This window comes from Podarcis melisellensis (assembly GCF_964234715.1).
Source record: "Podarcis melisellensis genome assembly, chromosome: 7".
Classification (NCBI taxonomy): Eukaryota; Metazoa; Chordata; class Lepidosauria; order Squamata; family Lacertidae; genus Podarcis; species Podarcis melisellensis.
Genome location: NC_138539.1, coordinates 7,929,330 through 8,073,508, shown reverse-complemented (window position 1 = coordinate 8,073,508; position 144,179 = coordinate 7,929,330). Strand labels below are relative to the sequence as shown.

Sequence of the window (144,179 nt, the reverse complement as noted above, 5' to 3'; positions counted from 1 at the left end):
AATGGAAAACCCAAGCACACCTTGTGCAATGTAATAGCAATTCTCCTCTGAAAACGATGGAGAACTTTATTGTTCTCGGAGGGTTTTGTCTTACTTCCACCCTCTCAAGAAATGGTCAATAAAGGAAAAAATGTTGAAAATTAGGATACTTTGAAAGTACAATTAGTAGTGGTGCCATATTTCAAAAAGTAAAAACCAGGACACCCCTAAAACCTGAGAGTTGTTGAGCTTTTTGCCCCCCCCCCCACGCACAAAAATGAGATTTTTTGATTGACTTGTCTAAGATCCAGGACAAAGCTCTGCCTTTCGGAAGTTACAGCCAGGAATTGGGGAAAATCCAGACATATGACAGCTGTAACCATTAGGAAGAATAACTAGGAGGAATGGAGTTTGGAAGTATTCTGCTGTTTAAAAGCAGGCAGGCACATAACACAACCAGAGGAGAGATCGGCAGGTCAACCCACTTGCAACCGTGATGTGATTAGGTGTGATTTTGTTTCTGCTTTAGAGAAAGAAGCTTGCCGGCAGATATCCCTCTGGGCTGCAATGCATTAAGGGCAATAATGATTTAACAAGACCACTTATGCTCTGTTTATCCTTTTGCTGCTGGCACAAACGATCAGTTGGCTTTTGGACACTACTCGAGAATCAATTCATTCCACCAAGGACTCCCAAGACTGGATTAGCCATTCCTGTGAGCAACATCCAAATTAGTTGTTGTGAGTGGTTTTCTCCTCTCCCGCTCCTCTCCAGTTGATGATGCACTTTGCATTCTTTTCAACCAATCAAACATCAAGGAAAAACTAAATGTGTCAATGGTGGTTTTGGACACGCTGCTAATCAGCTCCTCTCCACTTGTCTTGCAGAAAAGTCCTACCTACTTGCTCATGTTGGAGCAGGGCAGTGGGTGGGCAGCGGGTGCAGGGAGAATTGAGAAATTCTGCTTTTTTTCTAAACTATTTGAAAAGGCATTGGGTATATGCAATTCTTACTGTTTGGAAGAAAGAGTGGATTTTGTGAATGAACAGCTCCACCTACTGGTCATTACGTGATCCTGGCCATGAAAAGATTTTGCTTCTGTTTTATTTAATTTGAATAAAATTCAGTGCATTTGAATCTGCAGATGTTTGTTCCTAGAAATCTGAAAGGGTTTGAAAGAGGGATTGTTGCTTTCACATCCACTAAGTTGCATTGTGGGGAACATAAACAGCTCGTTGGGGACTGGTAGGGTGTAAGGGAAGGAGACCGCCAGTAGGTGGAGCCAGAGCCAATGAAAGATGGGGCCAACTAATCTGTGTTTCAATGCTGTCCTCCTCTCTGCTATGTTTTACAAGGGCAACTATGAGACTAAGGGCTTACCTAAGCCTCTGTTTGCCCCACCACTTTTCCCAGGCAAAACATGATATTTTGTGCTCAGTTAGAACAAATAACAATTGGGTGTCATATAGCTCTGGACTGGCTGTGGTCTAAACCACAGACGTGCAAGGGAGAAACATGCTAAGAGGAAGGCACGATTGGCAAATCCACACCATGATCAACTCTCGCCTGGAAACCAATGTCCCCATTGTGGACATTCTTAAGAAAATCAGCCCTGAGTGCTCACTGGAAGGACAGATCCTGAAGCTGAGGCTCCAATACTTTGGCCACCTCATGAGAAGAGAAGACTCCCTGGAAAAGACCCTGATGTTGGGAAGGATGGAGGGCACAAGGAGAAGGGGACGACAGAGGGCGAGATGGTTGGACAGTGTTCTTGAAGCTACCAGCATGAGTTTGACCAAACTGCAGGAGGCAGTGGAAGACAGGAGTGCCTGGCGTGCTCTGGTCCATGGGGTCACGAAGAGCTGGAAACGACTCAACGACTAAACAACATTTAAAAAAAAAAATCTTGCAGTCCTACCACATATGGTAAAATGTACCTTCCCCTTCTTTACATCTCCAACAGTTCTTTTGTTCTGTTTTATACATTTTTTCCAATTTTACTGGCATGGTATACCACCTATGCATCATGTTCATATAATTCTCTTTTCACAATATGCAATCCATGAATTTCAATTTCAACTTTCAAATTCCTGGCAGCAATTTATTATGCTTATAATAATTTATTACAAGATAGAAGGCCAGCAGCAAGAGCCATGGATATGATAATCTTTATTGTCATTGTCTCATACAGAACAACAAAACTGGGGGGGAAATCTACATCAAAACCCCACAAGCCTGCTATCCCAGCTACCCCAGCCTGGTCAGCCCCTAAAAACTCTGATACCCCATAATTGAATACAATATACCCACATAAAGAGTACCTTACACTGTGTTTAAAACCAAAATTGCATTTGAATAGAAACTTTTTCTCAGTCTTTATGACCCTGTACCTTCTTCCAGAAGGCAGAAGCTGATAGAGATCATTTCCGGGGTGCGCACTATCCTGCACTATCTCTGCAGCCTTCTTATGGTACCTGGAAGCATAGATTTGCTCTAAGGTGGGAAGAGTGCACCCAATTATTCTCTCCACAGCCCTTACAACCCTAGACAGCATTGTTTTTTCCCTGACCGTGCAGCTCCCAAACCACACAAACAGGCCATAAGTTAATACACTCTCAACAGTACAATGGTAAAATGCCATCAACAGGTCCTTTGAGAGATTGTTTTTCCGAAGGATTCTCAGAAAATATAACCTCTCCATGGCCTCTCCACAGCAGAGGTAACAGGATGCTTCCTCGCAGCTGCAGCTACTGCCCCCGCTCAGGACAATCACCTACTCATCTTCCTGCCTATGCTTGGCAGTAGAAGCACTGATGAGGAGAATAGAGACATTCCAAAATCAAATTAGAATCTGGGACGGCTGTTGTAATTTCTGGAATGTATGTAGCTGGAAAAAAATGGGGTACTTGGAGGGTCCCATTTTTGGCACTCTATAGGTCCCCCGAGGATAAGTTCTGATGACACATGAGTAGGCTTTCCATATGTCCACAATTTCAGTGTTGATGCTAAGCAGGTCTGGTTCTGCTCAGTGCCCTGATGGAAGAAATGCAGGAATTTTTAAAAGGTTACGAGAGACCAGAAGTAAAGGAAAAGAGAAACCCACTTCCTGTAAAACTCAAAAAAGAATTCGTTTTTTTGTTTGCTTATTTGTTTGCTTTCTCCTGTTCCAACTTCTTTTTTATATATATATATAATATTTATTAAAGTTTTTCAATATACATACATAATTGGTTCACAATAAAATATCTGTCATAACATATTTTCATAACTTCTCTGGACTTCCTCTCATCTCCCGCTCCCATTTTCATCATGAGAAAAGAGATTTTCCAGCAAATTATCCTCTTATTCACATTATATACCCTCAAACTTAATTTATAATCTGATAGTTCCCAAATGGTTCACATTTTCTTAATCTCACTTATCTTCCTAATTCTATCTAATTTAGTGGTACCCAATTCTTTATGATTTAGCAACCTGCTTGACATTCAGTCATGTTACAATGCTTTTGTAAATAAATCTTAAATTTCTTCCAGTCTTCTTCCATCCTCTCTTCTCCCAGGTCTCGGATTCTGCCTGTCATCTCGGCCAGTTCCATGTAGTCTATCAGTTGCATCTGCCAGTCTTCCAGTGTGAGGAGATCTTGAGTTTTCCAATGCTTCGCTAGGAGTATCCTTGCTGCTGTTGTTGCGTACATAAAAAAGGTTCGGTCCTTCTTTACCACCCCTTGGCCGACAATGCCCAGGAGGAAGGCCTCTGGTTTCTTAGTGAAGGTATACTTAAATACCTTTTTCAGTTCATTATATATCATTTCCCAGAAGGCCTTCACTTTAGGGCATGTCCACCAGAGGTGAAAGAATGTTCCTTCACTTTCTTTACACTTCCAACATTTATTATCAGACAGGTGGTATATTTTTGCCAGTTTGACTGGGGTCATGTACCATCTATAAATCATTTTCATTATATTTTCTTTCAAAGCAGTACATGCAGTAAAGTTCAACCCAGTAGTCCACAGCCTTTCCCAGTCCTCAAACATGATGTTATACCCAATATCCTGCGCCCACCTTATCATAGCAGATTTAACCATTTCATCTTGAGTGTTCCATTTTAGCAGCAAGTTATACATTCTAGAAAGTACCTTGGTCTTTGGTTCTAACAGTTCTGTTTCTAATTTCGATTTCTCCACCTGGAACCCTAACTTCTTGTCATTTTTTAAAAATTTCTTTGATCTGAGCGTAATGTAACCAGTCTCGCACTTTATCCTTCAATTTCTCCTGACTCTGCAATTTCCAGTTGTCTCCATCTTTTTCTAAAATCTCCCAATATTTTGGCCAATTGGCCTCCATATTGGGTGTTTTTCGGGCCTCCAACTTCTTTTTCTCTCTTTCTTGGAGATGACTTTCCCGGTTCGTATTCAGACACAGTTCCATCGTTTCAGTTTCTCTAAGCAAATTCTGCCTGGCATCTGAGCGACAAGGGAGATCAGCCAGTTGATAATTGGGTCTAATTGAAGATGGTAGCATTCTTTACCTGCAGGCAAATGATACTCAGTCAGGTGTAGAACATTTTGAAAATGTCATGGCAATTGCTTCCAGGCTGGTCCAACGAAATCACCCACTTAGCAATGAAATGGATGAACCATTTCTCATCCCTGGTCAATGGAATCAGTCAGACTGCATTGTAAATAATGCATGGGAAGCCAGGGGAATATACGTGTCCATTTCTCTAGCCTGGAGACAATTGATGTGCGTGAAGGCAAAAATATAGGCTTACAGAAGTTTTAACCCATCCAACTAAACAGGGCCTATTAATAGTAGCCCACCAGGGCCTTGACAAATAAGGGAAATCAAATTCGGTATTCTCATGACCTGTGGATCTGCTCCTGGAAAAACACACCACCAGTTTATACCACCACCCTGGGCAAAACTTATTTTAGGGGCCAGACAGACATTGGAGTCAAGAACATAAGAGGAATCTGCTGGATCAATTCAATGGCCCATCTTGTCTGGCATAATCTTCTCACAGATACCAACCAGATGCCAGTGGGAAACCTGAGAGCAGGACTGAAGAGAGCTGGGTTCCCACGTGACACAGTGATAAGAGCAAGAACCTTTATTGAACTAATAATAATAATAATAATAATAATAATAATAATAATAATAATAATAATTTATTTATACCCCACCCTCCCTGGCCAGATCCGGGCTCAGGGCAGCTAACACCAATAAAATCACAGTAAAAACATAATGGGGGATAGGAAACCAATTTAAAATACAGGTTAAAATGCAAGTTAAAATGCAGCCTTATTTTAAAAGTAGCCAATAGATCAAGACCATAAGGGGAGGGCAACATAAGGGTCAGACTGAGTCCAAACGAAAGGCCAGGTGGAGCAGCTCTGTCTTGCAGGCCCTGCGGAAAGATGTCAGGTCCTGCAGGGCCCTAGTCTCTTGTGACAGAGCATTCCACCAAGTCGGGGCCAGTACTGAAAAGGCCCTGGCCCTGGTTGAGACCAATCTGACCACCTTGCGACTTGGGACCTCAAAATGTTGTCATTTGTGGACCTTAAGGTCCTCCACGGGGCATACCAGGAGAGGTGGTCCCGTAGGTACGTGGGTCCTAGGCCGCATAGGGCTTTAAAGGTCAAAACCAGCACCTTAAACCTGACAACCTGACCCTGTACTCCACCGGGAGCCAGTGCAGTTGGTAAAGCCATTTACGAACTTGAGAGGAAAGGGGGTTGCGGGCCACCCCCTCCCACACACGCGAGGGCTGGCCTTCTGCTCCCGTGAGAACAAGGGAATCCCCGGGCGTGCCTGCGACCCTGCCCGCCAATCGGCGGGTGGGGGAGGCGTGGCCTAGCCCATTTAAGGCCAGGCGTGCCCGGGGACCTCCCTCTTTGCCCCGTTCCAGCTGACCGGTTTTCCCATCCCACCCACCCTTTAGGCTTAGCTAGCTATGACCTTGCTATGGACTCCGGTTGGTCGCCGTTAAGGGGCCTGGTAGGAATTTTTCCAACTTGGCGCTCTTCCAGCCTTTTGGGTTTTTTGCCTACCTCATAGCAAATGTCACAACTTCCTCGGTATTGGCAGTTAGGCATTGGCAAGGGTAATTGTTATGCAAATGAAGGGGGAAGGAAGCACCATCACCTTCCCCCAAGGAAAAGCGTAGTCTGGTAGAGGACTCTGGGGGGCATTGCCTTTTCCGAATCCTAGGGAGGTAAGGGCCTCCGGCACGCCCCCGAGCGTTGACACCCGTGGGATCCTAGTTGGCATACTTCAACAGGACTCCCATGGCTTGTGGATAACCCTTCCCGGTCTCCATGTCGGGTAGTCGATAGGAGCCAATGACTAAGGCAAATACCTTTCAATTCCTGTAATCAATAAATTTGCGGCCTTTTTATGCCCATTAACCTTAAATAATGTGTCCGGTGTCTTCGTTTCACATGGGGGGAGGGGATTTGCCACGCAAAGCACTGGATGAATGTGATCCCGCAACAAGGACTAGACAACAGGGGCAAAGCAACTGCTTATATACATTTCTGAAGGCCTGGGCCATTCCCACTCCCAACGTGATTGGCTGTCTAAACTTTCAAGCTGCGAATCATGACTCAGAGTTTAAGGGCCAATGGCAGAGGCCCAAATCCTGACATGTTCTGTGATTGGATATCACGTATTGAATCAGAACACGGGGGCTCAGAATCCTTAGTCCAGACTCAAGCTCAGGCAAACACAGACCACTGAATACATAACAATGATTCCAGCACCCACCTCCATGAATTTGTCTAATCCTCTAATCCACAGCTGGAGGCAGCAAAGCTTCCAAAGACCAGCTGCTAGAAACCCCAGGAGGGGAGAGGGATCTTGTGCTAGGATCCTGCTTACGGGTTTCCCATAAGCATCTACTGGCCACTGTGAGAAATGGACGTTGGACTAGATGGGCCATTGCCTTGATCCTGCAGACCCTCTCCTCTCAGATGCTTTAAATAGGTAAAGGTAAAGGGACCCCTGACCATTAGGTCCAGTCGTGGCTGACTCTGGGGTTGCGGTGCTCATCTCCTCACTTTCTTGGCCGAGGGAGCCAGCGTACAGCTTCTGGGTCATGTGGCCAGCATGACTAAGCCACTTCTGGCACACCAGAGCAGCACATGGAAACGCCGTTTACCTTCCCGCCAGAGCGGTACCTATTTATCTACTTGCACTTTGATGTGCTAGGTTGGCAGGAGCAGGGATCGAGCAACAGGAGCTCACTCAGTCACGGGGATTCGAACTGCTGACCTTCTAATCGGCAAGTCCTAGGCTCTGTGGTTTAACCCACAGTGCCACCCGCATCCCGTTAACACTAATACATTGCTTTAAAACCTCCAAGTAATTTCCAAAAATATAGGAAAAAAACCTGACATTTGTTTATTTTAATACATTTAGATCTCTCCTTTATTATCAGTTTCTTCTCAGTTCCCAGGTAATCACCCATCCCGGCACTGAGCAGGCCCAAACCATCAGCAGCCTGATGTGTTTTCCAGCCATGCCCTAGGCATTTGTCAGGGAAACGGGGCATACATAACATTGCTTGTGGTGGAGGAACGGGTGCTGATGCAGCCCCCGGGACAACATTTCTCTGCAAAAAAAGAGAGAGAGAAAGAGAGAGCAAGAGCAGGCTGCATAATGCTGCTTAAATCTAAGTCATCCCAATTTACAGGTTTGTTGAGATGGGCCCTGAGGACATTTGCTGAATTATGAGAGGAAGCAATCAGCTGTTGTTATTTTATTTTATTTTTCACTCCCTGGGATCACGGCAGCATTTCTGGGCTGGTTTCCAGGATTGTGGCAAACGGGTCTTGGTTCTCCATATGGATCCCTTAACTGGCAGCTGAAACAGCCAGACTCCCCTCTGGAGGAATAAGGTGCAAAGGATGAAACCAGGCACTGGGGCTCAGCTATTTAGATTGCTGCTAACTGCTTTCCATTGGATTGGAGGAAGTTTTTCCCCCACCCTGACTTTTAATAACGCAAGGAAACCGAGCACAGTCTGCGCACATATATCCCCTTGATTCTTAACACGTCACCATTAATAATGCAGGCTGTTTTGTTTCACGGCAACATAATTTTTAAAAGGAGCATCTCTGCAAGTCTTTCAGATGGATGTTGCTTGTCTAATTAGCAATATGTTTGTCACATTTCTGCCTCATTCCAAAGGCAATAGCTCCCCAAATGCGAGAGCTTTCATTGCATCTCATTAAGAATGTATGGGCCATTACAGTTATGATACCTGTGATAGTATTGACTGTTTGGAGGAGGGGAAAAAACATCCACAACACACAAACACAAGCTCAAGCTCACATATGTGTACACACACCAGGACAGCAGTCATACCTCAGGTTACAGACGCTTCAGATTGCGTGTTTTCGGGTTACGGGTGTGCCGAAACCCAGAAGTACCGGAACAGGTTACTTTTGGGTTTTGGCGCTCGCGCATGCGCAAAACCACTAAATCGTGCTTTGCGCATGTGCAGAAGCGCCAAATTGCAACCCACGCGTGCGCAGACGCGGCACTGCAGGTTGCAAACGTGCCTCCCATACGGATTACATTCGCAACCCAAGCATCCGTTATATTTCAAAGGCTTCGTCTTCATTTCTTGTAAGAACTTGGAAGGCACACGAATCTCAAATTCAAGAGGAAAATAAATGCAGCCTTTTGTCTATTCCCCACATCGATAAGGCAGCTCATTTGTTCTACTAAGCCTCTCTTTGAGAGGGAAATTCACCAAACATGTAATGCCACTCAGCCTAGAAAGAGAAAGTCATTACAGCTGGAGGTAAATGCATTTGAAAAATGAAATCGTTGAATTCTAATTAGTCGATGCCGGCACCAGCATCTGCAAAGCACTTTCTACATGCAAATCTTACTATTAATTATTATTTATCAGGGCCAGAGTCAACTAAACAGTTGTGCTACAATGAGTCCCTCTAGGACAATGGGGGTTCTCCTCTCCTCTCCCTGTGCCCCCCTTGCCCCCCAATTAACTCAGGGGGAGGGAGTTCAGGAAAACCTCTAGAAGAGATATAGAATCATAGAAGAGTAGAGTTGCAAGGGACCAAAAGGGTCATCTAGTCCAACCCCCTGCAATGCAGAAATCTTTTGCCCAATGTGGGGCTCGAATCCATTACCCTGGGATTAAGAGTCTCATGCTCTACCAGCTGATCTTATTCCATCTGGCAAGTTGCAATGATACAATCAGCGTGGCGTTGAATTCCACCCTCAGTTTATTCATAGACTTACAGTGGTACCTCGGGTTACATATGCTTCAGGTTACATATGCTTCAGGTTACAGGCTCCGCTAACCCAGAAATATTACCTCGGGTTAAGAACCTTGCTTCAGAATGAGAACAGAAATCGCAGGGTGGTGGCGCAGCAGCAGCAGGAGGCCCCATTAGCTAAAGTGGTGCTTCAGGTTAAGAACAGTTTCAGGTTAAGAACAGACCTCCGGAACGAACTAAGTACGTAACCAGAGGTACCACTGTATATGCATGTGGTTACTATGTGATTTACAAGTATCTCCAAGCACAAAAATGTGTACAATTCAACAGTTAAAAAATGCAAAAAAAACCCACCAACATTCTGGTGAACATATCACAAAAACATATTGCAATGTATTAAGACCTCCCAACTGACATGCTTATCGTGTGGTTAGTATTCAAAGCTGACCCCGCCTCAAGAAGAAATAAACCATCACTCAAATGTCTGGTGGTACAGAAAAATGTTTGTCTGGTGCCAGAATACAAAAAGCTGGTGCTAGGCAAACTTCTCTGGGGAGAGCATTCCATAACTAATTAGAATATCAAAATAATTACGAGCATAAGTAGAGCTTGCTGGATCAGGGCAAAGGGCCATCTGTTCCAGAACTTTCTTCTCACAATGCCCATGGGAAGCTTGCAAGCAGAACTTGAGAACATGTGCTCTTCCTACGTGTAATTCTCAGCAACTGGTATTTAGAGAATTAAAGGAGGTACAACACAGCCATTGCGGCCAGTAATAATTGATAGATAGCCTTATTCTCCATGAATTTGCCTATCCTCTTTTAAAGCTATCCAAATTGACCACCATCCCTACCTGATATGGGAGCAAATTCTATATTTTAACTATATACTTTGTGAAGTAGGATGTTCCTGCATTCTAATATGAGACAGGAAGGAAAACTTTTCTTCACCCCCTTTCTTCACACTGTGCATAATATTAGACACCTGTATCATGATACCTTGCCGACAAAGGTCCGTATAGTTAAAGCCATGGTTTTCCCAGTAGTGATGTATGGAAGTGAGAGCTGGACCATAAAGAAGGTTGATCACCTTAGAATTGATGCTTTTGAATTATGGTGCTGGAGGAGACTCTTGAGAGTCCCATGGACTGCAAGAAGATCAAACCTATCCATTCTGAAGGAAATCAGCCCTGAGTGTTCACTGGAAGGACAGATCCTGAAGCTGAGGCTCCAATACTTTGGCCACTTTATGAGAAGAGAAGACTCCCTGGAAATGACCCTGATGTTGGGAAAGATTGAGGGCACAAGGAGAAGGGGACGACAGAGGACGAGATGGTTGGACAGTGTTCTGGAAGCTACCAGCATGAGTTTGACCAAACTGTGGGAGGCAGTGGAAGACAGGAGTGCCTGGCGTGCTCTGGTCTATGGGGTCATGAAGAGTCGGACACGACTAAATGACTAAACAACAACGATCATGACACATCTTAGTTGCCTTGTCTGTAAGCAGTGAAGTCTATTATTATTATTATTATTATTATTATTATTATTATTATTATTATATTTATATTTATACTCTGCCCATCTGGCTGGGTTGTCCCAGCCCCACTAGGAAGCTTCCAAACACATATAAGATCATAATAAAATGTCAAACATCAATTTTTTCCTATACAAGACTGCCTTCAGATGCCTTCTAAAAGTTGTGTAGTTCTTTATCTCCTTGACATCTGATGGGAGGGCATTCTACAGGGAGGGTGCCACTGCCAAAAAGGCCCTCTGCCAAGTTCCCTGCAACTTCACTTCTCGCAGTGAGGGAACTGCCAGAAGGCCCTCGGAGCTGGACCTCAGTGTCTGGGCTGAACGATGTGGGTGGAGTTATTCCTTCAGCCTCTACAGGGCTGAAAATGTTTAAAGGGGGAATTACTCCACCCTCTTGGTCATTCTTGGCAGTAGAGTAGCGTGGGTTGTCAGCACCCGGGGCAAGGCAAGTAATTTGTGCCCCCTCTGCCCTAGGGGCAGAGAGCTGCGAGTGCGAGCGCCCCCCAGATGTTGTGCCCGGTGCGGCTGGCCCCCCTTCACCCCCCACTCTATGCCACTGATTCTTGGTTGCCCTTTTCTGAACAGAATGTCTTTTAAAAATGCATGTTATGAGCAAGACAAAACCCATTCAAAAGCACAGTCCCTAAATTGTGTCTCTTTGTCTACACTGTAGAAGGACGGTTGGTTTAATGCAGGTGTTTGGTATGAAACAAGAAGGTGTCTTTTGACTGCTGTTATTTATTTAACATAAAAACAAAGCCAGCTAAGGAGCTTTGGCCCAGCTGTACCACAAAAGTGGATATCAGTGTTGCAGATGCCAAGATGAAACTCTGATTTTTATTTTTATTTTTTACGTGTGGGTATTACAGTTTTTGCTATGGCAGATGTGAGGCGCACCTGTGCCTCCGCAGACTTAGAGGGAAGGTGAGTGCATTCTGCAAATTAAAAGCGTTCTGTAAACACTGATGGCACCTGGCTGATATTTTTCCAGCCTGCTGGATTTGAAATGCTTGAGCTATTTATTGGCTCAGGCAGTGTGAAAAAGGTGGCCCAGGAACCTCTCCTCAACCTGCTGAATAAATCAGTAGTTGATACTATCAACAGCTGCCATCTCTAGGGGCTGTTTCATACATGCATGCCCATCCTGGCTGACTGCAGCTTCAGATGCAGGGATGTGCGTTACAGATACAACCCCGCAGACAAAGAGATCTTCCTTACCATCTGATGCAATGTGGGGGTAAAATGCATTGCATGACAATCGAGCCTTTCAGAGATTCAGCTGCCAGTCATCAAGTAAAAGGTAAATAATTCAAGTTACAGGTATGCATATGTGACTCAGCGCTAGAAATGATGCTATCCTAGCATTTGTATTATGGTGAGCAGAATAAGTGTATGGATTAGGGATGGATGAATCTCCTAGTTTTGGTTTCTCTCGTTTTGGGGGAACAGAGAGAACTGCCTTATACAGAATCAGACCATTGGTCCATTCATCTCAGTCATGTTTGCACCTGAGGTTGCTAAACGTCTTGGACCAGCGGGGCCAAAATGTTGAATTTTGAGAGTGTGCCAGGGGCACAAAATAGCTAGTTGGGGTGGCATAACAGAAAATGCCTGCAATGGGGAGTGTGGCATAACACTAAATTAGAGCGACAACCACTCCTGAGTCTTGTATTCATTTCTTGGAAAATCAAAGCCTGATTTGAGAATGTGGCATAATACACAGCCTTGGACCTTTCATGTGTGAGGCTGGGATCCCTGACCATTAGGTCCAGTAGTAGCCGACTCTGGGGTTACGGCGCTCATCTCACTTTATTGCCCAAGGGAGCCGGCGTACAGCTTCCGGGTCATGTGGCCAGCAGGACTAAACCGCTTCTGGAGAACCAGAGCAGCGCACGGAAACGCTGTTCACCTTCCCGCCAGAGCGGTACCTATTTATCTATTTGCATTTTGAGGTGCTTTCGAACTGCTGGGTTGGCAGGAGCAGCAACAGGGAGCAAGCAACAGGAGATCACCCCGTCGCGGGGATTCGAACCACTGACCTTCTGATCGGCAAGGCCTAGGCTCTGTGGTTTAACCCACAGCACCGCCCGCATACCATTAGGCATTGGATTCCACAGCAAACACAGCCCAGTATATGTTTCTGAGCTCATTGCACCTTAAATATAGGTTAAATTTTATTCCTAAAATATACAGTGTCGATGTGACAAAGACACATCTCTCTGTGTGTATTATTAAGCTCTACTCAGCAGGAATCTGGCACTGGGTGTAGCTCATAGCTGAGCATATGCTGTGCGCAGTGTGAAAAAAATCTTTGTAAATCCTAGGCTTCCAGAATTGAGTGGAAGGAAAAGGCTTTAGTTCAGACCCTGGTGGTCTTTCAGAAACAGACCTTCTCGGCCTAAGGTGTTCTGTGCATGTACTGAACAGTGCTGAACATTTTTGTCAGCTAAGAAAGCAGACCCTCCAAGTGTCCCTATTTCCTAGGGACATCCCTGATTTAGAGAAGCTGTCCCAGTTTCTGATTTGCTCCCGGAATGCCCCCCTTTTCCTTAAAGGTAAAGGTAAAGGGACCCCTGACCATTAGGTCCAGTCGCGGACGACTCTGGGGTTGTGGCACTCATCTTGCTTTACTGGCCGAGGGAGCCGGCATACAGCTTCCAGGTCATGTGGCCAGCATGACTAAGCTGCTTCTGGCAGACCAGAGCAGCACATGGAAATGCCATTTACCTTTCCACTGGAGCGGTACCTATTTATCTACTTGCACTTTGATGTGCTTTCAAACTGCTAGGTTGGCAGGAGCAGGGACCGAGCAACGGGAGCTTACCCCCTCACGGGGATTCGAACCGCTGACCTTCTGATCAGCAAGCCCTAGGCTCTGTGGTTTAGACCCCATTTTCCTTAGGATGTCCCTATTTTCATTGGAGAAATGTGGGAGGTTATGGAGTTATCCAACCCCTGAGCCATCTTAAGGCAATCATGTATCGGGAAGGTTTTTAAAAAAAGGTTTAATTTTTATTGTCAGTTTTATAATAATAATAATAATAATAATAATTTATTATTTATACCCCGCCCATCTGGCTGAGTTTCCCCAGCCACTCTGGGCGGCTCCCAATCAGTGTTAAAAACAGTACAGCATTACATATTAAAAACTTCCCTGAACAGGGCTGCCTTAAGATGTTTTATATATGTTGGAAGCTGCCCAGAGTGACTGGGGCAACCCAGTAAGATGTGGGGGGTATAAATAGTAAAATTATCATTATGGAACGGGACATCCTTACTTTCATTGGAGAAATGTTGGAGGCTATGAGAAAGTTAGCAAAGCTAAGCTGTGGGCACCATCTCCTTCCACTTAGTGCTGGGGGTCCAAGGCTGGTGGGTGATTTCTCATTGTGGTTAAGAAAGCAAATGAAATCTGCTTTGGAGCATAGCTGTCAACGTTTCCCCTTTTTAAAAGGGAAATCCCCTTATTCCGAATAGGTTTCCTCACAAGAAAAGGGAAAAGTTGACAGCTATGCTTTGGAGTAGCATTGCCCCTGGATGTCACCTAAAGCAAAATTGTGAGGTTCCTGCCCAAGGGAAATATTTGAGGATGTTCAAGAGAGGAAAAAAGTGTGCATATGTGTGTTTTCTGATGCAAGGGCATTTACCCATTGCAGGGTGTGGCAGTGTGGAGGGCCAGAACTGCCTCACCCTACACTATCTGACTTGGAGTTGTCTGTTGTGGAGGATTCTCGGCCAGCGGGGAGCCTAAGCAGGCCTCCTCACTGACTGGGAAGTTTGAATTCTGCCTGCCTGCCAGACTGGCCAATGGCAAGCGGGCTTAGGGACAGGCACTTGTCAGGGGGCTGGCCCAACTGAGTCAGTAGGCTTCATATGGGTCCACTTCTTGAGTACAGTGGTACCTCTGGTTAAGAACTTAATTCGTTCCGGGGGTCCATTCTTAACCTGAAACTGTTCTTAACCTGAGGTACCATTTAGCTAATGGGGCCTCCCGCTGCCGCTGCGCGATTTCTGCTCTCATCCTGCAGAAAGTTCTTAACCCGAGGTACTATTTCTGGGTTAGCGGAGTCTATAATCTGAAGCGTCTGTAACCTGAAGCACCTGTAACCTGAGGTACCACTGTATTTATTTATTTTCTATATTTTTCTTTATTTTTATTACAAAACAGTTTACATAAAACAGCACAAACAAAAAAGAAAGAACGGTACGTCAATAACAACTACACATACACTAACAACAAATATTCTAACTTCACACACACTTTTGACTTCCGATTCACCTTATTGTGCTTTCTACACATTCTTAGCCTATATGCACTTCCTGTTATACCTATTGCATATCATGAATAAATTTTTAAGTTTCTAGCATTCTAAATATTCAAGATGAAATCTAAACATGTCAGGAGATCTGCAATATTGTCTATGGCCATACTACCCTGGAGACACCCAATCTTGTCTGATCTCAGAAGCTAAGCAGAGTCAGGCCTGGTTAGTACTTGGATGGGAGACCGCCTGGGAATACGGGGTGCTGTGGGCTATGTCACTTCTTGAGTATTTAAATATGTCTGCCTCTACCTCCACATGCAGTTCCTCATTTGACCTCCACTGATAATGTCACTGATTGTAAGAGGAGGGTTTATTTTGTGTGTGAATTGTAGAATGTTTTACTGATGTTTTCACAGGAATGGGCTGTTTTGTTGTGTTTTAAAATTTGAATTGAATCTGCTTTGTATTTGATATGTGCTGCTTTATACTTTACATTGCCTTTTGACAACTGGCATAGCGTGATGATGGTTAATAATAATAATAATAATATAGTAAAAAGCTGTTGTTCCAAATCCAGCTATAATTGTTATCAACGTGCTAATTAGAAGGGACTCACAGACTTCCTCAAAAACCTTGCTGTGACAGAAATTGTTCTTCAGAAAAAAACAAAAAACAAAACTACTCTGGTTTAGATATTATAATTCTGCCAAATGCCACATCACTCTGTCCCCGCCCCCCCCTTTCATTTACACATCTTTTAACTATAGCAGCAGGAAAACGGTTCTTTAATTGGCATTTCTTTCACTGTCAGTCACAGAAACCAAATGACGGAGAAAAACATCAATTAGATGCTGGTTGTGGCAAGTGAGCATGATGCACCTTCTGAAATGGAATGCTTAATACTAAAAAGAACCCAGCTGTCTAGGAAAACAGCAAGTATTTCTTCAAGCTTTCTCAAAGGGAATGATAGAGAAGCTGGTGGGAAAGACAGCCTGGTGAGAAGCACAATTAGGCTTCTGAGAATTCCATAGTACTGTAGAATTATACGGTTGGAAGGGACCCCAAGGGCCATCTAGTCCAACCCCCTGCAAGCAGGAATCAGTGCTGAAGGATCCCTTGATCGATAACCATTCAAATTCTGTTACTGAAGGAGAGTCCACCACATTCCAAGGGAGTCGATTCCACTGTCAAACAGCTCTTACTTTAAGAATGCTCTTCCTAATGTGTAGTCGGAATCCGCTTTCTTGTAATTTTCTTGTTCCGTCTTCCATGTGACAGCGCTTCAGATATTTGAAGCATGCCTGCAAATTTCACTCACTTCTGCCAAAAGAAAAAAAAAAGTTACAGCCATTTCCTCGTTTCCTGGGAATAGAGGCAGAGAAGCAAAGTAGACTTGGATGGTCCTATTCTAAACTCCATTCAGGAGAAGGACTGCTGTTGGTTGAGCCACCTCAAGCTTGTGACAGGAAACAAGGCTTTAAAACAAAGTTTCACTCATAGTACTCTTTTTGCCCTTCTAAAACTGCTGGGTTTCTAAACCATGAGCGGAACAGATTTGGGGTAGGACTAAGTCTTCCCTTGTCCTGCCCCTAAAACACCCCTTTTTGAGGTGTTTATGTCAATACAATTTCTGCTGGCTGAAGTCCTGCCACCTGACCCCTGGCTAAGCCAATGTAAGCTCAGTCAGACAGAGGGAGTTAATCCAGTGTATCTGATGCAGGTGTTAAGGCAGCACAGCCCTGTCTCAGCCAGGACAGCCCATTATCCACTTATTCCAAACTGAGTCAAACTTGGGTTTGAATTGCATTGTACATTATTATCTGCTTGTTAGGATAGGAGGTGAAATTCAGCTAATTTCATGCTGGAGTTTGCAAAGATTGAATTTTGAGGGGCATCCCTACCCCATATTTCTGCAGACTTCTAGGAACTGCCTAATCCAGACAACTCTTTTCACCAAGCCATCAACTTTATTAGGTAAGGTACTTGAAGTTTTACATTGATATACCCTGGTGTATTCCAACTGCCTGGGTGTCTGTTATTGCCTGAGCCGACTCTCTAGAGTCTGTCCTGAAATTCTGTCTCGATTCAAGCTGAGGTTAGCTTGGCAGCACATGCTCTTGGGTTATCAGCTGTGAATTAATGAATTCTCCACCAAGGAACTAGGAATTAATTGGATTTCTCAAATGACTTCAGTTCACCCTCACCATCATGCAGGCATTCACATTTCTTAGTTTTAAAACGATGCACTTAGCGCTGCAAATATTCACCATTCGCCAGGTAGGAACTTGTTAGTTTGATTGACATATTTGATAAACTTTCTTCCACCCTTGAGCTTTTACTGTGAAAAAAAAAAGTTTCTCATTGAAAATGGATGAGCTGCCATCAACAAGAGACCTCCGAGAATTGTGTTGTCCTCTGTCGATTATTTCATCTCTCTTCCCGCCCCAAGAAATCACCTCTGGATTCAACGAACCATTGTTGTTCACTAACGTACCACACTCCAATATTTTATGGCTCTCTCCACTCTTGTGAAACCAGAGTAATCTGTGTCCAGTGGTCTTATAAAATGTTTGTGGTTCTGATCTTCTGTGCTGTTTATAAAGTGCTTTATCTCTGACGCAAGTACCATACAGTAAGCACAGTTCTGCCATGCTTTCCTACAAAGAAGGATGTGCTGTCTTAATTAAACATACTTTTCTCTTATGCTCTGCAGAGTGGGAACTCGGGCTGAGCTTCACTTGAAGTAACTCCATGTGGAACTTAAATGAAAGAAATTATTTGGGGAGAGAGGGATCTAGATTCTGTCAATGGGAGCGATGAATTCAAATGCTTCCTTCCAGTCAGTGAAACAAAATGTGCTTGTCTTTTGCTGCATTATTGGGAATAACTTTGGAATATAACAAGGCAGCTTTGGCCAACTTAATATCCTGCTGGTGTTCTAGACAACAATCCTCATCAGCCCTGGCAAAAACACACAAACACAAAACTCTGCAAGGCATTATGTTGCTGGAGGGGGGGCGTGTAAGGCTTTAGAAACTTGCAAACCCTCATTGGAATCTTCTTCTTCTTCGGTGATCACTCGTAGCTGAGTAAGATTGTCTTCCATAAACACGGTTTTAACAGTGAGTCTGTAAGTGACTGTGGAGGCCAATTCTGGTTTGTTTTTTTTTAATGATATTTATTGAAATTTTACAGACAAAAGAAAGTTACAGAATAAGAAAAGAAAAAGAAAAAGAAAAAAGATACAAAAATACAAAGAAAAATACAAAATACATGAAAAATAATTTAAAAAACAATTAAAAACAGATCAATCTTTTCGTGTCTTATATTTCAATTACTTGTTTCCTGACCTCCTCACACCTCCCTTTTTTGTATTCCAGTTCACATAGTCAATTCAGCAAATCCTTTCCCTCTTTGTTTTTATCTTAATTCTATATCTTAACATATTAAAACTTCGTATCTTCATCTGATTATCAATCCATTTTTACATATTCTTTTTAGCTTTGTTGCTAAAGCCATTTCATTTCAATCCAACATCATTTTAACATTCATTAATTTTACAATGTTTCTGTAGATAGTTTTTAAATTTCTTCCAATCTTCTTCCACCAACTCTTCTCCCTGGTCTCGGATTCTGCCAGTCATTTCCGCCAATTCCATATAATCTATCACTTTCATCTGCCATTCTTCCAAGGTGGGTAGATCTTGTGTCTTCCAATACTTTGTGATGAGAATTCTTGCTGCTGTTGTTGCATACATAAAGAAAGTTCTGTCCTTCTTTGGCACCAATTGGCCGACCATGCCCAGGAGAAAGGCCTCTGGTTTCTTCAGGAAGGTATATTTAAATACCTTTTTCATTTCATTATAGATCATCTCCCAGAAAGCCTTAATCCTTGGGCACTCTGGAGGCCAATTCTGGATCCACATGTCCTTCCACAGTGGGGACATAGGTTTCTGGATGGGAATTGATCATGGTGAGGGTTTGCCAAGCGTGCCTTCCTCTTAGCACGTTTCTCTTTTGCATCCTGAGTTTGAGCGTCTTGAAAGCCCATGTCACCTTTGCTAAAGGTTGTTCTCCAATTGGAGCACTCGCAGGACAATGTTTCCCAATTGCCAGTGTTTATACTACTTTTTTTTTTTTTAGATTTGCCTTGAGAGAGGCTTAAAACCACTTTTGTTGTCCACCGGTATTTCACTTTCCATTCTTAAGTTGGGAATAGAGTAGTTGCTTTGGAAGATGATAATCAGGCATCCGAACAACATGACAAGTCCAACACAGTTGGTGTTGAAGAATCATTGCTTCGATACTGGTGAGTGGAGCTCCAGAAGGAAGTTGTCTGCCTACCCAGCCAGTAGCAATCTTTCTCATTCTTTAAAATAAGAGTTACAGGCAGAAAGAGAAGGACAGAAACAATAAGTAAACTTACTGTGCAGTACTGCTATCCTTCCTTCCTTCCTTCCTTCCTTCCTTCCTTCCTTCCTTCCTTCCTTCCCTCTCTCTCTCTCTCTCTCTCTCTCTCTCTCTCTCTCTCTCTCTCTCTCTCTCACACACACACACACACACACACACACACACACATTTAGGAGTCTAGTCCCAGGCTATTTTTACACCTCCCTTAAAACAGTGAAAGGGATGGATGGATTTGTCAATTTCACTTTTTCTCAGTTTCTCATCCCCCCCCCGAATTCAATTGCCATATTTCCATCCCATTTTGCATTTTTTAAAAAGGTTTTCATGAAATTCCATACATTTTCATTGAATTTCTCCTGATTTTACCAAAAATGCAAATAATACTCTTTATCTCCTCTTGCTATCTTGAAGGCTCAGAACAGTGGGGGGGGGGCAACCTGGGGAGAAGAATGTAGTCTGGAGAGTGTCAAGAGGCCTGAATAGAGACGTTTGGAGGGCCCAATCTTCCACCCTTGCTTTAGGATGAGGGGTAAACTGAGGGGAGGGGTAGAGACCAATGGTCAATGGCAATGCCCTCTCCTGGTGCACTCTTCCTGATTCATGCATGCGTCCATGAACCCAGACTAAGGATTAACATGATGGAGACAGTAAACCCTTATTTTTTTTTTCCAGGAAATACTTCCTTTCCAAGCAAGTCAGCTGAGCTCCTTAAACTGGAGTGGATTTAGCTTTATCATTCAATCGTAAGAGGTGAGATTAAGGAGAGTTTCATATATATATATATATATGGCATCAAAGCAAGAAGAATCTTTGACATAAGCACCATCTCTAATACTGAGGATTAATTTCTTCACTTCGTTCAGTGGCAGGAGATCTTTCTTCCTTATCCAAGATATTATCCTCACAGTTTCAAGTCCATGAATGCCTCTCACTGCCTCCACCTGACCTGATAAGGCCTTCTCAATCCCTCCCTCCCTCCTTCCCTCCCTCTCTCAAATCCTTTCTCTCAAATAATTTATCAAGAAGGGTTGTTTGCATGCTTCCAAAGACTCTTGCTAGAGACATGGACAGAACAATCTTAATACCCCGCTGTGGCATTTGCCCATTCTTTTGAAAATGTCTGTGCAGGGGGAGAGAGTTAATAGGTAGACCAATAGAAAAGCTGGAGGCGGAGCCTACCCGTTTATAAAAAGGGGTTAGCCCGAGGTTTAGACAGTTAGTTCATTGGTTGGTTGGGAAGAAGCACTTGGGAAAGCAGTTGGCAGACAGATGGAAATAGAGAGAGACAGTTAGTGCAGTTGGTTCTTGTGTGAGGGGAGGTGGACGAGTTAGAGACAGGATAAAATAAGACTAAGAGGGTAAAGAGTAACAGCATTTTGAATGCCTTTAGAGTTTATGTGTGCAATAATCTACAATCTTCATCGTTAACTTGAGAACCTGACTGAGGCTAAGTGATTTACCGGGGAGAACCTGGTTGGTGGCAGCAGATTAGTGGTGTACAGGTCAATAGTCCATGAGACAACCAGGGGCTCCGTACAAACGCCACACCCGCTGTCACAGACAGGGCTGTACGGAGCCATGAGGCCACCGCTTCACTCATGGTGGCAGCGGGCAAGCCAGATTGGACCTGATCCCTGTGCTGGATACAGGCTGGCACTGCCTGTGGAAGCAAGTCAGAATCCAGTGAATCCTAGGCTGCCTCAACTGCACCCTTGCAATTTCCCACTGAGGGACTTTCTGACAGGTTCCATTGGTTGGTAAGCCACTGGTAGGATGTCCTGCTCATTCAGTGACTTCTGAGAGGTCATCTGAGTCAGTAGAAGTGCGTGGAGGGACACCTCTGCTTAATCCCACCCCATTGTCAGCCTAGCATAAGGGCTAGGAGGGGTCGATTCCAGCCAAAACCATTTAATGTATTTTTCCATGTATAAGACTACCTCTTTTTTTACTCTAAAATAGTGTTCAAAATTGGGGCTCGTCTTACACATGGATAGTGGAGCGGGGGGGGGGGGCGATTGGTTGCAGCCGTGAACAGGAGGTTCTCTGCGGCGATTGGATGGGTGATTGGTGGCTGCGGCAATCACTGCTTTGGATTGGCTGTGGCTGTGGCGATTGGGTTGGAGATTGTTGGATGTGATAAGGGCTGCTATGATTGTCTTCCACCGCGCCAATTGTGTTTGTGCTTGCCGGCTGCTGTTGGCGATTGGGCAGACAGTTTTGACAACAAGCAGCATTTGTCAGTATGGTGAGTGATTTTTGTCATTCTCATAACTCCCCCAAAAAGCTCAACAACTGTGGGCAACCCTTATAATAATTATAAAACCCCGCCCATCTGGCTGGGCTTCCCCAGCCACTCTGGGAGGCTTCCAACAAAATATAAAAATACAATAGTCTATTAAACATTAAAACACTTCCCTAAAAAAGCTCAACAACTCTGGGCCATCTCCCCCCATTGGATTCCCTCAAAATAGGGGGCGTCTTATACACGGAAGAATACGGTAGTTATCTTCATCCAACAGAATGGAAGCAGGAGATGAAGAAGACAACAAAAAAACCATTGCTTTATGAAGACTTTGTTGTTGTTTAGTTGTTTAGTCATGTCCAACTCTTCGTGACGCCATGGACCAGAGCATGCCAGGCACACCTGTCTTCCACTGCCTCCCGCAGTTTGGTCAAACCCATGCTGGAAGCTTCTAGAACACTGTCCAACCATCTCTTGTCCCCTTCTCCTTATGCCCTCAATCTTTCTCAACGTCAGGGTCTTTTCCAGGGAGTCTTCTCTTCTCTTGAGGTGGCCAAAGTATTGGAGCCTCATCTTCAGGATCTGTCCTTCCAGTGAGCACTCAGGGCTGATTTCCTTCAGAATGGATAGGTTTGATCTTCTTGCAGTCCATGGGACTCTCAAGAGTCTCCTCCAGCACCATAATTCAAAAGCATCAATTCTAAGGTGATCAACCTTCTTTATGGTCCAGCTCTCACTTTCATACATCACTACTGGGGAAACCATAGCTTTAACTATACGGACCTTTGTTGGCAAGGTGTCATGATACAGGTGTCTAATATTATGCACAGTGTGAAGAAAGGGGGTGAAGAAAAGTTTTTTTTTCCAGAAATTCAGAAAGTTTGAAGTCCCAGGTTGAATACTTATCCATTGAAAAAGGCCTCAGATAGTGTACGGTATAAAACCACACACACCAAGAAACTGTTCACTATACACTGATTCCAATTAAGCCCAAGCAGAATGGAATGAATGTTTGGATGCAATGAACCTAATTTGCAGGAGGGAAGTTCCTTTGAACCAGAGGACAAGATGCAACAAAGAGAAATACCTTAGCAGCAGGGCAGGTGTGCTGAGAAGGAGACAGTGGAAGAGCTATTGCTTGTCCTCTTGCAAACACTGTACATCATAGGACTCCCCACCAGGCTTCCAGAAACCTGAGTGTGCTGTTTGCTTCCCAGGCTTACAGAGAACTTTTGATCATAAGGACAGTAAGGGAAAAATGGAGGAGGAGAAAGGAGCAGAGGGAAATTACAAGAAACAACTCCAGGAAATTGAAAGGCTGGTGCTTCTGTGGCAATTCTTTCTTTCTTTTTTGATGTTCCTTCCAAATGTGCCAAACACTGAAATATAGAAAACAGACTCCCTAGACTCCCAATGTGAACTAAATAAAAGAGAGAGTTGTGGAGCTCCCAAATTACAAATGAAATGAGATATGAATATCTGCCATCTATCTACTGTATGTATCTTAGGCTCAAGTCTAGGTACTCACATTCTTGTGTATAAAGCCCTTAGTGACTTAGGGAGACAATCCTAGCCCGCCAGGAAATGAGCAACTTAGGAGAGAGGCATTTTATGTAATGAACAGGTGTTAAATAGAGGAAGAGGAAGATGGTGGCTCGACAGGGAGTTGCATAAAGAGGCTTGGACGTTGTTCCTCCCAAAAAGGTTTTATCTGTTATTTTTTAAAGCCTTTTAAAAGCTGTTTAGATTTTGGAGAGAGTGGATCTCTGGCTCAGCGAAAAATATGCTAACACAACATGCTCATCCAGCTCACTGGGGGTTCAGCCAGCTAACCCAAAACCCACAAAAAGGGTTGTAGCATGAGCGGGACTTAGCTGGCATCCACGTCAACAAGCCACACCATTTCATTTCCTGCCTGCTCATATCTACACCCAGCTGTGTCACATCTAGCAAGCTCTGGTGTTCTCAGCTGTCCCTAGATAGAAGGAGGAGGGGGGGAGGAGGAGGAGGAGGAGGAGGAGGAGGAGGAGGAGGAGGAGGAGGAGAAGAAGAAGAAGAAGGAGGAGGAGGAGGAGGAGGAGAAGAAGAAGAAGAAGAAGAAGAAGAAGAAGAAGAAGAAGAAGAAGAAGAAGAACAACAACAACAACAACAACAACAACAACAACAACAACAACAACAGTATTGAGGATGATAAGAAACATTTTTTACATTGTCTTAGGTGCTGAAATGTCAGCCTATTGAGATGATTCACACTGCAATTTTGTGGCTCAAAACAACTTCTTTAAAAGGCTCCATGAGGACAGGGTTACTAGAGGATACACTGTTTTGACTAGGGGTGAATGAGAGGGAAATGTAGTTTGGTTAGCATTTTAATGCAAATCTGCCTAATCCACAGTTCCTGAAACAATACACAAACAAAGAGGCAGCCATGCTTCCAAGTTTGCACATCTCTGCAATACAGCTTTCCAACCAAATAATGTATACTAAAGGCATACATTAGGGATGCAGGTGGTGCTGTGGGTTAAACCACAGAGCCTAGGGCTTGCTGATCAGAAAGTCGGCGGTTCAAGTCCCCGCGACAGGGTGAGCTCCCGTTGCTCAGTCCCTGCTCCTGCCAAGCTAGCAGTTCAAAAGCACTTCAAAGTTCAAGTAGATAAATAGGTACTGCTCCGGCAGGAAGGTAAACGGTGTTTCCGTGCGCTGCTCTGGTTTCGCCAGAAGCAGCTTAGTCATGCTGACCACATGACCTGGAAGCTGTACACTGGCTCCCTCGCCCAGTAAAGCAAGATGAGCGCCGCAACCCCAGAGTCGTCCACAACTGGACCTGTTGGTCAGGGGTCCCTTTACCCTTTACCTTTAAAGGCATACATTAATTGAACTTGTGAATAATAATATATATTAGTGGAAATCAAAAAATTGTGGAGTCCAACCCCCTGCAATTAAGGATTTTCAACTAAAGCAAAAAACAAAAAAACAAAAAAAGCCTTGTATTAGTGAAAATTGCATGCAAAAAAGTATTTAAGGCAAAATTGCAATCAAAGGATGTGTATATCAGGGAGGAGAAATATGCAATAAATTTTTGGGAAATTTTAATAGTGTTTTTTGTTTTTGTTTTTCACAGTTGCAAACTGATCTGGGAATGTATAGAACTAAGCTTAAAATTAAAATTGGGGGGAGAGAAGAAAAACTGAGAGAAATGGAAATTGACAGATTCATCCATCCCTAGTGTTGACCTTCCAAACGGCAGTGAATCTCCCAGGATATAGAAAGTTAACAAGAAAATAAGTTTAAGCGTAAGTGAGCAGCAGAACATTTCAGTTATACATCATCATTCCAGTGGTTTAGCCAGAGAGCTCTCCACTGGCGCGCCAAAACCTCCCCAGACCACATTAAGGAAAGCAATTTCAGAGGCTACAGTGGTGCTTACACTTCACAAAGTGCATGAAATATAGCACAACGCCAAAACACTAAAAGCAGCGAGCCAGTGGCAAGAGCCCCCAAACACACATATCTTTCATGTTTTTTTAAGCAGCTGATTCATCTCCATCAGGATGGCCTGTTTTTCTCATTTCTAAGTGCTTGTTCATACTGGGCACCAGTTGCCCTGTTAACGCTGTCCAACTAATGCTGTTATCATCAAGAGTCTTGCCAACAGTCAGCTCCCCAACTTTGAAATTCAGCCAAATTTTAAATTCATGCAAAAAAATTGTTTTGCCTTCAGTCGTGAGCAGACATGAAAGAGCTGGCCTGTGAGGAAGGGAAACATATGAAAGTCCCAAAATGAAGAGGGCAATACAACTCCTGGCAGAAGCTGACTAGGGACCTAAACTAAGGTTTCACAGTGGCAGTGGATGATGATGATGATGATGATGATGATGATGATGATGATGATAACAACAACAACAACAACGATAATTTATTTATACCCCACCCATCTGGCTGGGTGTCCCCAGCCACCCTGTGCAGCTTCCAACAAAGTATTAAAATACAGTGGTCTGTTAAACATTAAAAGCTTCCCTAAACAGGGCTGCCTTCAGATGTCTTCTAAAAGTCTGGTAGTTGTTTTTCTCTTTGACATTTGGTGGGAGAGCATTCCACAGGGCAGGTGCCACTACCAAGAAGGCCCTCTGCCTGGTTCCCTGTAGCTTGGCTTCTCGCAGTGAGGGAACCATCAGAAGGCCCTCTGAGCTGGACCTCAGTGTCCAGGCACAACGATGAGATTGGAGAGACTCCTTCAGGTATACTGGACCGAGGCTGTTTAGGGCCTTAAAGGTCAGCACCAACACTTTAAATTGTGCCCAGAAATGTACTGGGAGCCAATGTAGGTCTTTCAAGACTGGTGTTATGTAGTCTCAGCGGCCTCTCCCAGTCTAGCTGCCACATTCTGGATTAGCTGTAGTTTCCGGGTCACCTTTAAAGGTAGCCCCACATAGAGAGCATTGCAGTAGTCCAAGTGAGAGATAACTAGAGCATGCACCACTCTGGCGAGACAGTCCATGGGCAGATAGGGTCTCAGCCTGCGTACCATATTGAGTTGGTAAACAGCTGCCCTGGACACAGAATTGACCTGCACCTCCATGGACAGCTGCGAGTCCAAAATGACTGCCAGGCTGCACACCTGGTCCTTCAGGGGCACAATTACCCCATTCAGGACCAGGGAGTCCTCCACACCTGCCTGCCTCCTGTCCCCCCAAAACAGTACTTCTGTCTTGTCAGGATTCAACCTCAATCTGTTAGCCACCATTCATCCTCCAACCGCCTCCAAACACTCACACAGGACGTTTACCACCTTCACTGGTTCTGATTTGAATGTATTTGGATATATTTCAGAGCCTCCAAGTGTTTCTATTTTCTAGGGACAGTGCCGGATTTATAGAAGTTATGCCAGTTTCTGATTTGAGCCCAGAATGTCCCGCTTTTCCTTAGGATGTCTCTATCTTCATTGGATAAATGTTCAAGAGTATGGTAAAGGTAAAGGTAAAGGGACCCCTGACCATTAGGTTCAGTCATGACCGACTCTGGGGTTGCGGCACTCATCTCACTTTATTGGCTGAGGGAGCCGGCGTACAGCTTCCGGGTCATGTGGCCAGCATGACTAAGCTGCTTCTGGCAAACCAGAGAAGCGCACGGAAACGCTGCTTACCTTCCCGCCAGAGTGGTACCTATTTATCTTCTTGCGCTTTGATGTGCTTTCGAACTGCTAGGTTGGTAGAAGCCGGGACCGAGCAATGGGAGCTCACCCCATTGCGGGGATTTGAACTGCCGACCTTCTGATCAGCAAGTCGTAGGCTCTGTGATTTAACCCACAGCGCCACCCACGTCCCACAGAGAGTATGGTAGGATGTCCCTATTTCCATCGGAGAAATGTAGAAGGCTATGGAGTTATGCAACCCCTAAGCCAAGAAGATAAGTAACTATACAACCTTTAGAAGACATCTGTAGGTAACCCTCTATAGGGAAGTTTATTATGTTTAATGTTTTATTATGCTCTTTATATGTTGGAAGCCACTCAGAGTGGCTGGGGCAACCCAGTCAGATGGGCAGAGTATAAATAATGGGTGGTTCACAACAAAATATTAAAAACACAATAAAACATCAACCATTTAAAACTTCTCTGAATAGGTCTTCCCTTCACAAGACTTTTTTTTCAGCTGGAACTCAATTCCAGCACCTTTCAGTTGCGTGCCATTGCCATTCTAAGAAAACAAGGGAGGTGTTCGTGGTGAACAAACGCCATTTAGGGCTTTAAAGGTTCCTGTTAAAGAAGCACCAATTTGCTGCAGTAATGTGTAAGGCGCTTGCAGCATGTGGCCTGCTGGCCAGTGAGTTCGCACCTCATTCTTTCTGCATTGGGGCAGCTACTACCGCTGTGCACTGGGGTCTGTCCTTTGACAGGATTAAGGATCTGGGCCGCTGAAAATCTGATGCATACAGAGGTTATGTTCGGATGTGGTGCTGAGGTGCAGTTGTTAATTTTGTTTTGTTCATTCCTAGGTCCACCTACCCTGCACGTCTGGATAGTCGGGCACAGCATTGTCCACTGGGCCGGCAGGAGGGTGGCGGAGTCTGGATTCGGACGCAGACTCGGACTCCCTGACCACGTGTGTGTCTCCTGGGTGTCCAGATGAGGAATACGTTGGGAGGAGCTTCTCCTGATGGTACGGGTGAAGGTGTCTGCGGAAGGCATGCCTGTGGACATGGTGGTGCATCTGGGCGAGAACGATCTGCCAGAAGCTCCCAGCTTGAGCCTGTGGACCTGCATGCAGGAGGACTTGGAAGAGTTGAAGGCAGCTCTTCCTGGACTCAAAATGTTTTGGTCACAGCTGTTGCAGTGAGGTAACCGCCAGAAGGCCCTCGGAGCTGGACCTCAGTGTCTGGGTTGAGTGATGGGGGTGGAGACGCTCTTTCAGGTATGCAGGTCCAAGGCCATTTAGGGCTTTAAAGGTCAACATCAACACTTTGAATTGTGCCTGGAAACGTTCAACAATACATTGTTCCTGGCAACTCCAACAGACTCTCCATGTCTCCCTATTTTCGAGGGACAGTCCCAGATTTAGAGGAGCCATCCAAGTTTCTGATTTGATCCCAGAATGTCCCACTTTTTTTTTTTAGGATGTCCCTATTTTCAATCAAGAAATGTTGGAGGGTATAGAGTTACTCAACTCCTGAGCTGTCTGAAGGCAATCCTGTACAGGGAAGTTTTTTCAATGTTTAATGTTTGATTATGTTTTTATATATGTTGGAGTGGCTGGTGCAACCCAGTAAAATGTGAGAGGTACAAATGGTAAAATTATCATTGTGGAATGGGACATCCCTATTTTCAGCAGAGAAATGTTGGCGGGTATGCTCTAAGATAACTGAGAGACTATATCAACTGATTTTTTATAATATTTAAGCAGTTTTCATAATGCTTAAACATAACTGGCCAGATTAACAGAGACAATTAGGGGACAACCCAGACAAGAATTTCAAAAAGAATGGGGGAAATGCAGAGAATACTTTACCAAACAGTGCCTCAAAATATATACCTGGAAGTCCTTTATTTTTATGTTATGTTTTCTTTATTTAAAGGGATAGGAGTTTAATTTTGATAACTGAATTGTCAACGGTGGTGGATTTGTTTGTATGTACGAGTTGTTGTGGACTATGTTGTAAAATAATAATAATAATAATAATAATAATAATAATAATAATAAATAATATTTTATTACTCATGTGTATTGATGCGCCACCTGGGATCCTTCAGAAAGAAGACCAAGATTTAATTTGAACAAATAAATGTCATCAAATACTAAGTACCCTAAGTATCCTCGGGTGGGTTTTGCTCTCCCTATGAGCCACACGAATGTTGAGAAATTCTGCCGATCCCAGACATTTTGGATAAACCTTCTTTTGTTTTTCGGAACAAGCCTTGTCCTGTTCATCCAGCCTTTGTTATTCTGCACCATCAATCCGGAACTGCTGGTTTCCTGAAAGTGGCGTTTAATCTTTTCATGCCTGTGGAAGATCAATCTCACCGATGACCCCCTCTCAGCATTAGAACCAAGGTGATCATATAATGGGCAGTTATTTTAACATTCCTGGCTATTACATCCTAGAATGCATCGCCGCAGATGGGGAGCTAAACATCGCTGCCTCCTCACGTCTCTGCTACCTGGCGGGCTTAACAAAAAGACACACAGCGTCTCAGTGATACGGTTACGAATCTTCGCAAACGCCATTTTATGAGAAAGGGGAGAATGGCTGGGCCTGCAAAAGGTGTGGATTATACAGGATGCTGCCTCCGGCAGAGGAGGGATGTAATTCTTTATGGTCCATGGCTGTTCTTTTGGCTGATGGCTCTTTCGCCCTGTGACTTCTGCTGAAGACACCATGATTGCATTCCTCCCCATTTACCTTCTCACCTGTTTTTTTGGGCTAGGTCCATATCGCAAAAGGTCACTCCCACCGAACATAAAGAGAGAGTGTTTTTGGCATGCTGGTGAATGTTGCCATATGCTTCAGAAAAGAGCAGTTTGGAAGCACTGCAGGTAATCTCTGCTTTTCTCATCACAAGTTTGTGGCACCGTGATGAATCCTTTCACGGAATGGGCTTGAACCAGAGGCAGCCTGCATTCTCCACAGATGCTCTCTGACAGTTCACAAATGAACATGTGGATACTTATAATATCCCCCAAGGGAACAGCTGTAGCACAGAGGTAGAGCATCTGTTTTACATGCAGAAGGTTGCAGGTTCAAATCCTGGCAATCTCCAGGGAGTGTTGAGAATTTTCCTAACCTGTTGCCAATCAGGTAGGTCTCAACCTTTTTGTCCGTCCCTCACCCCCCTGTCATCCCCACCCCACCCCCAGTGCTCTGTGGCTATCTCAGTCTGACTGAACTGATACCTGATTTGGCTCGGGACTTGGCAGAATCTAGTGCACGCCCCTAATAATTGCAGTCAAAGCTTGGTTGTCAAACGCCCTGGAACTCATACGTTTTGGCTCCTGGACACTGCAAACCCCGGAAGTGACTGTTCTGGTTTGCAAACATTCTATGGAACCCAAATCTCTGACGGGGAAGCTCCTGGGACCAATCAGAAGCCATGATTTGGTCTTTGAATGTTTTGGAAGTCGGGCTCTCCTGTCTCTCCTTCTCTGTGAGCTTGAGTCTTTTGCCTCCATTGCTCAGATCCTTCTGGGCCACTCCTCCCCCCTTTATGTGTGACCCCCTACAGTTCATCTCCTGTGGGTTAATCTTGGGGGGGGGGGACACTGCCATAACAAAACATCACTGAAACATACGACCTTCACCGCTTGCTAGTATTTTCATGTGACTGGGTGCAGATAGAGCTAGGCAGTTCTTATTCTCTCTCTCGCTCTTTTTCTCTCTCTCTAATGAAGCACAGATTGAAAATTGCTTAAAAGCCTGTGCAGGGTGACGAGGGAGAGATTTTACCCAGCGGCACTCCGAGGAAAATTACTGCAATTGCACTTTTTAGTTATTATCAGCTTGCTCTACAGGACCTTGGGAACAAGCTATTTATGCTTTGGCTCCAGGGCTGTTCACAACCAGAATTGCAGATTCTAAGCCACATATATATGTGTAAACCTAGAGCACACTCTGGTCTGTTCAGTCGGCCTGCAATCTCACTTCATAATCAGCGAGGAGCACTTTGCACAATATCACCCTTCTGTTCTATATCTGTACATAACAAGGCTCCTAAAATAAATCTCCATGCCACTGACTGCTACAAGGGACTAGTGTTAGCAGAGGCTGGTCCACCACAGCAAATGGGGCATTGCTCTCTCAACCTCTCAAAAGCCATCTCTCCCTGCTACGCCTTCTTTTCAATTTTAAAAAGAAACAGAAGATCTCTTTGTACGTCATAGAAGGGACCCAAACAGTCTCTTCTCTTTGATGATCACTCGTAGCCAAGTAAGATTGTCTTCCATAAACACGGTTTTAACAATGAGTCCGTAAGTGACTGTGGAGGTCAATTCTGGATCCACACGTCCTTCCACAGTTGGGGGCATTAGTTTCCGGGCAGGAGTTGATCACGGTATGGATTTGCCAAGCGTGCCTTCCTCTTAGCACGTTTCTCCCTTGCATCCTGAGTTTGAGTGTCTTGAAAGCCCATGACGCCTCTGGTAAAAGCTGTTCTCCAATTGGAGCGCTCACAGGCCAGTGTTTCCCAGTTGTCAGTGTTTATACTACATTTTTAAAGATTTTCCTTGAGACAGTCTTTAAACCTCTTTTGTTGACCACCAGCATTACGCTTTCCATTTTTAAGTTCGGAATAGAGTAGTTGCTTTGGAAGACGATAATCAGGCACCTGCACGACATGACCAGTCCAACGAAGTTGATGTTAAAGAATCATTGTTTCAATACTGGTGATCTTTGCTTCTTCCAGTACACTGGTATTAGTTCACCTGTCTTCCCAAGTGATGTCAGAAATGCAGGAATACAGCTGAAGCATTCCTGTCCAATGAATATTCAACCTCTGTTCAAAAACCCCAATGAAGGAGAGTTCACGACCTTCTGAGGTATTGCATGTCACCGTTGAACAGTTCTTACCATCAGAAAGTTCTTCCTAATGTATATCCAGAATTTCCTGTTCATTTGAATCTGTGGGGTCTGGCTTTCCTCTGGAGCAGCAGAAAGCAAACTTTCTCTACCTTCCATGTGATAGCCAGGGCCGGATTTAGGTTTGATGAGGCCCTAAGCTACTGAAGGTAATGGGGCCCTTTATATAGCATATATTTATATATAGTATTATGGTAGCAAGTGGGGGTAATAGGGAACTGTATTAGTAAATAATAATATAGGCCTGCTAAATAATAGGGACGCGGGTGGCGCTGTGCGTTAAACCACAGAGCCTAGGACTTGCCAATCAGAAGGTTGGCGGTTCGAATCCCCATGACGGGGTGAGCTCCAGTTGCTCGGTCCCTGCTCCTGCCAACCTAGCAGTTCAAAAGCACATCAAAGTGCAAGTAGATAAATAGGTACTGCTTTGGCGGGAAGGTAAACGGCATTTCCGTGCGCTGCTCTGGTTCTCCAGAAGCGGCTTAGTCATGCCAGCCACATGACCTGGAAGCTGTACACCGGCTCCCTCGGCCAATTAAGGGAGATGAGCGCCACAACCCCAGAGTCTGCCATGACTGGACCTAATGGTCAGGGGTCCCTTTACCTTTTACCTTACTAAATAATAAAGATGAAGAAAAAGTAATTTTATAATGGGGTCAATATAAATAAATTATGTATTACATGAAATCAATCAGTAGGCATAAGACTCATACCCTTAGTCTATGCTGCCTGATCATCAGTCTACAAGCACTCTTTAATATTAGATAACAGGTACAACAGCTTGACCTACATTCAACTGTGATGCACAGATATCACGATCCTGCTTCCGTTACCATTTGCTGATCACCATTGAACTTTTTTGGGGGTTGGGTTTGGGATGGGTTTTCGGAAGACACCTGTGTGTGAATTTGTTTTGTGTGTGTAGATCAGTGCACACTGACCAATGCACAGTCTTTGCAGTAAAGCCCTATTCCAATGACATGAGCATCATGACGTAGATTCTTATCTGCTACAGCCTTCATCCGCCTTCACAGCTGCTGTAACATGTGACTTGTTATCTTCTGCCTGTTCTGCCGCTGAAGACTTCTTGGATCATTCTTTTTCTAGCTCCTCCCCTTTGACCTTATAGCCTTGGGTGACCGTGCTGGGAGTACAAGACTCCTGACGGCTTAGCTCACAAGGGTCATAGGAACGTGCAAGTCCACTCACCACGACAAGGTGATGAAACCAGTGAGTGACTAGTCTCCACTGACTAGGGATGGTCCAACATCTTCTGAAGGAGCAGAGGTTCCAAATCACTGGCCCAGTCACAAATGCTAAGAAAACCAGAGACACTTGGAGAAAAGCTAGTCTAATCTTACTGGCATTGGCTCTCCAGTATTTGAAGCACAAGTCCACTCACTGAACCTTTGGAATGGAGGCTCCAGGGATTGAACCTTGAGCATGCAAGACATGAGTTTTGCAACTGAATTATGGTTTCCTCCCCTCACATACTGCTAGGTCCCTTTTTCCTGGAGATGATGGGGGATTGATCCTGCGTCCTTCTGCATGTGCACCATGTGTGCTACCAGTTCTCCTAATACTATGGGTTTCATGTGGGTAACATTTTCAGCACTGATAACTAGGTGAACGTACAAGTGTATTCTTATTTGAGGAAACAGTGACATCTTGTGGCAACTGAAAGTAGCTTTGTGTGTTCCTTTTTATTTATCTCTGATAAAAACTTAAAGCAGGCATAGGCAAACTTGACCCTCCAGATGTTTTGGGAGTACAGCTCCCATCATGTCTGACCACTGGTCCTGTTAGCTAAGGATGATGGGAGTTGTAGTCCCAAAACATAGGCTGAGTTTGCCTATGCATGACTTAAAGCATGTTACTTATAACTTATGACTGGAGTTACAAGTGCATATCTCTCTCTCTCTCTCTCTCTCTCTCTCTCTCTCTCTCTCTCTCTCTCTCTCTCTCTCTCTCTCTCCACAAACATGCACACAGAGACAGAGACAGTGCCACCATATTGTATAAGATGTGGGCTGTTTCTTGTATGGCAAATCAGCAGCCTATGCAGTATCCCTGGCAGACTAAAGCTAACATCTTGGGTTATTCATCTTGGATTAGTTCCTTAACCTAGTCAATGCATTATAAGGAGGTGTCTTCCTCCAAAGTAACCATGCAAAGACAAACGAAAGGAAGCAAACAGTTTTATTAACATTTCTTTTACACCTTACAACAAGCCACACAAATCATCACCATATAGCATATGTAGAAAAATAGTAGAATCATATTGGCACTGATGACTGTTCGTTATTGACATTACCATTCATCATTAGCATCATCCTCTCATTCTACAAAGTTGATCATCACTGTAATAAATAAGGAGCATTAAAATTTCACAGTGGCATTCTAAGCTTTACATTCGTGATCTTGGTTAAATAGGAGACCGATTACTCCCACCCCTTAAAGGTAAAGGTACCCCTGCCCGTATGGGCCAGTCTTGCCAGACTCTAGGATTGTGCGCTCATCTCATTCTATAGGCCGGGAGCCAGCGCTGTCCGCAGACGCTTCCAGGTCACGTGGCCAGCGTGACAAGCTGCATCTGGCAAGCCAGCGCAGCACACGGAATGCCATTTACCTTCCCGCTGATAAGCGGTCCCTATTTATCTACTTGCACCCGGGGGTGCTTTCGAACTGCTAGGTTGGCAGGCGCTGGGACCGAACGACGGGAGCGCACCCCGCCGCGGGGATTCTAAACGCCAACCATGCGATCGGCAAGTCCTAGGCGCTGAGGTTTTACCCACAGCGCCACCTGCGTCCCATACCTCCCACCCCTTAAATATGCTCAAAATTCGAAAGCAGACCCCTTTGAAAATTAAAAGCCCTTTCTCTCAGCCAACTCCAATTATCCCACTATGTCCCATTGCCTTGATCTCATACAGAGTTCTGCATTTGTCAGTGAGGTCGCTTGTCAAACATGAAATTAATAAGAAAGCAGACAGAGAAAAGGGGACGCGTTATTATTGTCCCAGGAAATGGGAAGACCTTTGCAAGCAATAATCCCACCCTCTCATTGGGCTGCAGGTCAAATTTGCGCAAATGGACATATGCACTTTGCAAGTGGGGCACAGCTGCAGACAGTGAAACTCGTAGCAAATGGGTCCTGAAGAACCATCAGTTACTTATTAGCATCCACAAAAGGGGGTTCTCTGGTATGACTGTCCTCAAGTTTCACATTCATCACATCTAATCAGGCCATTTTGGAAAGCTTGAACCAGTTGCCAGTGGTAATATTGGTTTGGAGTTGGCAATAGTTATTCACCTTACTAACTAGTAATAGTGAAAGTCTGTAAAAATAAAAACAAAAAACCCAGTTCAGGAGACTCAGACTCTGACAATGATGCTAGACACCCAGCAATGTGTGTGTGTGTGTGTTTGTGAATGATTTGAACAGCCAATAACAAGGTCTTTTCAAATATATCTGTATATCTATATTTATATATTCCCATAGAAAGAGACATCTTAAAAGCCTTTTCAAAGGAGGCCAAATTGAATCATACCTTAGCGATGTTACAACATTTTAGATGTTGCTCTACACAACACAATTATCTTCTAAGGTTTGTTTGTAGTACAAGTATAATAGCATAAACATTTTATATATATATATATATATATATATATATATATATGTAAGACAGGATTATATAATATTCAAGGCCTTTACAAAGACAGTGTCCCAATTAAAAAAAAAAAAAAGATATATCTGATAGCTGCAGATCTTCAGCAGATCAGATTATTATTGCCCATAATTTCGATACAATTGTGGCAGCATTTATGAAGATGGAACCTACATCAGTTTGTATAAAAAACAACCACCCTATTACAAGTTCAGCAATCGATCCACAGGAGCCTGTGTTTCATGGATTTTCTTGATTGGAGAAAAGGAACATCCACATTTGATCAACAGAAATATTTTCACAAGTACTAGATCAGGATGATGGTACTAGACCCACATCTCAGATGGTTCATCTATGATCCACAGGATTCTGGGTGGAAGGAGGAGGATTCCAACCAATTCTGCATGGGTCTGAGACGGCCACCTGAAATCTCCAGTAAGACACATCAAAAAGTGAACATAGAGCTAAGCAGTGCCTGTTAGCATCTGCAGAAGTTGGGTGAGGCTCACACAAGTTGGTCTCAAGCCCGTTTTGTGTCTCTAGAAGTCCCTTCATCATCATCATCATCATCATTATTATTATTATTAAAGATTTCAGGTTGGGTTATTACCAAATAATGTTCACACATAAAACATACAGTACATTCTGCCATTCCACATTGGGGGGGGGGGGAGAAGATTAATATTGGGATTTGGTAAACAACACTAGCAAGGAATAGGATCAAGTTACAATGGCTAAGATGCTAAATTTATGGGGCTCTTTTTGACCCTTGGAGTCCTGGGTGAGCAAGGTCTCTCCCATTCTCTTCAATGTTTCAGAAAATTCTGGGTGTGTTACATGCACAGAATTAATTACTGGGACATGAGCTGCCTATTAATGTCAGGCGAAAGTGCCTTCATTATGCGGGTTCTTTTATGCCAGTTAAAAACTTTTTTTGTTGTTGTTTAGGCTGCCTACCCAGTCATGTAATTTGATTATGCATGCTTCTTATCAAACTCTGCTGATTTTATCTACACGTTGATACCTTTAATATTTCAGCTTGTTTTTAAGGTCTGTTTATTTCGTCAGTATTATAGTCTATTTTACATAAACTGCTTGCAGAGGTTTTTAAAGAAAACATTCTACAAATTTTGTCCAATTAAAAATATATCTTAATAATTAAATATGTAAATCAATGTTTCTCGAACAGTTAAAGGGGGCGATCCTATGGCAAAATCCATTGAAATGATGAGTTTAGGAAGATCAGGATCTCTAGCTGAGATGGCTGATTTCGGGCTCAGCTGGTATTAAGTCCCCAACCTCATCTTAGCCAAGGTTATGCTGGTGTAACTTGCTGACCCTGGCTAAGCCAGGACTTTTGGGGGGGCAAGGTGGGACATTCTGGGGGCATGGTGGGCTGGGACTTGACGGCGGAGATCTCAGACTGGATTCTAAGACAGTTCAGCACAGTTGTGCAACATGAAAACCTGGCACAGAACTCTATTTTAAAGGCTTGTCTCCCCTCTGCCAGGCTGAGGCAGAGCAACATCAGCAACCCTACTGCCGAATGGGTTCAAGATTTGGTCAAACTTTATGCCATTTTGGTTTATGCAATCAGCTTCTAGATTGCTCCCCAAGTCACAGAGATCTTTGTTTCACTGTTTCTGATTTTGCCACATGCTTAAGATGCATTACCTGAAGCTGAGAGCACTCCAAAGATACTATGAGATGTTAAGAAAGTGATTTAGGGAGTAATCCTGTACACCAGAAGCTGGCATCAAGCATGCTGGCATAGATTAAGCTGGCATAAAGCCACAGCACATCCAAACCCCTGGTTTGGGGAAAGTATAATAATAATAATAATAATAATAATAATAATAATAATAATAATAATAATTTATTATTTGTACCCCGCCCATCTGGCTGGGTTTCCCCAGCCACTCTGGGCGGCTTCCATAGAAACCAAAAATACAGTAAAATATCACATGTTAAAAACTTCCCTGAACAGGGCTGCCTTAAGATGTCTTCTGAATGTCAGGTAGTTGTTTATCGCTTTGACATCTGATGGGAGGGCGTTCCACAGGGCGGGCGCCACTACCGAGAAGGCCCTCTGCCTGGTTCGCTGTAGCTTTGCTTCTCGCAATGAGGGAACCACCAGAAGGCCCTCGGCGCTGGACCTCAGCATCCGGGCAGAATGATGGGAGTGGAGACGCTCCTTCAGGTATACTGGACCGAGGCCATTTAGGGCTTTAAAGGTCAGCACCAACACTTTGAATTGTGCTCGGAAACGTACTGGGAGCCAATCTAGGTCTTTCAAGACCGGTGTTTTATGGTCTCGGCGGCCGCCCCCAGTCACCAGTGTAGCTGCCGCATTCTGGATTAGTTGTAGTTTCCGAGTCACCTTCAAAGGTAGCCCCATGTAGAGTGCATTGCAGTAGTCCAAGCAGTGCTAGCTGGGGAAACAAGCCTTTAAAACACAACCTTTTTTGCCTGGCCACATGATTGAGTTGAACAGAGTTCGGATCAGGATCAAGTCTGCACTACCCAGTCACACACCCCCAGAGGTGCTGAGTTCTGCCTGACATTGGAAGGGCTCATTGCATGTGATTGATGTCGGAAGTCACTAGGTCTGCAGGGTGCCCTCCACCTGGTGAGGCCCACTGCTGCTGTGGCCCAGCCTCTCCAAGACTGGGGTGGGGTGGGGCCTCAGCCCTGTCCACACAAACATAGAGTTGGCACCTATGCCCACCTGCATGCCCCCAGAACACCACTTTTTGGGGATTTACACTCCAGACAACTTCGATTCAGCTGGCTGAGTCCTGATTGAGCAGGGATGAGCAAGCTTTGTTTTTTCTTCATGAAATAGCCCAAATCTTCTCTTGAAAGGAAAATATATCAAAATCTGTACTCTGACGAACTACAGATTATTTATGTGCACACTGCAAAAACTGACAAGCACAGATCCTGGAAGTTCACATTCCAGAAATTTAAAAAGAATTCCAATGTGAATCTAAAACAGGCTTCCTCAACCTTGGCCCTCCAGATGTTTTGAGACTACAATTCCCATCGTCCCTGACCACTGGTCATGCTAGCTAGGGATCATGGGAGTTGTAGGCCAAAAACATCTGGAGGGCCAAGGTTGAGGAAGCCTGTTCTAAACTAACATGCAGTCATACCATTCAAAGCCACTCCATCCAGTTCAGCCTTTTCCCACAGAACTTTTAGTTCTACGTGCCCCAAAATATCAGAGAAATATTTGCAAAAGCTCTTACACTGGTCGCTGCCATACCAGATGGGGTTATTTATCCATCTAATTCAGGTGTTGTATACTTTGAATCACTAGAGCTCTGAAGACTCTCGGGCATGAGGTGCAGCTCATCATCTGATGATGATGCCAGAGACTGAACCTGGCATCTCCTGCCTGTAAATCAAGTTCTCTACCACTGAGCTACCATTGCTTATGATGTCAACTAAGCTCCTTTCCTGCTTAGAGGTAACACACCTGGGAGACCGATTTCGACTGACTGGCTGGGCTAGAGATGTCTTGGGAGGAGAGAAGAAGTGGCCCACAGTGTCACCATTACACGTAGCACTTCAACTGGGGGTGGAGACTGCGATAGGCACACCTCTCTTGCCTCCAGGTCAAACCAATAAATATGCACATTTCCTATAACCTTTTCTCCTAAACTCAGGGTCTCCTGCCAGTCACCTAATCCCTGCACTTTCTTCTCTACCAATGGCTACTAACCAGCCATGATGTCCACTGCTGGAGTCAGCATGTCTTTGAAAGCCAGTTTCTGGAAATCACAAGGGGGGATGAAGCTATTGCACTCATCCTCTTCTTGCATATTCCCCTTAGACATCTGATTGGCCAGGATAGACTGCTGGCCTCATCCAACAAGGCTCTTCTGTTGTTTTCAATCCTCCTACTATAGGAGGCACAGGAGAAAATTCTAGTTAACTTATCTCCCCACCAAAAAAGAAGTCTGGTACCCAAGGTCACCCTGTTAAGTAGGCCCATTAACCACATTTTCCCATGCCAAGTTATAGGCAGATGGTTTTTTTCAACCACTGTCCCTGCATCTTTGACCACTGTTAGCATCTTTTAGCAACTTAGGGCAACCTGTGATGAACAAGTGAATAACTCTGTTGCTATTCATACTGGAAGGAGTTCAAGGGTCCCTTGCCTGGGTCTTGAAGTGAGTGGATGAACTGTAGACTCTACAAGCTGGAGGAGAGGCCTGGGTCTTGATCCGTGGAAGGAGTCGTTTTGGGGGCGACATCCTTCAGTCCTTGCTCACTTCACAATACATCCACTAATGCCAGCCTGTGTTCTAGTGCCTTCAAAGCTTCTCCAGAGTCCCTTAAATCAGATTGCTTGCCACAAGGAAAGCCCCTGCCCACCAAAATTTGGGACACCACAACAGATTAGTTCAAAGTCAGGAACTATACATTGCAGAGATAATTTTATTACACTTTGCGGCCTTCAGAACTGGAGTTTTCCACACATTTACGAGTTTTCTTCTTAACTTCCCCTGCCAAACAAATAAATAAAGTGCTGTAATCCACAGATTCCCATTCCTATTTTCTGATTCACCACAAAGGAGAATTTAACCTGAGTTTACTTCTTTCTTCTTTTGTTGACCACACGAAACATGGAAAATCTACAAAACCAGACAAGTTTCTTCTTAAATAATAATTATTGACTCAGCTAAGGCAGTTTATGCCTAAGAGGATTTCTTAATGGTGGGAGGGAGAGAAAGATGTCAGTCCAGTGACCATTATAAAGGGGGCAGATCTATAATCAAATCCTCAGGATTTTAAAAGCTTTTTTTTTTTTTAGGAGGTTGGTGGTTAGATGAACAAAAAGAAAAAAGACGGAATAACATGTATATGTTTACATCTTCCAAAAAGCACCAATTTTTGGCCCTTTGAATACCTTATAACCAAAGCACTTTGATTCCTCTCCCCAAACCACTAGGGTGTGCCGTAAGCATATTCTGTTTGTTTCCAGAAACGAAGCACTCTCTTGGCCCAGAAAGTCTTTGCAATTCAATATGCAAGGCTCCCTTTGCTGCCCTGAGGCTCACAGTCTTATTTGAAGTAGTTGAGTCCTGCAACCAGGAAAAATTTCTCCAGGAACAGTTCAGAATCCAGCACCGCGATGTGAGCTGCTCGCCCAATCAGGGTGTTGGCTGTGTTTGGCAAGGCGTGGAACACATCGTGGCGGATTAAAGTGCAATCCTTTGTCCCCACGACCGGCCGGAGGAGGTTGTTGATCATCTCGGCATAAACGGGACCTTGGAAAGTTGAAAAACATTATTATTATTATTATTATTATTATTATTATTATTATTATTTCTTCATTGTCTTCAATATTCATGGCAGGACCAAGCCAGTGGCCCATCTCATACAGCATCCTGTTCTCTTTTTATAATATTTTTATTAACTTTCACCACGGAAAATGAGTAGAAGGGAAGGGTGGAAGGGAAAGGTGGGTATTACACAACAGATATAGGGAATTTTATCCATATGTGGTGCGTTTGTAAAATAAAAAGGAAGTACTGGGATAAAGCTATAAATAGTAAGAATGAAATGCACAAATTTAAATTAGCATTAGATCCGAAATGATGTTTGTTGAAGTATGAAAAATAGGCTAATCCTCCTAAGCTTCAAAGGCCAATTATGTATTTAATAGCTGAAGGCAAGGAAAATTTAATAGGAGACCTGAAAAAGCATATAGAGTTGGGATATAGCATGATTAGCCAAGTTAACTGTTTATCAAAAGGAAAACTGTAATTATGGACAATTTTGCAAATCATCACAACTGGTAATAAGAGTAGCTATCTCAATATTTCACTAATAATGATTGTGCCATATTTTAAGTCATTATACTTAAGAAGGAAGACTAATGAATACATAAATTAAAATAAGTGTGTGGGGGGGATACTTGACAGTGGTTCAACCATCTTTTCCTAAGTCCAGCTGAGCTTTTGCTGGCATTGCAGAGGTGAAGGTGATCCCCATTGCTATCTGTTCCCGGGCTCTGAGAGGTGTTTCCCATCAATATAGGTTTTTTCTGTGTAGTTGGCTGCATTTGTGTAACTCAAAGATGGAGAGTCTGTGGCCCTTCAGATGCTGTTGGTGTTACTATCTATAGCTCACTCGCTCTATCTATCTATCTATCTATCTATCTATCTATCTATCATCTGTCTGTCTGTCTTTCTATACCTGAAGGAGACTCTCCATCCCCATCATTCAGGCCGGACATTGAGGTCCACCTCTGAGGACCTTCTGCGAGAAGTGAGGCTTGGCAGGGGGTTGGACTCGATGGCCCTTGTGGTCCCTTCCAACTCTATGATTCTATGATTCTAGGGAACCAGGCAGAGGGCCTTCTTGGCAGTGGCGCCCTCCCTGTGGAACGTCCTTCCATCAGATGTCAAGGAGATAAACAACTATCTGACTTTCTGACTTTTAGAAGACAACTGAAGGCAGCCCCCTGTTCAGGGAAGTTTTTAATGTTTGATCTTTTATCATGTTTTTAATATTCTATTGGGAGCTGCTGGGGAAACTCAGCCAGATGGGCAGGATATAAAGATTTATTTATTTATTTATCATCATCATCATCATCACCATCATCTACAGTTGCAATCAAAATTATTCAACCACCCATTGCAAATCAGGCTTATTATCGAAATTTACAGACTTTCAGCTGTTTGAAATGAGCAAATCAAACAAAAGCAATTGAAATAGCTCAACACGACAGACGCTTCAAGTGGTGAAATTAAGCACTTCGAAGTGTGATGCATGTTGCCCATCAATATGGCCTTTCTATTGTGCATTCATGATGTTTTGCACTCATTGTGGTATCTGAGTGGTTATACGAGATCCAAACGCAGGTGCTGCCCCCTCCAACATAAATCCTGGCTACATACATGCTCCTGGAAAGGTCTCAAGGCAGACACACCACTTTGTTTCCAACCAGTGCATGTCCTGTAGCTCCCTGCTGAAATCCTGTAACTTTCCACATCACAAATATTCCAATTTTTTTTTTTGTTCTGCTTTCTTTGTGCTGCAGTGCAGGAGCACCAGATGGCAATAATGTAATATCATTCAGGAAGTTTAGCAGAACAACTAATAAAGTGAATTTATGTGTAGGTAGTCCAGCATAAATCTACCACTAATAAAATATTGTTGTATCAATGGCATGTTGCAGAATATATCTGCAAAAAAACAAAACAAAACAAAATGGAAAACCCACCAGTCTAGAGGAGACACAGTCCTTTCCCATTGGGTAAATGTCTCCTGTTTCCCAACTTAATCCATAGCTTCCTGAGCCCCTCTCCTTGTTGAATTGGGAGATTAACAGGCTCTTCTTTTCCCATTCCAATTTGCTCTCTTTTTACCCCTAATACCACTCCTCAGGAGTATTATTTGCCTACATAAATCCACAAGTGCCTGTTTCTGAACATGGTGTAGTTTCAATGATAAAAGGAGCTCTAAACACAGAAGCCAGGATACATGCAAGAATAGCAGACTTGCGTACAAATGGGGCACTTCTGAGCATTGAACTCAAAATCCCATCAGCACCAGGGAATGGTCAGGTATGGTAGGATTTGCAGCTCAACCACACCTTGAGGGTCTCTAGCCCTGGTCTAATTCACATGGTCTTGCAATACGCGATTGTTTGACTCAACTGGGATGAGTAGCAATCACCTTCAAGTGATCACCTGTGTGGCAGATGGCCCTGGCTCCTCCTGAAGTTTCCCTGTACCATGTATGACCCAGATTTCAGATAGGAGTCTTAGATCTAACTGGAGATTCCTTCTTTTCTTTTGTTTCCTGGTGTCCATTGATTAATAGAGATTAAGGGCATCTGGAAACAGGGAAGTATCTGTTTTCACACTGTATAAATCTACTACTTGTCTTATTAAGATATGTCCATCTAGAAATAAATCCATGCACAGTTTGTTGTTGTTTTGAATACAGCTACTGTACTCTCTTAAGTCCACAAAGAAGCTCACCTGTCTGTCTGTCTTTCAGGGCCGATTTGCACATTTCTATTCTTGCAGAATGAAATGGTACGTAGCGATCTTGGGGAGAGGCCACCAGGACAACATTTTTGAAATACTGGAGACCTGTAAAAAGAAGAAAGTAAAAAGGAAACAAGTGTGTGCATTAGAACAGCCTTCCTTAGATGAAATACATGCTGGGTGGTGGAGCAAATTCTATCCACCATACCATACAAAGAAAAAAAAAGTAAGTTTCATGGTAAGTTCTGGCAGCCCCCTCTTTTTATTATTTTTTCTTTCCTTCTTTTTTTTATAATAACACTGAGTAGCAGTGATATGGTTGAGGAGATTGTGTAGAATCTGAAGGGCCAGATAGAGAGGTCTAAAGGGTCTGCCTTTGGTCTAAACCACTGAGCCTCTTAGGCTTGCCGATCAGAAGGTTGGCAGTTCGAATCTGCATAATGGGGTGAGCTCCTGTTGCTCTGTCCCACCTCCTGCCAACCTAGCAGTTCGAAAGCACGCCAGTGCAAGTAGATAAATAGGTACCCCTGTGGTGGGAAGGTAAATGGCATTTCGGTGTGCTCTGGTTTCCATCACGGTGTCCTGTTGCACCAGAAGTGGTTCAGTTATGCTGGCCACATGACCCAGAAAGCTGTCTGTGGACAAACGTTGGCTCCCTCGGCCTGAAAGCAAGATGAGTGCCGCAACTCCATAGTCACCTTTGACTGGACTTAACTGTCCAGGGGTCCTTTACCTCTTTTTTACAGCATAGTAGCAGCCACGGATGCCAACTAGAATAAAACATGGAGGAGCAGGTAAGCTCCAGCCCATATAATTTATCACAAGCCACAGCGTGCATACACCATTTGAATGGCAATGCCGAGCAACTTTTGGGGGCCCCCAGCTCCCTCAAATATTTTATTTGGGAGGGGGAAGGAAGGGACCTCGACCCCTAGCAGTTGGCTCCTATGATAGCAGCCAAACAGGAAACTACTCTCTGTGAAATGGCCATTTCTCCAAGTCAACTGGATTTCAAACAAGCAGATGAAGACACCACCACTTGCTAGAATAGAGGCTTTGATTTTAACTCACCCACCTGTTTTTTGGCTGAGCTGGTAGAGGAAACATTTCCGCAGATCTGCGTTGTCCCTGAAGGTCAGCTGCAAAAGTGACCCAGATTTTTTCAGCTTCTGCATGAGCCACAAGCCTAGAAAAAGCAATGGTGATTTGTGGGTTTCCAAAAGCACTTGTGTGGGGTAAAGCTCAGCAAACCGATTTGGGGAGATCAATTCTGCATTAAACCCCAAAGCACCTATTTCCAAGTCTGAGAACTACTGGGGGAAGCTGAGTGGTCTGGGTCATTCAAAACTGAAGAAGTGTGCATGCACACGAAAACCTATACCCAGAACAAATGTAGTTGGTCTCTAAGGTGCTACTGGGCAATTTTTAAGTTTTAATTTATTTATTCAAAACCAAAATGGTCATCTGAAAGTAATGTGATGGTAAGGGGCCTGGATAGCTGCTGGTTGGCTGGCAGGCAAAGTGGTTTTTCAGGGCTTGTGTACTGGGAATTGTAACATGATGGGAGACAAGATCTCTAAAAGTAGGTTAGGCCTATCTTCAGGTGTCTTAGACTACAGTTTCCATCACCCTCAACCAACTAGCCATGCTGCCACGGACTAATGGGAGTTGACCTAATGGGAATCCAACAACATCTGGAGGGCCACAACTTCCTAGCTTTGGTTTATTAGCAATGGACAAGCAAAGTCCACATGTTTATAAAGGATGTTCTTGGTTCATTTTGTGCATTTGGTGAAGTTGGCTCTCTCTCTCTCTCTCTCTTTCTCTCTCTCTGTGTGTGTGATCTCCAATAAAACTCAGAGTATACCCATTGAAACAGGAGCATGCCCACAGAAACCAATGGTCTTCAGTTAATTGGTTTTTGTGGTTTTATTCTATTCCTGGTTGGAGACACGCCTATGACAAGGGGTCAGCAACCTTTTTCAGCTGTGGGCTGGTCCACTCAGACCATGTGGTGGGTTGGACTATATTTTTTTTGGGGGGGGGGAATATGAACGAATTCCTATGCCCCACAAATAACAGAGATGCATTTGAAATAAAAGTACACATTCTACTCATGTAAAAACACGCTCATTCCCAGACTGTCTGCGGGCCGGATTGAGAAGGTGATTGGGCCACATCCGGCCTTCAGGCCTTAGTTTGCCTACCCATATCTATGAAATTTCACAGCATGGGGAAAGAAACATTAGACAGGATGTTATAACCACTCTCGTACTTTCAGTGTTTCCTTTCAGTCAGTCAGTAGCTCTTACCTGTACTAACCAAAGTACTGTTGTTGTAAAGCGTTCCTAGGTGAGGCCCAGAGAGGGAAAGGAAAGTATGCAGCTTATTGAGGTAATAGCGAAATCTGGGCCGGGTTAACACGGATCGGATGATGACGTTGCCAAGGGAGTGGCCGATGAAACTGTGGGGACACAATTTGTATCCATTTATTTGGAGAACGCCTTCACTGCTCTGCATTCAAAGGAACCTCAAAAGTGATGCACAAGAGCAGAAAGGGCATTCAATATATTAACAACCAAACAGTAGCCTATGAAAATGACGTCACCCTGCTCCACAGTTGCCACTGCTATTTACCTTATTCGCGATATCGACAAGTTGTACAGCTGAATGTGCTGAATTATTTCATCCAGCAAACGGTCGGTCATTGTATCGAAATCTGCAAATGTGTCCGTCTGTTAAATCAAGAGAAGAACAGTTGGTAGTACCCTTCCGAGTTTTCATAGGCAAAGAAGAAGAAAGAGACTATCTATCTATCATTCATACACACACACACACACACACACACACACAGAGTATGTGGTGTGTGTGTGTATACCATATATTTGAAATGATTAACAAAAGAAGTTCGAGAATATTTAAAAGAAGAGTACACCTGCCCAAGGCATGGCATGCATTTCAGAGGCTCATTTCTGTTGGCTCTGCAACTGGTGTTGGATGTGTGGTAGGGATGCTAAAGAAATTCAATCTGGCTTTCATATTAATGAGAAACTACCTAATTCACAGCTCCCAAACCAGTATGCAAATCTAAACACAACCTCTCTGAATGTTCCAGTGCAGCTCTCCAACCAAACCACACATACAAAATTGTATGTATTGCCTGCATTGGCATAATCTTACCCATGTCTATTCAAATGTAAGCACCCCTGTGCTCCATGGGAGTTATTCACATGCAACTGTAATAGCAAGGATGGTGAACTTCAAGTACACAGGTCAAATGTGGCTCTCTAGGCATCTCAGTTTGTCCCTTGGAAATTTCCCCAAACACACTCACATTCCCAAGGCCATGTCTCCCACTGGCTTGGCTTTGCATCTTCCATGAATGTTTTTGCCCAGCGGGGAATTGTACTTGCATTCTAACAATTCCTCTTACTAGTCTGGATGGAGGATAAAGAAAGCTGTGCAAAACTTGGCCTACTGCACAGATTTAAAAATTTGCGTTATTTTTTATGTCCACTTTTGCCTCTCACCTAACCCACCACTTGCATGCAACCTCTGGAAGGTAGGTCAGAAGGGAATGTGGACCTCAAGGTGAAAAAGTATTAGAGGATCACAGCCTCAGTCAATATTCCAGTCTCACCCTTAATTTCTGGCCTTCACTGCCATGCCTCAGAGCTGAAGGGTTGGTGATGAAGCCCTTCCAATGCTCTGTAAGCTTCCTACTGCCACTTTTACTACCACTTAAAGTCCAGCTGCATTTGGTTCATGTCTCTGCTCCTCCACATGCAGCTGCTGGGTGACCTTGGGCCAGTCACACTTCTCTGAAGTCTCTCAGCCCCACTCACCTCACAGAGTGTTTGTTGTGGGGGAGGAAGGGAAAGGAGAATGTTAGCCGCTTTGAGACTCCTTAAAGGGAGTGAAAGGCGGGATATCAAATCCAAACTCTTCTTCTCCTCTATGAAACCATCAGATGGCTAATGTTGACCACAAAGCTACCACAAAGTTGCATTGTTGCAACATACCATATTTTTCGCTCTATAAGACACACCGGACCACAAGACACACCTAGTTTTTGGAGGAGGAAAACAAGGGAAAAAATACTCTGAATCCCAGAAGCCAGACAAGCAAGAGGGATCACTGCACAGTGAAAGCAGCAATCCCTCTTGCTGTTCTGGCTTCTGTGATAGCTGCGCATCCTGCATTCCCTCCATAAGACGCACACACATTTCCTCTTACTTTTTAGGAGGGGAAAAGTGAGTCTTATAGAGCAAAAAAATACGGTAGTTCTGATATTTTGTGGTTGAACAGTAATAATTAGTACCCATTGAGGGCCAGCAATGTGTAGTTATGCAAATGCTAAGCCATGCATTCTGTTGTTGCTTGTAATAAACAGAAAGGAAATGATGGAGGAACAGAATTCAGAGGGATGAGGATGGCAAATGGCTCTTTTTCTCTGGAGCTGTGCTGTTTTGTAATCCCATCAGCTCTGCATCAGATTCAAAACTAATGAGATGCCAGGGAAATAATCATCAAAAGCAGGGACAAAGATTCAAGGGAAACATATCCAGTAATTAATGCTTCTTTTTGTGTGAGAGAGAAAATCCATCTTGCTAATTGCCACTCGTTCCAAAGAAAAACACGAGCACATCCAATTTGCAATATTGCCTTCCACTAAACATGCTCGTAAACTTAAATATAGACTCTGGCCTGTTTGTTTTGCCTGCACTGATAATTAATGGTTTTCTCTGAAACGTACTATCTTCCATTTTATTTAGACATGGGAGGATGTGCTTAATCACAGAGGACATACAAAAAAAACCCACATGGGTCTTCCTTGATAAGAAGGAGTGTCCCATTGAGCTCCAATGTATTTGTAATTATTTTCCGAGGCTTTGTGTTCCATTTTTCAAATTGTGGTATCATTAACTGTGTTGAATGCATCATTATGAGATGGAAACTTGAGGTACAAACATTGAAGAAGCAAGAAATGAGGAAAATACCTGGTTCCTTTCTGACATCAAGAAGTCAAGCTTTCCACCTGGGAGACCCAATTCGATGAAAGTTTTTACCAGCCGTAGATCTGCACTGTTACCTTGAGGGGGGAGAAATTGCTTTTCTAAGACACGGTTTCCATGCTGAAGGACATCATCCACCCATCTCTCATCCTGCTTATTGGGGAGGGGGTTTGACAATGACGGTCTGGTATGTCTCTTTCCAGAGCAAACATGAGTGGATTCTTCTGATGATGAGTCCATGTATCTAGGCTGGCCAGTTTGCATGACTTTGCATTCCCGCTCTCACTGCGGGCATATCCTGAGGAGGTGGGAAATGACTTGTGTTCCGGTGATATGGCTGTGATGCCCCCAGTGTGACTGCAGTGCCTCATCTAAAATGGCGATTCATTTTCAGGACAATTTTCATCCTATCAAACTTTGACCCATTGTGTTGAACCCCAGGTGAAATGTTCTAGAAGGCATTCAAGCACCATATTGGTGGCCAAGATAACACCAAACTAACTGGAAGTTGTCGCAAGAATGAGCCCATAATGTGTATATTTATTTGCTTTGGTATATGCTACTTGGTTTACTTTGATGCTGTGCTAATCTGTGGACCTTGGGATACTGAGTTCTAGGCCCAGAGCGGAGAAGCTTTGAGTAGCTGCTACCTATGGCCTCACCAGCCAAGTGTGATAGGAGGTTCTGGGTAAAGTGATGCATGCTGCTTTGTGCATAAAGGTTGTATGAATGTTTGCTCAGGTGCGGACATGTCATGATGCAGAGAGGGCTCTGTTGTTGTTTTTTTAATTGCTGTTATTTTTTACCTATGTCATTTTAAACCGTGATATTAATGCTGTATTCTTAGCTTTAGATCTTGATTTATGTGGAAATTGTTTTCCATTTGGTTGTGTATTTTTTGCTGTAGTTTATTTATTGTTTATGACTTTTGTAATTATGTAAAACTTGTCATGTTGTCAGCCACCTTGAGCATTGGTTTTAACTGTGGAAAGGCGGCATGCAGATAAAATGATGATGATGACCTCTCACTGTTGCGGTGTCCATCCTATGTCTTTAAAAGCGGTGAGGCTCTGCACACTGTGTTGTAAGCTTATAAAGCACTAGAACTGGATGTCTGGTCTTTCTGAAATCCTTCTTTGGTATCCCTGCATCAAACCACTCATACATGCCCTCCTTGGGGGCCTATGGTTCAGAACACCCATGACTTTGTGAAAGTTCTGAAGCACTGAGTTACTTCCCAGAAGAGGCTGGGATTTATAGTCCAACCCAAATTTGAAGACCCCCTGACCATGGTCTCTATGACTAGCATAACTCCAACTGTCTGCTTTCACATCACACACAATTATGTATTGTGTGAACACTGTATATTCAGAATGCCCAGTTATCCCCACATAGCCTCTTTGGCCTTACCATCCAGTCCATGGACACAGACCACTAGGTGAATCCCATCTTCAAAATTTTCTTCCTCTTCCTCTGGTGGGAAATATGGGATATCAGAAGCGAGTGCAGTTAAGTCACTGTACAGAAATCCTTCAATCTTCAGCTCTTTTTTAAATTTTTCTTTGGCCTGATGAAAACTGGAGAATACGCTAATTAATCACTGATTGAGATGGGCATTCAACAACATGTGACTTTTCAACCATTGTATTCAAAGGGCTGGGGGTGAGAGTTGGATTTTGCCACTGCAGCTGGTAGACCAGTTGTGGAAGGATAACCAAATTCAGATTTTTAAAATCTCAACCCAAATGCCATCCAATGATGTAGGCCTGGGCTGGGGGACCTTTTTGACCCACTGGGACAGATCTGTATCTCCCACACCCCAGTAAGACAATTTTGAGAGGTGATTGGAACCACCCACCTGTCAATCATATGACATCGTGTTGACATCCAGTGTGCTCCCTCCACTGGTTTGGCAAGCAGTGTAAATATGGCATTAGCCACAATCCATAGCTATCCTATATGTATCTCGTGAAATGTTGCATTTTTATGTGCTTCCCCCAAAACCACCTTCAATCCAAATTGCAAAAAGAATGACCTAGCTGAGCTTCTGGGCTTCCTGAACCCCAGCTGCTGGTGTAATCAGAAGAACCAAATCAACCCACCAAATCCAGGAAATTGCAGCCAATAGAACATGTGGGGAATGAAAAGCCCTTGGACCTACTTACCTAAGCATCCTTTCATTGGCCTCCCCATCCACATCACTGGACTCACAGGAGATGACCCCAAAGGAGCCTACTGGTTGGTGAGTAATTGGAGAAGTGACCTGCTTGGAGGAGAAGCCAGCCACTGGCGGGTTCTCTTTGAGGACCGAAGAAAAAGGAAGGCAGGTGGCTGTGCAAGAAACAGATAAGTTGACCACCTCAATAGCCTTTTTGCTCTCGAGCGCCAGTGCCCCTGGAGCCACTGAATGGAAGCTTGTGCTGTTTGCCACCATTTTGAACTCTCGGTTTTCTGGTTCTGCACAGTAAGATCCACAGCCGGGTCTGTTATCCAGATCAATTTCTTGTAAGTTGGGTATTTCTCCGCCACATATCACTACTTTGCCATTGGCAAGAGAACTGCCATGGGGACCCTTTGCAGACACAGGTTCAGGCACCACCTCTGATGAGACTGTGCTAGTATAGTCTGGCGTGTGGCCCTCATGGTGTGAAAAAACCTCAACGTTTGTGGAATACGAACCGTGGACTGTGTGCAAATTTACCTCCTCCTCATACACATCAAGAGGAGTGGTGCTGGTGTCCAAATAGTCACCAACCCTTGCCAAGCAGATCTCCTCTGTTCTCTTTGGCAGCTGGCTTTCAACCGTGTCATCTAGATTTTCATTTTGCATTAGAAACACAGCTTCTCCTGTGGCTTCCAAGCCACAGTCCACCTCTGATAAGTCCTCGGCAGCTTCTGGTAAGTGAGGACTGCCAACATTTTCTTCAAAGGCAGATTTGGGGTGTTCCATGGTAGCAAATGGAAGTGGCAACCCACCATTTTCTCTGGCATTCCGGCACATGGAAACGTTTTCTTCTAGGGCCATACTGGTGCACCCTATGTCCACGTATTGCCCCTCTGCGGTGTCCAATATAGTTTTTGCATGTTTTGATATATCCATGTCATCAACAGGCTCCTCAGGGCTACTGATCTGAGGAGCTGAGATAGATTTCGTCAGCTTATTGGGCTCGACCTCCCGCTCTTCCTCCTCATAGGGCAAGGAGCTGATTGAAGTGAGGGAGGCTTGGATACCACTGGGCAAGCTGGTATTGCTTTCTGTGTGTCCGCCCTCCAGAGAGTTACGGTGAATCGCTTGCCTTCTGACGAGCTGGTGAAGAATCTCCCGGTCGCTGGGTAACTCCAAAGCCTTACTCCTTGCATCAGACCAAGCTACTGAACTTGGCTCGCTTTCGATCCCTGAGTCTGAGATTAGTGACGAAGATCTCTTAATGACCCCTGATGTCAAGCTGAACTCCTCACACTCCTGCACTCTTTGCTCCTTAATCCCCTCAGCGTCTTTTATCTGGTTCAGTGAACCCAAATCATCACTCACATCAAATGTCCTCAAGGATGGCAGTGTTGACTCACAACTCTGATCCGCTGGTTTCTCTTGGGCATTTAGAAGTTTGTCTGAAGTGAGAGTAGACTCACCACCATCCCCTGAAGCTGCTTGGCTCAATTCAATCTCATTCAAAAGTTTATGTTGTCCACATGTGCCACCATCATACTGGGCAGTCATGACTACCATTGGTTCTCCTTGGTGGTCATTATTACACACTGGGCTTATGTCCAAATAGGCGGCCTCCGGTGAAAATCTATCACTATTATTTTCTGAAAGCTCCATTGGTGTCTTAAGGCTTTCTGTATTATCTTTCAGGAGTTCTGATTGCAAACCAGAAATCATATTGCTAGCCAGATCTGACTCATCCCCATGGGACTGGGCGTCTCCGTTCATTGTGTGTACCTGAGTTGCGGGGTGATCATTGAAACTCTCAACCATACAGGAATCTCCTTTTGGATAGCTGTGACCATACACCGATTTTCCATTTATCCTATCTGTATGGATGATGAAAGGGGCATTGTTCCTGAAGTCTCCCTTTGCTAAAGCAGAGTCATCATTTGAAGAAGGATCCTCGTTTTTTCCTATTAAGTCCACTTGTGATTTGCCAGCAGCAGAAGCAACATAGTCCGGCAAGCTGTCCAAGCTCTGAACTGAAAGAAAGAGAGGAAAAATATCCCTTGATATAGCAACACTAGAAACTAATTGTTTCAGTAAAATTACCAGCTTGATTCAAAAAACAGTTCTACTGAGTTTTACAATATATAACAATTGGGACGTGGGTGGCACTGTGGTCTAAACCATGGAGCCTCTTGGGTTGGCAGTTCGAATCCCCACAACAGAGTGAGCTCTCATTGCTCTGTCCCAGCTCCTGCCAACCTAGCAGTCTGAAAGCATGCCAGAGCAAGTAGATAAATAGGTACTGCTGTGGTGGGAAGGTAAACGGGGTTCCCGTGCACTCTGGTTTCTGTCTTTTGCTAGAAGCGGTTTAGTCATGCTGGCCACATGACCTGGAAAGATGTCTGTAGACAAACGCCAGCTCTCTCGGCCTGAAAGCGAGATGAGCGCTGCAACCCCATAAACACCTTTGACTGGACTTCACCATCCAGGAGTCCTTTACCTCCTTTTATATAACAATTACAAAAAAGAATAATACAAAAAGGGGAAGAGTTGGGATTCTACAGCAGTCTTGTGGCATCCCCTGCAGTGCAGTGCCCAGTGTCAGTCAATCAATCAGTAGCTGAACTAGGTTCCACACAATCACAGAAACAAGTCACAAAAACGAAGTCACAAGCCACAGTCACAAAAACAAAAATGCACAAACAAAAATGCCAAAAATAAAATAAAAAACAAAAGCATCAAATATAAGCTCCAAATATCACATCTGTGTTGTGTGGGTGCCTGGGACAACCTCAGAATGGAAGGGGAAGTCTCTCATTAGCAACGGGGGACTCAATTTACAAACCGAACACACAGAGAAAGGAAGAGGAACAGTGTAGGACTCAAAATGGAGCACGTTTGGCTTCCGAAAAAAGTTTGAAAACCGGAACACCTATTTCTGGTTTTGCAGCGTTCGGGTTCCAAGTTGTTTGCAAACTAAGCTGTTCGAAAAAAGAAGTACTACTTTTTTTCAAAAAGAAAAAAGAAAGTAAAGTTCCCAAAGAGGAGCCCCAAAGCTCAGTTTATAACCCACCTTTGTAGGGGAAATCGACATATCTGTCTTCAAAAATAATCGGCAGCGTGCCCCAGTCTCCATCAATGTCTAGGCACTCTACTGGCAGGGGCGGCATGCTGGTGAGGTACTCGGAGTTCCGGACTTCTGATGAGATTTGGTTGTGATGCTGGATGCTGTTTAGAAGAAACGTAAGGGTAACTTTTCACTACGGTAGAGTTTCCCCACTTCCAGTTCCATTGGACTGAGTTCCCACCCCCTAGAGAGTATGCCACGATTGCCAGCAACAACCCACTTGAACCAAACATGAAACACCGTCTAAATCGTGGGGGGGGGCATTTTTCAGTCTGGGGGCTGCATTCCAGTGGGTGGAGCAACAAATGGAAACTTTACATCTGAATGGTAGGCTAGTTTCCATACCCCTGTGCTCCACCGAAGCAAAAGAGAGGAAGGAAGGAAGGAAGGAAGGACACATTACAGCAGGGTAAAACATTCTGGGTGTGAAGCAGTCAGTGAGGGGTATGGCCTAAGGGCTAGTCTAGAGGGGAACGGAGGGTTGTCTTGGCCCCTAGGCTTGAGGTTCCCTACCCCTCCTGGCTTTACTTCTGTAACAAAACAAACCAACCCCTGCGTTGCAAAGAGAACGTCAGCAATGTCTAGGCAACAAGATGACCATATACATACGTAATAGACAATCTTTATAAAATTCCCTCAAACCATAAGAAGTACAAAATGAAATCTTTAGTCTCAAAGTCTCTGAAAATCTTTAAATGAAGCGAGGTATCAAACTTTGTACGATGAAAGACAAGCTGTGAAGCTTTGTGTATTCAGCAAATATGATGTCCAGCACTGAACAGTGATTCTAGATGTTGACTACTGTTTCGTAGAATTCTTTGTCAGCGTGGTGGGAGGATATAGAATTGCTTCATAATCTTATTTCGAATGAATGTATGTAAATGAAAATATCAAATGCTGTGGAACAGTGCTCATGTAATAAAGTAAAGGTAAAGGTAAAGGGACCCCTGACCATTAGGTCCAGTTGTGGCCGACTGGGGTTGCGGCGCTCATCTCGCCTTATTGGCCGAGGGAGCCTGCGTACAGTTTCCAGGTCATGTGGCCAGCATGACTAAGCTACTTCTGGCAAACCAGAGCAGCGCACGGAAACGCCGTTTACCTTCCCGCCGGAGCGGTATCTATTTATCTACTTGCACTTTGACATGCTTTCGAACTGCTAGGTTGGCAGGAGCAGGGACCGAGCAATGGGAGCTCACCCCGTCGCAGGTATTCGAACTGCTGACCTTCTGATCGGCAAGTCCTAGGCTCTGTGGTTTAACCCACAATGCCACCCGCTGCTTATTCCACAGCATTTGTTCTTCCCATGGCTTTACTTCTGTGACAGATCCTCTCCTTACACCAAACACTCATTCTATGCCCTACTTGAGACACAGATGTGTGCCAGCCCATGTCTTTAGAACCCCCCCCCCCTCAGGCTGGGATATGTTATATGATGACTTGAGACAGAGCCTTCTTCATGGTTGCCCCCCAATTATACTGGAAGGTACCCACTACACTGGAGGTGCCCACTACACCTCCAACATTTCTCCGATCAAAATAGGGATGTCCTATTCCATAATAACAATAATTTTACTATTTATACCTTGCCCATCTGACTGGGTTGCCGCAGCTGCTCTGGGCAGCTTCAGACATATATAAAAGCACTATAAAACATTCACTATACTGGGCTGCCTTCAGATGGCTCGAGGGTCAGATAACTCCCTCCACAGGGACATCCTAAGCGAAAGCGGGACATTCCGGGATCAAATTAGAAACCGGGACAGCTTCTGGAAATCTGGGACTGTCCCTGGAAAACTAGGACACATTGAGGGTCTGCAAATTCTATTATCCTTGCTGTAAGCTTTCTGGGGATGATAGGAGTTTGAGTCCTACAAAGTGTAGACAGCACCATGTTGGCAAACCCTGAACAAAGACATGCATTTATTATCTGATACTCAAAGGGAGGTTGCCTCTGAATATGGAAGCCCCATGTAGCTTAGCTGCCAGAGCTAAGAGCGTTAGACCGATCCGTCCCCTATGTAATTGATCTGATCACAGAAGCACCCCCTGGCAAAATGACAATAAGCAACTGTTGGCCACAGAAGAAAGAGAGATTGATTCTGCCAGTATCTCTCTTTGAAATCTCTGGTTTTTATTGTGCAACATTTTCTAATTCTAAACTAAAAAACTAGGCTGACCACCCTGCTGGGAAGTGCTTCTGTAAATCTGGGACTCTCCCTGGAAAACTGGGACACTGGAGGAAAGTGCATATATTGTGCTTTCTATGAGTTGGAAGACACCATGTGAGGGCTTGACCTCCCAAAATCAGCATTACAGTATATTAGGATATGATGCTGTACCTACCTTCCAGGGAATAAGCCCCATTTAGTGCCACGGAGCCTACTACTAGGTAGCTATGCCCAGAATTGCATGGTCACATAAGTGTGTCATATTTTTCTTTTAACAAGTGAGAAAATAAATGTCATTAAATTATATAACACCACAGTCAAAAGGTAGAAATGTATCAAAAATTACATACAGGCTTTCCTGGAAAGTCACAACGGCAGGCTTTTGATGCTCAGCATGAAAGAAAGCCTCAGAGAATCTTCTTACCTGGTGAAGAAAAACATGTTAGAAGGTGTATCACCTTCAAAACAGAGTCTACAATCTACCGTATGTTTATTTGTATATTGTCTCCATAACAGCCCAAGGCATCTGACGTTCCTGGAATCAGAGTCAGCAGTGCATTTAAAAAGGCTGCAGAAGTTTGGGGTGCAAAGAAAATATACCTTGGCTTGTTCGGACAAGTGAGTCCAGAAGTTGTGCTGACTACAAGAAAATAAATATTAGGAACTCCCCAATGTAGGGATCAACCCAGTTAAACACATTTTGGCAGGAGGGAGGAAGAAAATGTCCGGAAGTGTGCATTTTGAAGAATTCGTGCTTTAAAATATGTATTTAAATGCACATTTTTTGGGGGGGGTGGATGTAAATAAATGTGGAAATGGCACAGAGCACTACAGATTTATGGGTGAACCTATGTGAAGGTGACATAAACTGGGTATAACTCATTCCTGGGATGGAGCTAAACATAAACAAATTTAGTATGCCACTCTCGAGTGCTCCACAATCAGATGCCCCGGCTTTCCACACTTTCTTGAAGTATTCTTGGGGAAGATGCCAGGATGCAAAACCATCTCCTTTTCAGGAAACTTGGGATAGTGGAATTGTAAAATGAAAGAACACAGACATTCACACCCATTGCATAAGATTCAAAGACACCCACATGGATGTCACCAAAATTCTACTCTCCCTTCCATAATTTTTTGGGGAGCTTTTCTTTCTGACCCTTCTGACAGCTAATGACAAAAAAGGGCAGGTTTGCACCTAAATGAACAAATAAGATTGAAACCAGCATTTTGTTGTAAACATGGTAGCACTTCTGTTTATTGTCATCATTACTGGTCACATCGTCCAAAACAACTCAATGCTATCTTGGTTATGCTAAATTTTAGGAAATTCATGAAATTTGGGAACCCCTAAAGATGCACAATACAATTCTGCAATGCCCTTAAAAATGAGTGGGATTGCCAATAGCCTTCGATTATATCAGGTTGTTCCTCCAAGTAGAGTTCAGAACCATCTTGCAAGGTTACCCTCAGAGTGTGATGTTCCTGGACGAGATAGGCTGTGACATCTGGGTGCAGGGTTACGAACTCCAGAAACTGGGTCCAGAGAGCCAAAAGGTGGGAGCAGAGCCAGGTGAGGTCTTTGCTGATCTGCTCTGCTATCTTTTCTGGATTGTTCAGCATCTGGAAGGGTACAAAGTAGATATTGTCAAGGCAAACTAGTGACAATGACCTTTTATTTTATTTTGCAAAAAGTCAAACATCTGAATAAGCCCGGAGGAGACCCAAAATGATTCAGAACAGAACAGAACAGTCGTTACATGAGTCTCCAGTTGCGTTTTTTCAGGATATTGAACTCGGCAAACCTGGAAGTGTATACTTTCCGGTTTCACCGCCTGTGCATGCGCAGGCGTTGTTTAGGCAAAACAACACAATCGTTCAGCCGACACACTGAGGTCCAGAGCCAAGGGCCTTCTGGCGGTTCCCTCATTGAGAGAAGTGAGGTTACAGGGAACCAGACGGAGGGCCTTCTCGGTAGTGGCGCCTACCCTGTGGAACACCCTCCCTTCAGATGTGAAGGAAATAAGCAGCTATCTTTAAAAGATATCTGAAGGCAGCCCTGTTCAGGGAAGTTTTTAATATTTAATGCTGTACTGTTTTTAACACTTGATTGGGAGCCGCCCAGAGTGGCTGGGGAAACTCAGCCAGATGGGCGGGGTATAAATAATAATAATAATAATAATAATAATAATAATAATAACAGGCCACAAACCCATCTAATATGGCATCATATTAGCCAGGATTAAGTACTCATCCCCAACTCAGCAGAAGACATAATAATAATAATAATAATAATAATAATAATAATAATAATAATAATAATATATTATTTATAGCCCGCCCATCTGGCTGAGTTTCCCCAGCCACTCTGGGCGGCTCCCAATCAGTGTTAAAAACAGTACAGCATTACATATTAAAAACTTCCCTGAACAGGGCTGCCTTAAGATGTCTTCTGAACGTCAGGTAATTCTTTATCTCTTTGACATCTGATGGGAGGGCGTTCCACAGGGCGGGCGCCACTACCGAGAAGGCCCTCTGTCTGGTTCCCTGTAGCCTCACTTCTCGCAATGAGGGAACCGCCAGAAGGCCCTTGGCGCTGGATCTCAGTGTCCGGGCTGAACGATGGAGGTGGAGACGCTCCTTCGGGTATACAGGACCGAGGCCGTTTAGGGCTTTAAAGGTCAGCACCAACACTTTGAATCGTGCTCGGAAACGTACTGGGAGCCAATGCAGATCTCTCAGACATTAAGACAGTTTGAGTGCATTGCACATATTAAGAAAGCTATGTTGAAATTTTGCAACTTTTATCAAGGTTCTTTTCTCACCCTTGTAGATCTGATCATAAAATTATAGAGTTGGATGGGCCACAAAGGGTCATTGATTCCAACCCTCTAATTCATCTTGTAATTTCCCTGGTATGTCATGTATCTTGAAAGACAACTCAGTGTGAAACTCAATGTTGGCAACGTGAGGTACAGAAGCCTATACTGGAAATGTTGCTAAGCACCTTTTCCTTCCTCGGAGTTCCTCAATCGTTTCCTCCTGGAAGGGGCTTCCAATTCTCCTGAAAATTTTGCTTCTCACAGAGTTCAACTCAATCTTGCTCTGGATTTGATGGCATCTGTGTCTTGCCCCTCTCCTTCCCTCTTTCCAGCTTCTTCAAAAGAACATTACTCGTGAGCATCAATCTAGATTGAGCTTCTGACAAGGATAATGGGAGTAGTAAAATATTCAAACTGTTTTGCGAGTCTAGTTCAGGGAAAAGATTTAAGCTGACAACGAAAGATAGGGCGATTTATGGCAAGTATCTTTTACAGAGGCTGAGATCCAGAGTTTCTCCTGCTGGCGAGAGGCTATTCTGTGCAGTGTTACCAGGATGAGATGCTCCCACCAGATGGGTATGGGTAGTTGGAGCATTCTTTGGCACTGCCCTTCTTTGGGATTGGGATGTAGACTGATCTTCTCCAATCCTCTGGCCACTGCTGAGTTTTCCATACTTGCTGGCATATTGAGTGTAGCTGTTAAGGTGCTACACTCAATATGCCAGCAAGTCTGGAAAACTCAGCAGTGGCCAGAGGATTGGAGAAGATCAGTCTACATCCCAATCCCAAAGAAGGGCAGTGCCAAAGAATGCTCCAACTACCGCACAATTTCACTCATTTCACACGCTAGCAAGGTTACGCTTAAAATTCTACAAGGAAGGCTCAAGCAGTATGTGGACCGAGAACTCGCAGAAGTGCAAGCTGGATTTAGAAGAGGCAGAGGAACCAGAGACCAAATTGCAAACATGCGCTGGATTATGGAGAAAGCTAGAGAGTTCCAGAAAGACATCTACTTCTGCTTCCTTGACTATGCAAAAGCCTTTGACTGTGTCGACCACAGCAAACTATGGCAAGCTCTTAAAGAAATGGGAGTGCCTGATCACCTCATCTGTCTCCTGAGAAATCTCTATGTGGGACAAGAAGCTACAGTTAGACCTGGATATGGAACAACTGATTGGTTCAAAATTGGGAAAGGAGTACGACAAGGCTGTATATTGTCTCCCTGCTTATTTAACTTATATGCAGAATTCATCATGCGAAAGGCTGGGCTGGATGAATCTGAAGCCGGAATTAAGATTGCCGGAAGAAATATCAACAACCTCAGATATGCAGATGACACAATCTTGATGGCAGAAAGTGAGGAGGAATTAAAGAACCTTTTATTGAGGGTGAAAGAGGAGAGCGCAAAATATGGTCTGAAGCTCAACATCAAAAAAACGAAGATCATGGCCATTGGTCCCATCACCTCCTGGCAAATAGAAGGAGAAGAAATGGAGGCAGTGAGAGATTTTACTTTCCTGGGCTCCATGATCACTGCAGATGGTGACAGCAGCCACGAAATTAAGAGACGCCTGCTTCTTGGAAGGAAAGCAATGACAAACCTAGACATTATCTTAAAAAGTAGAGACATCACCTTGCCAACAAAGGTCCGTTTAGTTAAAGCTATGGTTTTCCCAGTAGTGATGTATGGAAGTGAGAGCTGGACCATAAAGAAGGCAGATCGCCGAAGAATTGATGCTTTTGAATTATGGTGCTGGAGGAGACTCTTGAAAGTCCCATGAACTGCAAGAAGAACAAACTGATCCATTCTTAAGGAAATCAGCCCTGAGTGCTCACTGGAAGGACAGATCCTGAAGCTGAGACTCCAATACTTTGGCCACCTCATGAGAAGAGAAGACTCCCTGGAAAAGACCCTGATGTTGGGAAAGATGGAGGGCACAAGGAGAAGGGGATGACAGAGGACGAGATGGTTGGATAGTGTCTTCGAAGCTACAAACATGAGTCTGACCAAACTGCGGGAGGCAGTGGAAGACAGAAGTGCCTGGCGTGCTCTGGTCCATGGGGTCACGAAGAGTCGGACACGACTAAACGACTAAACAACAACAACAACAACATGGGACAATTTACAACCATTTCCCATTCTCCCTCCAGATCTTTATGCTCCCCCAAATTCTGCTTGGTGGGGGTTGGGAACCCCTTCAAAGCAGCATGAGATGCAATACATGTGGGAATGTTCAGGATGGCAGGAGAGGATATATTGTTTATTAATATCCTTCCTAACTTGCACTAGCAAGTTCCTTTATGTAGCAGAGTTACATTCCCCCTTTTATATGCACAGCAGATAGCTGGTTGCAGGCTCGTGTGAGCCTCTCACTATTATACATTTCAATCTGCCTCAGGTTAAATTGTACGTTCCCTTGAATCCGTCTTAAAAGAATAAAGATGCAGCAATCTTATTCAAAATCAATAAAAGAAGTTTACTCACATCAGTTCACAGTTGGATTCCTGAAGGCAGACTTAGTTACAAATATGTACATGTGGATCTACCCCATATGGGGGAATAATCCCAGTACTTCTGCTAGCTGAGAGCTAGCAGAACAGTCCTGACCAGAAGGTGGTCAAACAAAGAAGGAAGTCAAAAAGAGAAAGGTGTGTTGCAAGACTCGTCCTTTCGTTAGGTCACACCCACCTTCTATCACATGCAAAAGGAAGGATGTTCCAGCCAGGAGGAACAGGAAGTTTCGACTGGCTGGGCCAAACATTCCCTCTCATGTTTTCTCTAGCATTACAAGGAATGTACTTGACTGCCTCTCATGGATCACATCCCACAATACAGAATGAGAGGCAACACGAGGTGCTATGGTGAAGCGTAGGAGAGGGAAATAGACAAAAAATTGCCTCCCATCTTCCACCAGTAGGTTCCCTTGCTGGAACTCAGGGTTGTACCTAATACTACCATTCTAGCTGCCTGTGGACAACTAAGTGTTCTTTCCTATGGACTGCAAAAATAGAAACAACAGACATTTCTTGTTGTCAATTATACATTGTCCGCTAGATGGTGCTGCTCCATCTATAATCTATAATCTTACTAGAATAATAAACTCCTGCTAAAATGCCAAACTTTTTCTGATGCATCTGCAATATTTCCCTTGTTTGTTCCTCCAAGCACTTCCCAGCAGGGTGGGCAGCCTAGTTTTTAGTTTAGAATTAGAAAATGCCGCACGATAAAAATCAGAGATTTCAAACAGGGATATTGGCAGAATAAATCTCTCTTTGTTCTGTGGCCAACAGTTGCTTATTATCATTTTGCTGTGGGTGGTGGGGATAATTCAGTGTGGTCTCTTCTTTGGGGGTTCTCTTCTGCAGCCATAAACTGTGAAAGTGGCAAATTCCCCAGATTAGATCAATTACACAGAGGACAGATCGGTCAAATGCTCTTAGCTATGGCAGCGAAATGGAGTTTCCATATTCTGAGGTAACCTACCTCTGAGTACTGTATCAGATAATATAATGCATGTCTTAGTTCAGGGTTTGCCAACATGGTGCTGCCTGTACATTGTAGGACACCAACTCCCATCATCCCCAGAAAACTGAGAGTAAGGATGATGGTCTAAAACAGCCTTTCTCAACCTGTGGGTCCCCAGATGTTTTTGAACTTCAACTCCGATCACCCCTAGCTAGCAAGCCCAGAGCTCAGGGATGATGGGAGTTGTAGTCCAACAACATCTGGGGAACCCACAGGTTGAGAACTGCTGGTCTAAAAGAATATGAAGGGAACCTCACTAGCTTCCTTACTAGAATAATAAACTCCACCTTGCTTCAAACACCAGGCATTAGCAAGAGATTTCGTTCTTTTACATGCAGCAGACTTTAGCTTTGGCCTCGGAAATTAACTAGAAGCAAGCAAAGCATAGTTTTGGTCTCCCCAGTAACCTTTTAACCCGGCTTGAATTGGAGACGAGCATAAACATTCAACCTTTCTTCTATTTTTCAACCTTCCAGACTAACCACCTATAAACGCTGCACTGCAATGGTCAGCAAAAGCTACCATGAGACTGCAAGCATCCAACTCCCATATCTTGCGACCTTGTCCTCTCCTAAAAATTGTACTGGGCAGTAAGGTAAGCTAGAAAAACCCCAGACATGCCATCATCACCTTATCCTGGTTAGGTAAAGGTAAAGGAAACCTGGACGGTTAAGTTCAGTCAAAGGGGCAGGGGGCGCTGTGGTCTAAACCACAGAGCCTCTTGGGCTTGCCAATTGGAAGGTTGGTGGTTCGAATCCCCACAACAGGGTGAGCTCCCGTTGCTCTGTCCCGGCTCCTGCCAACCTAGCATGCCAGTGCAAGTAGATAAATAGGTACTGCTGTGGTAGGAAGGTAAACAGCGTTTCCTTGCACTCTGGTTTCTGTCATGGTGTCCCGTTGCACCAGAAGCGGATTAGTCATGCTGGCCACATGACACGGAAAACTGTCTTTTCGACCTGAAAAGTCAGGTGAGCATTGCAACCCCACAGTCACCTTTGACTGGACTTAACTGTCCAGGGGTCCTTTACCTTTTACCCTGGTTTCCAAGCACTAACTCTTGGCTCTGCAAGATGAGGTAAGAAAAAGGAGGAAATAGCACATTGTCATAGGGAACACTGATAGCCAATAGGATCATAGTAAAGTCCAACCAATGTATTTGAAATGTATAAATCTCTGAATGTATAGGATTTGGAACTGGGTTTCCCTTAATCTCCTTACTGCACTCTGAATAAATCCCCCTTTTCCACCACTGCTGTGAATGCTTTCGCCTGCCACCCCAGCTGTCAGGGAACTGCCATCAGAGCTAGAGGCGGAGGCAAGGCTCCAAAGCGATGCTGGAGAGGGGCCCAGCAGGAAGAGAGGCAGCTCATCGGCTGGGGAAGGAAATCAGCGTAACACCAGGGGTAAAGGGGGGCAGATGGGGGAATCGGCGAGGGGGCTCCAGGACTCCTCGCCAGAGACCAGCAGGGAGAGCACGGGTCCTCCGCTGCCCACACCCACCCTGCGCAGAAGACTTCTGCACAGGGAGAGTAGGCGGAGACTTGGCGTCAAAGAACTTCTTTGCTGGAAGAGGTTCAAGAAACGCCCACTGACGGATTCTGCCAGTGACTGAAACAGCCACGAAGTGAAGGGCTGTCCAGACAGAAAGGGTTTAACCAGGTAACCTAGCCATGAGCTGCGGCAACTTACGCATGAGCAACCCCTATAACCATTACTCCAGTTTTGGACTTTTTGTCCATAACGTTGGCAGTCCAAGTATTCTGGAATACTCTCTCTGCCTAAATATGGGATGTCCATTCGGTATCGCCATTGCACCATCTTCTGAAGGTACACCTGTTTAAGCAAGCATTTTCCCGATCTCCTGAACCAAACTTCCTGCTTCAATGGCTGCTTTAACTCTTTTAACAGTTGTGCTGTTTTAATGGGCTATTGTATTGAATATTCTAAGTGTGGGTGGTTTATTGTAATCTTTCAAGGGGCTGGTGTTCTTGTGTATTTCAATTAGGTGTGTTAATATTTTCGTTTTGTAATTGCTTTTAAACTTCTAAAACTGTTTAAAAGACACCTCGGCAATTAAGTGGCACGTACATGAATAAATAATAATAATAATAATGCTAATACCCCAGCCTTAATCAAGTTCTTCTCTTTGAAACCAAGCATAATACTACCCAGCCATTCTTAGAACACCACAGGGCACCATAATGCCAGCCATAAGAAACATCACCAGTGATCGTCTCACAATAAGATCCCACATTTAGCAGATATTAGGCCAATTTTGTCCACCCACAGAAAATCCCATGCCTAAGAACAACATGGCTGGATATCTCTTTTGAGTGGCTGTAGCCATCATTGTAGGGACGCAGGTGGCGCTGTGGTGTAAACCACTGAGCCTTGGGCTTGCCGATCGGAAGGTTGGAGGTTTGAATCCCCACGACGGGGTGAGCTCCCGTTGCTCGGTCTCTGCTCCTGCCAACCTAGCAGTTCGAAAGCACATCAAAGTGCAAGTAGATAAATAGGTACTCCGGTGTTTCCATGTGCTGCTCTAGTTTCACCAGAAGTGGCTTAGTCATGCTGGCCACATGACCCGGAAAAACTGTCTGCAGACAAATGTCGGCTCCCTCAGCCAGTAAAGCGAGATGAGTGCCGCAACCCCAGAGTAGTTCGCGACTGGACTTAACTGTCAGGGGTCCTTTACCTTTAACTTTTTAGCCATCATTGTAGCTATCATGTGGCAGTAAGATTTATAAGCTGAACCGCTCTGTGTTGGGTGAAAGTATGTTGTGTTGTGTGTCTACTGCTAATCAACTTCATTCAGTGATTTTACATTATGGAATTTGAAGAGAAAAATAAACCTCTTTCCAAACCTTTCAGGGGTTTTTCTTTCTTTCTTAAAAAAAGCCTCAATAGCTTTTGTTTTCCTTCATAGGGGGTAAGGAAGCTTGAGAGATTTGATCTTTGCCGATTCCTATACAAAATCACTTGGTCTGCATATGGATCAGGGCAGTGTATAAATAATAAATTATTATTATTATTATTATTATTATTATTATTATTATTATTATTAGTTTCTTAGTTGTTTTTACATCCCACAATCTGCACCAAATGAGGATAAAAGCATCAGCTAGGTAAAGCAAGGCGTAGCATGATAAAAGTCAGAATTAGAAGAACAGGATCACAATCAAATCAGAAGCAGTAACAAACAATTGGACTACCCCAAGAAATAGGAATTGCCATGAAGATACAAAACCCTGGGCAAAAGAAAAGATATGTGTTCAGTCTTTGTTTAAATATATCTACTGTGGAAGCCAACCAGATGCAACTAGGTAGGACGTTCTGAAAACGTGGCATCGCCACCAAGAAGGCCCTGCTCCATGTCACTTACAAGGCACGATCACGTGTCACCTCTCAGCAATTTAAACATATCAAAATATTTGGATATGTTTTTAACAGAAGATAAGCATTATATACAGATTTTGACAGAAAATAAACATTTTTTTAAAAAAAAAAGATGTTTGAGAAGGTTTGTGTGTTTTCTTTTAGAAAAGAAGAATGACGTGCGAATAAGGAAACTGAACAGAACTGAATTATGGGAAATAGCATGCAAAAGAGGAATGGGCTGGAATGAAATGGATTTGCAAATCACTGGCAGAAAGTGCTCCAACCCCATGTAGAAGTCATTGTGCTGGAATGCAAAACTCACGTAATTTTTTTGCCTTCTAACAACACTCCCTTCCCCATAGACAAATGCATTTACTTGACAATGGACATGCATCTTTGAAGAGGAAAAACGAAATATTGCTCTTGCAGTTGTTTGGGAAATGCACACATGGGCGTATGCTATTGTGGTAGCTACCTGTAGCTCTGCAGACAGCTGCAACAGGGTGTCTTCTACAGAAAGATCCTCTAGAAAAAAAGAAGAAAAAGGTAAAATCAATTATTTCATAAGCATCTGTGCCCAGGGTTGATTTGCATGATAACAGGAACATCAGAAGACCTCAGCCAAATGTCTCCATTGAAATGATGGAATACACTTGGTTGCTCCATCTTTTCTCACATATCTTGCCAGATACAACAAGGTGCCAAAAAGAATTAAAATAAAATTCACCACCAACTCAATATAGCATAAATAAAGACCACAATCTACCCTTTGGGAAAAAAGCAAATCAAAGGTAAGTTGGATAATTCATTCAGCCCCCCCCCTTCTTTAATGCATTACAGGAGTTATTCTTGCCAATTGGAGTAAAATTGTGACATCATTCATCCTAAATTAAAATTTCAGAGGCCTGCTAGTCTTCTATGCACCCCATTTAATCAGGGAATTTAAAAAATTGACCTATTTAAAGATTCATATCCTATGGACAATGGGTAGAATCTGAGAGAGAGGTGGGGAACACAAATTGAACTCTATATGCTCTAAACTCCCGCTGTATATCATTTCAGCTAAACTCCAGAAAGTTCTTTAAAGATGGCACTGAATCAGATAAGACAGTGCTGAATCAGAATAATGGCATGCAGAATAAGTTATTTATAGATTGTATTCCCAAGTGAGAGCTGGACCATAAAGAAGGTTGATTGCTGAAGAATTGATGCTTTTGAATTATGGTGCTGGAGGAGACTCTTGAGAGTCCCGTGGACTGCAAGAAGATCAAACCTATTCATTCTGAAAGAAATCAGCCCTGAGTGCTCACTGGAAGGACAAATCGTGAAGCTGAGGCTCCAATACTTTGGCCACCTCATGAGAAGAGAAGACTCCCTGGAAAAGACCCTGATGTTGGGAAAGATGGAGGGCACAAGGAGAAGGGGACGACAGAGGACGAGATGGTTGGACAGTGTTCTCGAAGCTACCAGCATAAGTTTGACCAAACTGCGGGAGGCAGTGGAAGACAGGGGTGCCTGGCGTGCTCTGGTCCATGGGGTCACGAAGAGTCGGACATGACTAAACGACTAAACAACAACAATTCCCAAGGTTTATTGTTCTGTGAACTTATAGAACAGCCTGTCAGGGAGGCTGGCATTATTGTCATTATATTGTGGGTGGTGAAAGGGTTGTGGCAGCAAGAAGTGTGGCCTGCTTTAAGCTAGGGATAAACTGAAATATGGGGGTTTGGTGTCCCCTGCAAGAAGTTTCCCTTTTAATGGTTGTTTGAAGGTGCTCCAAACAGCAGAAAAGGGAGAGGAAGCTGTGAGCCCATTGCCATGGTAACTGGACTGATGTGTGTAAGCAGTTTCCCATGCAAAGAGGGGAGATTGGTATGGCAGAATCAGTCATTTTGTTGGGCTTCAGGTCACCTGAACATGAGAACCGGTCCACGTGCTCAGATCTCAGGCCACGGTTGTCCTCTTACCTAACTTCAGCTGCGGCAAATTGGGAATCTCCTTAGTGATGAAGGCATAATACATGTGGAGTCCGCGATACGCCTTGAGGAGCAAGAGGCAAAGGTCTTTGTGCCACTTGTGTGCATGCTGCATGCAGTTTTCAGAGGGCACATAAAAGCTACCCTGCATGAGAAAGGAAGAGAGAAAGGGACAAGAGGAGCAGATTATTGCAACGCTCATTTTAAAAGAAATATTTATTAAGTTTTCCATTTTAATAATCCAATAAAAACCACATCAAAACATTCCAAATTACAAAGCAATCAAATAATGCCAAATATAAATGCCAAATTATATATCTTTGGGTGACTTCCCATGCTCTGAATTTTGCAGAGTGCTGATCATCTAGTATCTATCACATTGCATTTCTTAATTAGTCAATAAACCATTCTGATGTTGATCCTTCACTTGCTTTTCATTTATGTTTGCAACCACTGGTCTGTTCAACTTTTGCCTTCATAGTTCTGTGTGAAATATATTCCCCTGTTGTTATCCACATTCCAGCAATTCCATTTTTGATTCCTGCTCACAGGAGCCATAATACGCCACATCCCAAACAAAAAGACACCATTAGCTCTGGGCAGCCATCCAGAATTCCCCTCTGTAGTCTCGCTCCATCTCCCAACATGCTGGTACCTCCACAAGAACAAAATAACTCCAGTCCAGAATTCTTTCTATCCTTCCACTAATGGTAGCTACCAGAATCCTCACCCAGTCAGTATTATAATTGAACCACAATGGCAGCAGAGTGTTCTTTCAAGCTCGCTTGCATATTTCAAACAGTTGCTTTTCAGGGGAGGTTTACCAGGTAAAACTACAAGTACATAGTTCCAGTTACAGATAGGTAGCCGTGTTGGTCTGCCATAGTCAAAAATAATAATAATTAAAAAAAAATCCTTCCAGTAGCACCTTAAAGACCAACTAAGTGAGTTCTTGGTATGAGCTTTCATGTGCATGCACACTTCTTCAGATACACAAGTACATATACAGTCATACCTCGGGTTACAGATGCTTTAGCTTGCATTTTTTTGGGTTAGAGATGCACTGAAACCCGGAAGTACCAGAATGGGTTACTTCCTGGTTTCGGTGGTCGCGCATGCGCAGAAGCGCTAAATCACATTTTGCACATGTGCAGAAGCACTGAATCGCAACTCGTGCGTGCGCAGACCTGGCGCTGCAGGTTGCGAACGTGCCTCCCGTACGGATCAACCCGAGCGTCCACTGTATATTGAAAGAGAATAAAAAAGGCTCACCTTGCCCTGGTACAATTAATTCACCAATTAATTCCACCAATATTGCAACGCTTCATTTACAATAGTTCCAGGCTGAGTTGGCTTAAAAAGACTTCCCTTGGAGAACAACACCAAGGTTTAGCTAGACCAATATTTTGCATGCCAGGTTTTTCCAAGACTAATAAGGGTGATTGTGATGACCTCCCTACTGTCTCCCCGACCCTGTAAGCAACAATAACCCAATAACCCTCCTGCTGGCATACTAGTACAGGGGATCTACTTCACCCAGAGAGCCGCTTCTGATAGCTTCTGGAGCATTGTGTCCCTCATCCGTTCTGAATCAGCTGCTAATCACAGTCATTTTGGTGATCTTACGGTGATCTACCTATGGGACCGCCTCTCCTGGTATACACCATGAAGGACCTTAAGGTCCACAAATGACAACACCTTGGAGGTCCCAAGTCGAAAGATGGTTAGAGTTGTCTCAACTAGGGCCAGGGCCTTTTCAGTACTGGCCCCGAATTGATGGAACGCTCTGTCACAAGAGACTAGGGCCTTGCAGGACTTGACATCTTTCCGCAGAGCCTGCAAGACAGAGCTGATCCGCCTGGCCTTTGGTTTGGACTCAGTCTGACCCTTATGTTTCCCTCCCATTATGGTCTTGCTCTATCGGCTACTTTTAAAATGAGGCTGCATTTTAACCTGTATTTTAAATTGATTTTTTTGTCCTATTATGCTTTTATTGTAATTTTACTGGTGTTAGCCGCCCTGAGCCTGGCTCTGGCCAGGGAGGGCAGGGTATAAATAAAATTATTATTATTATTATTATTATTATTATTATTATTATTATTATTATTATTATTATCTTGCAATAGGAGCAAAACAATCCCTCCCTCTCTTTATATCTCAATCATTTGTGATTTAATAAAACACTACTATGCTATCTTCCCTTCTAAACTAAGATGTTCCCCTACAGCCCAGAACTGTGTGCAGTTGTGTGTACATGCATGTGTCAGTGTTTCTTGTGTAGCAATGCGTAAGAGGCGGTATTCCACCCTCGGATTGTTTAGAAAAGCCACGACAGCAACCAAATGTTTCATTTTGTTTCGAAAGTCATCAATTCACAACACCACCTAATTTTCAAACTTAATGCAGTGTGGTTGCAAAACAAGGCAACGTTTTAAAGGACATGTTTGCAGCCTGTCTCAGTTCAAAATGCTGTGAAACAAGATAATAAACAGCGGAGGAACGGAATGGGGGATGCGTTATTTTACAGCAGTGAAAACTTGTGCTTTTCTGAAATCCATCCTCCAGTTTTTTGAATGCTTTCTGCACCTGTGAAAGACATTTTCATTGTTCTGACTCATTCTCAGGACCCTTTTAGAATTTTGTAAAAAAAAATAATAATTGTGGGTTTGGGGCTTTGGTCTTGCGTTATCACTGCAAGGTGGCCAAGCACAGTGTCTGTTTTTTTTTCCAGTGAATGGGCTAGATTTAGATACATTCTTGGGGAAATCAGTCCTGAGTGCTCACTGGAAGGACAGATCCTGAAGCTGAGGCTCCAATACTTTGGACACTTCATGAGAAGAGAAGACTCCCTGGAAAAGACCCTGATATTGGGAAAGATTGAGGGCACAAGGAGAAGGGGACGACAGAGGACAAGATGGTTGGACAGAGAGCATTCCACAAACTGGGAGCAGAAAATGCCTGTTTTCATGTTAATGCCCTCTTGTGGAAGAGGAAGATGAAGAAGTGCCTTGGAATATAATCTTAGGGTCCCGGTGGAAAAGACCCTGATGTTGGGAAAGATTGAGGGCACAAGGAGAAGGGGACGGCCGAGGACAAGATGGTTGGACTGTGTTTTCGAAGCTACCAGCATGAGTTTGACCAAGCTGTGGGAGGCAGTGGAAGACAGGAGTGCCTGGCGTGCTCTGTTCCATGGGGTCACAAAGAGTTGGACATGACTAAACGACTAAACAACAACAACAACAACTGGTCCTGCTAGCAGACACACACACAATGACTTTTACTAGTGCCTTCTCCTCCCCCCATGGTGTGCCCCCTCACCCACCAAAATGGGCTTTGGGGGGTAAAGGGAGTGGGAAAAGAGGGAGATGATTCCATTGGGCAAGTAGAAATTCTTGCACTAATGGAACATTTGTAACAGTGCAACATTGAATCTCTCCCAATATTGATCCAGCACTGGTCAGATTCCCTGACTGCCTGCACTTTCTGACCTGAAAAAGTATTATGAGAGGCGTCTCTCTCCCCCCACCCTCCAGGATTTCACTGAAGTATGTGAAGCCAGGAAGGCTGCAGGGCACTGGACCAATGATTTGAATGATTTGTAGAATCAATCACCTCAAAAGTAAGCCGAGTCCAGCAATAATAATAATAATAATAATAATAATAATAATAATAATAATAATAATAATAATAATAAATACATATCCCCTTTGTGAGACTTTCACTGAGATTCCTCTCCCCTTTGAGAATGTTTGGATGTGATTTCAGCAGAGCACTAGTTGAAAACCTTTTAATCGTTAGCCAAACTTTCAAATTTGAATTTTGAATTAAAGTGCCATCAAACACTTTGATTTCATAGGACTTTTAATCTTCAGACATCCAGACATTCTGTTTCACTCTGGGCCAAATTTCCCAGTGTGTTAGGGCACATTTCTCCTAACACACAAAGTTTGGAAAGCAGCTCCCAGTAATACAATACACTTTTGTGGTATTTTCACTCATGTATGCATTTCTCTGCACATTTGCTCCTATTGTTATTATTATTATTGTTATTATTATTATTATTATTATTATTTCTTCTACATATGCTTGGGATGGAGAGCTACATCACAAAATTCAGAGAAGCGTGAATTTTGAAGGACAGTTGCCCTTCAGTTCACCTATCGTTTTGGGAAGCATGAAATGGACAGGCTCACATTAGAATGCGAACGGCACTGAATTTATGTGCTATCGCTACACTGTCTGTGACATAAACCTCTGTGAATATTAGCAAGAAAATGTCAGTGTGACATAAATTATTTCAACCTGACATAGTGTGAGTCACAGTCCGGTCTGGAATTTCAGGAATCGGTTCAACCACAAAAGGAGAGTTCTGCCAGGAAAGGAGCAGTAACATTTGTATGAGTTATCATAAGTACATACGAACAGGCTTCTGGATCAGGCCAATGACCCATCTAGTCTCACAGCAGTTATCCAGATGCCTGTGTGAAACCTGGAAGCAGGATTCGAGCACAAGAGCTCTCTCTCTCTCTCTCTTCCAGCAACTGGTATTTAGAGCATAACTGTGGAGGCAGAGCTTAGCCATAATGGCTATTAGCTGCTGATAGCTTTCTCCTCCTTGAATTTGTCCAATCTCCTTTTCACTGAGCCATTCAGAGCAGAGTTATATCCAGACCTCTCCCCCTCCCTTACTTACAAATTAAGAAATGTACAGGCTGACTACAAGGAACATGCAGACAATTAATACCTTTCCCAATTGTTTATCATAAAACATGCACAAAGCACCTTGGAACAGCACCATTATAGAATCACAAATGAACTTTCAAGGTGTGCATTGCATCATTTTAATTACCAACCTGTCCTGCGTTTATTGATCTACTACTTTTCTATAATGTGACAGGTCATTACCAGAATGCTGTAAAATGACTAGTAACAGAGGAATAAAGTGGCGGTGCTATGTTCAAATGAGGCAAATTACTTACTCCCAACAGAAGCAATTTTGAAAGAGCTATTAAAAGAAATAATTAGGAAGAAGTGTCTATTCACAATGCCATATTTCAGAGTGTACTCTTGCTTTCCTTGGGTGTAATTTCCTGAGGAAGGTCTCTCGTCAATGCTGTTGACCTCCTCCTCCGCAGGAACACACCCTGAGGTTCACAATGCCTCTTAAGACAGATGGTTTGGAAAGGTGGCAAAAATATGCTTTATGTGGAAGAAAGTGGATAGAGAGTTTTATTCCCTCTCTCCTAATTTTAGATCTCGTGGGCATCCAATGAAATTGAGTCCTGTGTATTATTGTTATTATTATTTTGTTGCTGAAGGTTAAGAACAAGGCTACCAGCAATATATCACAGCTTCTATAGCCTACATATAGTAAAAAGGTAAAGGACCCCTGACAGTTAAGTCCAGTTGCAGACGACTCTGGGGTTGCAGCGCTCATCTTGCTTTATAGGCCGAGGGAGCTGACGTTTGTCCACAGACAGTTTTTCTGGGTCATGTGGTCAGCATGACTAAGCCACTTTTGGCGCAATGAACACCCAAACCAGAGCAGCGCACAGAAACTCCGTTTACCTTCCCACCGGAGTGGTACCTATTTATCTACTTGCACTTTTGGGTGTGCTTTTGAACTTCTAGGTTGGCAGGAGCTGGGAAAGATCAACAGGAGCTTACCCCGTTGTGGTGATTCAAACTGCTGACCTTCCAATCAGCAAGCCCAAGAGACTCAGTGGTTTAGACCACAGCGCCACCCACTTATATCACAGCTCCTATAGCCTACATATAGTAGGGATATTTAACGTGAGAGTCGTCACAGCGATCCATAGTGAAAAGTAGAAGTCGGCAAATTTTGCTCTTAAAAATATGGCAACCCTATATAACCAGCCCTCAATAATTCAGTAAGAACTATGACATAGATGCTAGTGGCAGGGAGGAAATGGTCTGAATTTCCATGCTGGCTTGAATATGCAGCCCATGACTTGGCTGCTCATTTTGGGAGCTTTTTTTAAAGGACCTTAATCAACTTGACCTTCAAAGAAAATTTCCCACAGCTCCACATATGATCAATAACACAGAGCTCTATCCAACATTCTCCATTCGCTAACACAAAGGTGCCTGTAAAAATAAATAAATAAAAAGTGGCTTTTGCAGTAGCAGATGGGTGAGTTTTAATGTTAAAAATGGGGGGTGCATCTTATACACGGATAGTGCATAGTGGGGATGTGGGATTGGTTGCTGCTGCGAGCTAGAGATTGTCTGAGGCATGGGATTGGTGGCTGTGGGAAGGGCTGGTGTTGATTGGCGGTCGCTGCTGCAATTGGGCGTGGGATTGGTGGCCTCTGCCTGCGAGGGGACAAACGATGTGCGTGATTGGCAGCATAGGGCAGGCGGATGACCAAATTTTGGCAATACCCCCTAAAAAAAACTCAGCAACTCTGCCCCCCCCCCAAAGCTCAACATCTATGGGCAATCCTCCCCCAAAAGCTCAGCAACTCTGGGCAATCTCCCCCCATTTTCTTGGGGGGTCCCCAAAAATAGGGGGCAGCTTATACATGGTGGCGTGTTATACACGAAAAAATATGGTACTTTCATGTAACACTGCATCACATACACCCCATGTAATTTTCCCACTTGTTCCCCCGGAACATTATGATTGTGGCAGGGACATCTCCAAAGCAGCTTCAGTGCTTTCCGCTTAATTAGGAGTTCGGAACACTTTCCCCAGCGAGTAAACAAAATTGGTCTCTTCTCTATGTAAGTGAGGATCATCGCATCAGGGCACAGCTTCATTATTTGACAGCTTCTGAAGCAGCAGATTAGAAGGAAGGAGGGAGGCAGGACTGTAATAATTGGTTCTCGCCAGAGCTCCCAGCACTGTATTGCTTTGCAAAAGGAGGCAAAATAATGAGTTTTCAATGGTGCTGAAGCCAAAGTTCTGGATAAGGGTGGGGAAAGAAATTCAGTTTGCATTTAAAAGTGAAGCAATTTAATGTACACCTCCTGAAACTATAGGGCAGGTGTCAGCAAACTTTTTCAGCTGTGGGCTGGTCCACTGTCTCTCAGACCATGTGGTGGGCCGGACTATATTTTGAGGGGGGGGGATATGAATGAATTCCTATGCCCCACAAATAACCCAGAGATGCATTTTAAATAAAAGGACACATTCTACTCATGTAAAAAAACTCTGATTCCCGGACCGTCCACAGGTCGGATTTAGAAGGTGATTGGGCCGGATCCAGCCCCCCAGCCTTAGGTTGCCTACCCCTGCTATAGGGGAACTGAAATATAGCCATGCTTTGGCATTCACATTTCTCGGCATTTTGTAATGCAATTCTCCAGCCAAAATGCATATACCTCGTCTAGTGTCCGCTTTATCGAGCGCCTGTTCCATTGAACGTCTGCAGAAAACCTGGAAGTACCAGAATGAGTTACTTCCAGCTTCGCCACTTGCACATGCACAGAATTGCAAGCACAGACATGGCACTTTGTCCAGCGTACTTTTCGGCCATCGACCGGGGCTCCGGAACGGATCCTGGTCGTAAAACGAGGTACTACTGTACTAGAGTAAGGTAACAACAACAACAACAACAACAACAACAACAACAACAACAACAATTTTATTATTTACAACAACAACAACAGCAACAACAACAATAATTCTGGGCAGCTTAAAATGTACGTAGGCTAGGAAAAATAATACGATGCATCTCTGTATTCTGTTTTCACTAACATATGCATTTCTAGGCACGCTTTACCCCAGTATACACAATTCTGTACACATTACCTGGCTGGAGAACTGCCCTGCAAAATTCAGAGAAGTGCGAGGTTTCAAAGGATGGTTGTATTTTGGTTCAGGTATCATTTCAGAGTGCACCAATTTGGTCAGTTTGCCTTTAGGTGCAAACTGGATGGGATGTCTTTCCAACTCCAAGTCCTCCCACAGTGCCGCAACCACAATGGTGCTACGTCAGGGTGTAGCATTGTTCCAAAGCAGAGTTTCCCAAACTTGGGCCTCCAGCTGTTTTTAGACTACAGCTCCCATCATCCCTGACCAAGGGTCCTGCTAGCTAGGGATGATGAGAGTTGTAGTCCAACCACAGCTGGAGACCCAGGTTTGGGAAACCTTGTCCTAGAGGCATGGCTGGTGGGAAAAGGTAAGGGACCAAATGGAGATTGTCAAGAAGATGGACACATTCCTGAAGATAATTCTGGAACTCATAGTCTCAGGAAGAACTGCAGGAAAGGATGTGCTAATGAAGAGCTAGATCATGTGTGCCACTGCTTTTCCCATTTGCCCCAGTTGAGTCAATGGGGAGGCAGGGCAAGGTTGATGCTGGCAAAGGTCACAGCAGGTTCACCGAATACCCACAAGTATTTTGCACATGCTGTCATGGAGTGTACACACAATATTAATCGTTTGATCACACTCACTTAGAGTACTTGCAAAGAAAAAATCCCTACAGTGGTACCTTGGTTCTCAAAAGCCTTGGTACTCAAATAACTTAGAACCCAAACACTTCAAAGATAAGTATTCTGGTTTGCAAACCTTTTCCGGAAGCCGAACATGCTCCGTTTTGAGTGCCACACTTCCGTTTTGAGTGTCACGCTAAGGTCTGTCTGTTTTTGCTATTTGTTTTGCATTTTTGCGTCTCTTTTTGTTTTGTTTTTGTTACTGTGTGGAACCCAGTTCAGCTACTGATCGATTGTGTGACTGCAGTACATTGTTTACTGCCTTCTTTTTATGGATCAATGGTCTCATTAGAGAGTAAAATTCATGCTAAGTTGCTGTTTTAGGGGTTGTTTTTAAAAGTCTGGAACGGATTCATCCATTTTGCATTACTTTCTATGGGAAAGCGCAATTGGTTTTGGAATGCTTTGGTTTTGGAACGGACTTCCTGAACGGATTAAGTTTGAGAACCAAGGTACCACTGTATTAGGAATAAGAACCGGGATATTCGTGCCTCCCTTAAATGCCAGCATTCAAGAAGGCAAAGCAACAAACAGAAATGGAGGCAGATTTGCTCATCCCAATGAGAGCATCCTGATGCTGTTCGGTCACATAACCTGTGCTGTGAATGCACACTCTGCAACATCCATTGTTGGGTGAGACAGCGAGGTTGAAGCTACCTCCCTAGAGCCACAGATTCAGCTCAGGTGTCAATTCTTGCAAAGAGCTGCAACTCTCGGAAGACCTTTTCACATATCTTCCTGCAAAAGATCCGCGAGGGACAGAGCATTCTGTCAGGCTACGGAACAACGTCCACCCACTGTATCCACTCCAGAGACCCTCTTGACATCTGGAGGAGAGCAGCGCTATGCAATCAAGCCAGCTGCGCAACATTTCAAGTCACACTGTTTTTCCATGGAAAAGGAGGGCAAATGAAAAGGATGGCTGCAGAAGATGAGTAAATGTGCAGAGGATGAGAAGAGTAAACTTATACATAGTGTCAAGCAATCACCAGAGAGGAAATACCACCCTGTCACCTGATAGTGATCAATGACTCCAACCTTTCCAGCTTTATTTGCTTTACAGTCAATCTGACATTTCCTCACGGACGCCTTTATTGGTTTCTTTCAATCTAGAAGACGGCCGTGGCTTCCAGCCTCAACTCCAATGAATCACAAGCAATTGTGTGGGAAGGGATTGTCTCCGCCAATCTCCTGGTCTGCTGTCAGATGCACCATCCCTTAAAATGCCCTGAATGGGATTACTGCACTGGTGATCAACTTCTGATCACGACAGGGTCAAGGTTCTTGTGCAAATTCACAAAGGCTGGAACAACTTTGGCTCAAAGTACCTTAAGGACTTTGTACCTAAGTACCTAAGGACGCCAGTGTGGTGTAGTGGTTAAGAGCGGTAGTCTCATAATCTGGGAAACCGGGTTCGCGTCTCCGCTCCTCCACATGCAGCTGCTGGGTGACCTTGGGCCAGTCACACTTCTCTGAAGTCTCTCAGCCCCACTCACCCCACAGAGTGTTTGTTGTGGGGGAGGAAGGGAAAGGAGAATGTTAGCCGCTTTGAGACTCCTTAAAGGGAGTGAAAGGCAGGATATCAAATCCAAACTCTTCTTCTTCTTCTTTCTGATTCCTTATGCCCCACCTGAGGTCTTCTGGTGGGGCACTGGTGGTGGTCCCTCGAATGGCACTGAGGCTGGCCTTTACCAGGGGCCAAGCCTTTAGTGTGGTAGCCCCTGTCCTGTGGAACTCCTTGACACTAGAGGTTTCCTCTGCTCATTTTTAAACATGTGAAACAGATGCTCTACCACTGAGCTATGGTCCTTTGCCTATGCAGCAGTCACAGTTACTTCACCCTGCTCCTTTTTAAAGCTTTGATACAAATAACCTGGTGTCAGGGAGCTGACAAGGCAAGCAAGTCATTCGCAGATCAGAGAAAGACATAGAAATACCGGTTAACTTACATTTAGTTTCTAGGTTAAGGAAGCAGAACACATGGAAACTTCAAAGGTTCTTCCTGTCTAAAAGAAGCAGTTGCCCATACTGGCTTGTAGCTCCTCCTTCACTCCTTATCCTAGTATTAAGACATCCTTCTTGTGCTGGGCCCGGGGGTTAACCTGAGCCACGCGGTCCAGGTCCGGTCCCAAATCCAAGGATTCCGTGAGGAGTCAGTCCAACAGGGCCAAGGCAGGAAACCAGGCTAGGTCTGGCTCAGGGTCTCAGGCAAGTTCCAGCAAGCAGCAATGTTGTTCCTGCAACCTGGGGCAGGGTCCGGCAGCCTTTTATCTCTGACGGGGTAGGGTAGCAGCCGGTCCTGATCCCCCAGTGACTCACCTCCCTGTCTCACCCAAAGGCGAGCACTCCTCCTGCGAGTACTCAGGTCTCTCCTTCTCTCAGACCTGAGTCTCTGCAGCTTGGGAGATGTCGGTGGGTTACTAGACCCAGCCACCACCTCAACCTCTCCTGACCCAACTGGTAGTGGAGCAGCTGTACACGATTGCCCAGCAGAGGGCAACGAGGTCATCCCCGAAACTGGAGCCAGGGTAGTCTCAGGCCCCTGACTCAGCTCAGCTGGTGCTTGTTGCGGGGGAACCTGTGCAGACTGGGGCTCTTCAGAATCAGGCCCCAGACTCGGTTCAGATGCCGTCTGAGGCAGAGAATCCGGTGCGAACCGAGACTCCTCCGGTTCCGAGTCCGAGCCCGAGTCACAGGCCATCACACCTCTGTCTATGGTGAGCCTCAAGGACCCTCTCTGTTTCTACCTGGCTCTCTGTTCAAAAATATGCAGAGGTTGTCTTGCAAGCTATCAGCAGAGAAGCTGTCAGAGTTGCTCTGTGGTAGAAAGGACAAGTCTGATTCCTGTCTCTGCTGGGGCAGCTGCCTCTTTCCTCCTCCTCTTCATCATCCTTCAAGCTCCCAGCCTCCAGTACTTCCCAGCTCTTTCCCTCCTCTCTCTGTGTGTGTGACCAGCTTCCTACCACCAGAATCCAGAATCATAATCTTCTTCTATGCTTTCTCTGAGATGTTCTTGGTATAGCAACTTCCACCTCTCCTCCTCAGCCAGTCCCTGACATCTGGCAATCCTTTTTCTTTTTTAATAATTAAACAAACAATTAAAAAACACAGCATATCTTCCCATAACTTATCTTTCATTTGCTTGTTTCCTTGACCTCCTCACACCTCCCTTTTTTGTATTCTAGTTCGGTTAGCTATTTCAGCAAATCCTTTTCATCTTTTCCAATTTTTGTCCTGTAATTTATCTTAATATTAATGTAACTTTACTTTCCCTCCTTTCACCAATTAACAGTCTATTTTTTCCTAAACAAAACTGTCTTAACCAAGGGTTGTACACATGGTCTGGATTTGGATAGTGGTTGCAATCAACACTATGCTGCTTGGGGAACACAAGTAGAGGGAAATGTTTCTTCAAGCTCTTCTCCCTCCTTCTGCCTTTTGAACCAGCAATCACAAGTATTCCAAACTTTTGTTCGGCAAGTTGCTTTAAAAAGCAAACAGCTCTCATTTGCTGCAATTCACTGCTGTGCATCAAAGAACGTCTGGATAACTGGGGGAGATTAGCATAAATATCCCATTCTCTCCCTGATTTTTGCTTCCTTGCTCCTGCAGGCACCACCTGTATTATTCATAGTTCACCCTCCAGCCTTGAAGCAATTTACAGGCAAGGACAATGAAATTTTATGAATCGTGGAGCAGTTTGCCATTATTTGGTAGGTCATTATGCTGTGCCAGAGACACTATGCCTCTGGATCCTGGGATTCACAAATGGGAAGAGCACTGATGCACTCAGGTCCTGTTTGTGGGCTTCCTATAGGCGGGTGGCACTGTGGGTTAAACCACAGAGCCCAGGACTTGCTGATCAGAAGGTCAGCAGTTCAAACCCCCGTGACGGGGTGAGCTCCCATTGCTCGGTCCCTGCTCCTGCTAACCTAGCAGTTCGAAAGCACGTCAAAGTGCAAGTAGAGAAATAGGTACCGCTCCAGCGGGATGGTAAACAGTGTTTCCGTGTGCTGCTCTGGTTCGCCAGAAGTGGCTTAGTCCTGCTGGCCACATGACCGGAAGCTGTATGCCGGCTCCCTTGGCCAATAAAGCGAGATGAGCGCCGCAACCCCAGAGTCGGCCATGACTGGACCTAATGATCAGGGGTCCCTTTACCTTTATAGGCTTGGGCATAGGATGCTGAATGAGGTGAACCTTTGGTCTAACCGAGCATGACACTTTTCTCCCTGTGTTTTCTCTCTCTCTAGACCATATTTCCAGGGTGGTTTGATGTTGCAGTCAACTAATGGTAGGGCATGTGGGAATGGAAAATATACTGTTTATGCAACCCCTTCAACAATTCTATTTGGAAACACCTGATTTCTTTCAGCATTTGGCTCTTATTTTTTCCTCTTCCCCACTGACACTGTGGACCCACTCGCGGTGACCCACCTTCCCCCTAGGGAGCAAGGCCCGAGTCAAGAAGGGGAACAAACTGGACAAGATGACATTCTGGGATTTTAAAAAATGGCTACAACTTTATTGATTCCAGATGTAGGTTGGATATGGTTTAGGTATTGGGTGTATATCCCATACAGCACTCCCCTGGTGGAGGGCTGTCGCATGACAGAGTCAAGCCCAGGATTAGTGGGTCACCCGCAAGCTGCAGGTCTACTCTCCCAAGTTGCTGAAGGAAGCTCTATGGCCCATCTGCCACACACCTTGGCTTTGGAATAGAAACCTCCTACCTCTCTGTTGTCCCCTTCTCCTTGTGCCCTCCATCATTCCCAACATCAGGGTCTTTTCCAGGGGGTCTTCTCTTCTCATGAGGTGGCCAAAGTATTGGAGCCTCAGCTTCAGGATCTGTCCTTCCAGTGAGCACTCAGGGCTGATTTCCTTCAGAATGGATAGGTTTGATCTTCTTGCAGTCCATGGGACTCTCAAGAGTCTCCTCTAGCACCATAATTCAAAGCACCAATTCTTCGGCAACCAGCCTTCTTTATGGTCCTACTAGACCCCTCTAACAGGGTATCCTGTTATTGCACAATTCTAAGTTGGGGGCGATGCTCCACTTCAACCACCACATGTTGTTAGACAAGAAGGATTCCACGCAATGCCTTATCTGCCAAAGATGTGCGCATTGCCAATCTGTTTGGAGGAGAAATTGCTTCCTGGCTCTGAAAACGGCAACCATTATTGAACCACTTTAAAGCCAACGAGCACAGAGTGCTAGAAGGGGGGCGGGGGAAAGTTAGCATACATAAAGCCACAGTGTAATTGAATGGGAGCTGGTGTAGGTACGGTTGTTCTCCGGCCGACAGTGGCCCCTGGGGTCGGCTGCAGCCAGCCTTTAGTACCTCCTCAAGCCCCTCCCTCCTGGCCCAGCTGGATTGGCCAGGATTCAAATCAACCCCACAGCAGGCAGAGCCGTCTTTCCTACTGGGCTTACTGGTCTGTTGTGCCAGGGCACCAGCCTCTCAGGGGCGCCCCAGCGAGTGGGGGAGCTGCGTAGCTTTGCTGGTGGCCTCCCCTTTCCCTCCTGCACGTCCGCCACCTGTGCCCCGTCAACCATATGGCTGGCAGGCATGCAGCTTGTCTCCTAAGCCTCCGCGGGAGGAGAACTATCCCCACAGGAGCTTAGGATGGAAGCTGCGCCCTGCCAACTATATGGCTGGCTTCCTTCCAAGCCCCCGCTGGAAGATAGTGATCCCCACAGAGGATTGGGAAAAGGTCAACAACTCTGGGAAACGGGGGGTGGGGGCATCGGAGGGAATCTTTGCACCATGACTCCGGATATGCTTAAGATGGCCCTGACAACAGGCCAGCTAGGCCTGGCATTGCTCCAGGGCGGGCAGGCGGCAGGGGGGGGGGGAAGCCTGGCATGACAGGCTGCAACAGCCACCCACCCCATGGCCAATATTTTTCAGTGTTTCATGCCGTTATGTAATGAAGTCTCTCTAATGAGATTTTACTTCTGAGCAGGCATGAGAAGGCTTTGCATTTAGTGGCACCAGGGAGAATATTGGGCTGTTAGTTTCTGAGCCAGAAATCTTCATCTCTTCTTGGCTGACGGACCTCACCTCCCTGGGCGTACCTGAGGAGGACTAAGGAACCCACAATCTACTCTAGAGTTTTGGAGGAACAAAATTGATCAATTCCTACCAAACCTAAAAGTTTTTAAAGCTGAACTTTTCAGTTCTGATCAAAGAAAGAGTTAAAAGCATTTCATATCTGCACACACACATCCCTGGAATTCTAATCGTTCTAATTCAGAATGTGGTCTATGTATAATTGCACATATAATGCATGTGTCTAAGCTCTTAACTCAGTAGAGTTGATGGCAGGTAATAACCTTATTAGACACATTATTTTAAATTCTACCTCACTGTTTGTTTTTGTGACATTATTGCATTGCTTTCAGGAGGGGGGGTGGTATATAATTTTAAGTGTATATAATTCTTACAGAAAGGATGGGGCCCTTTCACCCCCCATGAAAGCTATATAATAACGTAACTAAAACAAACAATTCTTTATCATGTCTTGCACCCAAACTTAGACTTGGGACATAGGACATGGTGGTTGTTAGCATTTAGCTGTGGTTCCTGTACTGCACGAGGTAGGACTAGATGACAATTCTATGATTCTATGATCAGCTTGTGTTAATTCTGATACAGGAAAGGGAATTCATAGGGTTAGTATTAGAGGCTTAAATATATATATATATATATATATATTATGGAAATAGAGATATTACAATGTCAGATGACTCTTCCTTCTCAGCCATTTGCAGTAATAATTAGGAATGAAAGCTAGACATCAAACTAGACATTAGCCCCTTTCAGTTTGCTGGGAGGTTTTGTGCTAGTTTGATGCCTGTCTCAAACAATAACAATAGTACTTCCTTTTGCAATCATTTTAAAGTTCAGCCTTACTTCCATTCTCCTACAGTGACAATTCCCCCAAAGTTTCCAAGGGCAGGCCCAATGTATAGGACATTTTAGAAGTCCAGATTAAGCGTTATGAGATTAGGGGCATTGCAGTATTCTGGTCCCTCTTTTCCTGAAAGGGGTGCAAATGATAAATCAGTATGCAGAAGAAGCTGAGGTAAAGCAGGTCTCTGTACGTTAAGATGGCGTAAATTTACACCAGGGTCAAATACCGTTCAGCAGTCAGCTGCTGTTCTGCCTAAGCATAGCAGAAAGAAAACAAGCCTTTGAAACAGTCTTCTATGTCAGGTTTCCAGGTCATGAGACTGAGCTAAATGGGATTAGAATCCAGCCTAAGTCCTCCATCTCTGATGCCATGCCCCCAAAATGACTCTCTTTGGGGATTTACTCCAGCCTAGTCTCAGTTGGCACGCGGGTGGCACTGTAGTCTAAACCACTGAGCCTCTTGGGCTTGCTGATCAGAAGGTCGGCGGTTTGAATACCAGCAACGGGGTGAGCTCTCATTGCTCGATCCCAGCTCCTGCCAACCTACCAGTTCGAAAACACACCAAAAAGTGCAAGTAGATAAATAGGTACCACTCCGGTGGGAAGGTAAACGGCATTTCTGTGCGCTGCTCTGGTTTCGTTGTTCCATTGTGCCAGAAGCGGCTTAGTCGTGCTGGCCACATGACCCGGAAAAACTGTCTGCAGACAAACGCTGGCTCCCTCAGCCTGTAAAGTGAGATGAGCGTCGCCACCCCAGAGTCGTCTGCAACTGGAGTTAACTGTCAGGGGTCCTTTACCTTTACCTTTCTTTAGTCTCAGCTGGCAGAGCCAGAATGTGCAAATTATGCCAGCATATACTGGGGTTGAGGGTTTAATGTCTGCTGAGCTGGGCACCAGCCATTTGAGCCAGAGATATGCTGCATCCTAAATTGTTCTTCCTTAGAAATCTAGTCATAGGCCTGTCCCCCCAAATAATATTTATTTATTGGTAAATCACTGCCATCATCATCTTCCACCTGTGGAAAGTGACTTGCCAATGTAACCTTTCCTTTTCTGTTAACCATTCAGAATGGTATGCAAAACAGTCTGACTCACTTTGCCACCTTCAGAAGCTGCGGGGATAAATCAAACTCACAAATGCAAACTCTGTGGGCCTATTTGATTAAAATTGCAATCCTGCTAAGATAAATGGCCAAGTCAGCTTCATCTCTCTTGAAGTGCAAGTGCCTAGCCTATACTTTGTGAGGATAAAAATGTTTGAATGCCCCTCCTAAGATTCCCCTTTGTCATTTGAAAAGGGGAAGGAAGGACCACCTAAAGCCATTTCCTCATTTTTTTTTAAGCCTCTGCATGAATTAGAAGTATCCTGATGGGCAGTAAGCCAGAAAAGCAGAAAGCACACACTCAAAATTAAAATGAAATAATGAAACCTGTGTCCGGCATGTCATTTTGCAAGAGCTAGGGAAATTGGACTGGTACAGCTTTCTGCTCCTGACATTTAATTATTCTGCACAGCGAGAAGTCAGGAGCGCTGAACAAAGAACCTTTGACGTCTTGTCAAAAACAGCAGCGTGCCAAGCTCCCTTGTGCAGAATCAAAGCAGGGGAAGCAAGAAGGAGGAGGATTGATTGAAACCCGTCTCCATTCGCAAATGAAGACAGCAGCGAGGACTTTCTCCTTCTCAGATATCAAGCTGGTCAAATCACTAGAGACATTTGTACCAGCATCCGGGAATCAGCTGGACGGCTGGGAGAGAAAACTTCAGAGGACATTTATCAGTGGCGAAAGAGTGCCATCTGTTTTGCGCAGTGTGAAAGGGCACTTCTTCTCAAATGTGGAAGAGATTGTGCAGCGAAGAGAAGCAAGTTCCACTTGAGACAAGTCTTTGGGGCTACACACTTACTCCTGCATTGCATGAAGCTGAGCTAAATGACTCAGGATCCTTTCCAACGCTATGTGAAAGTTGATGTTTCTATAATTTACACAGGGCATTTCCTTGATCTCTCAGCCCATGTCCCATCTTACGTTCTGTGTTGTTTGTATGGAATGTTTTTTAATGCCCCCCTTATGTAGTTTGTTTTTTTTATTATTATTATTATTATTATTATTATTATTATTATTATTATTATTATTATTATTTTGCGTGCATGCACATGTTTTTAACCATCAACATCGGGTTCTTCTGAGATCTCTGTATTTCCCCTCTGGCAGGTATGGAAACTTGAATAAAATATTGAGGGGGGGGGGGTAAGCCCTGCCCTACATAATCAATCACATGACATGGTCCACACACACTATTTGAATGACAACTTGGGTGGGGGCTCCCTCTCAAATATTTTAGGGGGGGGAGATGGGACCTCGGACCCTAGGCTCCTATGCTGTCTGGTATCTTACCCGGGCGCCATTGCTTGGTTCTGCTGTTCCATTTTTAACCCAACCTCCCATTCCCATCAGCTTCTGCAGCCCAACTGCGGCTGAAATTCCAGCCGTGGGCGTTCCAGAAACTGGTGGCTGGTTGTTGTCAGAAGGGGCTGGTGTGTGTGTGTGTGTGTGTTGGGGCAGTCCGGACCCCCACCAGCAAATTTGGAGCTAGGGGTGCCAACTTAAACAAAATCCTTATGTAGTTTGTTAAGGATTCTGGAACTTGTAGATACCCTTAAAAAAACCCAAAACTTCATTTCCCAGGATTATTTAGGGGAAGCCATGACTTAAAAAGTGGTATAAGTAGGCTTTAAATGTAGAGATGGATGAGATGAGTGTGGGGTGTGAAACACAGAGCAGTCAAATACAACATTCCCAGGGTGGACATGTTTAGACATGAAGAGGGACGTTTGTCCAGCCAGTAGATAAACTTTCTGTTTCCTCCTATGCTGGGACAAACTTCCTCTACATGGGACCAGAAGTGGGTGTGACTTTACCTGTGCAGGTAACAAAAGCACAGGAGTGGCCACCACACCTCTCTCTTCTCCATTTTGCTTTCATCGAAGAAGCATCAGCCTGAGATGCCCTCTTGGTTTCCAGCCAAGAAAGGACAAAGGAACTATCTCTTTATGGGATAGATTCTAGGTCTATATATTTTGTAACTTAAGTCTGCCTTCAGGGATCCTTTTTGTGAACTAAATGAAACTGTGAGTAAACTATTTTATACTTTTATACAAGACTGTGTTGTGTCTCTCTTTTTAGGAGGGAATAAAAGGAGAATTACCATATATCCTCTCCTGCCTCCCTGAACATTCCCACAATGAGAACAATTTGGCACACAAAATTGTTTGGAGAAGGAGAATGTCTGAAATGTTCCAACTGTGTCATTGTTCCTTACTTGGCCAGGGGATGTTCTTCATCGTGGTAAGCCATAGGCTCTTCCTACACAGTATGAGGCAGATCATCCATGCTGCCTAATAATAATGTCAAAAATATGCTCTGATCGGAAATAGGTGGCCTAAATATGAATCTAAGCATCAGCCAAAGCACACGTCTAAGACAAAGTGCCCGCAGAATGTTCTACAGATAAACTGAAGCTTCTTCAAGCACATTACCCTCAACTGACCCAAAACACAACAGAGGGCGTTAAAATAAACAGCTTTGTGATGCAGAATGAGTAATGCATCTCAGGCTTCCCACACATCATAGATTTAAAGCACAGTTAAAGTACACCCCTCCAAAGGGTGTAGTTTGTTAGGGGGGCTCTGTGAGGAATAAGCTACATTTCCCATTATTCTTTCTTTTTTAAAAAAGAGGGGATGGGAATGCACTTCAGAATTTTAGGTGGTAATAATGGAAAATATGTTGCAGGCAATCATATGGCAAGATGAGCAGTTTAGGATTATTCGTTTATTAAATATCTATACCGACCTTCATCCGAGGATCACCGGGTGACTTACAATATAATGGATGCTGCAGGTTCTCTGGCTCAACCAACTGATTCCCAGCTCGGACATGCTCAGCTGGTGTTAAGTCCTCAACGCCAATGCAGCTGAATATGCCAGGGTAAATTTCTCATCCCAGCTCAGTTGGGCTCAGGTGAATGTGGCTGTAACTCCCCCAAAAGGAGTGTTCTGGGGAAGTGGAAGTGGAGGGAGCAGAGAGGGGGAACTTAGGCTGGATCCTGATCCCATTCAGCTTGGCTGTATGGCTTTGAAAGCCCATGTTTGTTTGTTTGTTTGTTTGTTGTTTTAAAAATACGTATAAAATTTTGTATGCATCATACAGAGAAGTGTGCAATCTGAGGGTGGTGCCCAGTGCTCGCCCTACTCAGTGCAGACCCAATGGAATTAATGAATATGATTGAATTCGGTCAATTAATTTCGTTGGGTCTATTTTGAGTAGAACTTAGTTGGCGAAGACCCCAAGTGTTCATTGATTTCCAACCCACATATAAGGCAGGGAACTGAGAATTTGGACAGCTCGCTTTAAATCATGGGTGGCATGGACTTCTCTTCCACATTGACTCTCTCTGCATTGTTATCTCCAAAGTCAGCAAACTGCATTTAGCAACCACTTTTTCCTAAGCTCATAAAATGGGGGAAGAAAAGCAGCAATAAACATTAACCAAGCAAACTATCTACTGTTGATAAACAAGCTCATTATCTCAATTATCTCTGTAATCGACACTGTCTCAGCAAGCTGAAAAGCAAAACAGATCATCGCTGGAATAAGCAATGGAAACTGGGGGAAATAAAAATTGATCTGGCGTAGCCGACCTGTTCGTCAGCTATGTTTGAAGCAACAGGAAGACCAAGCAAGTTGCAGGACCTCTGCGTGAAGAAGGCACAGAAATGCTACGACGAAAACAAGATGGAACCACGCAACACCTACTTTGCCTCTGTTTTCACACAAAAGGAAAGCAGTGCCCAATCTCGTGATAACAGACTACAGCAGGGGCCGCCAAAGTTTCTGTGGCTTGGGCCAGTTCACGGTCCCGCAGACACCGCAATGGGCCAGAGTGCGCGAGCATGCATGCATGCGCAAACACTATTTCTGGTCTCCTTCTGGCGTGGAGGAGGCATGCACAGCTTCCCATTGGCTGCAGGAGCTTCCTGCAGCCATTGGGAAGCCGGCCAGTGTCACGGAAGGTGGTCCCTGCTCTGCTCTGCACCAGTTTAACGTGGCACACGGTAGCTGACCAAGCAGGTGGTGGGGGTCCCCAAGCAGGCACCAAGGGTCCATGGGCCTTAGGTTGCAGACTGCTTGACTAAAGGATGCAAGGAGGGAGCTGCAGCCAAGACACGAAAAGAGGCAATAAGGGAACACCTAACTGGGAGTTGAACCTCTGGATCCCTTCCAATTCTACAATTCTGGTATTCCACATTCATATTTGGAGGAAATTTTCCACCCAGGAATGCTGTCACTGTTCAAAATAGCACCACTGTTCTGATGATACAGGAAGAGTATTTTGCTTCACAAAACACTGCATTTTCCCTTGCTAGTCAGTACTAAAGGCAAGGTAAGTAAAACATCTGCATGCTCTGTTTCTTCTACTAGCCTTTTGGGATTTGAGCAACCAGCATCTCAGATCTGCTCCTCTGTAGACGGTTTCAGTGCAGCCAGTGTGGTGTAGTGGTTAAGAGCGGTGGACTCGTAATCTGGTGAACTGGGTTTGCTTCCCCGCTCCTCCACATGCAGCTGCTGGGTGACCTTGAGCCAGTCACACTTCTCTGAAGTCCCTCAGCCCCACTCACCTCACAGAGTGTTTGTTGTGGGGGAGGAAGGGAAAGGAGAATGTTAGCCGCTTTGAGACTCCTTCGGGTGGTGATAAAGCAGGATATCAAATTCAAACTCCTCCTCTTCCTCTTCTTCTTCTTCTTGGTTAAGGGGTGAGCACTTTGTATAACAGACGGGATCGACAACACCATCCCAACAGAGCAGGAGTTTAAGAAGCATGACTGTGAATATATTAATACCCCTGTTGTTTCCCCAAGTAACATTTGGCATCACCGGTCCTTTTTTGACAAAATGGTTACAAGGGAAGGATTTTGTAAACAGTTTTCTGCCTTAGAAGGCCAGTTTCCTCTTCTGTAACCTCAATGTTGCCCGTATAGAATTCAGCAGAGAAGAGAGGGTTGTGGGCAAGTCTAGAAGCAGTTGGCTCTGCCTCTACCTGCAGATATTCTCCTTGCTTTCTGTGCTTCCGTTCCCAGTGGGCAAAAGTCACGACAGATTTTATCGGTGGGAGTAGGGATAAAATAAACTCACCTCTCTCTTATCAGCCTGGTGATCCTGCCTAAGGCCCATCTCCATCCCTTAAAACTGTGCATCTAATATCACCACAAACAATAACCATGCCCTACCTCAGAAGCAACAGGTTTGCAGTAACCGGCTCCAAACACCAGGTTTTCCAGTGACATCCCCGTAAGATCTGGTCCTGTTTCCAGGCTGTTTTTACCAAGCCACGAGCCCTTCCCTGGACGGGCAAAGCTAAACAAAGAAGCAAAAATGGAATACCTGTGTCTATATGGAACAACAATATTACACATTTCAAAGTTTTCTCACCTATCCTTTCCTCTCTGCACTAAAAATACATTTTAAAAAAATATCCCTGTGTTGCTATTTTAAAACGACAGTTCTTGGAGAGTTGGGAGACATAGCAAAGGTTCATCTCGGTCTGTGGTGCTCTGGAAAGCCTTCAGGCTTTTTCAAAGCTTGTTAAAAATTCTCCGCTAACAGGATCAGTAGCAGCAAACAAGTTTTCCAGGAATAGTTCAGCTTTTCTTCTCTCTTTGTCATCAACAGCATATGGCATTTGTTAAGCATTTTAAAGGAGTTCAGAAAAAAGCAAAGAGATTACTATTCTCCCTCTTTGCTCAGGGTAAGACAAGAGACAGTGGTTACAAATTAGGGGGGGAGGCTAGATTTAGATCAAATATTAAGAACAACAAGTCTGTGTGTGAGCAGGCAAGAGACAACAAGGAAACGTTTGATCACAGGCAGGCAGATTTGAGGCTTGCAGGATCCGCTTTAATTTTATTTATTTTTTACCAGCCCTACCAATAGACAGGGTGAGGCTGCTGCCTCAGGCAGTGTGTGTTGAGGATAGGGACCAGCAGCCAGGAGTGTGTTACATGGTCCCTAAGCTAGCCTGCTCCTCTTTGTGGAGGATGATTCTTACATGATTAGTGTGGAAGTAGGAGTTAGCCCTGTCAAGGTTCTGTGCACGGAAGGGAGGGGACACCATGTTCACCTTCGCCTTAGGCTACAAAATGTCTTGAGCTGGACCTCAGAAGAACCCCCCATGTGCACTGACCTGGACCCTGCAGTCATCATCTAAGGTCCTTCTTTGTGGGTCTCCTCCATGAGAGGTCCATAGGGTGGCAAAACGCTTGGTAAAGCCACATCCAACAACTAGACTTAAATAAGATGGGGTTGCTATATGTCTGGAATTTCCTGGACATGTCCAGGATATAACCAGGGAAAATAGTGTCCAGGATTTTGAGGTTGATTGCTTAAAAAAATAATCAACTACTTTTGAATTTTACTTCTAGAAATATGGCAACCCTAAAAGAGGACAGAGTGCTGTCCACTTCACAGTCTGGATAGTGCCATCACCACAGAGCTGATTATAAAAGGCAAACCTTGGTCAGCAACTGTGGTTAGATTACCACAACACATTATACATAGGGATGCCTGTACGCAGGGTATACAAATTTAATAAATAATAATAATAACTCTGCCAAGGAGTGTGGTGGAGTCTCCTTCTTTGGCGGTCTTTAAGCAGAGGCTTGACAACCATATGTCAGGAGTGCTCTGATGGTGTTTCCTGCTTGGCAGGGGGTTGGACTCGATGGCCCTTGTGGTCTCTTCCAACTCTATGATTCTATGATTCTATTCTAAGTCTCTGTGTTTTTAGTTGTTCTGTTGCTGGGATTGTTTTTATTTTATGTAAGCTTTTTTTAAAAAAAAAAAGCAAATGAGATGAAATATACTCAGAGTTGAGTGTAGATTTCATGCTCTTTATTTCAGCTCATGGTAAACAGTGAGTGAGTGCTTTCCCCCCAAACCTCTGGCTATATATATGCATTATTTACACAATGTGTCCCGTGTGATTGGCTGAGTCAGTTCCCCTCCTGGAGCCTGATTGGACTGTTCCTGCAGGCCAATCAGGTTGCTGATTCACTTCCTCCTGGAGCCGGATTGGGCGGCTCCTGCAGACCAATCAGGTTTCTGCCTTCTAGGTTCCTACCTGCCTATTATTCTAGGATCCAAGCTCAGTACATAACATGAGATATGAACAATTGACCTCTCATAGCAAAGATCATGAAATACACATACAGAAAATGAAAACAACAAGAACCCTGTTTCTCTCACCTGATCAGGGGCTGGTGCAGAGCCACCAGAGAGGCGTGCAGAGTAACAGAGATGGCCGACAGGTGGAAGTAGTCAAACATGACGGGCACATGATGATGCAGCCCTCGCCCCGGGTGGAAGTGGAGCCCCAAAGTGCGGCTGCTGATCACGGGGATTGACGTGACATCTCTCAGCCTGGAAGGAGAAGCAATGGTTGTTGTTGTTAATAACAATTTCATTTATGGACTGCTTTGTATGAAGGATCTCAAATTGCCTTCTCAAGCGAATAAAAGCATACAAAACACTGTTGCATATCTATCTGTCTGTCTATCTAAGGTAAAGGGACCCCTGACCATTAGGTCCAGTCGTGACAGACTCTGGGGTTGCAGCGCTCATCTCGCTTTATTGGCCGAGGGTGCCGGCGTACAGCTTCCGGGTCATGTGGCCAGCATGACTAAGCTGCTTGTGGCGAACCAGAGCAGCACATGGAAACGGCGTTTACCTTCCCGCCGGAGCGGTACCTATTTATCTACTTGCACTTTGATGTACTTTCGAACTGCTAGGTTGGCAGGAGCAGGATTTGACGGGAGCTCACCCCGTTGCGGGGATTTGAACCGCCGACCATCTGATCAGCAAGTCCTAGGCTCTGTGGTTTAACCCATAGTGCCACCTGCATCCCTCTCTGTCTATCTACAAAAAAGTTAAAACAATTGCATATAAAACACCTTTGAAACAAATACATATAGAAAAAAAAACAGTTAAAATAATTGCATTTGTTTGTTTGTTTATTTAATAACCCGCTTCCTCTCAATGGAGCCCCAGGCAGTAAATGCACAAGCAGTAAAACAAAACTCTTTTTTTAAAAAATGCAGTACAAATCAACAGAGACGACAGCTTCCTGACGTGTACTGGAGAGGGTGGTTGTTCCAAAGCATAGGTGCCACCACAATAAAAGCCCTGTTCTCACATTGGGTAGAATGGACTTTCTGAAGGAGGCTCTCTCCTATGGAGCACAGTGATTGGTTGGGCCTATAAGGAATAAGAGAGACATCACCTTGCCAACAAATGTCCATATAGTTAAAGCTATGGTTTTCCCAGTAGTGATGTATGGAAGTGAGGGCTGGACCATAAAGAAGGCTGATCGCCAAAGAATCGATGCTGGAGGACACTCTTGAAAGTCCCATGGACTGCAAGAAGATCAAACCGATCCATTCTGAAGGAAATCAGCCCTGAATGCTCACTGGAGGGACAGATCCTGAAGCTGAGGCTCCAATACTTTGGCCACCTCATGAGAAGAGAAGACTCCCTGGAAAAGACCCTGATGTTGGGAAAGATGGAGGGCACAAGGAGAAGGGGACGAGATGGTTGGACAGTGTTCTCGAAGCTATGAACATGAGTTTGACCAAGCTGCGGGAGGCAGTGGAAGACAGGAGTGCCTGGCATGCTCTGATCCATGAGGTCATGAAGAGTCGGACATGACTAAACAACAACAACAATAAGGAATAAGCTGGTCTTCAAGGTATCCCAATTGAAACTGTACAGGGCTTCATACTACCACCTTCAACTTAGCCTGGTAGCTAATTGAGAAGAGCCTTCTGCTGGCTCAATCTGCTGCATGGATGCAGCCCCAGAGACAATGGTGTGAGTGGAATTTTTATCACTTGGCAGCAATTCACTTGGCAACTAGGAGCATTTACAAGGCTGGTGCTTAGCTCTTAATTGTACTTGTAGCAGCAGTGTCAATATTATGACATTGCTGCGAAAAACCCAAAGTGACTTGCATTGCACCATTCGCAGATCCTTTAAAAAAAAAGAGTCAGCAATTGGGCTTAAACCTGCTTTTGTCATTTTAGGAGAAGCTGCTGACACAAGCCATTAAGACTTTTGAGAAGCCTGTGTAAGAGGTGAAGGAAGAGCTAGGACAAAAAAGGATAATCCATTTTATTCCCATGTCCATGCTGTTAAAGAGAATGTGTGTCTAAACATCTGAGTGCCCAGTGCAATAAAATGTATACCCCAGTCACCCATTCATTTGGTACGAATGATGTCACAGAAGCTCACATTTCCTCATCTGAAGAAGAAGAAGAAGAAGAAGAAGAAGAAGAAGAAGAAGAAGAAGAAGAAGAAGAAGAAGATTATTTATGATCCTGTTCTCACTATTGGAATATTCCCTCTTATTCCTAACTGAATAGAAATGTTAAATTGGGGGGGGGGGGTGAAGTTCAAAGTTCAAGACATGACTTTTGAAAAGGCTGCTGAAGCTTCTAAATTGGGATTTTGTGGAACATCAGTTACAGATATTTCACTGAGGGCTTTTTAAAAATCTCTGTGGTCCATTGACAAACGTTTGAATTATGGCACCATGGAAACCTTTGAGGCCAGTCAGTGTTGGGTAGCCCAGATTTGCCGCCATACGGGACTTAACTTGAGATGAGTTTGCTGGATCCAGCCAAGACCTGTCTAGTCCAGCATCTTCATAGTGCCCAAAAAATGCATGTAAGAGCCTGCAAGATTAACATAAATGGAACAACTCTCTGCCAATCTGAGATTACCAGCAAGTTGTATTCAGAGACAGAATGCTTCTGACAGTGACGGTAGAACATGGGTGGAACATACCTAGAACATAATGTTAGAAGCAATGACCGCCATAGCATGCATGGTGCAGGGAGCCTTAGTAAATTCTATTTTCCCAAGATAGCCCATTATGGAATAGTTGATATGTTCAGTAATCCTTGGGAAAACTACATGATTGCTTAGATTAAACCATCATCATTATTATGAGTTAGTTTCTTTATCTTAACCCAGAGCAACACACAGTGACTTAAAAAGAGAAATAAAATAAAAATAAAAAACAACTCTGCCTTCTAAGGCAGGTTCAAGCAATATTATCTCTTTATTGTATTTATGAGATTCTTCATGAAATAAATTCTCCAGGCATCAGGCAAAAACAAAAAAAATAAAAATATGACAATAAAGCCACAAAAGGTGTTAGAAAAAGCCAGTACATAAAACCTCAAATAGGAAACCAGCACAATAAAAGACTATATAAGAGCAATGTGTAAACGGAATACATTTTAAACCAGAAAACACATCAGTAAAACCATCAATAACCGGGAAGCCCAGGAATAGGAGTGGGGTAGAATATCACCCACTTTCAAATCTAGCCTGCTGGGACCCACAGTCCCACAATCCAGTGGGGAGGGGGAATTCAGGGAAGTGGAAATGTTTTTTCCTCACGTGATTCCATGTCCTACAATCTATCTGGGCAATGGACATAGCAGCACTAAAAGAGGCAGACCCTCTGTAGGGAAGATTAACTTTTGAAAGTCTAGGAATGCAACCCTAAACACACTTACTAGGGATGAATTCTAGGGAACTTCTCAAGGAAGAAACCTAGGCTTGCTCCGTGAAAGAGGGAGGTTTAGATGATTGGTGTGGGAAATGGCTATTGATATCAGAGGCTGCCAACGTTTTGGAACTGAGGGTACATTTGCAAACCATAGAAGCTGCCAAGAGCATATCAGAAATGCCACAACACTCTTACTTATTCTATTTGCTTCTTCCAAGCCTAATTTTAGAGGACAGTAGGGTTAAGGAAGCCACATTGATGACCCCAAATACTAGAAGGCACTAGCAATTGACTTAGTAGTCTATTTCTTTGCCGTTTTCACTAGATTATTTTATAAAAAATGAATAAAATCATGAAAACTCACTTTTAAATACTATTCTGTATATCTTTTATCGCAAAACATCAATGTCTAAATGTATTTTTCTCAAAACACTTTAAAAAACATATCTTCTTGTTATGTATTCAGCGGTCTGTGTTTGCCTGAGCTTGAGTCTGGACTAAGGATTCTGAGTTCATGTGTTCTGATTCGATACGTGATATCCAATCACAGAACATTTCAGAATTTGGGCCTCTGTCATTGGCCCTTGAACTCTGAGTCATGATTCGCAGCTTGGCAGTTTAGATAGCCAATCACGTTGGGAATGGGAGTGGCCTAGGCCTTCAGAAATATATATATGCAGTTGTTTTGCCCTTGTTGCCCAGTTCTGTTGGTTCAATAAAGGTTCTTGCTGCTATCACTGTGTCTTGCCTCGTGGGAACCCACCTACCTTTCACTAGTGATGAAGGTGGGATGCTAGGCTAGGTATGTAGCCCTGGCTAGCCTCCACAAGCTGAAATCACTGCTGGGCAACTGTCGCCACAGCTGAGCTGAAATCACTGACTGCAGCCACAAGGCAGATCACACAGTGTGGATGTCATGGCCACCAAGGGCCACCGTATGAATTTTTTTTGGTTTGTTTTTAGCTAATGACAGAGCGGCAACATTAGGAGAGAATTCAAAGAACAGCTACATTTCTATCTGCGGGTTAGTCCTGATTTGGGCCAGTTTGCATCAGAATCCACAACAATCAGTTTGCCTTAGGAAAGCAAAAAGTGCTCACTGTTGCTCACTGTCCGTAAAATGCAAGTCCAGCTTGAGTTGAAAGTCTGCTTCTCTTAGTGCCTCTTCCACCTGTAGAGGTTATTGAAAAAGAGAACTGTCATTACAAGCAAGGCCTCATAACACATAGGAAATTGTGTGTGTGTGTTCTGAGAACCAATGTGATGAAATGAAGCCTAAGTGTGACAGTTCTATCAAGGGGCCCTGCTAAATCAGCATGAATTTACCTCAGACGCGTAAGATGCTCAGCTCCCATCAGCAAGTATCTATCAGCATTCCTGCTGAAGTGCAACTCAGGAAACACAAGTACAGTCAAACCTTGGCTGTCGAAGATAATCCATTTCGGCAGCCCGTTTGGCTTCCAAAATGTTCGACAACCGAGGCGCGGCTTCCGATTGGCTGCAGGAGCTTTCTGCACTCAAGCAGAAGTTGCGTCCGACTTCTGGCTTCTGAAAAATGTTCGAAAACCAAAACATTTACTTCTGGATTTTTGGCATTTGGGAGATGAAACATTCCAAAATGGAGGCATTTGAGAATTGAGGTTTGACTGTACCAGAGAGCCAACTGTCTGACAACTTAAAGAATGGCATGGAGGTCAGCAACCTTTTTTTCAACCATGGGCCGCTCCACCGTCCCTTAGACCATATGGTGGGCCAGACTATATTTTGGAAAAAAATATGAACAAATTCCTATGCCCCACAAATAACCCAGAGATGCATTTTAAACAAAAGCACACATTCTACTCATGTAAAAACAGGCTGATTCCTGGACTGTCCGGGGATGGGGTTGAGAAGGCAATTGGGCCGCATCCGGCCCCTGGGCCTTAGGTTGCCTATCCCTGGCATAGAGAGACAGAGGTCTCAGAGAGGCACAGAAAAGTTGTCAAGAGACCCAGCAGTGGCGTAGTGTGTGTGGGGGGCTGCAGTTGCCATTTTCATGCTTCCAGTTGCTTCAGATTCTGCAATATTAATAACTGCAATATACCTTACCAGTGAAACCAGATTCACTCTTTGTGTGTACATGCATGTGTGTAGAAGAGGGAGAGTCCAAACTGAGAGAAACAAACCTTTTCACCATCCACAAGGAGGTGGGCCCTGAAGTTCATGGATTCATTGATGATAATCTCTTCATTCCTGTACAAAATCTGGAACACTCTGCTGTAGACGGTGTTCTCGTGGACACAGGCTGCACAAAGAATTGAATCGCCTGCAAAACAAAATCCAAAAACAGAATAACTATGAGATAGATTTCCACCCTGGGCATCCAGAATTAATCAGGCCTCACACTTCTATGCGTTTGGAATGCATCGAACACTTGGGGGACAGCAATCCGAACTATGGGAGCCAGTGTAATTTAAGCCACCTTGAGATAAACTGGCGTAAAGTTATGGCAGATCCGAAACCTCTTTGGGAACAAGATGGTGGAGTGAAAACAAGACTTTAAAATAGATTTTGAATTGGACCTCCCTCTTTTTTCCCTGGTGTAAATTCCATAAACTTTATATATACAGTGGTACCTCGGATTAAGAACTTAATTCATTCTGGAGGTGTGTTCTTAACCCGAAACTGTTCTTAACCTGAAGCACAACTTTAGATAATAGGGCCTCCTGCTACAGCTGCACCACCGCTGCATGATTTCTTTTCTCATCCTGAAGCAAAGTTCTTAACCCGAGGTAATATTTCTGGGTTAGCGGAGTCTGTAACCTGAAGCGTATGTAACCCGAGGTACCACTGTATATAAGTACAGGAAACTGTATACAGTCATACCTCATGTTACATCCACTTCATGTTATTTTCTTTCAGGTTACATCCCGTGGCAATCTGGAAGTACCAAAAAGGGTATACTTCCGGGTTTCGCCGCTCGCACATGCGCAGATGTGCAAAATGATGTCATGTGCATGTGCAGAAGCAGCGAATCGCAACCCGCACGTGTGTAGATGCGCCACTGTGGGTTGTGTTCTTTTCATGTTGCAAACGGGACTCCGGAACAGATCCCGTTCTCAACCAGAGGTACCACTGTATGTGGGGGCATCAGAACCTCTATTTCCCCCATCTAAACACTGTGGCACATCCCATTGACAGACACATCACATGGTGCTTCCTCTCATCTATCTTTGGCTTCCAGTTTGTGGTGGGTCTGGAAAACTAAAACATGTTTTCCTTTGAGAACGTTCCACAAGACACTGAGCCCCTGCCTCGTTCAGCCCCAGCACTTCAGCCAAGCATCATAATGGAAGCGTGGACAGTAGAAAAAGAAAACTCATTTATTTGCTCTGCCGCAGTGATGACAATAAAAAGCATGAAGCAGTAAGCTCTTTGAAAGGCAGGCAATACAGCCTGATTTATTTCCATTGAAAACTCATCATTCTAGAGCCATTGGTAAAACTGCATTACTGGCCAAATCTATTCTTCTCTTAATCTAACGGGACAAAAAAGAAAGAAAAGCAATTTGATTGTATTATTATTATATATGTATAAGTGTGTTTGTGTATATTTGATACACTAACTCCCTTCAGAGACGCAGAACCTAATGTAATTTTCTCTTCCAAACATACCTTTGCTAGATCCCCAGTGGTGCATAATTGGTAGCATATTAGAGACATTATTTATATGGGGGCCAGCCAATATAACGCATGTCCTCCAAGGGTCTTTATTTTCCAGAAGGCCATAGTTCAAACATCACAGCTTCAGTCTTCAACATCTCCAGGCAGAGGTGGACAGATACCAATATTGTAGGAGCAGGATGTGCTGTTTCACCACCACTTCATTTCTGTATCTTTGGTACTATTTTGCAGCACAAAATAGTCTTGTGGCACATTCCAAGACCAACACATTTATAGTTGGTGGAAACGTTTATGACACTTTGTTTGTTTGTTTTTAAAGATATTTATTAGAATTTTCAATATTAATACAATAAAAATCAAAAAGAAACAAAAATATAAAAATAATTAAAAACACACAAAGTTTCCATAACTTATTTTCCTTTAACTTATTTCCCAGACCTCCTCATACCTCCCTTTCTTGTATTCCAGTTCAAATTGTTAGTTCAGCAAATCCTTATCAATAAGTTTTAACCTGCTTCTAAACCCTTTTTTTCCATATTCTCTTAAAACATTACAGCTGGAAACCACTTAATTTCTATCCGACATCGTTCTAACATTCATTGATTTTGCAATATTTCTGTAAATAGTCTTTGAATTTCTTCCAATCTTCTTCCGCCGACTCTTCTCCCTGGTCTCGGAACCTGCCAGTCATTTCTGTCAGTCAGTTCAAAGAAAGTTTTTGGTAGTGACTACCTGTCTTTGTGCCTTGTCCATATTTGTAGATAGTACTCCATTCATATCCCCCATCAAAATTAAGTTATAGTCCAAATTGTCCAGTAAAATCTCATGCAACTTCTTAAAGAATTCAGATTTCCCCTCATTCGGTGCGTAAATTCCTACAATCAAGAATTTCTCTCCTTGAATTTGAATTTCAATTGCCAAAAATCTTTATGACACTTTGCACTCAGAAGACAGCCACCAACTTGGATGACTTTGGAATAAGGTTAATTAAATGTATGGCAGACAAGGACATCAATGGCTACTAGTCATGGAGTCTATGTATGTTCTTCCTCGACTGTCTCTGAATACCAGCTGCTAGAAAGTTCAGGAGGGGAGAAGCCTGTTTGCAGTCAAGTGCTGTCTACAGCTTCCTATGGGCTTTGGTTGGTCACTGTGAGAAGATGCTGGACTAGATTGGCCTTTGACCTGATCCAACAGGACTCTTACGAAGGTGTATGTGCTCATGGACTAAAGTGCGTCATCAGCCCCCAGTGCACTTGATGAGGTGGACTCTAGCCCACAAAATATGTCACCATAACTCTGTTGTTCCTTAAAGGTAAAGGCAAAGGGACCCCTGGCCATTAGGTCCAGTCGTGACCGACTCTGGGGTTGCAGCGCTCATCTCACTTTACTGGCCGAGGGAGCCAGTGTACAGCTTCCAGGTCATGTGGCCAGCATGACTAAACCGCTTCTGGCGAACCAGAGCAGCACACGGAAACACCGTTTACCTTCCTGCCGGAGCGGTACCTATTTATCTACTTGCACTTTGATGTTCTTTCATACTGCTAGGTTGGCAGGAGCAGGGACCGAGCAACGGGAGCTCACCCCGTCGCAGGGATTCGAACCACTGACCTTCTGATTGGCAAGTCCTAGGCTCTGTGGTTTAACCCACAGCTCCACCCTTATACTGCCGCAAAACTCTTTTTCTTAGTTAAAGCTTCTGGTATAACTTGATAACAAAGGCTCTCTATGCTTTAAATCAGTGTAGGAGAGACTATTGCAAACCAGAACAGAGCTAGCATACAGCTGTCAGAGAGATGCTTCCAGCCATGTTTAATGGGAGGGATCCCTGCTATGGTGCTTTTACTTCTTTGCCGGTCCCTTTTATCAAGGCTTTTAAAGCAATATACGTCATTGAAGTAAGCCGACCTTGACCCTAGCTTGCTTGGTGAGAATACTGGCATTGTGTGGGATGCTTTCTCTGCATGCTAATTCCGATGAACCTTCCAAAAACGTGGGCTGCAAGATCAAAGTGATGCTTGTTGCCAATTAATTAATTGCAGAATTAATTCTCAAGCCTGGACTTCCACAGAGGTCAGACCGAATGCCTTGCAGAGCTCTCTGCATGTAAGTTAATTGGTACATTAATTCTAGGCCTGCAACTTTGCGTTGATAAATCAGCTTAATTAATTTTAAAACTTTTGATTGATTAAAACTCTACCCCCCTAAATTGGGCAGCATTCTTTGTTTAGTTAAAATAATTAGAAATAATCTCCCTGCCCTGCAAAATAATAATAATAATACCCACCCTGTAATAAAAATAACAGACTCCTGCTATTTTAGAACAGACATCTCATCTTCTCCGTTGTACAGTAAGGACCACCTCCTCTAAGGCGCAACAGCATTGTAATGGTTCAAGATTATGTTTCTCTTTTTTAAAATAAAAAACCCTATTAAACATTTGATTTGATTGATGCATTAAAAAGTTCAGATGCCTTTCATTCTTTTCATCAAATAGCAGACATAGCAAACTCCTAAACATGACTTTCTATGTACCCATGTATTTCACTGATCTTGCAAGTCAGTGGGTGTATACTAGTTAATTTAGACAAACTTTGCTAAACCTGAGCTGATCAGATGCAAAAACTTGCACGCACGTTTTAAGAGCCTTCCTCCTTCTTCCCCTGCAACCTAAGTGAGGAAAGTCGATAAATACACCAACAAAGGCTTAAATGCTCATTTTGGTACACTCTTGTGTGTCTGGAGGCTTGAGCACAACTTCCCCATGGAATGTTCCTTGATCTCATCAATGAGTAAATACTGCTATGAGGTTTTTCGGTGAGGAGGAAGGCTTCTAATTGCTGGATCCTTCTAATTTCTGGATTCAACAAGTGTAAAAATCCAAGCAAGCTTTTAATTCCTGGAATAGCCAGGCTAGCTTCCTGGTGAGGTGACGATCTAAGTATGGTTCATTAAGGTAACACCAAAACATGTCTAGGGCTAGGCTAGGCCCTCAGGCCAATCGAAACCTGCTTTAGCTCTGCTCCTGGGCCTGCTCAGACCCCCATCCACCAGACCAGTGGTGGCAAAACTTTTAGAGACCGAGTGCCCAAACTGCAACCCAAAACCCACTTATTTATTACAAAGTGCAAACATGGCGATTTACCGTTTTTATTCGTGTTGTTGAGTTTGTTGGGGGGGTGAATTGCACAAAGTTGTTGAGCTTTTTAGGGTAAGATTGCGCAGGGATCTGGAGGTTCTTCAAGGGGAACACAGAAAATAACCAACTCAACTAAAAAACAGTTACACTCACTCACGTCAGCACAGCAAACATGCGTCTCCAGCTCACCAATAGCATCTTCCCCCAACGCACGCTCTATGAAACGTTTCATGCTCACAGTAGCGTGAGGGGGCACACAACTCCCCCTCCAACGCCGCTGCGGATGGAGCACAATCTAGGGAGCATTTCACGCCTGCACTGGCATGGGGGGGGGGGGGAGAAGGCTCTGAGTGACCACTCTGGCACATGTGCCATAGGTTCACCACCGCTGCACTAGACCCTTCCAGATTCCTCCTGAACCTTCACTGATGCCACATGGTTTCAGTTCAAGAAACAGGAATCAGCAGCCCTCTGACATTTCATCATAACCCATCTTTCCAGAAACCATGCAGGAAGAGTGGGGTTCTCTCGCTTTACCCTCCCCACTTGCTTTTGCTGCACCCATAAGCAGCAGCAACTTTCCCTCCCATCCCTCCCAAGCTTCAGATGGTCTGTGAATGAAGAAAGTGGCAAGCCATTTACCACTACAGTGGTACCTCGGGTTAAGAACTTAATTCGTTATGGAGGTCCGATCTTAACCTGAAACTGTTCTTAACCTGAGACACCACTTTAGCTAATGGGGCCCTCTGCTGCTGCTGCACGGCCGCCGTGTGATTTCTATTCTCATCCTGAAGCAAAGTTCTTAACCTGAGGTACTATTTCTGGGTTAGCAGTGTCCGTAACTTGAAGTGTCTGTAACCTGAAGCGTCTGTAACCTGAGGTACCAATGTAATGGAAAAACACTGCAATGGAAGAAAAACAGTGCGCGTGCGCGCACTCACACACACGCACACACACACCATCACACACTTCTGCTCCCTGGTTGTTCCCTTTTTTCAAAGCAGCGATGGTAATTTGAAAACATGGGGGCCTTCCTGAACCTCCACACCCCCCAACGATTAAAAACAACCGCAAGACAATGCCGGTTGTATGCAAGCAGATTGAGATACTGACCCTGCAGAGCTTTCCCTTAATTAAAAACCTCCTGCCTGAGAAGGCAGGAAGAAAGCAATGCTCAGATTGATAGACGTGGCTAGCATTGCAATGGGGCCCCTGTGAGCGTTGCCTTCGCTTTCGGCAGGTGTGTGCTTTTCTCTTTCTAACCCTCTTTCTAACCCTCTCCAAAATGTTACTTGGAGAGAGAGAGGGTCTGGCAGTGGCTTTTGCTCAAATGTGACCTGGTGGGATCAGAAATGATGCAGTTAGGCATTGCCATGGAATAGTACTCCAGAAGTTGACACACATGCCCCTAAATCGGGTCCTACCTTAAAGAGGGCACGTATTGCGGTGAGACCTGGAAAACTGACACCCTGTGTTGTGGGTGGGTACTACTGGTCAGCCACAACACCTGATTGGTAGCTCCCTCGAAGCTGGGTGCAATCTGGCCAATGGGTTGCAGTCCAAGCAGTTTGAGGGACCTATTTATGCCCATGCATGTGACCCAGAGCTTCCTCTTTTGGCTTGTGCATTCTGAACACCCGCCCACCTCTCTCTACTTTTAGGGCTTTGCGATTGACCTTGCTATGCCGTCGTGTGTTGTCTGTTGTTGAGACAGGGGCACGGCAGGAATTTTCCCCACTTGGCTGTCTGGCTGTTGCCATTTGGGTTTCGCCTGCCACGTAGCAAATCATCACAACTTGTAAGATTGCGGATAGGCTCTGGTTCAGGTGATAGGGATGGGAGAATGCTCTCACTATCCCTATGTGAAGGGTATTCTGATAAAGGAATCCAGGACTCGATGGTTTGGTCAACCCATGAGAGGGGGTTATGCCTGTGCCTGAGTCCAGGGGGACATTTGGGTGGCAGAGTTAGCCCGTCCCTGGCTTTCCGCTTATCCAGGTGTTCACCCTTGGCTGACCTATGCTGGAACCCTGGGTCAGCGCTACCTGCATGGCAGGGAGCTAATCGAACCAGAGCCTATGCAACCAGTCACTTTCTGTAATCAATAAAGTTGTGGCCTAAATTTTGCCAAAAACCAAAACCAAAATTTTTAGTTGTGTGAATTTATTTAGGGGGAGGTTTCTGGGTCTCAACACGCAAAAGGCTGGGCTTTTGTGAACCTCCAGTTATTATTAAATAATATTGCTGTTGCTTTTTATTACATTGATCAGATGGTTTTAAATGATGATGGGACAAGTTCAACAGCTACTAGCCTTGTTGACTATGCTCTGCCTCCACAGTCAAGGGCAGTAATGTGTTGTTGTTTTTTTAAAAAAAAAATTAAAGTTTTTCTTTGGTTACAAAAGTGCATGCATTGTCTCTTTTTCAGGTCACAGTCTTTTCTATAGCTCAGTTACATTCGATGTGAGACATTAGTGTTGCCCAGTGGGGGTTTTCCCCCTAAAAAAATGTTTAGGGGTACTCTCATTTTCCTACTCATATTGAAATACTGCCCTTCAATAACGCCAAACTTAGATTCAAAAAATGTTTAGGGGTATGCGTACCCCCAGGAAAAAAAATACCACTGGTGTTGCCTACAGTATAAGTTTGTGGAAGAAGGAGGGGAAAGGGGGTCGGGTGGTAAAACTTGCATTATTTTGCTTTAGTGTATGTGTGGGGTTTTGGTGTCAGTGTCACTTGACAGGTTCTCTACTGCTTTCAAATATGAGTTTCTGGAAACCACAAAAGGGGAGAGTGTTCCTGTGCTCAGGTTCCGTTTGTGGGTTTCCCACAGGCATCTGGGTGGCAACTGTGATTACAAGTCGTTTTTGGAGGAGAACAAGCAGTGGCTCTTCCCTAAGATCACTGATCATCATCTTCATCATCGCCATTATCATCTTATTTATACCCCACCCATCTGGCCAGGTTTCCCCAGCCAGTCTGGGTGGCTTACTGCATATATAAAAACATAATAAAACATCAAACATTAAAAACTTCCCTATACAGGCTTGCCTTTAGATGTCTTCTAAAAGTTGTGTATTTCTTTATCTCCTGACATCTGTAGGGAAGGGGTTGTACAGGGAGGGCGCCACTACCAAGAAGGCCCTGTTATCTCCTGACAGCCTTTTTTGAGGGGGGGGGGGATACCCAGAAGTTCTAACATTTGAATCTTAAGCTCAGCATGATAGGTAATTGAACTGTTGCTCCGTCCTCTGCTTCCAGGGTAGTGCGAGAAGGGTCAGGTTTGCACATACTGATGGATGCACAAAAAGAATGCTCAATGTTCAGCTCAGCCCTGGCTAAAAGCCCTTACCTAGTCATGCTAGGACTCTGCCACGCCCTGTTATGCATGCAAAGAAAGTGATCTGCTTCTGAGCTGAAAGCTTGAGCTCGCACTGCAATGTCACCAGTAACTGCCTGCAAAGTGGTGTGTGTGTGTGTGTGTGTTGCTGAGGGAGACAGGAGGTCACAAGCAGATGGTGATGTTTACCTAGCTTCTGTATGTATTTCGGGCCAATATGCTGTCCTTAAATAGAACCTAATTAAAGGCAAGTGATGAAATGACAACTTTCCCACCTAAGCTCCTCTTTATAGCAGGAACAGGTAAGAACATATGCTACTGTACACACACACACACAGAGCCATTGTTCTTTTTCGGTTACTTCTAATTACATTTCAGTATAGCCCTGGTGCCTTCCCCATGGGATTGAGAATGTAAATGCAGGCAGTCTTTAACCTTCATGAAAATACTTACTAAGAAAGCTAGCTAGTAAAATCTGCCTATGTGGCATTTAACCCATGTGATGGAGAAAGCCTTTCCACATTCGAAAATGTTGAGCTTTATCACATTGCATCCTGTGGCAACTTTAAAAGCGTGACTACACACTCACCCAATGGCAAGTGTTAACACCAAAGGTTCACGCTAAGGCTATTAATGCTCACACGCTATCAGTGCACATAATTATTTCAGATCATAACCTAGCGAAGTACATGATTCGCTATGCACATCTGGGCTAAAGCAGGGTTTGATATCTTGCAAAGAAGGAAAACAAACATGAATGTGCATTCAGATAACTTGACAATATCACCCACAGTAGCAGAGCTTGGGGTCCTGTGTGACACCAAAATTTGGTGCCTCCCGCCCAGTGGCGTAGCGTGGGTTGTCAGCACCCAGGGCAAGGCAAGTAATTTGCGTCCCCTAACCCGGGACAAGGCAAGTAATTTGCGCCCCCTAACCCCGCTGCCAGCTTCTTCTGGCTGCTGCCTGGTCTGGTCTGGTGTGGTTCTCTCCCGCGCTCAGCGCTGCGCTGGGTGGGCGCTGCACTGTCCCTCCCCCAGATAGTCCCTCGCTCTTTCTCCGCACCGCACGCCTGGCACCCACCCCCTCCACAGTGGGCGGCGACCCGGCGGCTCGGATCGGATTCGCACAGCCAGCACTGCAGTGAGAGAGAGTGAGTGAGCCAGGTAGGGGCAGAGAGCTGCGACTGCGAGAGCGCCCCCCCAGATGTTGCGCCCGATGCGGCTGGCCCCCCCTGCACCCCCCACTCTACGCCACTGCTCCCGCCACTTGCCTTCCATTCTACAACATAGTTTAGGGTTGCCATACAGAATTTAACCAGCAAAAATAGCAAAAATAGCGGCCGGGGGGATTTCAGAAAATGTCCAGGATTTTGTGGCTGATTGCTTTAACAACTTTGTTTTTCCTAAAAGAAAAAGAAAAAAGCTAAACAACTGTCCGGAATTTTACTTCCAGAAATATGGCAACCATAACATAGTTGCGGCACTCCTAAGGCTCTGAAGCCAGTGGAATCAAAATGGCCACTGTTGTTGTTTAGTCGTATTCGACTCTCTGTGATCCCATGAACCAGAGCATGCCTTGAAAACTCTCACTTTCTTCTCAAAGCTTCTCCTTTTTTATGTCCAAGGAGTTTTCTTGGCAAAATACTGGAGTGGTTTGCCAGTTCCTTCTCCAGGTGGATCACATTTAGTCTAAACTCTCGGCTATGACCTGTCCGTCTTGGGTGGCCCTGCACAGCATAGCTCATAGCTTCTTATTCAAGCCCCTTCGCCACGACAAGGCGGTGATCCATGACCCATCAAACTCGTCACACTCCCCTAAATCCAGCTCTGACTCCAGGGAGATTTGTGTTGAGGATTTCATTCATAGCTTTGGCAGACAGGGAACCTCATGCATTTTCAGTTCCCGCTGTCACTCACTGCTTGACAGACAGCTCCTGTCCAGTGCCTCTACCTTCCCACAGCCCCACAGCCCTCTGGGGAAGCTTGCAGTCTCACTCCTAACAACTCTCAGCACCCATAAAAAGCTATAGCTCCCAGAATTCTTTGGGGGAAGCTATGATTGTTTAAAGGGTTCTTTAACTGTGTGATGTGAAGGTGGCCTAAGTCACGCCGCTCTGCTTATTTGAAGCTCTGCAAGGATGTAGCAAATGGACCATATAATGAAGGATCATAGCTTGTCTTGTAATTCATGAGCCCTGTCAGTTCCTGACCTTTAGCAAAGTCTAATCTGTTTGAGCTAAAAACAAACATTCCATGCTACCAGGGCCTGCATGAATTGAAACCATCCTTTTCTCCCAACGGGCATTCACCCACAGGATGCTACTATTTTAAAGAATGCAATTCCACAGTTACTTTGCCTAGGCACACAAACTTGAAAAAAACAATGACAAATCAGGTCCTCCCTTAAAGAGGGCATGTATTGCGGTGAGACCTGGAAAACTGACACCCTGCGTTGTGGGTTGGTACTGTTGGTCAGCCACAACACCTGATTGGTAGGTCCCTCGTAGCTGGGTGCAATCAGGCCAATGGGACACAGTCCAAACGGTTTGAGGGACGAATTTATACCAATGCACGTGACCCAGAGCTTCCTCTTTCAGGGCATGCATTCGGAACACCCAACCACCTGTCCCTACTTTTAGGGCTTTTCGCTTGACCTTGCTATTCCGTCGTGTGTCATCTGTCATTGGGACAGGGGCATGGCAGGAATTTTCCCCACTTGGCTGACTGGCTGTTGCCATTTGGGTTTCGCCTGCTGCGTAGCAATTCATCACAACTTGTAAGGTTGCAGATAGGCTCTGGTTCAGGTGATAGGGATGGGGGAACGCTCTCGCCATCCCTATGTGAAGGGTATTTTGTTAAAGGAATCCAGGGTTTGGTCAACCCCTGAGAGGGGGTTGTGCCCATGCCGGAGTCCAGGGGAGCATTTGGGTGGAGGAGATAGCCTGTTCCTGGCTTTCTGCTTCTTCAGGTGTTCACCCTAGGCTGACCTATGCTGGTGCCCTGGGTCAGCACTACCTGCAATGGTGCAGGGAGCTAGTAGAACCAGAGTCTATGCAACCAGTCACTTGCTGTAATCAATAAAGTTGTGGCCTAAATTCTGCCAAAAACCAAACCAAAAATTTGAGTCTTGTCTGAATTTATTTCAGGGGGGAAGTTTAAAGGTCTCAACACACAACAGAGCCCCCCCCCCATGGAAGTTGAGGAAGTATCACTTGTAAGAGCACCTGTGTGAATTGACCTATAAAACAGAATGCATATCAGTAGTGTGCATTGCCAGATAGCTGCTGAAGGTTTCTGCAGTCATAAAATCCAGGAGGTTTATACACACACACACACACACACACACTTCCCTAGTGAGCTACCATGTGCACCAGGGCTGGAGAACCCCAGGCCAAATATGACCCTCCAGGCTGAATTATATGGCCCATGGGACTTCCCCTACACCTCCTTCCCAGACCACGCCCTCTTTCCTGAGGCCACACCCCCACTGTCCCTGTTCTGCACCCTCCCTAAGTGCCTTGGAATACCTCTTGTTTGCTTGCCTGAATGGTTGGTGGAGGGCAATGTCTGCAGTGACCTCCAGTTGTTGCAGGGCTGGGACGTGGCCTACTGTACAGAGGTAAAAGTCACTTCTATTCCAACACCCCTTTTTGCCTCTGGTCATGCCAGGGGTGCCAACTTAAATAAAATACGTGTGTGTGGAGGGGGGGGTAAGTCCAGCCCTGTATAATTGATCACAAGACACGCAACACACACCATTTGATTGGCAATGCCCATCAGTTTTGGGGACCCCCAGCACACTTCAATATTTTATTGGGGGAGGCGAAGGGACTTCCACCCCTTGGAGTTGGCTCCTAATATTTATGCCGATGCACTTCATTCAGTTTCCTGGCCTATATTTTACTCTAAACTTACTCTGAGCTTTAAGATTGGCATGTTAAGGCATGTCTGCCGCTTCCTGTCATTGTGATTAGAGACTCTGCTCTTCATCCCTTTCTTCTCAAAGTATAACTCCTGCCGAAAAGTTGCATGGCTCTATAATCAATCCTTCAACTCAGCCTCGCCTTTTGACATTTCCAATTAGCCCATTGGAAAGAGCGATAGCTAACTGCCTCTCTAACACTATTCCATTACGGACGATGGGAAAGTAAGATATCCCTATTAATTTCCTCACATGGAAGTCAGTAATATAAATGTAGCCACTTATCGCTGTTATTTTCATAAACCCAAGTTCATTTTTCAAGGTTACTGGAATGGGATGCAGTCAGATATAAATGGCGAGGAAGCCCAATCTGCAACTCTATCCGGCACCAGAATAGTAAGCTATGGAGGCTACTCTTCTAAACTAAAGTGATAATAATAATAATAATAATAATAATAAGAAGAAGAAGAAGAAGAAGAAGGCTGTTGTGTATAATTGGAATTCTCCATTCCTGTGAGCTAAGGGTATGTCTGTGTTCTTCAAGTTCCGGCTGTTTAGCAGTACATGTGAAAAGGATCTTGATGTCTTGGTGGACCACAAGTTTAACATGAATCAAAAGTATCATGCAGCAGCAGAAAAAGAAACAGAAACATTATGCTCGTCTAGGCTGTATTAACAGAAGTGTACCATGCAGATCAAGGGAAGTAATAGCAACACTCTATTCCAGGGGTCAGCAACCTTTTTCAGCTGTGGGCCAGTCCACCGTCCCTCAGACCTTGTGGGAGGCCAGACTATATTTTGGGGGGGGGGGAAATTGAATGAATTCCTATGCCCCACAAATAACCCAGAGATGCATCTTAAATAAAAGCACACATTCTACTCATGTAAAAACATGCTGATTCCCGGAACGTCTGCGGGCTGGATTAAGAAGGCAAATTTGTGGGGCATAGGAATTCATTCTTTTCTTTTTTTCCAAATATAGTCCGGCCCCCTACAAGGTCTGAGGGACAGTGGACCGGCCCCCTGCTGAAGAATTTGCTGACCCCTACTCCACACTCATGTAGATATGCTATCATTTGCATCCCAAAGGGATGTGCCTGTAGATACAGTGGTACCTCGGGTTAAGTACTTAATGCATTCCAGAGGTCCGTTCTTAACCTGAAACTGTTCTTAAGTGAAGCACCACTTTAGCTAATGGGGCCTCCTGCTGCTGCCACGCCGCCGGAGCACGATTTCTGTTCTTATCCTGAAGCAAAGTTCTTAACCTGAAACACTATTTCTGGGTTAGCGGAGTCTGTAACCTGAAGCGTATGTAACCTAAAGCGTATGTAACCTGAGGTACCACTGTACATTTCCTCATTCTTAAGCCCCTAGCTAGGTTGCATTAAAGAATTTGTACACCCAGCAGCTAATGATTCTTTTCTTGACAGAAAGCGAATTGGAGAGCCCGAATCAGATAGAAGGTCTGTTTGGGATAACTGTTGGCGCCAGCAAACTACAGAACTACAGCAATCCATTTCCAAAATGGGACCTGCCAGATTCACGTAATACATTGGTATTTGTGCCTTATAAAACATTAACCTGTAAAATCCTGGATATTATTCACGCAGGTTCATTACAGCATTAAAAAATAATAATCGTATGGCATTCAATGGAAAATAAAAAGGTTTGTCCTCTCTCTTGTACTCCAAAAGGCAGTAAATTTGCTTCCAGTTGATGGAGCAGAAATTGCTTCCTCGAGCGTTATTGGAACTAATGACAGCAATTTGATACAGTCCCGAGTCTTGATTCTTTCCTGCTCCACTGAGCAATGAGCAGCGCAAACTTGTTGGGACAGCGTCAAAAGGCTCATCAAACACATCTTTCGCAGAATGAAGAAAAATGGTGCTCCTCCAGTAAGTCATATTTAAAACAGTAGCGAAACTGACTCAAATGAAACTGAATTTGTCATTCCCATGGTACAGTGGTGCCCCGCAAGACGAACGCCTCGCAAGATGGAAAACCCGCTAGACGAAAGGGTTTTCCGTTTTGGAGGTGCTTCGCAAAACGAATTTCCCTATGGGGTTGCTTCGCAAGACGAAAAAATCTTGCGAGTCCCCGCGGGGTTTTTCCCGCTTTCCCCCCTTTTCCTAAGCCGCTAAGACGCTTAGCAGCTGATCCGCTGATAAGCCGCTTAACAGCTGATCGCTAGAAGCCACTAGACCACTGTAGCGCTAATCCGCTAAGCTCTCAATGGGCTTGCTTCGCAAGACGAAAAAACCGCTAGACGAAGAGAATCGCGGAATGGATTCTTTTCGTCTTGCGAGGCACCACTGTATTTTTCTTTTGTGGGTGGGAGCAATACAGACAAATTTCCATGACAGTATGCATAAGACTGCCACAATAATTTCACTTTTTGGAAGTAAATGCCATTGAAATCAGAGGGACACAAAAATGGCATGACACAAAGAAGAATGGCAGCTGAAACTGACAGAATATGTAGAAATGGCAAGTTTGGAGTGTAAAATCAGAGATCCGGAAGAGACTGGTTTGAAAGAAAATTGGAAAATATTTTCAGAATACTCAAAAACTCAGTGTAAAAATGTTAAAACACAAATAGGATTTGAGTAAGAACAGCAGTGGGGGGGGTGAACTTTCTGTTTTTCTTGTGAGGTAAGGTGAAGGTGTAGAGTAACTATGATATGCAGCATAAATTGAAATTTTGAGGGAACCATGGAGGGAGGGAGGGGAAAATCATAGGTAGAATGACTGATTACTAAATTTGAAATGTTGTTGAATTGTTTATTTGTTTAAAAAAACAAAGAGTTCCCTGGGAAGTGGGGCTGTTAAGCCACTCTGGGAATTGTAGCTCTGTGAAGGGAATGGGGTCTCCTAACAGCTCCTAGCACCCTTAACAAACTGCAGTTCTCGGGATTCTTTGGGGAAAGTCATGACTATTTAAAGGTGGTATAAAGATAAAGGTAAAGGGACCCCTGACCATTAGGTCCAGTCGTGGCCAACTCTGGGGTTGCGGCACTCATCTTGCTTTATTGGCCGAGGGAGCTGGTGTACAGCTTCCGGGTCATGTGGCCAGCATGACTAAGCCACTTCTGGCAAACCAGAGCAGCGCACGAAAATGCTGTTTACCTTCCTGCCGGGAGCTGTACCTATTTATCTATTTGCACTTTGACGTGCTTTCGAACTGCTAGGTTGGCAGGAGCAGGGATCGAGTGATGGGAGCTCACCCCATCGCGGGGATTTGAACCGCCGACCTTCTGATCGGCAAGTACTCGGCTCTGTGGTTTAACCCACAGCGCCACCCACCTCCCTAAAGGAGGTATAATAGTGCTTTAAATGTATGGTGAAGATGTGATCTAATAGGTCTAGATGGTAGGTTGATAGGCACGGCGTTTGATTCTGATCTCAAGATTCAGTCAAACGGTTTCTATAGGTGTGAGCTTGTCCTAAACCATTTAGCTCTTTAAAAGTCATTACCAGAATTTTTAACTGGGCGCGGAAATGAATAGGTAACCACACTGCCATCCCAGCTGTGTAGACTCTATACACTTTGAGGTTTTGCAGAACTATTCTAGACTCAACTACAGATTTGTCCATTACAATGTGGCTCTTTCAGTTCACCCTCCTGAGTTTCTGGCTCCATCCCTCAAGCCAGGTTGAGCTCACCTCATTCAAAGCCATTTCTCTCTCCTTTCTTATCTCACCTGTTTGTTCAACAATGGTCGCCAGCAATCGATGTGGGATCCTGGGTGGGACTTTCAGACTTGCGTGGACCAAGTAATACCTATAGAGAGAGATTTTTTTGGAGGGGAAAAAAGAAAACTATTACAGAGGGAATTGCAGCCTTCCTTCGAAAAAGCAAATATTTTGCTTGCTTATTTATGTATTTACTTACTGCTATACTGCCCAATAACCAAATTTTACAACAAAGGTGAAAACCATAAAGCAGAATAGCTAAAATCTATAATGCTTTATTTGTTTGTTATTGTAGATTGGACTTGTTTTAATGTGGCCCACTCATCACCAAATGGTTTCAGGGTGGGTTGCAAAAATATCACAGAATAAGTACAGCGTACAATTAAAACCATAAAACAAAACCACAAGAAACCTTTACAGAATCACAAAATAGCAACACAGGAGAGCTGTGCACGCATGGAATCCAGGTGGACAGATAATGTCCACTCAACCAAAGGCCAGGGGAAAGAGATGCATCTGGACCAGTTGTCGAACAGCATAAAGTGATGATACAAAGCACAGCTCATAGGGAACGGACATTGGTAAAAGGTAAAGGTAAAGGACCCCTGGATGGTTAAGTCCAGTCAAAGGTGACTATGGGGTTATGGCGCTTATCTTGCCGAGGGATGCCGGTGTTTGTCCACAAAGAGCTTTCCAGGTCATGTGGCCAGCACTGACTAAACCACTTCTGGCGCAACGGAACACTGTGACGGAAACCAGAGCACACAGAAAAGCCGTTTACCTCCCCGCCACAGTGGTACCTATTTATCTACTTGCACTTATGTGCTTTCGAACTGCTAGGTTGGCAGGAGCTGGGACAGAGCAATGGGAGCTCAACCCGTTGTGGGGATTTGAACCGCCAACCTTCTGATCGGCAAGCCCAAGAGTAAGAACACTGGCCCATCTAGTGCAATGTCATCTACACTGGTTGGCAGTGGCTCTCCAAGCTGGGGACCTCGCCAGCCCTACCTAGAGATGCTGAGCTTTGAACCTGGAACTTCTGCATGCAAAGCAAGTGTTCTCCTACTGAGTTGGGACCCTTCCCTAATATCCAAGGGAAGAGTTTGGATAGGATTAACAAAATTTCTCTGAAGTGCTTGTACAGAGCCATCATATTTCTTGGTAATACTGCTTCTTCTTCTTCTTCTAAGAAGCAAGGCTAAGACCGTAATAATATGAAAGAGAACATTTCTGTGAAATAGAATAGACTGCATTGCCTGCTCACATTGTCAAGTCAACTATACGCGTTTTATCCAAGAATTTAAAGGTCAGAGAGGATGGCGCAACTATTCCACTCCCAATGATTTTCAATCTTTTTTTTTTTTTTTCATTCCAGGAGGTCAGAAGTCTTCCCTTTATATGGTAGAGATGTACACAGAGAATATCAATACCAGTATCACTGGGTATATTCACAGCCCTAACAGATTTCTCCAGTACAAACAAGGGATTCATGTTACTGAAAAGATGCAAACAGCAAAGTTCTCTCATGTTTTTGATGACTGTGGAGAACTGGGGTGACTTATATTGCTGGACTCCCATCAGGTCCACCCCATAGGGCCAGTGGTGCCAATAGGACCAGTGGTGGAGCATGATGGAAAATGTACTCCAGCATATCTGACACAGGAACCACATTGGCTACCTTTGATGCATCATTCTTTCCATTCTGTTGGGTTAGAAGCCACAGTGCCAACATTCCCTTTTATGCCCAATGTTTAAAGGTACAGATTTGCATTCAGCAGATTATTTTAGATTTAAAAATAAGATAAATAAGACCGTAAGAATCCAGGTGGATCAAAGACTCATTCTAGTTCAGTATCCTGTTCTAACAGAGGCCAACTACATGCCTATGTGAAGTTCACAAAGAGGACATTAGCACAACAACCTTCTTTCTCCCTACTTGTCATTTCTATCAGCTGGCATTCAGAAGCAGACAGCCTCCCAATTATAGACTTATCTACAGGGTCAGGGCATCACTTTGCTGCTGTCGTCCTAAGAGTCACCATTTCCAACCTTGAACAAAGCAAGAGGGAACAAGATTGCATTTTGTAAGAACAGACTGTGAGACTTTGTGCTCTAGTTTCACTCCCACAAGTGAGCCAATCACAAGCTCCAGTATTGCCAGCCAATCAGATTTCAGTTTCTAACACCAGTTGTGAAAATCTGTTAAACACTGTAGGCTGTGGTTTGGCTCATTGGCTGAAACCAGCTAGAACTCAAAGCTCTGCAGATGAAACTCCCAGGTTGGCCAACAATTTTAATCCTAGATACGTTTATGCTAACCAACAAGACTTCCAGTTGCAACAGTGATTGGCTAGTCCCAGATTATGATGTAAAAGCCATCCGCCATATTTCCTCAAGAGAAAGTGTACATAAGATGCCATTGTTGTTCATCTAGCATCTCATTCTGTATCCTGTGACATCAGTCCCTAATGGTCTACCGCAGTGATGGGGACGTCCATGCATTTCCATTGTTATTGGCCATGCTGGGAATGACAGGAGGTGGAGTTTGACTTCATGAGGACCATAGGTTCCACATCCCTTCCTTACATCAAGAAAGGATAGAACTCAACAGTGCTTTTCTTCTTTAAAAAAAAAAAAGTTTGGGGGTACTCTCATTTTCCTACTCATATTGAAATACTGCCCCTCAACAAGGCCAATCTTAGATTCACAAAATGTTTAGAGGTATGTGTACCCCTGTGTCACCCCCCTCACAGAAAAAAAGCACTAGAACTGGGACAGCTTTGTGGGGAGGGGGTTAACTTGAGAGGAACACCAAATAAACATGGAAGAAAAACACCCGTTACAGACATATGTTGTAGCAAAGTGGTTAAAGGCATATCTGAGTCAAAGCAGATCTCAGGAATGGTAATACAAGCCTAAGTTACAGGAGGTTTTTTTCTTTTTGTGTGTGTGTTAATATTTCATTGAGAAGTTTCAATTATAACGAAATAAAATGGTACAAAGAAAAAGAAAAGAAGAAAATAAAAATAAAAAGGCACAAAAATGTGTCGAGAAAAAATATGAATATATACGAAAAATATCCTAACTTATACATTATTTTGATATTATTATCCAAATGCATATGTAAATATTAAGAGCCTATTCCATTTTGCATAAACTCATTCCAAATATTGTCATATTTATCCAAACAAGGTCTACGTTTGTCGATCCACTTATCAAAGGGGATCTTATCTTGATTCTTCCAGTTCCTCAATATGAGTCTCTAGGCTACCATTAGAACATGTGGAATCCATTTTTATTGTCCTGCTGTTAACTTCCAGACAATGGGAATATAGTTCTAAAGAATGTTCTCATCCCATCTTACAGGGTTGTTGAAATGATAAAATAAATACTATATATGCCAAGTTCCTAGAAGAAGAAGAGGAGGAGGAGGAGGAGGAGGAGGAGGAGAAGTTTGGATTTGATATCCCGCCATTCACTCCCTTTAAGGAGTCTCAAAGCGGCTAACAATCTCCTTTCCCTTCCTCCCCCACAACAAACACTCTGTGAGGTGAGTGAGGCTGAGAGACTTCAAAGAAGTGAGACTGGCCCAAGGTCACCCAGCAGCTGCATGTGGAGGAGCGGAGATGTGAACCCGGTTCCCCAGATTACGAGTCTACCACTCTTAACCACTACACTACACTGGCTCTCTAGAGCACTTCAGGAACTCAGCAACCTTTGAGGATCTCACACCCGGAGATCTGTTCCATGTTAAGATCAGACAGCCAATAGGCAAATGGAAACCAAGCAGCTGGCAGACATCGAAGCAGCTGGCCCACATAGTATTTACTGAATGAAGAGCTAGGACACTTTGCGATGCTGTCATATCTGTGGCTCCCAGTGTTAAATAGTCTGGCATTAGAAACAGAAAAGCAAAAGCAGCACTTTGCCTTGACACAGAAGAATTTATCATCCAGCGGGACGCCTTGAGAAACACAGTTGTGATCACAGTGTGTCATCACCCGGACAGATTGCTACTCTACTACTGTGACAGCAAGCGTTGCCACTTGCCAGTGACAGATTACTCCAGCACAGATCCCTGATTCCCAAGCGTGTAGGAGAGCAGCTTGCTCAGAGAGGGGCCAAGTGTCGCGGTGATGGGGTACCCCGTTTGGAGATGAGGATACATGCATTATTTTTGTGCATTCATTTGTATCACAATGCATACCTCCTCTCTTATAATGCATAGGATAGGTCAGCCTTTCTCAACCTGTGGGTCCCCAGATGTTGTTGAACTACAACTCCCATCACCCCTAGCTAGCAAGGCCAGAGCTCAGGGATGATGGGAGTTGTAGTCTAAAAACATCTGGGGACCCACAGGTTGAGAACCACTGGCATAGGTATTACTTAAGTCAACTAACAGCGATTAAAAGAAGCGATTCCCAAAACAAACAAAATACAACAATTCCCAAAACAAACAAAACACAATAAAAAAAAATACAGACAAGTGCGTATGGTGATCAGATAGTGTTAATTGAAAATAGGTGTGGGGGATGTTTTTTGGACTAAGGGCCACATTCCATTCTGGGCAACCTTTTGAGGGCCATGTGCCACTGATGGGGGCTGGCAGAGATAAATATGGGCAGGACAACAAATGTATTTTTTAGCTTTGTACATGTCAGGAGTAAGCCATCAGTAAACTACACTGTGCAAGTAAGAGGTTAACCCTTTATTAGCAAGAATATGATTTGCACAGACTTGGTGGAGTGTCAGGCCTGGTGAGCATAGCAGCTCATCCCCGATAGGTCTTGCCCAATGGCTCAGTTGCCGAGACTGTAAGTCCCTGCCTCTCCATGGATTCCCTCCTGTCCAGTGTTTTTTCCCCAGTAATCTGAGACTGTGTCAGTGTGAATCCCACCTCTCCTCTGCCATGTGTTTGAATGTAATGAGGTCCCATTTAAACTTAAGACCTAGGCCAAATGGCACTCCTAGGCCAAATGGCACTCTGGCTTGCTCTGGTCAGTGTTGGGCTGTTGCCCATTGGGATTGGTAGGGTGGGAGGCCAACAGTAGGTGGCGCCAGAGTCAATGACAGATAAGCTAATTCTAGTTTTGCCCCTTCTCTCTCCTGCTGAGTTCTAAAAAGGCAACTCTTGGGGTTGAAGAGGAGGAAGAAGCTGTCAGACAGTGCCATCCCCTGGACTGGAGAAGCAAGAAAACAGGAAGATGAGAGCTGGCCAGTGGCAGACGGAGGCTGGTGGGGCAGAGCACAATTCAAAGTGTTGGTGCTGACCTTTAAAGCCCTAAACAGCCTTGGTCCAGTATACCTGAAGGAGCATCTCCACCCCCATCATTCTACCCGGACACTGAGGTCCAGCACCGAGGGCCTTCTGGCAGTTCCCTCACTGCAAGAAGCCAAGTTACAGGGAACCATGCAGAGAGCCTTCTCAGTAGTGGCGCCTGCCCTGTGGAACACCCTCCCACCAGATGTCAAAGAGAACAACAACTACCAGACTTTTAGAAGACATCTGAAGGCAGCCCTGTTTAGGGAAGCTTTTAATGATTGATGTATTACAGTATTTTAATATTTTTTTAGAAGCCACCCAGAGTGGCTGGGAAAGCCCAGCCAGATGGGCAGGGTATAAATAAATTGATGATGATGATGATGATGATGATTAGAGAATGCCAAAGAGTTTGGTACTCTTTGAATAAATGAATGGAATCTTGCGACTCTCAGCACACTGAATTTTATTTTCTTTGCAAGATCTTCAGTTTGTGGCACAATCTTTGGCCAAATACCCATTTTTACTACACCAAAGATAGGTCGTGTGTGCTTCAGAAGCTGCTCTAGGCCTTAGGCTCCTTGCACAGGGCTCCATCCTGCAGCATCAGCCTGAGCCTTCTGGAAAATGCTTTGGGGAATAAAATGCACAATCCACCAGCTTAACCTCTAAGCCCCTGCCTGGTCCAAATAAGCTTTAAAATAGGAGGCTAAGCTTCTAAAAATTGGATGTGGGTAAACCACAGATTGGATCTTCTCCTACACTGTATATGGTTATTTTTAGCTTCGAGATCAAATGGTAGTTTGCTTTTAGGAGCGTGCACTCGCAGGCATCAGGGGAGAAGAAGAAGAAGAAAAATGAAAGCCCGAACCCTTTTATACCCCGCAGTTCTCTGACAGCCACATGAACAGGCCCTCTTTAAAGTGCCTTTCATGCTCACCTCAGGAGCTGGTGCCCTTCTTGGCACAACACAGTAGCGAGACTTGCCTTTTATTTGCTCCTGCATTGGCATTTTTACAGTAACCTGCCCTTTGCTCCCCCTTTGGGATGCTGGACAAAGAGAGGAGAGGTGGATTTGTGTTTTTTGAAATAAATAAATAAAATATATTCGGAGACTGAATGGAAACGTAATAGGAAAGGGAGCAAGCAACATTCAATTCCAGCCCAGCAGGGATGTAAAACAAAGAAGAAAGGGCATTGTCACCAGGGAACGGACAAGAGCCAGACATGAATGCCTTGGTCGCAGGGGATGGGTTGAGCAGGAAGACAGGCTCCTTTTGTTTTCTCCAAACAAAGCTTCCCTGTGTTCCCAAATATCTCCAGGGCCAGCCCTAATAATAGGCAAACGGAGGTGGCTGCCTCAGGCGGCAGATGCAGAGGGGTGGAAATCCCAAAAGGAGAGTGCCATAGCACTGAGGTCTCATTGGTCTCTGGGCTCCTTTGGGAAGAAGGGCTGGGTAGGAATTTAATAAATCTGGTTGGTCACTGTGAGATAGCCTCTCCTCCTTACAGAGAGGAGGAGTTGTGAGCAGGATCCGTTTCCTGCTTTGGCAGGGGGCGTTCCAGCCCCTGCCCAGCTGACCTGGCTGCTGTGTCACACCCCTAGGTAGCCAACCAATCAGGTGGAAGCTTGGGCACGGGGTTTTGCTGCTCAAACGTGGCTGTGGCAGCACTTCCCTTTCATTCCACTGCTGGCTTTCATCGGATAACTCACTCACTCACCCACCCTCCCTTTAGTTCATTGCTTGGTTCTTGACATTGCTATGGACTTGTGGTTGGCTGCCTTGGTTGTCCAAGGCGCCTGGTAGGAATTTTTATCCAACTGGCAAATTGGCACCGGCCACTTGGTTTTCCGCCTACCTCATAGCAAATCGTCACAAGTTTTGGGTATTGGCGGTTAGGCACTGGAATATGTTTGTGTATTGGAGGACAGGGTGTGGCCATCGCCTACCCCTCCACTTTATGGGTATTCCGTTAAAGGAATCCGGAGGTCATGGATCCTGTCTGATGCCCTTGCTGGTGGCTAGGGCCATGGCACGACCCCTGGTGACATCAGGGGGAGCTTTCAGTTGTATTTGCATCAACAGGCTCCTTCCACTGGTGGTTAACCCTTGTTAGACTCACCCCTCCCTGAGGGGGTGGAGTCACGCTCTGTTGTTTTATCCAATACCTAAGCCAATACTTCTCAGATGCTGTAATCAATAAAGTTGTGGCCTTTTTTTAGCCCATTAACCTAATATACTGTGTCCATGTGTCTTTCTTATCCCCAAGCGGGTGGAAAGTCCTTGAATCACAACAGGATGCTGAACTAAATGTGTCTTTGGCCTGATCCAGTAGCGCTCTCGTTACATTCTCATGATGTGGAGCTGTATGAACTGACCTGGACCCTGAGATCATCATCTGATGCCCTTCTATGTGTGTTCTTTCCACGAGAGGCCCAGAAGGCAGCAACGTGAGGAAAGGCCTTTTCTGCAAGGGCACCCTGTCACTGGAATGCTCTCCTTGAGGAGGCTCTGCTGCAGCTTTCATTACCTATCTTTTGGTGCCAGGCAAAAAAACCTTCTCTATAACTAAGCCTTGAACTGATTAAATAGTCTACGGCCTTTTAAATGTGTTTGCAGAAGGGGGGGTTATTGGTTCATTTTTGTTTGAGCGTATATTTTGTCTTCTCAGTTTGTGTTTTTATGTTGTGGACCACCCTGTGATCTTTGGATGAAGAGCAGTACAGTGGTACCTCAGGTTACATATGCTTCAGGTTACATACGCTTCAGGTTACAGGCTCTGCTAACCCAGAAATAGTGCTTCAGGTTAAGAACTTTGCTTCAGGATGAGAACAGAAACTGTGCTCTGGCGGCGCGGCGGCAGCAGGAGGCCCCATTACCTAAAGTGTTGCTTCAGGTTAAGAACAGTTTCAGGTTAAGAATGGAGCTCCGGAACGAATTAAGTACTTAACCTGAGGTACCACTGTATATATATTTAATAAATAACAATAAATAACTCTCAAAGGAGTTAGAAGCTCTGAGCAAAAGACTCAGTTAGTTTTGGGGAATATAGGAAATTCTGTTCTCAACATAAGAATTCAGCAATATTGGTGAGATCTAGAGCTCAGTTATGTTGCTGTTGTTGTTGTTTAGTCATTTAGTCATGTCCGACTCTTTGTGACCCCATGGACCAGAGCATGCCAGGCACTCCTGTCTTCCACTGCCTCCCGCAGTTTGGTCAAAATAATGTTGGTAGCTTTGAGAACACTTTCCAACGATCTCGTCCTCTGTCGTCCACTTCTCCTTGTGCCCTCCATCTTTCCCAACACCAGGGTCTTTTCCAGGGAGTCTTCCCTTCTCATGAGGTGGCCAATGTCTTGGAGCCTCAGCTTGAGGATTTGTCCTTCCAGTGAGCACTCAGGGCTGATTTCCTTCAGAATGGAGAGGTTTGATCTTCTTGCAGTCCATGGGACTCTCAGGAGTCTCCTCCAGCACCAGAATTCAAAAGCATCAATTCTTCGGAAATCAGCCTTTATATTTCTTTTTAAAAGCCCAATTGTTATTTGAAATCTCCTTAAGGCGATTGTTGGAATTCACCCAAGTTTACCTGTTGTTCTGACCAGAATGCTGGCAATTGTGCAATCCAAGGCTATTTTTCTCCCTTCCACGCAAGCAGAGTAAATACTTCAAAAGTACATTTAGTGCCGACAAGAAATGCCAGACTGACAGCCGAGGAGACTGACGACGTCTGTTGCACCATGTGATAGATGCCTTCCAACATTCCTTTGCCAATGTGACTCAGTTGTGATTTACAGAAAGCCTTTCTGTGACTGATGAAGGGAGTTGTCCCTATGTGAGGTTTGCTTCAAGAACTCTGCTCCTATTCCAAACTGCACAGCAAACTTCAGTGGATGCTCCTTGCGCTAGGGTGCCCAAATATGGGTTCTAAATTAGTCCTTGTGATGCACGGAATAGGGATGTGGGGGAGAATTTGATTCATTTTGCTTTTAAAAATGAGCTTACCTAATTCACAATTCCTGAAACAACAAGCAAACTGAAAAACAAGGCATCTTTCAAAATTGGCATGTGTCTGGATTTTGCAATGCAGTTCCCCAGCTAAAAATGCATATACTAAGGTACAATTTGCATGTATCAGTGAAAATTTGACAGAAAATTATTTTATTAGGGAAATTGTTTTGCAAAAAAAATGTGTACGATAGGCAAAATTGTGTATAAGAATGTGCATGCTAGGAGAAATTTGCTGAGAAATTCTCATGAGAACTTTCTTTATTAATAGCCAACTAATGTGGAGAACTCAGCTTAAGATTGGGAAAATGAGGAAATGAGAGAAACCACAACTGAATCTAAACACAGCAGCTTCCTATTGCAATGAATTCCAACACCCTGCTTTATATCAATGCTCAGATGTGGGAAATGCACTTCCAAAAATCAATATATCTTTTTCAAAAGTAGCATAAACTGAAAACAAGACGAGGAGAGATGCTATAAAGGAGAAATCTGATGGAATAAAACAGGTGAGTATCATATAATGTGGCAAGCAGCGTTGTTGAGACTGTCTCCAGGGACTCCAGTTCTCCCAAGTTGCCAGATTATGGTACCATTTAGCAATTATTATATAATTGTTCCTCTGGAGGGAAGAGCAGAGGATTCCTTGCATTCACTGAGAGCTGGTAACAGTTGGATTCTGCTGCAGAGTTCTCATATCACCCCAGCACTGTAAAGCAGCAAACGGGAATCTGTCCCCCTCCAGATGTTGTTGGAATCTAACCCCCATCATCCCTAAGTGCAGATGTTAAGACAACATCATTCCCCATTCCACCCTGTAGTCATCACATGGAGCACCGCTTCCATTCCACTGCAATTCCACCCCGAAAGTAAGTTTTTTATCTCCCTGTCTGCTGCGGTGAAATTAAATTACGTAAATTACACTATCATTATGTTATCCCACCCCATTGATTTACAGGCAAATGAAACACACCACAAATGGGGGGGGGGTGGAAATTGTCAATTACATATATTTTTCAGACTGAAAGTATCAACAGTAATTATTATTCATAACTGCTCCATTGATTGCCGTTCCAGACATCATTTTTTGCTCCCATTTTATTTCTCTGGCATTCCTAGTCCCAGCCACCATGACCAATGGTGGCCAGTGGAGTGTAGACACACTGGAGTGGCCAGTGTGGTGTAGTGGTTAAGAGTGGTAGTCTCGTAATCTGGGGAATCGGGTTCGATTCCCCTCTCCTCCACATGCAGCTGCTGGGTGACCTTGGGCCAGTCACACTTCTTTGAAGTCTCTCAGCCCCGCTCACCTCACAGAGTGTTTGTTGTGGGGGAGGAAGGGAAAGGAGAATGTTAGCCGCTTTGACACTCCTTAAAGGGAGTGAAAGGCGGGATATCAAATCCAAACTCTTCTTCTTCTTCAATGGTGAGGGGTGATGGCAGGAGTTGACCAAGAGTATCTGGAGGACCACAGCTTCTCTATCCATCCTCTACAGTGTAGATTCTGTAAGCTTTCTTTTGCAATGTTGACATTATTAGTGCTAGATGCATGATCTCTGCTATCTCAAATTGTGTGTTTTTTTCTTAATCCTGCTCAGTTGCTATTCTTGGCTGTGGAGGGGGTGGCGCTATGCTTGGCTTGGCGGCTCACCATGAGTTGTACACCATTTCATAGCATCTCCTTTTGGGGTAAAGAAACCATGCATCGTATCATGCAGATATTTTTTGGTGACTGGTAAAATGCTCAGAGCATGAGAATCTCAAGAGTATACATTTCCTGTCCCCAACGTTATTACTATTGTTCTTGTTGCCTGACAGCAACTATCTCCCGCTATGGTTACATTTCCAATTCTATTAGAAGCCAACATCCTGCTTGTTTGTGGACATCATCATAAAATACATTATGCACAGAGAGATGATTATGCTACAGTATAACACACGATTCATTTTTGCAAGCTTTTGCTATCAGAGGTGGGGGGGGGAATGCAATTGTGCTGCCAAGGAATAAAGACATACATCTTGCCCGCAGATTAATGGCTATATATTGAACACCAAAATTGGATGTAGACTGATGAAAGGATTGACTTGCATTTAATCACCTAGTGCCTTAGCAGCGAGCTCTTTTAGTAATTAAAGTGCTCTGTTTCCCCCTCTTAAGTGTTACACATTTCAACTCCAGAACAAAAAGCCATTAAAAAAGACATCTCCCCCCCCCAAAAAAAAACCCTACAGTGTCAAGGATCTTTTTGAATTTTTTTACTAGTAGGATCTTTTTCTCCCTTACTTCAGCATTTCTTCCATATTTGAGCCAAACAGGAACCTTCAAATCCACTTTAAGTGATATACGGAGGAAAGCCATAACCATCTTGCCTTGCATTCAGAATGTCCAAGACCCAATCCTGCTTTGCTTTAAATTTACAAGATCCTCTTTAGGGTTCAGGAGATCCTGGACTGGGACACCGGAATGCCTCTATAGACAACCAAAACAACCTTTCTCAATCTGTTGCTTTCTAGTTGTTTTGGTCTACAATTCCTATTGTCCAGGGCTCTCTCTCTGGCTGATGGCAGATGTAGTCTGAAAGATCTGGAGAGCATGAGTTGACTAGATCAAGGATGGAGAGCCTCAGGCTTGTGGGCCAAATTTAAACCTCTTTACCTGGCCTGCTGGACTCTTCTCATGCCACAACCTCTCTCCCCATACAATGCCCCTCACTGGTCCTGCTTCAGAAACACCTGGAGTATTTTTGCCTGGTTATAATCCATCCCTGAACTCTGACAATGACACTCACTAGCCTGGATGAAGGATAGAGAAGGTGTGAATCTGTGTAGAAACTATCCTACCATGCAAAGGTACAATTTGGATTAGTTGTTCCACCTGCCACTGAAAGGAAGGTGTCACTCAAGCTGGAAAAGTTCCCCCAGGCCTGGGCTTGACAGACCAATGATCTAACATGATATAACACAGCTTTCTTGGTTCGTAAATGCAATGGCAATTCTCTCAGGCCTTTGTGTGTTTTTTTCATTCTATAGATAGTTTATTTGGTCACTCTCCTAGGGTTCTGGAGGACCCAATTCTGGTCCTGCTTGTGCTCTTCTAATGGGCATCTTATCAGCCACTATGAGATGGGCCATTCATTCAGCCAGCTTATCTTATGTATATTATTATGCTCTGAAGTACAATATTCAAAACAAATTTAAATCAGTTCTATGATTCTATGATTGCTGGAACCTCCCACTCTTTCTCTCAGTTGCCTCTGCTTTACATTTTCCTCCCCTCCATACTCTGCTATCTCTTTTTATGTTTACAAATATACACACCAAATTTGTCAATTATTTTGAGTGGCATAAGAATAAGTTGGAGGGAATGAAGACCTGGCATAAGCAGGCAAATCAATTAATTGATCTCTGCTGAATCTGGATAATTCAGTTTCCAAGTTTATTAAAGAATGTCAGAAACTTTAAACTAATTTTGGTAGAGACTCAGCTGTCTCCGCTGATTAAATCATAGGTGATGGGGGTGAATTTCAATGAGGAGAAGAAACCTTCAAATGTGCATTTCTTTCAAAAATTGCATTATATATGCTTGACCTTTAGGTCTCAGTATATTTCCCCATACACAAACACACACACACACACACACACACAAATACTTACTTACTTTCAAAAAGACAATATATTTTGAACATGCCACTCCAAATTTTCCAGTGTCTGCTTTTGACTGTTGTAAACACTGATTGAGTATGCAAATTATTTCATGCATTCCCCCCCCCCCGAATGTCCTCCAAACAGGACAGGGTCATAAACAAGGGGTGATTCCTATTTCAGCCTTTGAAATATGGTATTGCAGTAATTGCATAAGGCTGCAATGCTATATATACTCTAGGGATAAGCTTAAAGCTGTCAATTTTAGTTTTTTCAGTTTCTCATTTTTTTCCAGCCTTAAAGTCAGTTCTCCACATTTCCACCTCAGTTTGTGATTATATTTCATTTAACAAATCCTCATGAAGAAGCATTTCCCTAATATATACATATCTATTTGCATGCAATTCTTTATGATAAGCACATTTTTGCTAAACAATTTCCTCTTATATAATGCCTTTTGTGTGTTAGTTTCACTATTATATGCATTTAAACGCATGCTTTACCCCAGTATATGCATTTGTACTGTATACAGTTACTTTAGCACCACAAAATTCAGACAAGTCTCCTAGGAAGAGGATTCCACAGGTGATGTCCCACCATCTGGTGCCTTCCAGATGTTCTAGACTACAATTCCCATCATCAGCCAGGGTGGTCAATGGTCAGAGATGATGGGCGTTGTAGTCCAAAATATCTGGAGGACAACAGGCTGGCAAAGGATGATCTAATTCAACTTTTCCCATGGTCAGCCAGAAGTCCACAACTCAGGCATGAGCATGATCCCCATGGCTTGTTTCTCTGAAGCAACTTGTAAGAAGAGGGACTTTCCCTCATAACGTGGACATCTGATTCACTTCAAAGCACCTGCGACTTTCTTATGCACGGATACATTTACAGAAATCTATTGACTCACCCTCTCTGGAAGAGATCCACATTATGGAATTTGTGCAGCTCCACAGAAAAGTCGACAGTTCCCTGGACCTCCGACATGATGTTTTCAGGTCATCACCTAAAGAGCAGGTGAGAAAGGGAGAAGTTGGTTGAGCAGATGGGAAAAGATGGAGATGCACAGCAGAAGTTTATCAAAAGCCAATAATAATAATAATATATTTTTATTTATATCCCGCCCTCCCCAGCCGAAGCCGGGCTCAGGGCAGCTAGCAACAATAAAATAATACAACATTCTAAAATCATTTCATTATAAAATTAATTCAAATCAAATTAATGGCAACCATTGGGCTAGAGTTCTATAAAGATTGCCAAAGGAGGGAGTCAGGCTGTGCCCTGGCCAAAGGCCTGGTGGAACAGCTCTGTCTTGCAGGCCCTGCGGAAAGATGTCAAGTCCCGCAGAGTCCTAGTCTCTTGTGACAGAGCATTCCACCAGATCGTAGCTACAGCCGAAAAAGCCCTGGCTCTGGTTGAGGCCAGCCTAACCTCCCTGTGGCCTGGGACCTCCAAGATGTTTTTCTTTGAAGACCGTAAGGTCCTCCATGGGACATACCAGGAGAGGCGGTCCCATAGGTACGAGGGTCCTAGACCGTATAGGGCTTTAAAGGTTAAAACCAGCACCTTAAAAATGGGCCTTACAGTAAGGAAACACCTGCTGAAGATGGATCAGATCACCTGTACAAGCAAAATTGAATGTGTCCCCTTCACACATTGTGCAGCTTTGCATTTCATGTATTTAAAGGTGAGCATGGGGTGAGCAAATGGAAAACTCACCAGCCTTGTGCAGAGGTTCAGCTGAGTGGTAATCTGATCAACCCAAGCTGTAATCAAACATGGCGAATCTGCGACTCACCTGGTGTGGCTTTGTGGCCCCCAGTGGGTCTGACCTATGCCTGAAGACCCATGCTTTAAAACGTCAATAGAATTGTAGAGGCGGAAGGGACCCCAAGAGTATCTAGTCCAACCCTCTGCCATGCAAGAACCACAGCTCAAGAATCCCTGACCTTTGTTTGAAAGTCTCTAATGATAAGTACTGGGGACGCGGGTGGCGCTGTGGGTTAAACCACAGAGCCTAGGGCTTGCCGATCAGAAGGTTGGCGGTTCGATTCCCCTCAATGGGATGAGCTCCCGTTGCTCAGTCCCAGCTCCTGGCAACCTAGCAGTTCGAAAGCACGTCAAAGTGCAAGTAGATAAATAGGTACCGCTCCAGTGGGAAGGTAAAAGGCGTTTCCGTGTGCTGCTCTGGTTTGCCAGAAGCGGCTTAGTCATGCTGGCCACATGACCAGGAAGCTGTACGCCAGCTCCCTCGGCCAATAAAGCGAGATGAGTGCCGCAACCCCAGAGTCGGCCACGACTGGACCTAATGGTCAGGGGTCCCTTTACCCTTACCTAATGATAAGTATTAAACTCCTAAAAACCACACCAAACGGGATAGATACATGATAGATGCCCTGTGTGTGTGGTTTGGCCCAGTCACCAAGCATTAGTGAGATCAAATGATGGTATGTGCAAGCCTTGCAAATCCCACCGACACATGACAAGAACTAGAGAACAAAATGAGAAACACACAGTATCGTTTGCATTAAGAACACCACCATACATTACAAGCGACAAAGAGCAAACCTGTTTACTGACCTGACTGCTGATCAATCTTCCCAGTGTTATTCTTCAGCAAAAAAATATAACCCAGCCTCACTATTTTGGTTACACTTGCCTGCTTCTGTTACCAAATCCTTTCCCAAATAATCATCATCATCAGGGGCGATGCCGCAGCAAAACAAAGCACCCCATGGAACGAGACCATGGCTCAAAAACAGGAGAGCGAGAGAAAGAATTTGCTGTCTTGCTTAGAAAATATGCAAGGCTTCATAATATATTTGTCAGGCACTGTGTTGCATTAGGTTTCCAGCTATGAAGCTGGGATTTGTTTGCCGGTGGAAAAAATAATAATAGAACCTTTAGAAAGAAAGAAGAAAAGCCGTCCCCCTCTCCGTTCTGCTTATGAAATATTGTCCCACAGAACGGAATATTTCTCACTCTTTCTCCCTCGCTCTCCCGCTAGCACAAAAATCAATGAAGTCAGATTCGGAGAGGACCAAAATAATGATATGCTGCTTCAGAAATAAAGGGCAACTGTGAGTCATGAGCAAAGACATGCTCGCTTACAATAAAGTGTTTGAAAAAGTGAGCGGAGCAGAGAGATAAGGCATGTTATTTATTTATTTCGTACACACACACACACAGTTCTCAAGCATGGACTTCCACAGCCCAGCAGCTTGGACTCTTCCCTTTCTGGAAGTTATTTGTGGCTCATAGGTAAAGGGACCCCTGACAATTAAGTCCAGTCACAAATGACTCTGGGGTTGCGGCGCTCATCTTGCTTTGAAAGCCGAGGGAGCCGGAGTTTGTTTGCTTCCGCAGACAGTTTTCCCGGGTCATGTGGCCAGCATTACTAAGCCGCTTTGGGCGAAACCAGCGCAGCGCACGGAAATGCTGTTTACCTTCCCGCCAGAGCAGTACCTATTTATCTACTTGCACCGCATGCTTTTGAACTGCTAGGTTCGCAGGATCTGGGACAGAGCAACGGGAGCTCACCCTGTCACAGGGATTCGAACCGCCAACCTTTCAATCAGCAAGCCCAAGCGGCACAGAGGTTTAACTCACAGCACCACCCACGTCCCTTGTGGCTCATAGCTGCTGATAAATCCAAAGTAGAATATCCACGGTCAATGGCAATATACCATCAGATTTTAAATATTGGAGGGAATTGGCTGCTGCTTTTTTGCACTGCTCCAGCATTTCTCCAATGAAAACAGGGATGTCATATATAATAATAATAATAATAATAATAATAATAATAATAATAATAACAACAACAACAACAACAACAACAACAACAACAACAACAACACCCCACAAATCTGACTGGGTTGCTCCAGTCACTCTGGGCAGCTTCCGGCATATATAAAAACATAATAAAACATTAAACATTAAAAAAGCTTCCCTATACAGGGCTTCCTTCAGATGTCTTCTAAAGGTTGCATAGTTAGTTACCTCCTTGGCTCAGGGGGTCACATGACTCCATACCCTCCAACATTTCTCTGATGAAAATAGGGACACCCTAAGGGGTGCGGGTGACACTGTGGTCTAAACCGCTGAGCCCTGGGCTTGCTGATCAAAAGGTTGGCAGTTTGAATCCCCACAATGAGGTGCGCTCCTGTTGCTGGGTCCCAGCTCCTGCCAACCTAGCAGTTTGAAAGCACGTCTAAAAGTGCAAGTAGATAAATAGGTAATGCTCTGGTGGGAAGGTAAATTGTGTTTCCGTGTGCTGCTCTGGTGTTGGTGCTCCATTGCGCCAGAAGCAGCTTAGTCATGCTGGCCACATGACCCAGAAAACTGTCCACGGAGCGGACAAACACCGGCTCCCTTGGCCTGTAAAGCAAGATGAGCACCAACTGGACTTAAGGAAAAGCAAGACATTCCAGGATCAATTCAGAAACTGGGGCAGCTTCTATAAATCCAGGACTGTCACTGGGAAACGGGGACACCTGGAGGGTCTGATATCTGCATCCAATGAAGTCACTGTATTCTGCATAATGGTCAAGCTGGTCCAGACCTGCAGCTCCATGGCAAAGGAAAGTTGGAGCATGAAAGTGTACAATAAATCCAATAAACAACCTTTATATGTTGCCTTTTGCAAGCTAACTGGCTGCTGATTTGGGTCTCACTCTGCCAAGACCAGAATCCAATTTTCATTGAAAGAAACGCAAAGCCACAGCTGGATGTAAGCAATTTACCACTTTCATTGCTCATAAGATGCTGTGGAACCTGGCTGATCCCTGTGCCGGTGGCTTATTTTTAGCCCAAGCAATCACCGGGGTTAGCAAACATTTATTTCACCCTATTGTTGAGCTGCTCATTTTCTGTTCTCCATCGGAAGAAGGCAAGGCCTGCATGACATGAGTAATTTCTTTAACTCCCAGCTATGATTAATGTTTCCCCAGGTTCCAGAATACTGCAAGGCTTGCCACAGCTGAGAGATCTTGAATAGGGAGATCAAAAATGCTAAGGGCTTTAGACAATTCCTTTTCCCCCAGTTTGGGCACTGTTGGGGGTATGGATGGTGAATTGACACCAAAGAGATCCTAGGTTCTTGTGGATAGTGGCAGAGTTCCTGACCAGACAAAACCATACTGTGCTTCTGTCATGACACCGAGCTGGGAGGGGTAGCTAATGCCACAGAAGACAGAATCAGAATTCAAAATTACCTTAACCTAACAAAATGAATTTCAACAGGGACAAATGTAAGGATTTATACTTAAGCAGGAAGAACCAGATGCACAAATATAGGATGGGGGGCACCTGGCTTACTAGTAGTACATGTGAAAAGGATCTAGGGATCTTGGTGGACCACAAGCTTTACATGAGTCAACAGTGTGATGAAGCGGCAAAAGAAGCTAATGCTGTTCTAGGCTGCATCAACTGAAGTATAGTGTCCAGATCAAAGGAAGCAATGATACCACTCTATTCTGCCTTGGTGAGATTACATCTGGAATAGAATCATAGAATCATAGAGTTGGAAGAGACCAGAAGGGCCATCGAGTCCAACCCCCTGCCAAGCAGGAAACACCATCAGAGCACTCCTGACATATGGTTGTCAAGCCTCTGCTTAAAGACCTCCAAAGAAGGAGACTCCACCACACTCCTTGGCAGCAAATTCCACTGTCGAACAGCTCTTACTGTCAGGAAGTTCTTCCTAATGTTTAGGTGGAATCTTCTTTCTTGTAGTTTGGAACCATTGCTCCGTGTCCGCTTCTCTGGAGCAGCAGAAAACAACCTTTCTCCCTCCTCTATGTGACATCCTTTTATATATTTGAACATGGCTATCATATCACCCCTTAACCTCCTCTTCTCCAGGCTAAACATGCCCAGCTCCCTTAGCAGTTCCTCATAAGGCATCGTTTCCAGTTCTGGGATCCTTAGCCGTTCCTCATAAGGCATCATTTTCCAGTTCGTTTCCAGAATACTGTGTCCAGTTCTGGGAACCTCAGTTTAAGAAGGATATTGACAAGCTGGAATGTGTGCAGAGGAGGGCAACCAAGATGATCAAGGGACTGGAAACTAAGCCTTATGAGGAACAGTTGAAGGAGCTGGGTTTGTTTAGCCTGGAAAAGAGGAGACTGAGAGGAGATATGATAGCTATCTTAAGGGCTGTCACATGGAAGAGGGAATATACTTGTTTTCTCCTGCTCTGGAGGGTAGAACTGGAACCAATGGCTCTAAGATTCTATATCAACACAAGAGGGAACTCCTTGTAAGATCCTTCTCTGATATTGCTGAAGGTGATCTATTCAGTACAGTAACACTTTAGTAATACTAAAGAGGATGCAGCCCACACTCTTATGTAGTTTTTAGTACATTTATATACAGTGATACCTCGGGTTAAGTACTTAATTTGTCTGGAGGTCTGTTCTTAACCTGAAACTGTTCTTAACCTGAAGCACCACTTTAGCTAATGGGGCCTCCTGCTGCCGCCGCGCCGCCAGAACATGATTTCTGTTCTCATCCTGAAGCAAAGTTCTTAACCTGAAGCACTATTTCTGGGTTAGCGGAGTCTGTAACCTGAAGCATATGTAACCTGAGGCACCACTGTACCACCTTTTATTTCAAGGTGGTGTACATGGTTCTACCCCTCCCCATTTCAGCCTCACAGCAAACCTGTGAGGTAGGCTAGGCTGACAGATGGCAACTGGCGCATGGTCACCCAATGAGCTTCAAGGCTGAGTGGGGATTTGAACCCTGGTCTCCAAGGTCATGATGGTCCAATGCTCCAACCGTTACGCCATGTGTGGGTAGGAACTGTCTTGTTTTGATTATCTGCAAGTTGCTCTGGCAGCCTTTATGGCTGAAGATTGAGGTACAAATGCTCTAAATCACAAACAACCAAACAAGAACAGAGCAGGAAGAGCAAACAATCAATTGCACATTGTAAATTTCCGGGGGGATATTTACAGAGGCCTTTTACAGGTGACATAGGAAGCAGAGACAGCATTCTTATATACACTTTATTCTAATATATGCATTTCTTGGTATGCATTATTTGTCTGCAGAACTGCGTCGCAAAATTCATTTCAAAGGATGGCTGCGTTCCTGTTCTCATACCATTTTGGAAATTGCAAACCAGGTAGGTGAGCCTTTATGGGCAAAATAAAATCGACTTCTCCCCCATCTCTGGAGCTGGTAATAATAGCTGCACTCCCAACAGCAGTCAACCTCCCTTTCCCCTTCGTTAAATTTTGCAGTTTCCCGTGCTTCACCAAGACAGGTAGCAAAACATTATTTCGGCATGTTTCATTTTATCTGCTGTGCCATCTGTTTGTGGGGGGGAGGAGTTAGGAATAGTTTCAGGTAAAAACACACTGGGGACTTGGCTATGGAGAAAATGAAATTGTGTTAGCTGGAACAGGTCCCAGGCTCTAGAGCTGGGATGTGCTGTGGTTAAATGCACCAGGGTCTCTTTTCATTTCCATAGTGCAATGATTAAGAGGAATAGGGCAGGTGAGTTCTCATGTGCTCTCTAAGGCTTTATTCTCATGGCATCTCCCTAACTGTAAATTTCCACATTATATTTGAGCTCTCACACAAGGTAAACACCACATCCGAAACTATAGTGGAACATAATGCATATTAAGCACTCATTTCTGTATTATTTGCAAAGAGCTGTTTTCTGGAAGCAAATAACATGGAAATGAGTACTAAACTTGTGCTATAAAGGTAAAAGGTAGAAGACAATTAAGGCCAATCAAAGGCGACTATGGGGTTGCGGCGCACATCTCGCTTCAGACCGAGGGAGCTGACGTTTGTCCGAAACAGCTTTCCGGGTCATGTGGCCATCAGGACTAGACCACTTTTGGCACAATAGAACACCGTGACGGAAATCAGAGCACACGGAAATGGTGTTTACCTTCCCGCCACAGTGGTACCTATTTATCTACTTGCATTGGTGTGCTTTCTACTTGCTAGGTTGGCAGGAGCTGGGACAGAGCAATGGGAGCTCACTCCATCACGGGGATTCAAACCACCAACCTTCTGATCAGCAAGCCCAAGAGCCTCAGTGGTTTAGACCACAGGGCCACCTGTGCTATAGAGCTGGAAGGCACCCCATAGTAATCTAGTTGAACCTCCTGCAATGCAGCGACCACAGCTAAAGAATCTCTGGCATATGGATTTTAAACCTTTGTTTAAAATTCTCCAATGAAGTTCCAGAAGTTGCTTTGACATCACACGAAAGCTCAAATATAATGTGGAATTTAATAGTTGGGGGAAAGTCATGAAAACAGACTAAACTAAAGTCAAACTTATGGAATATGCAGAAATGGCAAAACTCACGGGAAGACTCAGAGACAATGACAATAGAGGACTTTAAAAAAGACTGGGAACCGTACGTGCTGTATTTACAGAAATACTGGAAAGAAATGGACTTACTAGCTGGGTTCGAGTAAATACATACAACTAAGAAGACAAGTGTAAAGGTTAAGAGATAACAATATGGAAATTAATGAAATGTAAGATGTAATTTGAAGAAAATCTGGTTTAAGAATGATATGAATATAAGAGCATTTGATTAAAAGACGAAAAGTAAGATAGAAAAATTAAGCAGAAGTAGCAAATTGTTAGGGATGCAGGTGCCGCTGTGGGTTAAACCACAGAGCCTAGAGCTTGCTGATCAGAAGGCTGGCAGTTTGAATCCCCGTGACAGGGTGAGCTCCCGTTGCTCAGTTGCTGCTCCTGCCAACCTAGCAGTTCGAAAGCACATCAAAGTGCAAGTAGATAAATAGGTACCGCTCTGGTGGGAAGGTAAACAGTGTTTCCGTGTGCTGCTCTGGTTCGCCAGAAGCGGCTTAGTCATGCTGGCCACATGACCCGGAAGCTGTACGCTGGCTCCCTCGGCCAATAAAGTGAGATGAGCGCTGCAACCCCAGAGTCGGTCATGACTGGACCTAATGGTCAGGGGTCTCTTTACCTTTACCTAGCAAATTGTTAAAGAACCTGAAGGGGAAGTTGAGGGAAGTCACAGGGTGGTGGTGGGGAGTTTTGTTTTGTTTTTTAAAAAATATGATAAATGTGTTGAAGATTAAATTGTAAAATCAAATAAAAATTATATAAAGAAAACAGACTAAACTTCTCCTTGAATGCTAGGTGTTTTGGAGCTCTAACCAGAAGTGTGGACTCACAAATAGACAGAAACTCTCTGTGACATAACAAAGGGACAGGAAGGGAAGGAGAAGTGAACCCAAGTCATTTAGCAAAGCAGGGGAGGCTCAAAACTTGAAAGTGAATTGACCGCTACAAACAGCAGCACATTCCAACCTCCCAGCTGTAAGCACAAATGAAATGTTTCCCATGTAAGCAATCAATGTGCTTCGTGCGCCACATCGGTAGACTGAAACAAACACGGACACCAGCAACCCTGGGAGGGAGGGATTTCCACAAGAATATCTATTTGCAGCAAAGCACAAAACCCATCACAAGGAACAGCATCTCTCTTGTGGTGCCAGAAGTGACTTGAGCTTCCTGAGATAACAGCATTTTCTTATACATGGGCAAGTCAGATGCCCCCTGCATTGGACTAGATGAACCTTGGGTCCCTTCTACGATTCTATGAAAATATAAAGAATGGCATTAGAATTTGTTTCTAATGCACTTTTTGAAAGAAGTGCCAGCATCAAGGGTTGGCAACATTAAGCACCTGCTGAAGACTGCATCCCACTGGAGGGCCCAGGACTAATTTCTGTGGAGCCTCCTTACTCTCCTGATCCTCTCCTCTGAGAGCCAGTGTGGTGTAGTGGGTAAGAGCGGTGGACTTGTAATCTGGTGAACCGGGTTTGCTTCCCCGCTCCTCCACATGCAGCTGCTGGGTGACCTTGTGCTAGTCACACTTCTCTGAAGTCTCTCAGCCCCACTCACCTTGCAAAGTGTTTATTGTGGGGGAGGAAGGGAAAGGAGAATGTTAGCTGCTTTGAGACACCTTTGGGTAGTGATAAAGCAGGGTATCAAATCCAAACTCTTCTTCTCTTCCTTGTGACCTCTACCTGTGCAACCATCCTCTGCAGGTGAGCAGCCAGGCAGAGGAGTAAGGAGAAAGAGAAGGAACATGATCTGCACACCCTGTCTCTCTATGGACATAAGAAGAACCCTTCTGGATCTAGGAGACGTCCCAATTAGTCCAAAATACTGTTCTCAGAGTGCTCAGTCAGATGCCTCTGGGATTCCTAGTGAATAGCATATAGTTGCATCAAAGTAGAATTCTCAGCACCTAAATATAGAAGCCTGTTGCCTCCGGCAGTAAAACAGAGGTATCATGGCTAGTAGCTGCTCATTTCGCTCAACATCTGAGCTCCGATTTCAGTGGGGCACTGCCTGCAGAACATTTGGGAACCTGAGAGAAGGGGCACATTTGGTCAGATCTCCTTCTCTGAATGTGCCTCCCCCCCCTCTGTAATGTGAGAGATCTGGAGAATCCTGTGGTCCCTGGAATAACTCCCCAGGCAATATAGGACCACAGCCTTAGGCTTGCACTATCAGAGGTAATGCATAAATTGAAATGCAACCATCTTTCAGAATTCCCACTTCTCCATATGTTGCAATGCACTTCTCCAGCCGAATATTGTATACAAAAAATGCATATCCCAGAGATTAAAAATGTGTATGTTACTGAAAATAGCATATTAGAAGAAATCACTTTGCAAAAGATTTTGGGCATATTAGGCAAATTGAATAAGACATTAGGAGAAATCCACACTAGAATGCTGGTGAATTTTCTTTTAGAAAATCGCAAAATAAAAAAATTCACAAATGGGTGCGTAAATGTGGAGAATATAACTTTGGACTGGACAAATGAGAGATTGAGAGAAACAGATATTGACAGGTTCAGCCATCCTCACACAGGACATCATAATTCAGAGGAAGATACAAGAGTATGGAGGACACATCAAGGAAGAAAACTGCTTTCAGCCTCTCATGCCTCATGTCTGACCATCTTGTAGAATATTCACAATAAACACACGAGACGTAACCGGCTGTGTTCTTAGATAAATAAGGTATACTATTCATTGTATCCAATTGTAAATTTCAACAGAAGTAACTCATAAAGTTAAACAAACGAACAAAGCAGAAGACCCAGTTGATCAGATCATTCTCTAGTCAGTTCATGCACAAGGTCAATCCATGTAATGGTGTCTATTCCACCTGTCTGTTCATAAAGTCCAAACAATCCACATGAAAAGTTGTAACAGTTCCACAAAATCCTTTCACAGAGTCTAGACAAGGATTTCATGTGGATTGTTTGGACTTATTGAGGATGCTTTATGTGACCATAGGTTTGTTTGTTGTTCTCATCTTGTAGAATAGGCATGGGGAACCTGTGGCCCTTCAGCTGTTTCCCATCAGTTCCAGCCAGTATAACCAATAATCTGGAATACTGGGAGTCTGTCTGGAGGGTCTGCCAGTTGTGAACTGCCCTGTGGTCTTCAGAAGAAGGGTGGTCTACAAATTTAATAAGCAACAACAACAATGAATGCAACAGATAGATACATTTTCCCAATACACCACAGGGTGGGTCCAGATAAGCAGCAGAATGTGTGCTTGCATGCATAGGGTCAACCCACAACATCTCTGTTGTAATAGGATCTCAAGGAACAGGTCTGAGCATGGACAAAGTTGTTGCTTGCCAATAGCAGTTAGTGTCCTAGGGCAAAGTCACTTTCCACATACCAGAGTTACTGCATCTTACCTGAATGAAGCTGGGGGGGGGGCACAGTGGCTGCGGTGATGAAGCGGGGAACAGCAAAGTCAAGCTATATCAGCACTGGTTTTGGGCAGGTGGCTTTGCCACACCACAGTGGCCGCTGGAGCAGAGAACTCAGCATTGGGCTAGGCAGACCAGTGGGCTGATTTGGGTGGCGCTGTGGTCTAAATCACTGAGCCTCTTGGGCTTGCTGATCGGAAGGTCGGCAGTTCAAATCTGTGCAACAGGGTGAGCTGCCATTGCTCTGTCCAAGCTCCTGAAAACCTAGCAGTTCGAAAGCACGCCAATGCAAGTAGATAAATAGGGACCACTGCGGTGGGAAGGTAAACGGCATTTCCATGCACTCTGGTTTCCATCACAGTGTGCCATTGCGCCAGAAGCAGTTTATCCATGCTGGCTACATGACCCAGAAAGCTGTCTGTAGACAAATGCCGGCTACCTCAGCCTGAAGCGAGGTGAGCACCGCCACCCCATAGCCGCCTTTGACTGGACTTAACTGTCCAGGGATCATTTGCCTTTACCTTACCTTCAGTTTCCAGTACCTTCTCGGAAGAAAAGCGGCAGCAATAGATTTGGATCACTGCCGTTTGCTCTGAGTCACTGGGAAAAGCTCTACGCGAAACTCTGTAGATGCTTACAGCTTAGCATTTATGAAGCAATTTGCAGTGTTCAAACATGTATGCAGCCTCGAGATGCTTGGAGGAGAGGTGGGACCCAAATAACAAATGAATATTTATAGGAGAGAGCTGCAAGCAAGCATACCCGGCAACATTTGAAGAAGATTTTACGATCTCCAACTGTGAATATCGAGGGTGGTCCAGCAACACTTCCTCGTGTGTATGCTAGCTCCCTTGCATAGAAGAGGGACAATCGCACAGCCTAAGCATTGAAAGGATCAAGTTGCACACGGCCGATGGCAATAAAACACTCATGGAAGCAGTAAAGCTCAATCAAGCATTGTTTACTTGAAAGGCAATATCATTCTTCATGTTAGAAGACTTTTTACAACTTTAAGGTAAAGGTAAAGGGACCCCTCACAGTTAAGTTCGGTCACGAACGACTCTGGGGTTGCGGCGCTCACCTCGCCTTACAGGCTGAGGGTGCCAGCATTAGTCCGCTTCCGCAGACAGTTTTTTCCGGGTCATGTGGCCATCATGACTAAGCCGCTTCTGGCGAAGCCAGAGCAGCGCGCAGAAACACTGTTTACCTTCCTGCCGGAGCTGTATCTATTTATCTACTTGCATTGCGTGCTTTTGAACTTCTAGGTAGGCAGGAGCTGGGACCGAACAACAGGAGCTCACCCCGTCACGGAGATTCAAACCGCCAACCGATCAGCAAGTCCAAGCAGCACAGTGGTTTAAACCACAGCACCACCCACATCCCCTTTTACAACTTTTATAACTTTACTACCACACGAATAGTAAGGCACACTTCCATTCTACATGCTGCCTGCACTCAACTCAAAGGTCTCTCCCCTGCAGGAATCGCACAAGTCCACAGATATGTGCTCCTCAGCTATTTATTGCTGATGTAGACTAAACAATCTTGCACTTAGATGCTTCAAGGATCTTCTCATGGTTTCTGGAAACGAATGGATCTTTCTCACTTATCCTAACATCATTTACTATAAGAGCTTGCAGAGGAGGAAGAAATGGAAACTTGTGCATCCTTAGCTTTCTTTAAAGGAAAAAAAGCACTTGCTATTTATGAAAAGGAGGATGGGAAAAACTAGGGGCGAGGATGTAGCATGGATGAATGCAAAAAATAAATTAATAGAGGGAGCCATTGAATAGCATAGAGTCTTAGACCCACACATCAAATTCGTATGGCTGTAATCCTGTAGGCTCTTTGAAGCTGGATAATGGGAGCCGTTTTGACAGATTCTGCCTTTCAGATCTGACAGCTGCTTTGGCATGTTTGCATATGCCTTCTTTCAATACCACACAGTGCTCAAAACAAGCACCAAGGGTATCTCTTTTGTGGCATTTCCTCAGCCAGGATGGAGCAGACGTCCTTTCTGGAGCAGAACCTCAGATTGCTGAAATGGAGTTATGGGTTGGTCACATCTGCAATGTACATTTTGAGCACAATTTCAAGCGCATGGTGTGTCCCCTGGGAATTGTAGTTCACCCCTCTCACAGGACTACAGTTCACAGCACCATCGTGTCGTGTGCTTTCAATGGGTGCTGCTTTAAGTGGATAGCATGGATGTGCCCACAGAAGATCTCAAGAGAGAAAGACCATCATGAACCCTACTGCCCTTCTTGGGTTTAAAGATCTGCAGATGAGTGCCTCTTGGTAGTTCCTTCACCCTCAGAAGTGCAGAGAATAGTTGAAGGCAAGCTGTTCTTTCTTCTGTTGTGGAACCCAATGTTGTTTACATGGGATTCCCAAGCAGTCTCCCCTCCAGAAACTAACCAGACCCAGATTTCTTAACTTCAGCAAGATGGTGGCCTCAAGTGCTTCCTACAGATCATACACAGGAACTAAGTTAGCCCAGCCAGTGAGCAAGAGTTCTGCCAGAGGGAACTCATGGCTCTCCATACGTCTGTTAATCCTAGGAACTAAGACACTCTATGTTGAGAGTTTCTGAAGGACAGCAGTAAAAGTGTTGGTCAGTGGCTGGCCAGTGCCACATGTCCTTCCAGACAGCTTTTGCTGCCTTTCGATGTTGCAAAATCTAAAATGTGATGCTCACAGGGTTGTGCCTAACATCTTCATCAAACAATTTTCCCAGTATGCACATCTTAACTGGTATTCCATTTTGTGGGACCCCACCTCTGTAACTGACTTTATACTGTTCTATTCCACATGGAGTGGTTTTACGAGTTCTGCAACTGCATAATTCATAGAATCATAGAACGGTAGAGTTGGAGGGGATCCTAAGGGTCATCTAGTCCAAATGCCTGGAATGCAGGAATCTCATTTGAAGCATCCATGACAGATGGTGATCCAACCTGTTTACAACCTCCAATGAAAGAGAGCCCACAACCTCCCAAGGAAGTCCATTCCCTGTAGAACATCACTTAATGTCACAAAGTTCTTCCTGATGTTTAGTCAGAATCTCCCTCCCTCCCTCCCCCCTCTCGTAACTTGTAGCTATTAGCTTGAGTCCTACCCTCCAGAACTGGAGAAAACAAGCTTGCCCCATCTTCCACATGATAGCCCTTGTGATATTTGAAGATGGCTATCATATCTCCTTGCAGTCTCTTCTCCAGGCTACACTGTTCCTCATAAGGCTTTGTTTTCAGACCTTTGATCACCTTAGTCCTTTGCACACACTCCAGCTTGCCAATATCTTTCTGAAATTGTGGCCCCCAGAACTGGACACAGGACTGTGACAATTGTTGTATCTTTTTTTATATAATATTATGTTCTGTTGCTGTATCCCAGCCCTTGGACCTTATGGCAAAGAGCCAGTAAAAAAGAAGAAGCCAACAACAACTTAGAAGCAAACAAGTAAATACATGCTGGCCCCAATCCACTCTGAGCTTGTTAACACCAGTGCTCTGAAAGCTGCTGCCATTCTGTAGTATAATCCTAGTATAATGTCTTCCTTGTGACTCAGTCCTCTCACCACCCCTCCCCCAGGACTTTATTTTATTTTATTCTGATCATTTTATTCTTCCAACCAAACTCCCAAGGTCAGCTTCACATTGCGAAGCATCTTAACATTTCAGGGTGCATCGCTTTCTCTCCGAACGTTTCATCCTGCCTACCTCGATCTGTGCAAACGGCACGTGAGATAAAAGGGCAGATAGAATGAAGCACACATTATGCAAAACACACGTGCGCACACTTGTCTCCCAGTACCTCGGATGACCTCTAGCCCGTGGTAATTAACAGAATTAATGTCTGCTGCAGGAATATAAAACACGCGAAGCGGCAAAGGGCTGGAACAAAGCCCAGCAGAAGGCTTATACAAAGAGGATGTTCTGATCCTTGCAGTCAACAATTCTCCTCTGACGTGTATGTATGTATAAAAAAGGGATTGTGGGTGGGTGGGGAAAGCTGCCATAGCTTCAGTGTTTGAGCTGTTTTTGGCTTCCCTCTGGAGCCCAATTATGGGGGGGGGGGGGAGTAAATATTTAAGCCACAAGTCGGGAACCTCAGGCCAAATTTCAACCCTCCAAGCTTTCCATCTGGCTCTCATGACTGTACCAGGTCACACACCCTTTGCTGGCCCTGCTCTGCACCCTCCTGGATTGTTTTCATCTGATTGGAATGTGTCATTGAATTCTGTCAAGGCCTCTTGCTAGTCTAGATGAAAGAAAAGGGCTGTGTGAGTGTGTAGAAACTCTGCAGAGATATTATTTGCATGCCCAGTTTTGCTTCCAGCCTTGCCCATCTCTGGCCCCTGGAAAGCTGCCTAGATCAGAATGTGGCCTTCAGGCTGCTAAATGTTCCTCACCCTTGACCTATGCTATGCATATGGGAATTTCCATCATATAAAGCTCATCTGAGTGCTCCTTACCTCCTGCAAAAAGACATGGTAGCTAATTTCTCTGCAATTTGGCAGGCTTAATCAACTCTGAAGGGGCTCCTGTGCCAGTAAGTTTCACCCACTTTGGCCAAAAGGGGGAAAGTTATAAACGTTTTTAGACTCCCCGTTATAGTGAACACCAGGGGGGAGGCTGCTGAGTGAAGGAGAAGGGGAAGTGAGCAGGTGCCTGCAAAACTTCAGGCCCACACCCCTGACCTGGATTGATTATGGCAACAGTCTTAGATTGATAAAGATCAGGGCCATTGCCATCCTAAGAGAACAAGCGAGACATTCATGGTGAACTCTGGCACCTCTTTTCTAGAAAAATAGCACTGATAAAGATCCAAGCTGTGGTAATTCCCCCACCTGGAATGATTATGGCAATGACCTCAGATTTACAAAGCTTTGAGCTCTAGTAGCCCCCCAGTCAGGATTGGTTATGGAAATGACTTCAGAGCTATAAAGCTTGAAGCTGTAGTGACTCATCGTTGAGGGTTGGTTATTACAAAGGCCTTGGATTTGTAAAGCTTTGAGCCGTTGTAAACCACCAAGCTGGAGATTTATAAACTTTCAGGGTGTAGTAACTCCCCAGTGCCCGAATTGGTGGTGGTGCTGGCCTCAAATGTGGCTCACCGTGAGGGAAATTCTCAGACATTCTAACTGTTTCAGAAATTCTCAGCAGTGCTAAAATACATGCCTAAAAAAAGAAGATAAACTATCTGGGGGAAGAATGAGAAACCTGTCAAATGCGTTTAAACAGCATCAACATTTACAATTTTAAATGCTCGAGTTGTTGGCATGATGTAGAAACTGGAATATGGCTACAAATGGAAAAACTCCAAGTCTATGGCTTGAAGCTTAAAGTGCAATTACCAGAGAGGAGGCCCCAGAGAACATGGTAGGACTTGCTGGTATGGCCAGGCTGCCCAGATCACTCTATACTAAGGCTGAACTAAACCACAGATGGGGAATCCGTGGCTTCCCAGACTCCAATTCTCATCAGCCCCAGCCAGCAAGGCCAATAGTCAAGGATGAAGGCAACTGGAATCCAACAACTGCAGGGCCACAAATTCCATATCCCTGAACTTAACATTGGAAGTTTTTAAGCAGAAGTTGGAGGGCCACCTATCAGGGATATTGGAATTTCCTTACACTTCCAATCAGCTGATAGCTCCTCCGTATGCCCTGTTCCAAGAGACATTCAGAGCAGGGGGACACATCCATCCATCCATCCATCCATCCATCCATCCAAGGGCTGTGCACTGGATTTGGCTGAAGCCCACATCCAAACAGAGTCAGTGGGATCTGGGCTTGGGCTGTGATGGTTCAAAACAGACCCAGGTTGCCTCAGGTCAGTGTTGGCTGTCCAGAGTAATCTGGAATTGGTAGGTGTCAGTGCAGCAAGGCTGCAGGGAAGACACTTCTTGTTGCTGGAGACTTCTTAATTTCCTTTTCTATACCAGCACAACTGATCTCCATATCTACTCCATCAAAGGGGGCAGTGAAACACACGGAGAGAAGTCCACTTCAGATACTAACAATTATCCATTCCAGGGTTTTAGAGCTTGTTTATCACATCCAAGTGGGTGTGTTGGACAATGAATGCACAGACAGTAAAGGAAGGCACTTCTGAAGCAGCACCCAGCAGGATTGAACCCTCCTGCTCTCAGACTCAGCAGCTCCTTCCCCCACACTACTGTATGTTTAATCAGGGTTTTAACTACCACCCCAATCGATTCAGAGAGACCCAAGTCTGATGTTCTTTGGGTCGGCGAGGGTTGGGGACAATCTGGGCCTCCAGTTGGTGGCATAGGGAAAGTGTGTACAGCTCTAACACAGACAGACAAAATTTTATTTTTGAGTTGGAGGGAAGAAGCATGGTGGAATATTGAAGAGGGGGTGCAAATCTTGTAACCTTCTAAAAGAGCAGCTAAGGGGGCAACCTCAAAGACAGGGGCAGCCCTCTATTCAAGCACTGGAGTGGGTTCCTTTGAAGGTGCTTAGATCTGACTTTTACACAATCTAAAGCGCACTTTGAGCAGTGTCAGAATAAAAGATGCTTCCAGTTTTAATTCAGGGTAAAGCTGGTCTGACCATTGCTAGAATTTAGCAGGCAGGCTTCAAGATCCTACCAATCCCACTGGAAAGGGAATATAAATTTGCATCCAAAGCTTTAATTGCCTGAGATGCCGCATTTTTCCCTTCATTTAAGAATGACTCATGCAAGAACCATTTTCTCAGCATAATCAATTTTGGCACAGTATTTCATTTTATTCTGAACCGGGAGCGAATGTGTGTTTTTCTAAAAAAAATATATGAAACATGCGCCAATGAGATCCTGTTATGCAGAATGTTACTGAAGGCTACGGGCCATTTCTGAAGAGAGCAGAAACAGAGACACAAAACAGTTGTGCTGTTGGTATGAGACCACTTTATAAGAATAAATCAGTCGGTCTAAGTACAGCTTGGCTTGCTTTTCACATGCATTTTCACCCACTGTAAAAAAACAGCCTCCAATCAGTATTTATTGGGGGGGGGGAGTGCCAGAAATTGGTGAAAAACTTCCCCAGAGACCCAGGGCTAGTTCTAGGAAGACATTACAGGTGGATAGATTTTGATGGAAGATTAAGAGAAATTCCCAGTTAGGGGTGGTGAGCTCTCTCTCTTTGCCATTCTTCAAGC

At 44.4% G+C, this 144,179-nt stretch overlaps 1 protein-coding gene and 3 long non-coding RNA genes across 4 annotated transcripts; 2 read left to right on the top strand and 2 right to left on the bottom strand.

Annotated features, from left to right (window-relative positions):
- Window positions 1-33,927: 33,927 nt before the first annotated feature.
- On the bottom strand, window positions 33,928-37,503 carry LOC309374232. The gene is made up of 2 exons (XR_014170428.1): window positions 34,562-37,503; window positions 33,928-34,189 (listed from the first exon to the last, which is right to left on the bottom strand). It is a non-coding gene; the product is annotated as an uncharacterized lncRNA (long non-coding RNA).
- A 2,336-nt stretch (window positions 37,504-39,839) lies between these two features.
- On the bottom strand, window positions 39,840-126,271 carry FAM135B (family with sequence similarity 135 member B). The gene is made up of 19 exons (XM_081918650.1): window positions 126,173-126,271; window positions 112,365-112,444; window positions 96,767-96,906; window positions 95,702-95,772; window positions 91,274-91,447; window positions 89,260-89,386; window positions 67,587-67,740; window positions 66,095-66,144; window positions 57,361-57,516; window positions 56,244-56,317; window positions 53,672-53,826; window positions 50,606-52,631; window positions 49,851-50,017; window positions 48,426-48,517; window positions 46,063-46,160; window positions 45,738-45,889; window positions 44,501-44,611; window positions 43,417-43,530; window positions 39,840-40,692 (listed from the first exon to the last, which is right to left on the bottom strand). Exons 1-19 carry the CDS (start codon window positions 126,247-126,249, stop codon window positions 40,487-40,489), a joined length of 4,224 nt encoding a protein of 1,407 aa, XP_081774776.1. The 5' UTR covers window positions 126,250-126,271; the 3' UTR covers window positions 39,840-40,486.
- Window positions 121,417-122,766, top strand: LOC309374220. The gene is made up of 4 exons (XR_014170411.1): window positions 121,417-121,733; window positions 122,071-122,132; window positions 122,369-122,492; window positions 122,743-122,766. It is a non-coding gene; the product is annotated as an uncharacterized lncRNA (long non-coding RNA).
- LOC309374217 lies at window positions 123,042-135,838 on the top strand. The gene is made up of 4 exons (XR_014170406.1): window positions 123,042-123,126; window positions 126,157-126,279; window positions 132,318-132,391; window positions 134,407-135,838. It is a non-coding gene; the product is annotated as an uncharacterized lncRNA (long non-coding RNA).
- Window positions 135,839-144,179: the final 8,341 nt, after the last annotated feature.

Excerpts from the sequence above, each read along its gene's own strand:
- FAM135B (XM_081918650.1), bottom strand. The coding sequence starts at position 126,249 with ATGTCGGAGGTCCAGGGAACTGTCGACTTTTCTGTGGAGCTGCACAAA. Across the intron at positions 89,387-91,273 it reads CTGCACCAGCCCCTGATCAG|CTTTGCCCGTCCAGGGAAGG; the intron begins GTGAGAGAAACA and ends TTCTTTGTTTAG. Across the intron at positions 57,517-66,094 it reads AGCTGTCTGCAGAGCTACAG|ATGCTGAACAATCCAGAAAA; the intron begins GTAGCTACCACA and ends GTACCCTTCCAG.